The 144,179-nt window shown below is 36.9% G+C and overlaps 1 protein-coding gene and 1 pseudogene across 1 annotated transcript; one reads left to right on the top strand and one right to left on the bottom strand.

Annotated features, from left to right (window-relative positions):
• Nucleotides 1-47,891: 47,891 nt before the first annotated feature.
• PRKX (protein kinase cAMP-dependent X-linked catalytic subunit) lies at nt 47,892-105,285 on the bottom strand. Its single transcript, XM_060686665.2, has 9 exons — nt 104,470-105,285; nt 74,465-74,633; nt 68,846-69,109; nt 60,441-60,560; nt 56,071-56,166; nt 52,201-52,258; nt 50,832-50,909; nt 48,947-49,097; nt 47,892-48,518 (listed from the first exon to the last, which is right to left on the bottom strand). Exons 1-8 carry the CDS (start codon nt 104,654-104,656, stop codon nt 48,972-48,974), a joined length of 1,098 nt encoding a protein of 365 aa, XP_060542648.1. The 5' UTR covers nt 104,657-105,285; the 3' UTR covers nt 47,892-48,518; nt 48,947-48,971.
• A 4,951-nt stretch (nt 105,286-110,236) lies between these two features.
• On the top strand, nt 110,237-112,546 carry LOC117673714 (E3 ubiquitin-protein ligase RNF114 pseudogene; annotated as a pseudogene).
• The last annotated feature ends 31,633 nt before the right edge of the window (nt 112,547-144,179 follow it).

Raw genomic sequence — 144,179 nt, 5'->3', positions numbered from 1 at the left:
GCGAGATAGACAAGAATCGGGGCTATATAGGAGTTGGGACAGGTGGTATGCTTGGCTGCAAAAAAAGAAATCTTAAGAAGAATGTAAAATATTAATCTTAGTGTGAATGTGGGGAAATATTTATAAGAGTATTGCATGGCAGTTGAGAATTCTTTCTGCTGGATAATCTTTTCTTTCTTTGATGATTTGGTTTAATGGAGGTTTGTACTATATCTAGGCAAAAATTGATGCTTTAAAACTCTATATGTATTATATTACTCTCTGCAATTCTATCCATATTGTTATATTTTTTTTCTGTAATTTTTAATAATTTTCAATAAAAAATTTTTTTTTAAAAAAAGAGAAAGCTGAGTCAGCATTGCAAATCCCATGAAATTATACAGATCTGAAACATAAAACCATATGGATGTTACTGTATACCATTTTAAATTTTCACTTCATTATTTTAATATTCAAATTTTAAGGGATATATGTTTCATAATCACTGAGTACAAATAAATTAATACCAATATTTTCATTAGATACAGATTAAGGATTTCATTTAAGAAGGGGGAATACATTTTTTTCAGACTTTACAGAAGGCTTTTTAAGATCAGTACAATTTAACCTCCATGAAATTTTGTTCTGTAGGATAGTGCTATGATAAAACATGCTAAACCACAGGGTCAGATATAAGTGGAGGTATGTGTTCCATAAACCATCTGTTCCTGTGCCAATAAACATTACTTTGATTTTTATATAGTTACGTTTGTACAATTCATCAATAGAATGTTCTAACATTTTATAGTAATTTTATTAAAGATTACATTGTATAAATATAACTAAACCCTAAAAAGAAAAAGTGCAAAGCAAAAGATTGAAACCTCTAAAGAGAGAAAAGAAAAAAAGAAAACTATAAGTACTCATCTTAGGAAATATAAACAACTTTAACAACTTATCACCATCTCTTAAAATACAGAGACCCATATCACTTCATTCACTACAAACAAATCATTAAAACCTCATCATCCACCCTAATCAGCAAAAGTCCATTAATTGTTACCAGAAATAGCAATCTATTATGAACCGGATTAACGAGCCCACTTGAATTTTTTCCTTTTAAGTTTATATCTCATTAAATAAATCCCCCAATCCTCATTATTCAAATCTAGCCAGTAAAAATCCAATAAAAGATACCAGAGCTAACATCATAACTGTTTTAATCTTAACTGGATAAATTTAAAATACAGCAACTGAAGTTGTTTTTATGTAACTCTTTTATTTATTTTTTCTACTTTTATTTTATTCAAAAAACATTATAATAAAACTCAAAAAATGAATTAACAGGAAAAAAATAAAGAAAAAAATCACACAGAACAAAGACATTAAAAAAACACAAACATATATACACATCCCCCTCCCCCAATTGAATACTGATAAATATATTGCAGTTGTATTACGGTAGTTTCCCAACCCTTGTGAAACAGGTTCCCCCCAAATTTTTAAACTCCTAATTCTATTTGCAGATTATTAACCTGTCATATATCGACTGTATTAATTACAAAATAGTTAACAGATAGAACAACAAAAGAAAGCCAAGGTGAAAATTTCAAAACCTTCTCTTAATGAACTATTATTGTAATCAATTCATAGAAAGTTTACCATGGCTTCTTATCTATCCCAAATCATCCCAACAGTTAATACTGATTCATCCTGGATCAAATATTCACATTTGTTTCCTAATATCATCTTGTATACTGTAGGCTTGGTTTCTGGTTAAATATAATAAGTCCATTCTCCAAAGTCAATCTATCTTCCCAAAAGAGTCCAGATGAAATGATTTTCCAATTAAGCATGATCAATCAATTTCCCAATCTTCTTCAATCCTCTTAGGGGAAACCAATTTATCACTTATCCACTCGGTCGGTTTTGTAAAGGAATGCAGGCTTGGTTTTTTCAGAAGGCATGTGCAATCCGCTCAGTTCATTCTAACTCTAAGGTCCATATTTCTTTCAGTCTCCACTGAATCTGCTACTTTCAAATCAGATTCCTTTTGCGAATCTGATTTATCTACAGTTATTTGCATCTGGATATTTTTTGCAACCATTATCATTTTGTCAAACTTTTTAAAAAAGTTTTCAACTTATGGATTGTATGTTACCAAATGCTCTTTTTTCAAATGCAACCATATTTCCTTGTCCATAACCTGATACTTTTCAAGAATTTAGAGATGTAAGAAAATGTCAAGTGTGTGTTGACCCAGTGGTGAAATGTAAAATTAGTTACTTGGTGGGTGGGGGGTAATGTGAGTGGGTGGGCATGGCCAACTTTTTTTTTTTTACTTTTAAAAGCATTTTTTCTACAACCTTAAGAGGTTGCAGAAAAAATGCTTTCAAGAGCTTCTGACGATCAGGCAACTCAGCTGGGATTTTAAAAGCATTTTTTTTTCTACAACCTCTTCGGCCGAAAAGGTTGTAGAAAAAATGCTTTTAAAAGTAAAAAAAAAAAGCCTCTGATGATCACGCGGCTCAGCTGGGCATGGGGGGGGCAGGGATTTTTGATACTGGTTTTCCGAACCACCCGCCGCCATCGCTACCGGATTGGGTGATCCGGTCCGAACTGGGAGCATTTCACCCCTGGTGTGACCCTTTCTGAAACCCATTTATTCATTATATATCATTTCATTAGTCTCTAGCCAGTCCTCCATTTTGTCTATTAGGGTTAGGGTTTACTTATTAGAAGCAATTAAATAATTTAATAACTATGTCCAAGAATTTCATTGATTCAAAAGCGGTCACTGCACATTTACTTAGCAGCCTACTGACTTATACAATTGTACAAAATATAAGTCTTCCCGAAATACAAACTCCATACCTTTTATATAATCCTTGCTTCTATAGGGGTTTGTAATTACCTTTGCTATATACAATCATTCCTCAGAAACAGGTCTTCTCCTTCACAGCACAATGAATTTCCTTTTATACTAATTCAGTGGGTTTTTTTCTTTTATTGTAACTTAAAAAAAAAACCCTCAGATTGTATTTTAAGTCTTCCAGTATTCTATGAGTTCTTATCCATCACTGATCATAAAATATGTGTATTAGATATTTCTTTGTCCATCTGTAGTCTTGATGAAATCATATATATATATATATATATATATATATATATATATATATATATATATATATATATATATATATATATATATATATATATATATATATATATATATATATATATATATTGTTGTCTGTAAGGACCCACAATTTAATATTGGCCATAAATTGGATACAGTATAATTATAACAATCTATTTATATTCAGTGGCATATTGTAATGCCAGAATCTGAGGATCATGCAAAATCCAGCAACCAAATAATTTGCCTTCAAAGATCATTTAACATTCTTTTGAACAATATTCTTCAACCTCATGCCTATTGGTTGATAATGATGATTAAAGAGATGTCTGATATATATATGTATACATGCAAAGCAATTAGTTAAACCAGCTGTGACTGGCTGATTATTTTTTTAAGTGAAAAACTCATTATTTATAAGAAGACAGCCCTGCTGGCCATATAGATCTCTCCCCCCCCCTTCTCAACACAACTGTTATGATAATATAATGGCCAGCTCAGTGTATTATAGCTAATTAGCCATGATTATTATGACAGGATGTTTTTCTTCAGTTAGACAAATTAAGATAATAACATTTTAGAATAATTACCCATATTATTTAAAGATGAAAATGAGTGAGATTACACTTTATACATTATACATTCTACAAATCTCTACTTACCATTAAAGTGGCAAGTTGGTGTTTTAAACTCCAGCACTTAAGCACTTTTCTTCCTACTTTGAGATAAGTGCTATGCATTCCTTTCATAAAAATACAACATTAAAAATGGCACACACAAGCACTTCTGTTTCAGTATTTTATTTGTAGCCATTGAGGGGGATGAACTTATTTTTCTTCAGCAGCCTCAGCACAGCGGTGGTTCTCAGCTGCGCTTCATTTTCCTAAAATAAAAGCTTCAGACTTTTATTGTTATTATTTGTGGCAGCTGCCTCCCCCAATAGCTTTGATTTGAAATCCAGAAATTTGGAAAAAATAACCTTGCGGGTATTAAGAACTGTCTTTGAAATTCAGTTATGAGGATGGTGTTACTGCTGTCACCAAATGGAACATTAAAAAAATAAATGTATGAAAGATTAAGAACATGAAATGAAGTGACGACTAATAAATAAATGTCATTTTTAAACTAGTTAGAAATAAATGAAGTAATAAAAAATCTACTCAAATCTGATTCTGGATAGATTCAGAAGAACTCTACAAATTCTACAAGCACAAAAGGAACCAGCAGGTGTGATGAACATAATGTGGTTTCATACATTTACTGAATGATCGTGCCCAGCATCTCAGTCAACCTAGTAGATAGTAGTGAATGCTGAGGGTTATTCTTTAGAAACATATGGGAGAAATATTTAGAAAATGAGTCTTAATCTCAAAATGCTCAATCAAAATGGATATACATTCTATTTGGCTGCTCAGCCATGTGTCTTTTTAGTACGTTAATATATCCGCATAAGTGCAGTTTGGTTTGCTTAACTGCTCATTTACCTTTTATTTCCAAAAGTCTGGAACTCTAGTGATGTGAGAAATGACTCTATGGAAACCAGAAGGTCTCTTAGGAAAATGTATGGCAGTTAAATTATTTCAAAATGTTTCTTGCTTATGCTATGTCCATGCCTTAAAGGACTACCTTAGATATAGTGCTATGGGTGCAGAAATAAGTTAACATCTTTTGTACACGTGGATTTCCCTAATCCAGGTTCATCAACAGTTTAGCTTCCCACAGGAAATCACTGAGTTGACCTCTGTATTTTAAAAGGGAGCCATGCTGCCAGACAAAACTTCTGCTCTCACCAGGCAGTGTGTAAAATATAGTCCCCCCCCCCAAATTCCTTTGTTTAGGCCTGGTGCACATCCAGGGAAAACAATGGAGCCATGTGCAAAACTAGAAAAAGGTCTGACTATTCCCTGCCAAGAGTCAAATCCTGATGGCTTCCACAGCTTCCAAGTGCAGCACAATAGAACAGAAATGCAGACAGAGAATTACAAACACAGCTCCATAGCTCATTTTTGTCATTTGAAGGTCATTTTATAAAACTTATCTTTGTACTTTGTTGTAAGCTATCTGATGAAATACTTCCAAGGACCAAAATATGATATCAATTGGAATCCTTCCATTATGCAGAAATGCAAACTGTACATTAATCAGGTTTGCAGAAGTAATGGTAGGTAATCCCCCTCAAAAGAAAAGAAAAAGAGAAAAGAAAGGAAGCAATTGAAACCATTTGGATTAATTTTAAAACCAAAACCACATCATTCACTCAATGAGGTTTTGGTGAAGCTCTACTTCAGTCTGCTATTCATCCCTTTCTGAAATTTTGCCAGGGTTTTCAGTGAGAAAATATCTTATAAAACTACATTATACTTGAATAAAGATGGGTAATTATCTGAAGGAATAACAAGATGCACTTTGGAAAAATTTCACTTTTTATCATGCACTGAACAGTTTCAGTGACAGAGTGATTTTACTGAATGGTATATGGCTGGATTTTCAGTCCTTTTTTATTTTTTTAATTAAAGGAGATAAAGATAGTGACATGCATGTACAGTTTCCTACAAAAACTTCAAAGACTTTATTATGTTTCTATTCTGTAACATCTTTTTTCTTTTTCTTTTTTCTATTTTAAGCAAATTTGAGTAAGTAATATAGACTATATCATCAACTTTCAGGATCCAAAGAAGGGAGGAGGAGGGAGGAAGGAAGGAAGGAAGGAAGGAAAGGAAGGAAAGGAAAGGAAAGGAAGAGGGAGAGGGAGAGGGAGAGGGAGAGGAAGAGGGAGGAGGAGGAGGAGAAAAAGAAAGAGAAGGAGAAGGAGGAGAAGGAGAAGGAGAAGGAGGAGAAGGAGAAGGAGGAGAAGGAGAAACAGCAGCAGCAGCAGCAGCAGCAGAAGAAGAAGAAGAAGAAGAAGAAGAAGAAGAAGAAGAAGAAGAAGAAGAAGAAGAAGAAGAAGAAGAAGAAGAAGAAGAAGAAGAAGAAGAAGAAGAAGAAGAAGAAGAAGAAGAAGAAGCTTGTCTAAGAAAGGAGATTAATTAGCTGATAAACATAAATAAATATATGTGGTTATTGAAATGTTGCTATCCACCCTTCAGTTGATTTAAAGTGAGACTTATATGGCTTAGCTACAAATTGTAGTATAGAACATTTTACTGAACAAGTAACAAGTAGAACAAGTAACATTCTTACTGAACAAGAAATGACTGTAATTGAGCCTGGAATTTCCATCGCAAATCATGATGGATGTAAGTCAAGACAACCATTTGACAGAACCTGACTTTATGACTTTTTTGCAGTGCCCAAGAAGTGAAACTTTTTTTTCAACCCGAATGCAAAAACAGATGCCGGGGTGAGAGTCGTGGTGGAATTTCATGCTTAAAAAGGGTGCTGCTTGCTGGGTTTTTTTAAATCAAGCATTTTGGGTGCCTGGGGAAGAAAGTTCCTGCAATCTATTCACTGCAGTGTGTTTACTTCATCTCAGGCACATGTATAAGAAAGGTATATGTGGGTAGATGCAGGGTTGTTATAAAATAAGATGCCAAAAATGGAACTAAATGACAGCTGACTTTTTTGAGTGTGGAAGGAAATGATAATGAAAAAGTTATCAAACTATATAAAGTCAGCAAATGTTAAACAAGTACAAAACTTGTTCTTCCAGTAATAGCAAATATTCAAAATATTTACAATAGGAGAATATTTACAACAGGTCAGGGAAGTAGGTGCCCAGTAGGCCAAATTTTTTTTCAAACCCAAAGGTAAAAATGGATGCTGCAATGAGATTTGAGGTGGAATTTCATGCTTAAAAATGGTGCTGCATGCTGTTTTTAAAAGTTGAGCAATTTGGGTGTCCGGAGAATAAAATTCCTGATACCGGGGGTCAGAGATGTGCATGTCGAGTAGTCATTTTTTTTACCTGAACACAAAATGGACCCTGGGATGAGATTCGGGTTGGAATTTCATTCTTAAAAATGTTACTCATTGCTGTTTAACTGTATCAGGTCCCGGGGGAAAAATCCTGATGCAGGGGTCAGGGATGCCAGGAGACCTAATTTTTTTCCCCAATCTGAATGCAAAAATGGGTGCCGGGACAAGATTTGGGGTGGAATTTCAGGTTTCAAAATAGCACAAGTTTTTGGATGGTCAGTCATAACTGTGAATGTTTACTAAGTATATGGTTGTTAACCAAGAAGTATCTTAAGCAACACATTATATATGTAGAATGTGAATTATATTTGTACATATAGAAATCTAGTGTTATTTCTGAATAGTCAGTCTTCTTTTTCTAACACTAGTAAAATTTGTTTAAATCAAACATTTTTTTCCAAATATATAAGACTATTTATTCTACCATGCTTTCATTAGCTCTCAATAGCTGTTGTTGGGGCCTAATTTAGAAATACATGTTAAACTACTCTACTCTAATAAAGAAGCGAAAGTGAGGTCATTCCATTTGGGGACCAGGTGGATCTATTTCAGGAGATCAGCTGTACAGTATGGCCAAATACACAAATCTTTAAGCTGAGAGGAAACCTTAGTTTTCCCTGAACAGAGTTTAAGACTGAATCTGGCAATAACTGGTTCATTCAGATATGAGGACATGATATTTGAGTTGCTCTCTAATGCTGATACATTAGATACATCATGCATTGTGAAGTTTGGAAGGGGCTCCTTGTGTAATAAAGTAATTATCCCTTGGCTGAATTGTTGCTAGGCACCCATCCAGAACAGCTGCAGGAATAAGATTAGCAGATAATATTCTTTGATACCCTCAAACGGACTGTTTGTGGGATGATGGCTCCTGTAATTCAGGATTATGAGAAAAAATGGTCTGGACAAAACAGAAAAAAGAATGCGGTTGAATTGATTTCGTTTATTGACAAAGGACTGTAGGAATTGTATCATTTATAATGTGAAGTTCTAAGGACTATTTCATAGAAGCAGAAGCACTGGTGTAGACAGACAAGGTTGTTTTAAACAATATAGTTCAGAACAGTGGTGAAATCTAAAATTTGTTACTACCAGTTCTGTGGGCGTGGCTTGGTGGGAGGGTAATGTGACTGGGTGGGCGTGGCCAATTTTTTTTTACTTTTAAAACCATTTTTTACATGTAAAACCATGTAAAGAATGCTTTCAAAAGGCTCTGACGATCCCAGCTGAGTTACCTGATCGTCAGAGGATTTTTAAAAAAACCTCTGCCGATCAGGCAACTCAGCTGGGATCGTCAGAGCTTGGATCGTCAGAGGCATTTAAAAGAAAAAAACTTTTTTTCTTTTAAATGCCTCTGATGAGCCAAGCTAAGTTGCCTGATCAGCAGGCAACTCAGCTAGCATCATCAGAGCTTGGCTAGTCAGAGGCATTTAAAAGAAAAAAAGCCTCTGATGATTGCGCAGCTCAGCTGGGCATGGGGGGCGGGGGCAGGGATTTTTGCTCCGAACTGCCCGCCGCCATCGCTACCTTCTTGCCCGAGCTGGTCTGAACTGGGAACATTTCACCCCTGGTTCAGAATGTAGTTTTCATAGGGTTTTAAATTCCTCTACTCTATAATGGGTTTCACCATCTGTCTAAATGAGTAGCAAGGTTTCTTTTGGAAGGGCATGTGGATTTGAGAAAGTTAAGCAGTCTTTGGACCAGTCATTACTATCTGTGCTTAAAACTAACTGAACTTCTGAGTGTTATTTGGAACTAGTTTAGGTTTTCACTGACGTGACTTGGCTCATGTTTTTTACTAGGCATGAGAAGCTGCTTCTCATATAAGAAAGTCACAAAAACCCATTTTAGGCAGCTTTGAAAGGATTTTTTTTTTTCACTTAGCATGAGTGGGGTAGTTGAATTCAATCAAGAATCTTGGCTGATAGAAGCTGGTTTATGGCTTCCGCCTATATGTGGAAGGTTGGAATTTACAGCACCTGTCATATAGAATGGTGGGTTTACAAGAAGTCCATCCAATGGTGGGATTCAGTCAGTTCGCACCACTTCGGGAGAACCAGTTGTTAACTTTCTGAGCAATTTGGAAAACTGGTTGTTGGAAGAAATAATTAGGGCAGAGAACCAGTTGTTAAATTACTTGAATCCCATCACTGAGTCCATCTATGTTGGTTAGTGATGCTGTTTCCAGCAATAAGTAAGAAGTTGTGGGTGCTTTCAAGTTGCCTACTGATCTCACTTGCTTTATTGGAGCTGTAGCAGTTTTTCTTTAGCACTTTCTACTCTTCCACTTTTAAATCTAGTTTTTACAGTATTCTTCTTTATGATATTCTCCCCCCCCCACTACTTATTATTGTCAGAAGACAGCTTTATTTCATTTTATTCCACTTTACTCTATCCCATGTTTTACAATTAGAAGTTTCCGTCTAAGAAGCTCATTTCTGAACAATTTAGATGTGGGAGACAAAATTCAAACAAATACCAGCCATCTGAGGCAGCCTTAAAACTACTGAAAATTGACAAGTTAATACCAACTAAATCTGAGTAAATGGGGACCAGTTATTTGCTTTAAATAACCATTTAGACCCCCTACATTTAATAGGAAACAAATGTGAAGATCTCCAAACAATGACAAAAGGAGCTTCTCCCCCTCTTTACAACTGGACTCACAGTCAGAATCTACTGAATAACTCAGACACAGCAGCCTTCCCTGTACCTGGCCTGCTGGCAAAACAGGGTTTTTAAATAGCTGACTTGGTGTCTTTGATATATCTGAATCTTAACGCCATGAATGAAAATGTTGATATTCTGTATAATCTTTAAACTACCCCTCTGACTGCTGGAGAATTGAAAGGCTATACTTTATATATGGGGAGGACCAATTTATTGCTCTTGGAAAAATAAACATTGTAAATGCCAAGCTTTCTCTTTGCTAACTCCACTCACAGGTTTCCCATGTAATCTGCATTTTTACCCTTTGAGGTATTTAATGTGCTTTGCAAGACTCTCAAGAGATTTTTTTTCCATATGTGCATGCATACACACACACACACACACACACACACACACACACATGTGCTGCTTACAGAACTGGAGGGACATGTCAGCAGATGTTCAAGAAACCAGAGAAAATGGTTGCATTAAAAACTTTATGAAAGATTACTCAATTTTAATATACTTCGCTTCCCTTCTCTTTTAAGCTTTTTAAAACTTCCTAAACATGAGACTTTTCCCCATTAAGACATGAAGAACTACATGATTTAGCAGATGCAATTTATTGTTTCATTGCACAGTTTTTAGTATACTTTTAATTGTTCCAAATTACTCTTTCCTTCCTACCCTAGTTTTCTGTCTTGCTCTTAAACATGATGATGATGAATACACCACAATGGCATAAGACTCATAACCCAATATTGCTTTTCATTAAAATCTTCATACAGCAACAAAAAAAGTCTTTCTCCCAAATTAAATTGGATCCATTCAGCATAATTTATAAATTACCCTACCATTAAAGAATCTTGCTCTGTATAATACGGTACATGAATCTTGCTTCTTGCCTGTGTTAGATTAATTTGGGATTGAAGCCATTGGAGTGGTCTACTTTCAACAAGCCTAAAACTGAAATGTATGTATCAGAGTAAACTGGCCCAGTTCCTCACTCATTTTTAGATTTATCTGTTCTGCCACATAAAAGCCAATGGTCCACACATTATTATATTAAAGTCTGTTGTTGTCATCCATAATCAAACAATTCAGGTAGTCTCTGATTTCACTGCACGTATCTACACATTAGAGACCCAGTTTGGTGTAGCAGTTAAGACATCAGGCTAGAAACTGGGAGACCATGAGTTGTAGTTCTTCTCTAGGGACAAAGCCAACTGGGTGATCCTGGGCCAGTCACTCCCTTTCAGCCCTAGAAAGGAAGCAATGGCAACCACTTCTAAAAACCTTGCCAAAAGTACTGCAGAGACATATTAACTTGTCCAGGCAGTCTCTAGGAATCAGATACAATTGACTGGAAGAAAGAAAAATTACATATATGTTTTATTATATTGTGGTTTGTATTCTTACACATAGAGACCAATGAGATTATATAAAGAATGCTTATTCATCACATCATTTATTATTAACATGTAATTAAAGCTTCTGGATTAATACCAAACATGGCAGTTTATTAGTACAGCTGCGATAGTCTCATATTGGATATTCATGTCTAGAATTATGTTGTAGTTTGATAGAGACTATGAAGTGATTATATAAACATATTCAGCACTCTAAGCTACCTGAAAATGGATTTATCTGGGCCATGGAAAAATGTTTTAACCCCGACCCAAGTCAAAAGCTCATTAAAACTGTAGCATTCAGATTTGATGTTTCATATAACTTGAGGAAGAATTGAATTCTATTACAGTATCTCCTGCCAGTCCTATTGGTTAGGACTTGAATTGCTAAGTTTTTACAAGCCCCAGACTGTGAATCAAATTGAAGATTAACAACAGTAATAATAATGATAATTAAAAAGTCTACCTATCATAATTGTTCTATCACAAACCTATCTTTGTTAAAAAGTTTAGACCAGGGGTGTCAAACTGGAAAACTGGGGAAATACAAGAGTATAATAAAGAGCTAAAGAGTTTTGAAAGCATTATATCTGAATTGGATCACTAATTTACATTTATTTTGTAAATCAATCTATGAACTATGGTATATCCTATTCTCATTTAAAAACTAAAAATAGAGTAATATGTGTATAGTTGACATTTAAAACTTTTTCAAATTGGGTTGCAAGGGATCATTCAAAGTATATTAAGCATTTTTTAAAATGAGAATGTCAGCAATTGCAGATGTTGTCCTGAAAAAAAAGCTTATTCACTGTTGCCAACTTTCTTTGGTAAGACAAAGATATAACAAATACTGCACAGAGTCAAGTCCCACTGTAGCATCTCTTACAGTCTATCTAGATTGTAACATAAAAAGTTTGTGCCCCCTTAATATCACCACTCCTTTGCAATTTTTAGAAATCAACAATAATGCTAGAGATAACAATCCCCAAGGCATACATAAGCATTCTGTGAAGGAGAAATAATTAAGCAGCTAGCACAAACTAGTATAAAACATAGACAAAAGATTCTTCTGCAAAGTGCTAGTATTATTTATTTATTTGATTTCTGTAACCACCCATCTCAACAAGTGATTCTGGGTGGCATATATCATAAAATATTAAAACAATGAAAACAGTACAAATAAATCTATATGGCACTGAGTAAACTATTTCCACAGTTGTGCAAAGTTACTGGATGCCAAGTCAACCTGAAAAAGTATTCAGAGGACAAAGAGCTTGAAAGGCTATTATTCCAAAGTTCTTAGATAGAATTTACTATCTACCTAATTTGCCAAATCAAGGCTAAATGAGATTTTATTTGTAGTTTGTTGACAACATATAAATGAGCTCTTACAATTTCCTCTTTACAGATAGCTCTGTGTGCCCATGTGCAGCTTTGGTTTAATAAATTCAATCTACCCCACTCCCTAGGATTATAACAACTGATTCACAAATATCACACACCCATTTCTCAACACTGTTTCCAAAGGTTATTTTTTTTCCTAAAAACAAATTTTCAGTCTTTTAATAACCTGTTTTATTTTTTCCAGATGGATAGCTATGCTAAACTAATTTGCTCATTTGTTTTAATGAAGAAAGTTGAATCAGTTTTATTGCATTTACTCTCTTCAGTAAATGTAGGAATTCATTATAATAGACGAACTTTGATTCTTTACCGAGACGCTGAGTTTTTCAAGCTGTAAAGCTGTATTAAGGTAAAAGCAAAACATGATTAAGCATGTTTCTAATATGTAAACACTCATGGTTGGATAGTAATAAAGGAGAAATAGTAATAGTAATTTCAAAGAAAAATAAAGTGACAAAATAGTGCTTAAATGTTTTCCCATGTTTTCCCATTTTCAAGAATTCTTGATATTGACATTTTGTGTATTTTAAAAGGGTCAGTATGCCATTCAACTTCCTCTTTAATTTCAGAATTATTTCTGCAGTTGAAATTTACTCTCAATAAAAAGATAAAATGTCCATTCAAATGACATTGACTTCACCCAGGATTACATCATTGCAGATGAAGTGTATTGTAGCTTAGATTCAATTTTGGCTTGTAGTCAGACAAATCCCTGCCAAAAATGTTGACAAGGGGATATGAAAATGTGGGGATTTATTACTCTATTACTCTTATGATAGTAAAGGTAAAGGAGTCCCTGCAGATTCTACTCCACTAGCCATTGATGACTATAGGGGGCAGTGCTCATCTCCATTATGATGAAGGGTTTTCAAAATGCATTTAATTTTAAAATTTAACACAATGGCCTGGACATTCCACTGACTCTGTTTACCTATAACTGCCACTTTAAAGTAATTACAGTTTAAGTAACTGTTGCAGGATTACTATTTAGAATAATCATAGAGGAATTGCACTTTAATTCATAATCTATAATAAACACAGCTTGCAAAAATAATACTAATTATTTCTCATACAGTGATGAGAAATAACTGAAGCCAATCCCCAGCAAACCTCAAAAACATACACAGGACATTCCACTTAGATACCATAAACTTACTTATAAGCAGCTGTTCTTAGCTGATGCAAAAACAATGCTGTTCTGGCAGCTGCTTTATAACTTTCACCTTCTTAACAAAACCAGGTGAATTAAATAATTGTTCCAGCATTTTAAATGCATGAGTAGTTTGCACAATGACATTTTGCATATACAAATTACTACACAGAAATCTTGGTATAAGTTTTGTTCTTTGCATATTAAATAAAAGGATGACAGAATTTAATGCAAAAGTGGAAGAAACTAGTAAAAAACAATGAAAGATTCAGCCTAATCAGGGCTATTTTGTTTAAGTAATTGTTTGCATTATAACTTTTAACCAGAGTGTAGTCCTCTGTTGTTCTTAGTTTTTGAGAAAATTTAACTGAGATTACTTTACCAGCAGACAGAAATAAATGCACAACTGTACAAACACAATGTTACTGTTACTTGATCACTATTAAGTTTCATGGTTGGTATTAAAGACAGTACACATATTTGAGCTTCATGGTGAATCCATGATGGGACTGGAATAAATATGCTTAGTTTTCTTCTCCACAAAATAAGAAAACCATTGTAGAGATAGCCATAGGTTATTATTATTTCATAATGTTGATGAAATGGCTCAGAACGTATATGTTTGTGTGTGTGTATATATGTGTTTGTGTGTATCAGTGGTGGGTTCCAAATTTTTTTACTAACAATTCTGTGGGAGTGGCTTATTTTGTGGGTGTGGCTTGATGGTCATGTGATGGTGGACGTGGCTTGATGGTCAGGTGACTGTGGGCATGGCTTTGTGTTCATGTGACTGGGTGTATGTGACTGGTTGGTCATGTGACTGGGTGGGCGAGGCCAACTTGACATCACTCAGGTCAAGGGTTAGGGTTAGAGTGCCTGGCTTCTCCTTGCCTCAAAGGCCTCAACAAGATACAATTTCCCTCTCTATTTAGTTACTACTACTTGACATCCAAAATTTACTATTTAATCTTATGTATATATGCCATATGTATAAATACAGAGAATATATAGAGTGTATATAGGCACACAAAAAGATACATTATCTACTATATATATACTGTATGTGTATGTACACACACACACACATACACACAGCTCTTCTATAGAGCTGTGTGTATGTGTATAGAGTGTATAGAGTGTACATAGGGTATAGAGGACACCCCCTACACACTTTTGAAATATCAGAAGACCACCCCTCTCATGGTGGCACAGTCCAGAAAACCACCCAGCCCCCGCAGCACACAAGCACGGCCAAATAACCTCGAGAAGGGCTCCCACAACAAATCTCCAGAGCCTGTCAGGAGAAGGAAGGACAGGTGGGGGGGAGGGTGCTGGAAGGGGGGGTGCAGGTCAAGTGCAGGACCAGGTATTTGTTCTGAGGTTGAAAGGAGGAACCATCTGGGCCTGAAAGAGGATTGCGAGGGGGGAACCAAGTCCCACCCCAACCCGCTTCCCTTTTACCTTTGTTTAATGCACCCCACTTCCCTCCCCAAACTTCAGGAGATGGCGTCCTCCATGCCACAAAGCCATTGAGGTGGCTGCAGGACGGGGAAAAGAAAAAAAAAGCCTCGGCCTCTGAAGCCTCTAGAAGGAGGCCTCCTTGTGTGTGTGTTTGGTGGCACTGAAGTGAGCCACACAAAGGGAGCCCACTAGGTAACCACACCAGCTGCGATTGGCCCCTTTCGTTCTGCTGCCGCTTCCACCTATGCCTCTTCCTTCTCTCTGCTAACAGAAGTCAAAGAGGAAAAGGCAGTTGCTTCGCCAGGTGTTTCCCTGCGTTTCCATCCCAAGTCAGCCGCAGACACCCTTCCATCTGCCACAAGCATCGCCTTCCCAACAGCAGAAGGGAGAGTGGCTGTGGCTGACTTGGGATGGAAATGCGGAGAAACACCCGGTGAAGCAACTGCCTTTTCCTCTCCGATTTCTTTTAGCAGACAGAAGGAAGAGGAGGCAGTGGCAGTGGAAGGCAAGGGGCCGATCGCAGCCGGCGTGTTACCCGGTGGGCTTCCTTTACATGGCTCACCTCAGCCCACCAAACATAAACACAGGGAGGCCTCCTGCGAGAGTCTTCAGAGGGTTTTTTTTCTTTTCCGCCTCCTGCAGCCACCTCAAGGGCTTTGCGGTGCGGAGGACCCCACCCCCCGAAGTTTGGGGAGGGAACTGGGGTGCATTAAACAAAGGTAAAAGGGAAGCAGGGTGGGGGTGGGTGGCAAGCTGGCCATGGTGACACTAGGGAGGCAGCGTGGAAGGCAGGCAAGCATGGCAGGGAAGGGAGAAGGCTCCTAGCTCCTTCCCCGCAGCCCTGACATGCTTGCCTGCCTTCCACATGTCCTTTCACTTGCCTGACTTCGTAAGGTGGCCACAAGAATGCATGAAGGCAGCATGGAAGGCAGACAAGCATGGCAGGGCTTCGGGGAAAAGAGTAAGCTGCTAGCTCCTTCCCCCCCAGCTCTGCCATGCTTGCCTGCCTTCCACGTGGCCTTCTGCTTGCCTGCCTTTGCAAGCTGGCCATGGGGACACTAAGAAGGTTGCGTGGAAGGCAGGCAAGCATGTTGGGGCCACCCGGACTGCAGGGAAGGAAGTAGGGAAGGCTGTCGCAAGCGGGGCTCGCCATGGGGACCACCAGGAAGGCTGCGTGGAAGGCAGGGAAGCATGGCAGGGCTACAGGCTGCGAGGAAGGGAGTAGGGGAGGCAGGCTGGGATAGTGGGGGGGGGCAAGGGCAGCTAGGTAGGCTGCAACTCTTACCTGCAGGCTTATCTAGCAGGGAGATCAGGGCCACTCAGTTGGGGCGCACTGCTTCATGCAGGCAAGCTGCAAGTAAGATCCCATGCAGTATAAGTGAGGAGTGACTGGGTGGAGCAGGTGGGGTGAACGAGCATCGGGCGGCCAGGGCAAGCAAGCGGGGACCGGTTTGGGGGTGTGCCAGCCAGCGATCACTAGTGGTTTGGCGACCCAGCCCAAATTATTGCTACGGGTTCTCCCGAACCGGTGCGAACTGGTAACAACCCACCACTGGTGCATATGTGTTTTAAAGTCCATCAAATTTATAGCTATGTTGGGTTTTTTGAAGAAGGATTTCTTTCCAACATTTTCTGTCTGGTTGTGTTACTAAGCTTCTACTTTGCTGAGGCTCAAAGTGCAATAAGATCTTTAAAGGAAGAGGAAGACAATGAAAGTGAAAAACAAAACATTTTACCTCTCATGTGATGTATATCAAATATATACAATTTTCATCTGTCCCAGGCCAATCTATGAACTTTCTTATTGAGTTTTGAATTAAAAACCAAATAAAAATTAGCAAGATCAGAAATCAGTTTCTATCTCCCTGTAGACAGTGCCTCACAAAGATGGATAAATGTGTTAGAGTAATCCTGATTTGATAATCTCTATAAGTGACAGTACTAGCAATGAAAACAGGATGGTTTGCTAGGAATTTAGTGATGGAAAACCACCTTACAATTCCACAAAGGCAACTTTTCTCCACATACAGTATATCTACAGGTTTATCATTCATTGGGGTATCCATAAAAGGATAGAGCAGATTCATCTGTAACTAACCAACTTCTCTGTCCTAGCTTTCTCCAGGATTCATCTCTTCCTAATTCTGAAGAAATGTTTGTGTAATAATATAGAAGTATGCATGATAAGAGTAGCAGTCTGCTTTAATTGATTTGTATTTTATAGCAAATCATGTACGTGTGTGCAAGTGGATATTGTGTATGTGTGTGTTAAGTTAAATGGGTGTTAAGTTCTCATGTATCTTTCTTTCTCTACACACATATACACAGAATGCTACAGAACTTGGCTTCTATTAATGGAATTGGTTCAAGAAACCAAAAGGTATCATATATATCACTACCTTTCAGGGAATACTGTATAAATGTATGACATAAAAGATAATTTATGGCTTAAATGATGTCACCATTAAGCTATCAAAAACATTTGAATTGAGTTATTTGCTCTGAAAAGTTCCTGATATTTCCCATAAAAGATCTTCGTATGTTTGGCATTATTCTTATGACTTTTGCCAGAAACACATTTCTTATTTTGTGGAAAGTTATAAATTTTAAAATTATTGTTGACTATTAATATATTAAAGGACTTGCTTCATATTTTAAACATAGACTGTTCAAAGACCAAGGATGTGAATTTTCAGCATGGTGGATTAATGCCACTCCTTGTGAACCAAAACATTATATCAACCACACGGAGAAAATAAAAAAGAAGCACTTAACATTTTAATCAAGCTTTCTTCATAACAATTATGAACTCATGTTTAGTGTTTATATTTGCTATGAAGAGAATTTTAGAATTAAAAAAACCCGAGAGATGATTATAATGATGATAATGATCGAATGAAGATTTAGAAAGTGAACTTCACTAAATATCTGGGTTTGAGAAGTAAGTTTAATAATTACATAAAATTAGCCTAAACGAGAAACTTTCATTTGATCTCAAGTTTATCTTCCAGACTGATAAGAAAGAATGTTAGAACATTTCTATGAAAAAAGAAGCTTCACTTTCATATCAACTAAGTCGTATTTACATTTTTTTTTTCTAGTTTGGATGTATACATGTACACGGCAAAAAAAAAAAGAAAGAAAGAAAGAAAGAAACTTGCAAGTTTACCAAACGGATAGCATAAAGAACAAAGCTGTTACAGAATCTGGTAGTCTTGCTAGAAATACTTCGAAACCTCCTCCCAGAGGGGAGCAACAGAAACAGAGCAGTGGTGGGTTGTCCTTGGTTCGCACCGGTTCTATAGAACCAGTAGTAAAACTAGTGGAAGGCTCTGCCCACCGACCCTGATGTTATCTGCGCGAGCAGCCCCGCTGCAAACCAGTAGTAAAGGTAAGTAGAAGCCACCCCTGAAACAGACCATGAAGTGGGTGTGTGGGGTCTTTAACAATGCTTTGAGCTCTAAACGCATAGCGCTTATAAGCAGTATCCTGAATGACAGGAAGCAACCTTCTTCTGTGAATGGACTTTCTCTCTGAGGTACTGTAGCCACCAAACCAAACAATGATGCAGTTTGTTAAAACACTTTCAATCGTGCTTCTGTAAAAAGTGGACAGGACAGGAGGAAGAAGAGGTGCTCTCCTCATCTGATGCAGGAAATGCACGCTTCACTAAGGATGAATTGTTAGTTCAGTTCAGATTGTTAGTTATCTGCATCCCCAGATACTTAATACTGTTGACCACCTCTATAGCTGCATCCTTGATACTGAGTGCAGTATGACCATGCCGGCTCTTTCTAAAATCTACGATGACTTCCCTTGTTTTATTAACATTTAGAACCAGGTTACTTTTATTGCACCAGTCCACCAGAGCCTTCACCTCTTCAAGAGTGCTTAAATCTGGAATGCTATACAGGTAGTCCTTGACTTACAACTGTTCAATTAGTGACCATTGAAAGTTACAACGACACTGAAAAAAGTGACTTATGACCATTTTTCATACTTATGATTGTTGCAGCATCCTCATTATCAAGTGATTAAAATTCAGATGCTTGGCAACTGATTCATATTTATGACAGTTGTAATGTCCCGGGATTATGTGATTCCCTTTTGGAACCTTCTCACAAGCAAAGTCAATGAGGAAACCAGATTAATTTAACAACCATACTACTAACTTAACTCAGTGATTCACTTAATAATTGTGGCAAGAAAGATTGTAAAATGAGGCAAAAGTCATTTAACAAATGTTTCGCTTAGGAACAGAAATTTTGGGCTCAATTTCGGTCATAAGTCAAGGACTTCCTTGACTTTAAATACAATATTTTTCGGAGTATAAGATGCACCTTAGTTTTTGGGGAGGAAAATAGGGGGGGAAAATTCTGCCTACATGATACTCATCTAGTTAGTCCTTAGCCTGGTCAGCTTCAGCACATTAGTTCGTTCGCTGGTTTTGAGGTTGAGGCTGGTTGGGGCTGAAAAACAGCTTCTAAAGCACAGCTGATTGTTGGGGGGAGCAGCAATTAGAAAAGCAGGCAAAGCACGGAAGATCACATTGGGGCTGAAAAACAGCTTCAAAAGCACAGCTGATGTTCAGAGGGAGCTCCAGTGACTAAAGCAGGTGAAGCGTGGAAGGGGTAAGAGAAGGCAGAAGCTGTTCCGGGTAGCCATTTTGGGCACTGCACATGCGGGGTTACATTCAGAGTATAAGACACATCCAAATTTTCAGCCTCTTTTAGGAGGGAAAGAAGTGTGTCTTATACTCCGAAAAATACGGTAGTTTCTTCTAGCTGTATGTTTCAGTATGGTCCCATGCTTCTGTCCCTGTAAAGATAATAAAAGTTATTTTTTATATGTCTCTTTGTTACACACACACTTTGGCCAACTTATACCTACCAAAAAATAAAATCCAGTTCTGTAATACAGTCAACTTGTATGTTAGTGCAATCAGAGAATTCCATTTTCCAGATTGATTTCTCTGCTGTCAATCAAAAGCCAGTCCTATCTTAGTTCACACCAGAAAGCATCTCTATTAGAATTTCCTATTGATAAAAGCATCACCTTCTGGTAATGCTTAGTGAAGACTGTGAGTTTTTGGCTGTCATACCAGTAATTACACAATTCAGAATTAGCAGATGTTCCCTATTTCCTGAAAGTGATCTCATTCTGATACATAGCTTCCATTTTGCATTTTCCCTTTTGTTCCCAGTATAAGCAATGAAGTCAGCTCTAGATCTTCTGAGCAATGGAAAGACATGTGTAATGATGAGAAACCTACAATATAAGTACCCTGTTTTCAAAGCATGATGGAGAGAGATAGAAAACTAGCCACAACTCATTTTCTTCTTCCTAATAATACACTTTTGATGAAAGACTTTTCAAAGAATTTTCACTTTGCATCTAAATATATCAAAATAGCTAATTATTATTTTATTTGATATGATAACTGATGTTTAACTATGGTAGAATAATGCTCATGGAATGTGCAGTTATGGCTTGAACTGAAATCATTAAAATTGTTCAAAAATTATTTGAATCTGAAACTCGGACAAAGTCTTAGAAAAACATGCATTATTCATATATACCAGAAATACCTTCATGTATTTCTGTAGTTCAACCACAGGTACATACAGGATGCACATTTAATTTTAAACACAACTTCTGTGAGAGAAGAGGAAAGAAAGGAAAGCATCTTAATAAAACAAATGAACTTATTAGGTTTTGACAAGATATATAAATAGCTATTGCCAAATGACCAACATTTTACAATTAGACAATAATTTTGTTTATTAATGCACATGTATAACTAATTCAATGTACTATCCTGTATCTTCACTGAACTGCTGAACTGAATTACTGTCAGTTTTCTGTGTCTTTAACAGTATTAAATAAATACACAAAATGTACCATATTCAAAAATCCCTTTGTGAGTACCTTATCCTTTAACTTTTTATAGCTTATCTTGGTGACAAAGGTACGCTCTATATGGGGTCCATGTCCGGTTGGAAATGTCAGGCTTAATATTCCCACAGAAACAATTCCCACAGCAAACATTGCAAATGTTTACCTTTTTCCTGTTAATAGATAAGTCAAAATAATATTAGAATTAAGAAAATGTAGAAATATGCTTAATGTATATATTTTGTATAGATTATAGTGTTCAGCTATCATTGGCATAGAATTAGATGTAGCTTTGCATAAACCAAACTAAGTCCAGTACATTCCTAAGAATTTGTAAGATTAATTACTTGCATTGCTCCCTTGTCTATTTCTTATTTCTCTCTATCTGTCTTAACGTTTCTCTCCATCTTCCCCCATATTTTGTATATTATGAACTTTAGATAATGCTCTCTGAACCATTGTTTGCATCTGTACATCACCTAAAAAAATCACTGGCACATGTGGATCTTTTTGGCAAGAATTCAGAGCCTCTTGTGTTTGGTCTTGGAATGTAAATACATTTTAATTGATTGACTAATCTCTCAATTTAACTATAATAAACTTCCCTCAGTTTTGAGACTGAGTTTTTTTTCCCTAAGCAACCTATACCCATTAAACCTGAAAGATACACAATCTCCATTACCATCAGTATTTTGATATCTTCCCAAACATTACAATCCAACATAAACTTTCCAAGTTTATGTGAAGTATTGTAGACCACTACCCTAGTATGATATTGTCCTGATTTACTGTCTTGCAGTATTGCAATACAATTAGATAAGATAGCAACATGACAGACAACTGGTTGTCCAATCTCTTCTTAAAAACCTTCTATGTTGGAGCATCGACAGCTTCTGGAAGCAAGTTGTTCCACTGATTAATTGTTCTAATTGTTCAGGAAATTGCCCCTTAGTTCTAGGTTTATCTTCTTTATTAGTTTCCATCCATTGCTTTTTGTTCTGCCTTCAGTGCTTTGGAGAATAGATTGACCCCTTCTTCTTTGTGGCAACCCCTTAGATATTGGAATACTGCTATCATGTTACTCCTAGTCCTTTTCACTGAACTAGTCATACCAAATTCCTGTAATTGTTCTTTATATTTTTAGCTTCCACTCCTCTAATCATCTTTGTTGCTCTTCTCTGCACTCTTTCTAGTCTCAACATATTTTTTATATAGTGGCGACTAGGGGTGAAATCCACTTACCTTCGCTACCGGTTTGCAAATGTGAGTGCGCATGCAGGAGCAGAGGGTCAAAAATAGGATGTGATGACATCCGGGCAGGTGGGCGGAGCATCCTGCCACTGGCTCTACCGGTTCGCCTGGGCCAGATAGAACTGCCTCCATTTCACCACTGGTGGCAACCAAAACTGGATGCAATATTCCAAGTGTGGTTTCACTAAGACATTATAAAGTGTTACCACTTTAACACTTTACGTGATCTTGATTCTATCCCTAAGTTAATGCAGCCTAGGACTGATTTCATTTTTTTAGCAGCTGCAACACACTGTTGGTTCATATTTAAATGATTGCACATTAGGACTTAAAGATCCTTTTCACAGTTACTACTATTGACTCAGGTACCTAGTCCCGTGATGGCAAACCTATGGCATGGACAGCCCTCTCTGTGGGCACGTGCACTGTCGCCAGCTGCTCTCCTGGTTTCTGGCACACACATGCGTGCTGGCCAGATGGTGTTCATGCATGCTGGAGCACCGGAAACCTGAAGAACAACTGGCCAGTGTGCAGGCGTGTGCCAGCCACCTGGTCTTCGGGTTTCCAGCACTCCGGCACATATGCACATGCACGCACACACATTCTGGTTTGGACACTCGGTGCCAAAAAGGTTCACCACCACTGACCTAGTCTATATCTGTGTATTTGGTTTTTCTTGCCTAAATGTAGAACTTTATTTTTCTCATCATTGAATTTCATTTTGTTAGATAGATCCCAGTGTTCAAGTTTGTTGAGATCCTTCTGTATCTAGAGCCTCTCTTCTGGAGTGTTGGCTATTTTCACCAGCCTGGCATCATCTGCAAATTTGATGAGTTCCCATTCTATCCCCTCATCTAACTCATTTATGAAAATATTGAAGAGTACTGGACCTAAGACAAAGCCTCTGGGTACCCCACTGCATATTCCCCTCCATGTGGATGTACCTTGTTTTCCCCAAAATAAGACATCCCCTGATAATAAGATTAGTCAGGCTTTTGAGCACATGGCAATAAGGCCAAGTGCTTATTTCAAGGTTCAAAAAAATATAAAACAGGGTCTTATTTTCGGAGAAACACGGTAGTTCCATTAAGGACTATATTTTGAGTGCAGTTAGTCAGCCAGTTGGTGATGATGCTATCCAACCCACATTTTTCTATCTTATCAAATAGTAGGTTTGGTCTACTTTATCAAATGCCTTACTGAAGTCAAAGTAAATTACATCCACCGCATTCTGTTGGTCCATAGAATTAACAATATCCAAAAGGAATCAGGACACTTTGGTATTGCAAAACGTGTTTACAACTTCAAAAATAACATTAATTTCTGATTCTCAAAATGTCTTTGTTAGCACTTGCAGACTAAATGATTACATTAAGTCTGGGAAAACTTACATTCAAATATTAATATAACTGTAAGACTGACTGCATATTTTTCATATAATCTACCAATGATTGAACATGTGATTTACAGCATTGGAAATTAAATTCCAAAACAAGATTAGTTTATAACAATTGCAAATTCATAAATATATGGTTAGAACAAGACCTAGAAATTGATTTTATCTGTAAGTTAATGTATATGTAGTTATCCAAAGTCTAGTGAGTAGACAGTATACAAATTATTGTAAAATTAATAAATATATTGCAGTGCTTACATTATATGGAAATTATGTAGAATTTAATGATAATAGAAATTGCTATTTTTAATAATATGAAATGTTATTTATTTAATAATTTAAACATTATTAAGGAATAATAATAGGAATATGTAGGCTGTTACTTCATTGTAATTTCAAACTGTTAATTTAAGTTCATTTTGTAAGTTCATTTCTATAATAAAAAAAAAACCTGTCCAAAAGAGGGTGGAGCTAATTCTCATATAATTTAGAAATTTTTGTATTGAAATCAGATTTCTCAAGCAGTACTCAACTGCCAAGGCACTGGTTTTAATGTGGCAGTAATTTTTTTTTTAACCAGTCTGTGGTATAAAAGGTTGGAAATTATAAGATATTGTCAGTTTCTCAATAAATGCTCAGTAAAGATTTGGGGAATAATTTTCCTTTTGAAAGCAGGGTTATGCTAATTTTGACTTTTTCAAATGTGACAATTGGTACTGAAATATATTAGTCTAGCTATGCTTGAATAATGCTTAAGCAAATGAACATTTAAAGTTTCCAAGTGCAAGTATAATTACAAAAGTGCATGCAGTTAGACTAAGTGAGGTGCAGATAAATTTGCAATCTAAAATGCCCTTAAAAATCTCCAACTGTGAATAACTATAATTTGTAACCTTAAGTAACTCAGAAAACATTTCTTAAGTAACTCAGAAAGCATCAAGCATTAAGATACACTGATGATGTGGCATTACATTAACAAATATAGATAGTAAATACATATAGTATAAGTAAAAATACTTTACTAGAGATAAATGCCTTTTAAGACACTTTTTAAAGATTTTAACTTTTCTTAATTTTAATGTTATATTTCTATTTATGCAGAAATTATTCTCCATAATATAAGAAATAAATGAATAAAAATAGTAAAAGTCCTATAGTAAAAATCCTAAACATGGTATATAATTCGAAAAACTTCTCTACCTACTTAGTGACTTATAGCTCATATTCCAATTTTAATGTAGTCCTTGACCACTAAACCATTTTCCACGCCTGCTAAACAGGCTGTAAAATATATTAGTTCTTGGTATTTGATTTGTAGTATAATAAATAATAGTGAACACTCAGAATATTAGACATGATCTGAGTGGCTTTAGTAGTCACTTGGTAATCTTAGAAAAACAATTATTTTAAGCACAAAGATGTTGTAAATAAAAACAATTCCTAATCCAAATATTTTGCTCCAGTTGTTTAGGTGGACCAATTTTAACACTGCTTCATAATTTAAACTGTTGCTACCATCAATCAGACAGAAGTCTTCAAATGAAATACATGTTTCTCAGATGGATAGACTACAGTATTTTGATCTTATAACAGCAAACCACGTTATGAAAAACTGTTGAATTAATATGTTAAAGGATGCCAGTAGACTTATAGTAACTGATTCCATGAAGAATAACAAAGATGGAAGAAGTATACTGAAATTCTGTACTGTAGAGACGTCAACATCCAAGATACCTTAGAAAATCATCTTCACTTATAGAACATCTAGTAGCTGAAAATAAAAATCAGCACTCCAGTTACAACCAATGTTGGAAAGATGTATAAATTGATGGGATAAGTATAGAAATATGGCAACAAAAAATTAAGATTCAGTAAATGTTCTGACCAAATCAAAATCAGGAGAATGGTGTAGATTGGTAGGGGTTAATCTATACCAATGTCAATGAAATCAATTTATTGTGCAAATGATCATATCAGTCTTACTTTCAGGTACTTTCACAAGATGTGCAGGTCAGAAACATACACAGAAAGGGAGATACCAGATATTTGAGCTGGTTTTCAGAAAAATCAAGCAACTAGATACTTTATTGCTATATTATATCATGCTCCAGACTACAAAACCCTTAAAAATGATATTCAGATACCATGTTATTTCTATACCCACAAAGATCAGAATTTCATAGGCAAAGGCTTTCTTATGAAAGTTGCAAGTGGTGTTGCTTTTGAGGTTTGGTTTTGAAAAAAAAAACTCCTGACATTCCCAGGATAACAAACAAATGGATCATAGAACAATCAATAGTCCTTGAAAGCACAAATTATAAATTGGAATACATTATGTGAAGATCTAACTCTTTTGAAAAGTCTACATTCTGGGAAAAGTAGAAGGAAAGGAAAGAAGTATATAACCAACAGCAGGGCAAATGAATCAGATTACAAAGGCAATGGGTGCAATTTAAGAAGACTTGAAGGTCCAAGTTTGAAACATTTGATCCTAAATAAGATCTGAGATTCAGCACTGACTTATGGCACACAATGATATCAAAGAGAAGCTGTAATTATATCTATTGTAGCTGCAAAGGAAGGCAATCTCTGCTATGAAGCACAAAGTTCTTTGAGGAGTATCAGCAAATATTGGTCATAAATGCATGAACATTTATGCAGGAACAAAGTTTATCAACGTATTTCTTTGAGAATCTCTTGTTGGTTTTATTGCCTTTCTGAAGCTTTGAGTTTTTTTCCAGTTGTTTCAAAATATACCAAGAAATTTTAGAATTGTTACTAACAGATTTCATTTTTATATTTTAATAGAAACCAAAATGGATAATGGAAGTTTAATTTTTCAAAGATGCCATTTTTTATTTTTCATATTTCTATAAATGTACTTATATGTACAATGTGTAAAAAAACAATCCTGGCACATTTATCTGTAGATTAATACATATATGAAGAATTGATGGCTTTGTACAGCAATTGGGATTAAAAAAAACTCAAGGAAATATTTTACTAGCTTCAAATAATATCTAGCCAGTTATTTATCATTTTGAAAGTTCCAAATAACTTCCTTGTCCAAGGAATGCATTTGGTATTATACATTTGATTATAACCATTAACATTTATGTATACCATTTATGTATTAACATTTATGTCTTACTATTTAGCAAAAGGATTGAATTCTTCATATTCTTTTAAATAATTTATTTATGTTCCTTTTTTTTGTTTCCATGTCAAAGATATGAAATATAATGGAAAACAGAAAAGGAATAAATCTCTATGAATCAAAAAGAGCATACACTGATACCAATGGAAATGCAAACTTAACTTATTTATATCTGGGGTAGAGTAAGAGATTGCCTCCATCAAGTGCAAATACTATAGCTACTGAAGTGATCTGGGTCTACTTTATTATTTTGGAACCTGGGATGGATTGAGTATGTTAAAAGTCAACAGTAACCCATATACAAAGGGCAGAGAAGGTAAAGTAAGATACCCAATTACTAGCTGGATGAGAGATGAGTAAAATAGTGTCTCCCCTTAATTTGAAAATGCCTGGTTTTCCAAAGGAAAGCAGTGATAAAGTTGAATATCAAACTGATAGTGAGTGATCTGATATGGTTAAACATCTGTGTGAATTTCATTGCATGGTTGTTTTAGGGGTGTTAGTTGGACAATAAGCCAGAGGTATGGTTATTTTTGCAGAATTTTAGCTTTTTTAAAAAAAATAGCATAACAAAGTATTTTGCATTTAATATACATGTTCTTGCAGTAATAATATAGCAAATTCTGAATTATCTGAAGTGCATAATTTTACAAGTAACTCCTATTATTTCCCACATTGCAAATGTGTGTGTGGCTACAAAAAGGGTGAATCTGAGAGTTGCTCACCAGTGGGGGTTTCAAATTTTTTTACTACGAGTTCTCTGGGTGTGGGTTGGTAGGCATGGCAGGGCTTGGTGGGCGTGGCTTGGTGGGCGTGGCAGGGGAAGGACACTGGAAAATCTCCATTCCCACCCCACTCCAGGGGAAGAATACTGTAAGATCTCCATTCCCTCCCCACTCCAGGGGAAGGTTACTACAAAAACCCCATTTCCTCCCAATCAGCTGGGACTCAGGAGGCAGAGAATAGATGGGAATGGGGCCACTCAGAGGTGGTATTTACCGGTTCTCTGAACTACTCAAAATTTCCACTACCGGTTTTCCGAACCACTCAAAATTTCTGCTACCGGTTCTCCAGAACTGGTCAGAACCTGCTGAAACCCACCTCTGTTGTTCATCCAGAATGATATAGTCATATCTTAAGCTTTCACACAAGGAATTTATATCTCAGTCTCATTGTTACAGAACTAAATAATAATTCCTTAACAGTAAATAATGATAATTCTTTTTTCATACATTTGTACTAGGGTGGTTACAGAAATATGTAACATCACAATTATTTGGTAATTTTTAAAAATAATATTTTATTGAAGTTTAAAAATAAAAACTAAAGATAAAAAAGTAATGCAAACTAAGAAAAAATGCAGAGAGAAAAAATGAAAATATTTAAAAGAAAAAAAATATTCTTTTTTTAAAAAATCCAAGATACTTGAACTAAATATGCTTTCAGTGACAGAAAATGGAGTCTCTGTTGAGAACTTTTGCTATGTTCAGGAATGTACCATTTTTTAATTAGAATTTTCTTGTGAAGTGTAACAATAATTTGAAACTTCTTTCCAGAGAGTTTGACCAAGAACACTTTATTTGCAGCATAATAGTGCCACCTTGTGGTCAATCCAAAATATATTTTATTTTGGATTTTTAATTTTTAACTAATTTGACAGTTTTTGCAGTACTATTATCTGGACAGTATTCTACAAAATACTTTCTTCTACATTGAACAGTTGCAATTATTACACAAAACTAGTACTTAAAAAAAAAGAAAATGAAGTTGATTTTCTGTAAGTTTGTAAGTGTGATTTATCTCACAAACTGGGTAATAAGGACTGTATCCTTTAGTCCAGTGTCCCCCCCAAGCTTTTGGGCACCAGGGACTGGTTCCGTAGAGAGAAGTTTTTCCGCAGACTGGAGGGCACATGGTTTTGTGTGCTGCTTGCATCCCACGGATCGGGCTTTGCTTGTTTGCGTGGCCGATTTCTGCCATGCTGTGGACCAGTGCTGGTCCACAGACCAGGAGTTACGGACCCCTGCTCTAGTCAGCACACTGCTACACTATATGGACAGAAGGTAATATAATAAATATTATTTCAGTTTCTATGTTTCAATCCTTTAATTACTAGAAAGGCAGCACTGGTTATGAAAGCCTTATGTGTCTTCTAGTCTTTGGGAAACAAGAGGTTTGGGAAACACTGCTTTCTCCTCTCTGAGCTTCATCAATCTGCTATACTGATTTAACACAATTATTCCAAAACTAATAGCTATATAAAACAATTCTGATTTTCCAATATTTAACTTGGGGGAAGCAATCAGTTTAGATAGTCCTTGACTTACAACCACAATGGAGCCTGGCATGTGAGAAAGTCTTCCTAAAGAGGCAGCCTCCTGCCATTCTGCAAGCAGGTATCTTGCTCATGACTGTTTGCAAGGCTCCTTTTCCAAATTGTGGGATCAGGACTCACCATAAACTAATGATCCCTGAAGTATTCCACAGTGATTATTTCTCCTTTCCCACTGCCAGTGATTAATATACTTAGGAGATGAATCACTATGAAACAATATCCCTTTCACATAATCCTTGCAGGCTGATCAAAAGAATGTTATGGCTTGATGTTATGACAGACTACTGAGATGTTGTCAAGATCCAGGAGGGCTGCAATCCTTTCACCCAGGTCCTGAGAAAATGTACCCATTACATCAACCAATGTCATTTTTCCTCAGACTCAGATCTAAATCAATTTCCTCCAGCCTGGAGAATTCTGGGAGTTGAAGTCCACAAGTCTTAAAGCTGCCAAGTTTGAAGACCTCTGCTCTAGAATCTAGAATGTCTGTAACTGCAGTTCCACCAATCTTGTTGTATTCCCTAAAAAGGTAAAAGTTGGAGAATGACTGAAGTTTAAATTCACCAGGTCAAGGGGCAGTCTTTTTAGGAGAGGTCAAGGGGCATACAGGAGGCAAGCCTTCCCCCAGTTTATCCCATTTAATGAGATTGAACCATGTGAAATGAATCCCAGTTAATGTTCCAAGATGATTTCCCACTCACCTTGTCCAATTCTGTTTGTGCAAAGTCTACACTAGAACAAATATGAGCTATTTTAGCAGACAATTTTTTTCTTTCCCTCTACTCCATAAAAGGGAGTGAATTGCTTTAAAGGTCACTGATGTGTATAAAAGGATAGAGCTGTAAAAAAAAAATTCACTATTCTGCATAGGCTGGAAAGTGAACTCTTACTCATGTCCAGCCTGATTCAAACTTGTAGTCCTGCAGGTGACTCATCTGTTGCTTCATTTGCCAGGGTCCAGTAAATGAACAAATTGCCCAAGTTTGTTTGGAAGCAATCTCATTTAGTATTCCAATTCTAGACTAATCAGACATCTGCCAGAACTACCTACCAAATTGTGGGAAACCCCCATATACGTGCAGGAGTCTAACTGGATCTATTAGCTACTTATGTCAGACCAGCCTTACATATGAAGACTAAAACATATGAAGAACGGTTGCAGGATTTGGGTTTGGCTAGTCTAGAGAAAAGAAGGAATAGGGGTGAAATGATAGCAGTATTCCAGTATTTAGGGTCTGCCACAAAGAAGAGGGCTTATTTTCCAAAGCAGCAGAGGGCAGGACAAAAAACAATCAAGGAGAGAAGCAACCTGGAATTAAGGAGAAACTTTCTAGCAGTGAGAACAATTGCCAGTGGAACAGCTTGTTTTCAGAAGTTGTTGGTGCTTCATCACTGGAGGTTTTAAAGAGACTGGACAGCTATTTGTCTGAAATGGTACAGGGTCTCCTTCTTGAGCAGGGGGTTGGACAAGAAGATCTCCAAGGTCCCTTATAGCTCTAATCTATTCTATCTCCACCCATTCTGTAGAGATCCAAAGAATACAAAGAGTGACCTTACTAAGGCAAAGAATTGACATCCTCGAAATTCAAATAATCTATCAAGTGCTTGGAGGTGATCTGGAGTTAGCATATGGCCATCAGAATAGTGTGGGGGAGGCCAGCTTTGCTGCCTGTTCTAGACCAGCCCATAGGTTGTTGATATAGGAGGCCTTTTTTCTCTTCAGTAGCTGCTTATATTTCTGCCTTATGGTAATATACTCCTTCTGTAGTTCCATGTTTGGGCTGCTTAAGTATCTCCTAAGTGATTTCCTAAGCTGTTTTTTCTTTTCCTTACAGTCACTGTCAAACCATTACTAGAATCAGACGGGCCCATTGGCTTGGAAAAATGCTTCAATTTATGGCATATTTCCGCAAAACAAACTATAGGCTCTTGTTCACCCGTACTGTTTGCGCATATATGCGCTAAGGCTTCCATACATGGTGAATTCATAAATTCAGTCACTGCTTTGCTATCAACCCTCTTCCATGTTAATCTTTTCTCTTGGGCTATTTCTAAGTTGAGGCCTATTTGTTGGATTGATTGATTCCTTTTCCTTAAATCTGAAGGGATTGCTAGGGACGTCGCAATAGGAAGGTGATCACTTTCTGACCTTGGTAACGTCAAAACCGAAGTTGCCCCTGCTACTAGGCTGTGAGAGACACAAAAATAATCAATAGAACTACATGCCTTGGGGTACCTTCTGAGCTCCGAGTACTGGCCTACAATTTGGAGGTTACAGTTGTATACCATAGTTAGAAATTTCCCCCCATCTTTGTTCTTTTTCCTGTCTTGGGAGACCCATGATTGTTGGTTATGTAAATATCCCTCAGGAATTGTACCGTTTTCAACAAAAGGTTCCAACGAGGGACCCACACGCACATTAAAGTCTCCTGCCAAAATTAGAGGTGTTTTTGTGAATTTTTTCCGTATTTCTAATATTTTTACCTCTAGAGCCTCCCACAAATCCCCCATTGCTGGGTTGACGTACACATTTGCAAATATCATTGACTTCCCTTCATATTCCAAATGGATTGCTTGAAAAAATAGAGGGCCATCCTCCAAGCATATCTCATTTCCCTTCCATCCTAGTTCGGCTTTCACCAAGATGCCCAATCCTCCAGAGGCTCTTCCTTTTTTAGCTACTCTCTTTGCTGGCAGCTGCCAAATATTAAACCCGGGGAGCTCAATTGGGGTCTCATCGTTGCTAACCCATGTCTCCTGCAAGGCAATTACATGGTATCTATTTAAAAATTTAATACAATCATCTGTGCACCAACTTCCTCTCCATCCTGCCACATTCCAAGAGAGGAAGTGCACTCTTGAAGGACGTGGTTGCTCACTATTTCCTAGTCAGGCTTCTTGGATAATCTCTCCTACCCCTCCTCCCTTGTTTACACACACACACCCATTTAATCGCCTGAGTTCAATAGAAGTCTGTTTGGGCATCATTGCACTGCCTGTTACTTTCGGACTTGCAGGTCCATGGGCTCTATTAATCTCTGCCTCCATGGTAAATGATTTTGCATGAGGCACCGTGTTTGTGTCGTTTCTTGGTATCATCTTTGCCGCTAAGGGGGATTGGGGGATTCCTTCCTGGGTGCCTTCCATCTCCGATGTTTGTCCCACAACACTTTGTGTTATCAAATCTACTGTCTCTGGTACCTTGTGCTGTATAGACGTGGGCATCAGGCTTCCTGGGTTTATAGGCTGCTGGCTCTCCGGAGCTGCCTCGTGCCTTGAAGGGGGTAGAGCTATCGACGCTAAAGGAGCGGCAGAAGAAATAGTCTGCTTCAGCAGCTTCCTCGTCTCTGTCAGATGTAAATGCCTTATTCTCTAATGTGTAAATAGTATATGAACGGGGTATCAGGGGTTAACTTATTCTTCACTTGTTAATGTATTCATAATTCACCACTCCCACATATAGCTCCACCCATTGTATATATAAGGAGCTACATGCACCCTTTTCCTTGCTTCTATCTGTGAATATTCAGTGAATATAGAATGCCTATTGTAAATAAAAGGAAATATATTTAAACCTTTAATTCTTACTAATCTTATTGAGTCTGATCCTGAAAATATTGCAACAAGCTGGTAGCAGAGGATGGTTAATTGACTCAATAAAAACTTAAAAATGTCTAAGAAAGATAGGCCCAACGCCAGGGCCTACAGCAAAGAAATGGAAACAGAACAAGAAATAATCAACGAATCCACAAACGCAATTTCGAGAGAATCCGAAGAATACACCACTGAAGACGAAGAAATAATAGATGAAAATGATGACCAGGAGGAAATCGAGATAGAGAATAACGAACTCAGGTCAGAGATATTAAAATTATTAAAGAGCCAGAAGAATGATGAAAGCCTCATCGCGAACCTCCAAGATATGCTGAAGAACAGCGGAGCAGCGAGAGAGAAAAACATCACTAATGAAAAGTCTAAAGACCCAAAAATAGTGAGTGATATGACTGCAGAGAAAATCATTGCGAAGAAGAAAAACGGTGATCCCGCGCGAAATTTTGAATGGCAGCCATCTTGGTTTCAACAGGCCTCCAAGATGAGCGAAGCAAAGCCAATCAAAAAGCTCAATTCAAAATTTCTGGCGCGAAAAACATTACCAGACAACGAAAATGAAAAAGAAGATTCAAACACCTCAGAAGAATCAGAATCAGAAAGTGAAGGTGATTCAACAAACTACCAAATAAAATCAGCAATGAAAACGCTTTTTGCCGCATTTGGGCCAAAACTAAAAATTACTAAAAAGCTAACGAAGAAGCGAGCGAGCAAGCCAATGCCTCAAGACCTGCCCGCTCCCATCCTGACTACGAGAGCGCTGACGCCCGAACCCAGAGAGCCCTGCCGATACCGCCCTACGCCACAGACCGAAGCAAGCACCAACGCCCTCAAAAGAAGAGGAAGAACAGCCGCCGTCGTCAGGACTCCCAAAATCGAACCAGAGACCGATTCGTCCGAGGAGGAGCAGAACGAGCGAGCCGCAATGGGGAGAACCTTCCACGACGACTCCAAAGAAGAAATGGACAACGCACATGCGCAAGACTACGCAGACGGCCCGGGAAGACATGAACTGACGAGAAGACCGCGCAGACTCGTTGCGAGCATCCCCACGCCGTTTTGCAATTTTCTGCATTTACGAGACCACGGACTACCTCAGGTTGTAAGTAATGGACCCAATAATGTCGGAAATTTACCCAGTGACTTCCCGAAGCTAAGGGTTGATGGCATTAACTTGCAAGAATGGTATCAACAGCTCCAGGTTGTCTTTATGAAGGAAAGCTTACTATTTTTTATCACTAGTCCCCCCAAAAGACCTTGGACTATAAAAATAGATTGTTTACACCATAGAGCATTTTTCTTAATAATATCTAGTGTGTCTCCTGCAATGTATCACAGCATTAAGCCAAATCTGACTGTTTCAGAAATTATTCAATGCATGTTTAATTTGTTTCACAGTGATAGTGTAGCTACCACCACAAGGATGTCTAAAGATTTCTTTTCATCTAGGATAAAACCAGGGGTTTCCATAAGTGAGCATTTAATATCTTTAAACAAAATAAGAGCTGAGCTGCATTTGAGGGGGGAGGTGATTTCAGACCAAACAATGAAAAGTGTTATTATCAACTCACTTGATCCATCATGGGACAATTTTATGTCACATTTAGACACAATCAATCTAGGATACTTATCCATAGAAAGTCTATCCAATAAATTGATAGCAGAAGACAATTCAAGAAGAAATCGTTCTAACAATCACACAGAACACAAACCATATAGGAAAGTAGCTTTCCAAGAAAAATATAATGAAACATTTAAATGTCACAATTGTGGATCCAGGGAACACAATAGAAGAGATTGCCCCAAGATTTCAAAGGAAAGACATAGGTCAGAATATAGGAACAAATACAATTATAGACAGTCTTCCATAGATAGACATAGATATAGAAGCCCACCAAATTACAAAGAGAATAGAGGGGGCAGAGATAATTCAAAGGATAGAAAATCTGGCTCACTGAATGGGTTAAATAAACAAGACAACACTAACATACAGCAAAATGAGAACAATAATTGGCTTATTGATTCTGGAGCAACCAATCACACCACTAATAACAAAAATATATTGTCTTCATTTACAGAAGATAAATTTGTAATAAAGGTAGCTAACCAAGAAAAGGTTCAAGTATTAGGTAGAGGGAATGTAACCCTGCCTGGTCTAGGAAAAATAGAGGGGGTATTGCTAATACCTGAAATACCTCATAACATACTAAGTGCCATAAAACTAAGTAGAGATTCTGACATTAACATTGTTTTTTCAAAAGGAAAAGCGACTTTAGAGAAGAATAAAATAAATATAGGCACTGTGATGATTAAAGGAGGCCTACCTTATCTGATAACAAAGGAAAAATGGCTGCATAACATTGATTCAAATATGGGAGATTGTATTGAAGTAGATGATGAAAATATTAGCAACAGTGATAATGATGAATGTAAAATATCTCATGATCACATAGATGCACACAATGAAAAAAAACCAAAAATAGGTAAGCCAATTCATGATGAGTGTGCTCACATCTTACATAGGAAGTTAGGACATGCCAGTTTTCCTGTAGTACAAAAAATGACTGAACACGCAGAAGGTGTTAAAATAAAAAATTGTGAAAACTATTTGGAATGCTCAGTATGTAAATCTACAAAACTAAAAACTAGTCCCAGGCCAAGAAAATCTACTAGATCAACTAACAAAATTTTTGATTTAGTACACATGGACTTAGTTGGTCCATTAACTCCATCAATCACTTATAGAAAACGTTACTTCTTGACAATAGTAGACGATTATAGCCGCTATGGATTTGTTTATACATTAAAACACAAAGATGAAACCTTTCAAAAATTTAAAGAATTTTACAAACGCATAGAAACACAACACAATATCAAAATAAAACAAATCATGACAGATAGGGGATGTGAATTCATGTCTAAAGAATTCTCCCAATGGTTAAAAGACAAAGGAATGTTACATTACACATCTAGTCCATTTTCTGCGTTCCAGAACGGGATTGCAGAGAGGAAGAATTCAACATTACAAACCATGATTAGATGCACATTGGAAGATGCTGGCTTAAGCAAACAATTCTGGTCAGAAGCCTTACATTATTCAAATTACACACAAAATAGAACCTGGTCCAGCATTGTAAATAAGACACCATATGAAGTGATGTATAATAGGAAACCAAAATTAGCACACATGCACATATTCGGAGTCACTGCAGACGTACACATACCTAAGCAATTAAGAAGAAAGGGAGAAAACGTATCCAGAAGACTCAGATTTATGGGATATGAGACTGGCACTAAAGGGTACAGATTCATTGATAATAATAACAAATTTATAGTCTCCAGAACAGCTGTGTTCCATGAACAGGCCAACTGGTCTAAATTACATCTTAATGAAATATTTCCAAATAAATACAAAGATACAAAATCTCATGAGAAAGGGACCATAGAAAAGCAAAATATCGACAAATATAAAAACAAAACCAAAACTTGGACAAATAGCCAACACAAAATAAAAACAGACACACTAACAAAAAAGGAAGCGAGATATTTGCATGATAATGATAGTAAACCTGAAAAAACTATTAGAAACACCAGAAATCAAATGCCAAATAAATACAAGGATTATATAATGCACATGGATGGTGAGCCAACAACACCTAGTACATGTGAGGAAGTGTTAAAACTCCCTCGTGAAGAAAAAGAAAAATGGGAATTAGCGATGAAAAAGGAGATGGAAAGTTTACAAGGATTAAATGTATTTACACCTGCAATTGCACCTAAAGATAAAACAATTATTGGTACCAGATGGATATATAAAATTAAGAACTTAGAGGGAGGCAATACTCTATACAAAGCTAGACTAGTTGCACAAGGTTATGCACAGAAATATCCGGAGGACTATACTGACACGTATTCCCCCACAGTAAGAACAGAGAGTGTCAAAACAGCTCTAGTGGTAGCATCAGCACTCAATCTTGATGTATTTCAATATGACATACAGACTGCGTATCTACACGCAAAACTAGATAAGGAAATATACGTAAGAGCACCTCACAGTCAATACACAAACAAAAATGAGATTTGGTTGTTAAACAAGAGTTTATACGGGTTAAAACAATCTGGTAAACGATGGTATGATTGTTTAGTAAAAGTACTTAAAACCATGGACTTCAACGCTACCACTGCTGATAACTGTTTCTTTGTCAAAAAGGGTGATGATTACATTGAATTTGTATTGATTTATGTGGATGACATTTTATACATAGGAAAACATAAAGAGAGAAGAGAAACTTTTGTAACTAAGCTAAATGAACATTTCTCGTTAAAATCCCTAGGCAAAGTAAACAAATATCTTGGTGTTCAAATTAATAAGACTAAAAGGGGATTCAAACTTACTCAGAGAGATAAGATCATAGAACTTTTAAATAAATGCAATTTAAACAATGCCAAACCTTGTGATACTCCTATGCAAACTGATTTTCTAAGAAATACTGATGAATCTTCCCCCGAATTCAAGGATAACACATTTTATAGATCAATCATAGGTTCACTTCTTTATATATCTAATTGGACAAGACCAGATATCGCCTTACCACTCAATTTATTATCCAGACATGTCAGCAAACCAACAATGTATCACTGGGAAGCTGTTAAAAGAATTTTAAGATATCTGAAAAGTACACTAGACTTTTGTTTAATGTTAGAACCTAATGACAATAAAGAACCAAAGCTTACATGTTACACAGATGCGGACTGGGCTGGAGACACCTCATGTAGAAAAAGTACATCTGGTTATATATTCCTCTTAAATGACTGTCCAGTTTACTGGTACACTGGTAAACAGGAACTAGTGGCCACTTCAACGACAGAAGCGGAATATGTTTGTTTATCCAAAGCTGCAAATAACCTTGTATGGTTTAATGATTTAATTTCAGATGTTTGGAAAAAACCTGCTTTGCCTTTTGTTATGCATGAAGACAATAAAGCAGCCATTGAAATATCTAGATCTGATGCTATTGGACAAAGGTCCAGACACATAGATATAAAATTTAAACATGTGAGACAATTATCTCAGGATGGATTTATCAAAGCAGTGCATTGTGATACTTCAGAACAATTAGCTGACATATTGACAAAGCCTTTACCTTCTAAGCAACATAAATATTTAACTTTTAAGTTGTATGTTTTGTATTGTCCTGAATCTGAATGTAATTGGTGTTGCATAACGAATCGGCATTTAGAGGGGGATTTGTCAGATGTAAATGCCTTATTCTCTAATGTGTAAATAGTATATGAACGGGGTATCAGGGGTTAACTTATTCTTCACTTGTTAATGTATTCATAATTCACCACTCCCACATATAGCTCCACCCATTGTATATATAAGGAGCTACATGCATCCTTTTCCTTGCTTCTATCTGTGAATATTCAGTGAATATAGAATGCCTATTGTAAATAAAAGGAAATATATTTAAACCTTTAACTCTTACTAATCTTATTGAGTCTGATCCTGAAAATATTGCAACAGTCTCTTTAAGTTTTTTAAGTACTTCTTGCTGCTCCATTTGTGAAAGTGAGGAAAAAGTTTCCAAACAGGCAGAATCAAATGTCTCATCTTGTACCAAGCCAATTGAAGGAAGTTTCACTTCAGCTGGGTCCAAAACCCTAACCGACATTTCCTCTGTAACGCTAAATCTCCTCCCTACCTTGGCCAGCCTGCTTTCCCTATTCAGTCCACTTTCCCAAACAGCTGTCCCATGCACTGCCACACTCTCCCTAGGGGCTCTCTGAATTAGCGGAATGGCCTCACCACTAGAAAAAACTCGGGTAGGTAAAATTTGATAATAAGCCAAAAATCCTCTCATTCGCATAAGCAGGCTTGGGAAGAGCTGTTGTTTGAACTTAAAAAGAATTCTGATATAATTATCACGTTGTGGAAGATGTTCATATGCTGCCAAATCTACTGCCCCCTTGTCACACCGAGTAACCTGTGACAAAGAGGTCACTATCTGTTTTTTTGAAGACCATCTACCCACATTTATCTCAGAATTATATATATTCAATAGAATCTGCTCCTTCAATAATCGCCTGTTCCCCCCCCCCCCCCACTCGTGGGATTTCAGGTCCAACCAGCTCACCATCTCTTGCTTTTTTTCCATGCTTACAGTCAATATATTGTCCGCTTGTTCTTTCCCTCGGTTGCACCATCTGGCCAGGTCGTTCTGTCTGACAGCCAGTTGAACGTACCTGCGGCTTTTTTGTCTGTGCCGCAGAAATAAGATTGATCACAGAGTCCAACTTTAAACGCACCTCTGAAAATTGGTCAAAAATGGCCAAGACTGTCTGAGAAGTGAGCATACTGTGTCGGCTAATGAAATCCCTTGTACTAACATTTAGCTGGTTTTCAAGTCCTAAAGCTAATTCACTATGGTTGTAAAACTCCGACTCTAAGCCCTTGTCCCGGCCTGGAGCCGATTCACCCAAAGTTGCTGAGTCATTTGTCGTCAAATTACGCAGAGGGGTTCGCAAGCTTCCCAGCTGACTTCCTGATTGATTCTCCTCTGCCTGCAATTCCCACTCCAGGGGGGAATCCCCAAACAATGCCAAAACATCACGGCTAACCGGCAGGGAAAGGGGGGAGGATGCACGACCCACTGTTGAGTGCAAAGGCTGGCAAAATCCGTCAATCTTCTGTTGCTTTTGAGGATTGGTTCCAACTTCCTTACTGTTTGGTGAGCAATATGCCATCTTTCTTTTCTTCCCCTTGGGAGAGGCCATCCGGACTCCAGTCAAACACGGCTGCAAAGGTTCTTCCCGGGAGCGTCTGCAGCCAGCCAGTTCCTTACTGTACTCGTTCCAAAAACAAACAGCTCAAAATCCCCTCCGAGGTTAGGGGCCTCCACTGAGGTTTGTCAACAAGTCCGGTAATCCGAATTTCAGGCCTTGCAAGGAGAAGTCGCAGGAGTAGCCTAAGCCAGGAATGCAGGTTGTAGTATTGTTAAAATATGTCTAAAACAAACAGTAGCCACACTATATGTGCTTTGTAAAAGTCCAGTATAAATTAAAAATAGATTAAAAATGAATTAAAAATATAAAAATACTTTAAAAACATTAAAAAAGAAAAACCTAATTTGCTTTTGGGAGAGCTCCTTACAGCCGTTGCTCACCTCACCCGGGCTCACCCCATTCTAGTCAGAACTGAAGAAGCTTCTTGGATGACAAGCAAAACATCTTCAAAGAAAAACCAGAAAGCCCAGTTGCCTCTTGAAAGAGCACTTTTGGGACCGATAAGCTCATTCATTTTTGGCTATGAATTCCTTACACTTTCCCTGACTTTTAGTCTTCAAAGAACTGAGATTCCTATCTCCCAAGACAAGAAAACATTGTCCACCCAGAATTGGGTATTGCCATGCAACAATATGAGCACTATGCTAGCAGCATCCCAAGCTTGGCTATGTCGTCCAGAGTCTCTTACAGGCATCCATAGACTCTCACTTGTGAAGCACTATCACTTCCTTAACATCACATCCAGTGGTGGGATTCAATTTTTTAACAACAGGTTCTGTGGGCGTGGCTTAGTTGGGGGTGTGGCTTGGCAATTATGTGACTGGGTAGGCGTGGCTAGCTGGTCACGTGACTGTGTAGGCGTGGCTAGCTCGTCATGTGACCGGGTGGGCGTGGCTCTGTGCATAGGGACTACTCAGAGGGCTGAAAAAAGTCATTTCTGACTGGGCTTCGCACTTTTGACCGGTCCTCACACTTATGACCATCCTCACATTTATGCCCGTGCAGCTTTCTTAACAACCATGTCACTCATTTCACAACTGCTTCTCTTCACCATGGTGACAAGATAGGACAAAAACATAAAATGTGAGGATAGTCGTAAGTTCGAGGACTGGTCAAAAGTGCGAGGACCAGTCAAAAATAACTTTTTCAGCCCTCTGAGTAGTCCATATGCACAAAAGGACTACCCAGAGGGCTGAAAAAAGTGATTTCTGACAGGTCCTCACACTTTTGACCGGTCTTCGCACTTATGACTGGTCATCATTTATGCCCATTGTAGCATTCTTAACAACCATGTCACTCATTTCACAACTGCTTCTCTTCACCATGGTGACAAGATAGGGCAAAAACGTAAAATGTGAGGACAGTCGTAAGTTCGAGGACTGGTCAAAAGTGCGAGGACCAGTCAGAAATAACTTTTTCAGCCTTCTGAGTAGTCCATATGCATAAAAGGATACAGCAATAGAGAGGGATGAAGGAAGGGAAGGGAAATTAGAGTAGGAGGGAGGGTAAGAGAGGGAGGAAGAGAGGAGGAGAAGGAGAAAGGAAGAAGTAGTAGGGAGGAGAAGAAGAGGGAGGAAGAGAAAGTAAGAAGGAAAGAAAAGAGAGAGGTGGTAGGTTTGAGGAGAAAGATGAAAGGGAAGAAAGCCAACCCCAAACAAATATAAAGATATTAAGATAAAGAATGAATTGTTAAACTTTAAAGAATAAAAGAGAACAAATATGAATAAATAGCAATAATTAGAAACACACATACAAACATACAATGTATTTTCTTTGAACAGAGTATTTGGCCGGTTCACAAATTTAAACAGTGTTTAGTCATTTCAATTAAATTTACAATTTCTATATTTCCTTTTTGCCATATTTATTCCTCATCTATTTTTGTAAAAAAACAATATTACCCTTCATCCTCATCTCTAATCTTAATCAAATTCAATTTTTCCCTTCTATTCTATATTATACCCCTTCCCATTGTCATCTATTTTTATATCCATCCTCACATTGGTTAATTATGTAATATTAGTTGTTTAATATAAATATAAATAACATAAATTCAACATTTTAATATAAATCAATTAGTTATATAACTACCTTTTTTGTATATTAATCAATATGAACATAAATATTCCAATTATTTCCATGCAATCCAATTTCTTACAAATCAATTAATTATATTTACCAATAATAATAAACCAAATAATTTCCCCCATATATTCCTCCAAACCACAACTTAACCATTTCTTCTTTCAGAAATATACAATTAATAGTATCTCAATTACTACAATTCCCTAGTTAAATAGAGCTTTTTTTCTTTTGTGTTTTAAAATCCTGAACTCTCCTCTTTTTCCCTAAATTTCCCATTGTTTGCACCTACCTTTTTTGGTGAGGAAAAAGAAAAGAATTCTGCCTGCCTAATTTTCCAACCTTGCAGCAACAGCAAAGCAGTTTCAGTTTCGTGTTTCAGCAGAGCTAAGGGGAAAAAAAATCTGCTCCAGGACGCTTTGCAAGGAAGTAGCAGATCCCTGAGCAAAACAGCTGAGACAAATCAGCTGAGAGCCGGGAGGCCGATAGAATCAAGGGGCTAATTAGCCTATGCTGAAGCTCCATGGGCCAATAAAATTACAAAAAAACACTGAACCATTTGTTAAATTGCTGGCTCGCCCGCCCCTCGCCCACCACTATTTATTGGCAATGAATAGTGGTGCGGAGGGGCGGGGCGAGCCAGCAATTTAACAAATGGTTCGGCTGCACCACTAGCTATAGGGCGGCCCTTTGAAGCCCCGTGGCAAGAATTTGAAGTTTTTTTTCCTCTAGCCATCAGCTGGGACTCCGGAGGCAGCAATAGATTGGGAGTGGGCAGGGTAAGCAAATGGCCGGTGATCCAACAGAGCAGAGAGTGAGGGTGAGTGAAGGCGTGGAAGCTGCTTCCTCCATCCTGCTCTCTTGCGTCCGGAGCCGGTGGGGAACCACATGGCAGCCCACGTGGATCCCAGGCAGCGGAACTCAGGCTAGGGAAGGGGTGGGCAATTGTGGCTCTTTTACAACCTGTGGCCTTCAACTCCCAGAATTCCTGAGACAGCCAAGCTGTCTCAGGAATTCTGGAAGTTGAAGTCCACAGGTTGTAAAAGAGACACAATTGCCTACCCCTGGCTAGGGTAGGCTGGCACCGCGCGGGTGGGAGGCGGGCGAGCTAGCAATTTAACAAACGGTTCGGTGTGCTGCCGGGCCAATAAATTACAAAAAAACACCGAACCGTTTGTTAAATTGCTGGCTCACTCGCCCCATTTATTGGGAATAAATAGTAGTGCGAGGGGCGGGGCAAGGGGCGGGGCGAGCCAGCAATTTAACAAAGGGTTTGGCCGAACCCCCTAGAACCCCCAGAATCCCACCACTGATCACATCCCTTCCATTTCCTGAGATCATTAGGGAGGATCTGAAGCATAAATAGGTATATTTCAAGAGGTGGAACATGACTGTTTAATCCAGCTGCATTTCAATAATATATGTAAAGTCTGCTCACTTCTCTATGACTAAATAATGGACAAATATGGTTTCATTGCCTATGGGTCTAGTGCAGGGGTCAGCAACCTGCGGTTCTGGAGCCGCATGTGGCTCTTTCATCCCTCTGCTGCGGCTCTTTGTCGCCAATTGACGCCACAATTGATAGGGCTAGGATAGGTAGACGAAAAAAGACACCGCGCTAGGAGGAGACTCTATGGTGGGGGAACCGGACTTCCGGTCAGCAGAGGAAAAAGGATGCCATGCTAGAAGGAGACTCTATGGTGGGGGAATTGAATAGGGGGCTTTCAGTTATGACCTTTGTGGGTCTTTGAGTGTTTAACACCTGGCCTAGTGTTTATCAATAGTCTAAAGCTGTGGTCTTTACCAATCTATCTCCTAGTCCCAGGAATAAGAACCAGAAGAGATTCCATCACATCCCTTATAGCTCCAATTCTACTCTTCTCAATCACTCTTCATGTTCAGTTTGCCAGGACACTATCTGATCAAGTCACTTTCACTGTCCTATATGCAGTCTTTGTTTATTAACTCCATCTGCTTAACTAACACCCCAGTCCATTACTGCACACATGTATTTTGTTCCTGTAATCTGCATTTCTGTAAGCAGAAAGTTGTATATATTTAATATAATATTAATCATGTAATCATAATATAACACTAAACAGAAATATTTTTGACTGAGTTTTATTTACAAATCACAGTGATTTTCATTGTGCAATGAGAACTGATTTATGTATTTGTACAGTACTTATACACTTGAGACAGAATTTGCAGGAAATATCTGATATCAGTAAATCGTGAATATTTTATATTATCAGTTTGGTTTTGTACATAGATGAAACTAATTCATTTACTGTACAACACTATTTATAAAGCAGATGTTTGCCATAGAAAAGTGCAAAACATAGTAAATCTGTACATAGTACAGTACGATGGAATTATGCTACATTTCTTGAAAGCTGAAAAATTCTGTAGTAAAAGACTTAATGGATCTTAATTCTTCCATATACCAAAATGATTGGTTTGCTATATTCATGCAGTTTTCAAGATCCAGTCCTTTAGCTAAACTTGGTTTAGTTCCTAATTTTGATAGATTAACATTACTTTTATACATAATAACCTTGCTTTAACTCAATCTCATGAACATTAAATAAAGGTACATATAGCCTATGAATAGTTATGATATATCCAGATAGGATTTTCTAAACAATGTATACATTTTAATGGTTAGTTGTTTTGGCTTTGCTCACCAACCTATTATGTTTTTCTAATATGATAAAACTTCTGTTTCAAGTATAAATAGCCATAAAGAATTTTAATTCTAATAAAATAAATCTTTCTAGGGTGATTTAAAAGGAGCGAACATTCATTCTGTTTTCATAAGCAGAATGTTTACTATCCAATTATTATAAGGCTTTTGTTGTCTCCAGCGGAGCAGTGGTCTCATATGCAGATTATAAAATGCAGCCCTGATGTAAATTCAAATTAGTTTCATAATGAGTGGAAATATTGCTCATAGCAGCTGTCCATTTACAGCTAATTGCTGTGTATTTAATGATAATTGCCTTGATCTATTACACTCTTTAAAAGTTCTAGACAGCTTCAGTGTTACCTAAGACACTGCCTTTCCCATTTTGATTTAAGATCTGCAGGAAAAGCCCTTTTGAGATACCATCATTCACAGAGGCTTATTTGTTAGCTTTATAATCAATGAAATGCTTGCACTTCAGAACTAAAAAACAAGATTTGAAAAGGAATTTTAGATACCCACCAATTTGTGATTTGGCCTTTAGCAGTTTTTATATTTTAATTCTTCAATATGGTTATTTTTTAGATGCACATTTCTCCTATTGGCATGATTATAATTATTGTTCACTACTTAGGTAATGTTTGATGGTACAGAAATATCATTTCCTATTCTGAAGAAAAGCACTGAGGGACCCCTTGCATATTAATTCTACTCCTTTTGGGAATGCAAGTGAAGCAAGCAATACATGCATACTGTAAGCACCCTGGAAAAGTCCTTGAACAGGGGTGTCAAACTCAAGGCCCAGGGGTCTGATCTGGCCTGTGGGGTGCTTAGATCTGGCCCCTGGGGCCACCCTGGAAACATTGAAGAAATGGCCCATGGTGACTCTTCCAGCAAAAAGGAGCTTGAGAGGGCCGCGGGCAGGCCTCCCAAGCTCTATTTTTGCTGGAAGAGTTGCAGGACGCCGTCACAGGCAAATTGAGAGCTCTGGAGCCCATTTTCACTGGCAGAGTGCTCAGGCCACCACAGGCACCGACACAAGTTACATTGAGCTGGTCATGCCCACCCTGGCCATGCCCACCCCATTCCCTAAGGTTAAACACAACCCTTATGCAGCCCTCAATGTAATTGTTCTGACCTAGGCTCCCTTAAACAGCAGGATGCAGCATCTTTGGCAAAAGCTTCTATTTACACGACTGTGAATTACTTTCATTCAGAGTCAGCAAGGCTTGTCCAAACAGTTTTTCAAAAGAATAGTTATTGCACACCTTATCTCGCTTGGCCAGCTGCCATGTAACTTATTTCTAAACGAGGCAAAAGGCAAAACTTGGCACAGAGTCTCTCAGAGACACGGAATGAACAAATTGTTTCCTGCAAAAGTCCACTCCCTGTTCACTCCTCTTCTGTTTCCTATGGGAGGGCCAATCACCTCCAAGGTGTGGCTTTACTCCCAAGCAATTTCCTGCTTTCTGAGTTGTTCTTGTCTTCTGGCAGCTCTGCGCATGCGCACACGGGGAACAAGCTCCAGCTGTTCCTCTGCCTCGCTGCTGTCTAGCTCCCTCTCTGCCTCCGATGCAGAGCCCTCGTCCAAGCTTTCCCCAGCCCCAGAACAGGCCCAAGTTTTTCCCTAACTGACTCACTGTCCAACTCTGCTGCCAGCTCTGCTGGCCGCTGCAGGGCCACAATAGAAATTGAGTTTGACACCCCTGTCCTTGAATTACCCATGAGGAATGTTTTGGGAAAAACAGCTTCTTTGATGGTTTGAGGATGTACTCTTTGAATATTGTGCACCATTATATTGATGATACTGATTGTAAACACTATTTGGCATTTTTTTAAAAAAGGACAATTGAATTCATAACATAAAAATTTCATGAAGACCAAATTATCCAGAAAAAAAATGGCTTTATGTATCAATTATGTTGCTTATTGGCTCACCCACTTCAGCTTACTCAGTAAGACACACAAATGAAATATATTAGGAATCAGCAACATAACCAGCCACTAGAATAAATTAATTTGCTAATGGGAAAACGACAGGAAGTTGTGTAAACGAAAGCACCAATGTACAAGACCATTAGGATACTATAGATAGTCCATGTTTAGCAACCACAATAGGGACCAGTAACTCGGTCGTTAACCAAAGCAGTTGCTAAGTGAAATCTCAACTATGTTTATCTTACTTCAGTTTTCCTTTGCTTTATAGACTGCAAATATCATAAATATGAAGATTAATTGTAAAGATACTGTTTAATCACCGCCATAACTGGGAATAGTAGATAAACAAGGCTGTCGCTAAATGAGAACTACCTGTATAATCATTCCTTACTCCTCATATTTTTCACAGTGCACTTTAAGAACATAGTGTCCACAAAAAGTGGCAGCTAAGGTTTTTGGAGTGTTTTGACTACAACCAATGTGTTATCAAGCAAGGAAAGAAGAGTGATTAGTGTAATAATGATATTAAACAACTTCTAAACATACACAGGTAGATCATATGGAAGCTGGGTAAGCTCAAGCTCTAATAGTGGCATTAGCTTTGAACCATGCAAATCAACAATCCTTAGTTTAATATTAGTATCTCATAAATATATACTCTTACTCTGGACTTTATAATCTTATATTTGGTTTTTTTTCCCTTAGCAGGACAAATGGCATGAGTTATTCTCACTTATAGAGGTTTAAAAGGTAGAACATCCCATTTCAGAAGGGTTCACAGATGTTCATGCCCTAAAAATTAATGTGATCATACAGAGGTTAGAAGATTTTTGATGCAAAAGTCTTCTTTGAATTCTTGAGACAAATTTTTAGAACACTTCCTCATAAATGAGCAAATACCGGTAGTTAAACTTCCAAATAAAACACTGGGCTCCCACCATCCCACCTATTTTTATATTCTAAGAATGCCTACAGATGTAAAGTACCAAAAGGTCCCATATCTTGGATATAAATATTATTTTGGAATTCAGACTTTGCTTTAAAACATAACAGTTTCCTCTCTATGTAATATAAATTTAGATTTTCCCCTCCTTTATTTTAACTCACACCTTTAATTTATTTTGCTTGCCACTTCTCACTCATTTTCTGCAGTTTTGGATAAAGTTGCTTAAACCAAAAAGGAATTGTGTGATGGGTCTGTATATAGGCATTTAATTAAATTAATTTTAAAATGTTAAATGTTGGTAGGATGCTTGGCAGATGCCAATATAGATAGATATCTGAGGCAAACGAATGGTAAAGGACACTAAATTGATTGCTGAGTTAATCCTACTTATATAAAGAACATATCAAAGGTAATGCCAGATAACACTGTACATTCAATTGTGGCTCTTAAATTGTTTTATCTACTATAGTTTGCAATATTCAATAATGGACATGCAAGTATACATCTGTGTTTAGATAGGGATCTTGGTTTTGATGACATTTAGGTACCTGAAAGGGTAATAGAACCCTAATCCCATTAAAACAATACTTATTTCACTACAATATGTAACCATGAAGAATTAAGATATATAGCCATAGCATTTTAACATAATTTTAAAAGAAAATATAATGCACACTGAAAGGAGGAATAGTACAATAAGTTGTGCAAGGTTTTTATTTTTCAGCTTTCAAGATGTATGGCTGGAGATGTAAAGCACTGGAAATTTTACCATTTTCTCGAAACCTATATGTATATTTCTTTTTACAAAGAATTATAAAATGTATAGAAGATGCTGAAGCATGTATCATTTCAAGATTTGTTTTACTTCTAGGCAGCATCTTGGAAAACATTTAAGAATAAAAACCATAGACTCTGTAAAATACAAAAATTTACATTTTTGCACAGTTTCTGTGCTTTAGATTTACTGATTTGTTCATATAAATATACACTAACTTGTGCTTTACAGGACAATTTTAGTATCAACTTATACAACTAGGGTATGAAATAAGTATGCAAATTAAATTTGGGGACAACAAAACTAAATTCAAATTTAGAAACCCTATAACCCTGTATCTACATATCAGAGTAGGTGCTTCAGTATCTTTTTAACTGAATGAATGCCAATTCTATACTACTGAATAGTATCAATTTTTTCAACAACATGTCTTTTTTTTTAAAAAAAATCTATGCATAATGCAGTAATATTCATTTTCAAGATATTTTTGGAAGTATTTTCTGTTCTTCTTTTCCAGTTTTCACCTATCACACCAATCTTCTTTCTATTTCTAGCAAACAGATAAGAATAAATATTCAATGTACTGGCATTCCATTGTCGTAAATATTTAACTTTTTTCATTGAAGTTCAGAAAATAAGATTTTAGGTCCTTAATTACCATGTGCAAAGTGTTACACGTATTTCTATACAATAAAAAAAGCAAAATAAAAGCCATCTAATAGTTGCAATTGTGTCTATAGAAGAAATCTATCTAGTCTTCACAGTAGCCAAAATAATTATAGAACATTGTATTAATATTATATTTTTATTAAAAGGCAGTCATGGAGTCTTAAGGCATTTTTTTCTATTTTTAATTTAAAAATATCAATGTGTGATTTTATAAATTAACTACATGCAACAACGTAAAGATTTTAACATTAAGACTGTAAAGACACTGGTTTATAAATATGGTGCTTTTGGAAGACTAGTATCTAATACCTTAATAATTTGATGTATCACACATTTAGAAGTTTTTGAAAATTTCTAAATCTTTAGGAGGTACTGGTGGTATTTTGTTCCAGTCATCTTCAGGGTAAGCTTCAAAATTAGATGTATCGCCATCATTTGATACTTTCGGCACTATAGGAGGCTGAATGAAACAATAACATAAGTTTTGAGTAAATGAATATAACCTTATGTGAAGCTTATGTAAATCTTAAAATTTATATTTTATCCTACTTTTTGAGATTCTATGGCACAGCAGCTGTCAATAGCATCTGGCATGAGTTTAAGATATCTAAGAATAATATTATTTCTCTGTGGAGTTATAGAACTGTAGATCTTGATCCCTTCCAGTCAAATTTCATACCCAAGTGTGAGATGGAACTGCTTGTTTTTATGGATGACTTCTATTGGTACCTGAAGGAAGTTTAGACCTCTTGATCCTATTAGAAGTCTACATATTACCATACCATCAAGAATTGTATTTAACTGCATCACTTGTTAAAATTGGAAGAAGGAAACATTGTTCTGCAGTAGTTTCATTACTTCTTGATTGGACAGTTCCAGGTGGTGATCATAAGGAGAAGAGTGATTAAATTTGGCCATACATTTATGGCCAGCCCTCTTTCCCCATATTGTTCGGCTTCTACAGAAAACTGCTGGGAGGAATCAGCCTTCTTCATGAGTTAATAGCAATAGCACTTAGACTTATACACCTCTTTATAGCCCTCTCTAAGCAGTATACAGAGTGCTGACAGAGTGCATATTGCCCCCAACAATCTGGGTCCTCATTTTACCCATGTCAGAAGGATGAAAGGCTGAGTCAACCTTCAGCCTGGTGAGATTTGAACTGCCAATTTGCAGGCAGCTGGCAGTCAGCAGAAGTTCCCTGCAGTACTGCACTCTAACTATTGCCCCACTGTGGCTCAAGTTAAGTTACCATTAGAGTGCTAATGACCTTGTTATACTTTTGAAGCTTGTGCAAAGCAGGAAATACAATCCAACAGAGGTCATGCAATCCATTTTAGTCTTTAGGAAAGAGAAAAAAAACCCTGACCTTTTCCACTATCTCTGTGGAATCTAATGCTGCAATGATAATTTTATTTATTGCCTTTCTTATTTTGTTAACTTTATTAGGTTCATTAGTTCCCTTCTGGCTTTTAACATGATTGTTATTTTGATTTTGGATTTTATTGTAAGCCACCTAGCTTCCATTGAGTTAGGCTGGAGATATATATATATAATATATATATATATTATAATAAATACACAAAATAATATTCTAACTGATGTGTTATCTCAAGAAGATTAGGTCTCAAAATTATGGATTTAATATAAAAGCTTGGACTTGCTGGCCATCATTAGGCACAATAATTATTTGACTTCAACTGCATGTTGTCATTAATCATGAAATAGTTAAGTAGTGATGTGCCACACAGTGATTGCATTCTTATCCTGGCTTCTTCCATCTATATGTAATTTGGTAATTAAACATATCATCTATATGCAATATGCACATGTTATTTCCACCTGTAGAAAATTACAGGATGAAACTATGATTCATGGTATTCTAATTCCAAGTGTAGCAATACTCTAAAAATAATCTCCCTCCTGCATTTGGATAAATTATTCCACCATGAATGGGTAGATTGGAAGCTGTGCCTTCTGGCTATTCAAAAGAAAAACCTGAAGTGCAAATGTACATGGGACATCAGAATGGCCCCTATGTAAACATTTTATCTTCAAGCATGAGATAGGAATAGGCCACATTAGGTCTTTCACATAGATTTTTAAATACAAACTCCTCCATGATAATTAAATGCAGTAAATATTTCTTGAATGTATATCTTCCCAAGCAGAATCTGTTTTCATGGTACTTTACCTTTAATTTCCTCTGTGGTACAGCATCCCAGTCTATAGACCTGAACCATCGGTGTCTCTTTACATCATCAGCTCCATTCTTTGGAAAAACAAAAGTTTATTTAATATAAGTTCCTAAAAATATTGTGGCATAAATTCGATATACTGAAATGGACACTGATTTCTATCATATGTAGTCTGAAAACATACGTCTAATGCACACTGTTCTAGTTGACCAATTTTTCTGGTACTGAAAAAAAATACTGGATTTCCAGGAACTTCTATAGACAGTATACTGTCTGTAGACAGTATAAATATCAACATTATCAAGATGGAAAATAGAATGTTGTGATGCCAAGTACCCCACCTGCTTTGTATACACATGAACACTGCAAGCATAGTCAAAAGGAACAAGGCTTGCTTCACAATGCTGTGTCTACTATCTTGCCAATTTTTATCCTTTTTTAGCAGATATTATGGATCTCAAATAAAACAGCCCCTTTGACACTGACCACATTCCAATTTTAGGTGTCACTGTTAGGGCTAAAGTGCTATCTTACACATAGAGAATATAGTTCTTTCTCCATCTATCTGTCCCAATTCTGTGTTTAGAAATTGTTTCTATGTCAGATTTCACAATGAATGTCCTATTTCACATAAATCACATTAGGTGACTTTATCTACTTGAGTTTTTCTTGGGTCCAGAACCAAATGTACTGGATGAAAAAAAAATACAGTGAGACATAACTCTGTCCTTAAGATTTACAGGTTTACATGTTACCGAATCTCTTTAGATAAAGAAAAATGAAGTAATGTGACTTTAGTATTGCTTATACAAAGGGGATTTGCAAGCTTCAGTGCTCAGTAAGCTCAGTAGATTCCACCAAGCTATTACTATACTGCAATGAAGCATGCCTCAAGTATGTCAATTAAGTTTGCAATTATTTTGTGACATGTTTTATCAGTATTAATTGTATCTAAATATAAGAATCAAGGATTAAGGCAAAGGGCTTACATGCCTGAAATCCACAGTATTAATAATATTGAAATTTAGTTCTTCTGATTGGCTATGTAGTATACATTAAAAAATTACTTGAAGAAAAGGGGCTGACTAGAAATTCCATTCCAAGGTCACCAGATGCAGATCACTACATACCTTTGTACCATGAAAATTTGAAAACTTATTTCAATTTTATATTTAAAGTGAAAACATCACATTGTTAGATGCTTGTCAAATACAAAACAGTAATTCATTGGTTCAGAGATTTGTAGTTTTACTATAATGAAAACATGATCCTCCTCCCACACCGTGCCTTAATTTGAAATTTGTTGAGTATAGAAATGTTTCCTTAATGAACTGAGGTAGTGGAAGATTTTTCATTAAAGCATACCTTCATGTTTCCTAGTCGTCTTGTTCTGTCAACCACAAGAAGCTTTTTAATAAGATCCCTGGACAAATAAGGAAAGATGAGATTTTTTTTTAAAAAAAATAAAATTTGTATGGTTATCTTTTCACTGAAGAAATTATACCTATAGAATGTTTCCAATACTGAACTGACCAGCAATAACTTTGAGAAGGCAGGAGGAAATAAATCCACCTATCTCTGGCAGAAACTTAAATTGCGTAAACCATGTGTGAAGGATAATATGTCTTATAAACTATAAGGCCTGATTAAATGGATCTTTAAAGCTCCACAGACTATCTGTAGATGTGTTAATATATAATCTTTTTCCAGAGAGGACTTTCATTTTGTTAAATCTTTGCTTATAAAGTTAAGCAAAAATATAAAAAGTTTGATTTTGCTTCCAGGATTCCTTAAAAAAAAAAAAAAAAAAGTCAGATCATATCCATTCTACCTTCAAATTTTCAGGAACTTTTCTTTTCCAAGTTCTGGATATTAACTGGAACTGCATAAAATTCCCCAGAGGCTTTTTATAGTTCCAAACAACTGCAAAGTTCTTAAGCAATTAAGCTAGTTGCTTACCATGTCTTTCACAGTTTAGGAAAACAAGTATAATCTTGAGAAAGCTTCTTAAATGAACAAATTCACAGTATGGTAGGGGCCCTTCAGTAAGGCAACCTTTACGCCTTTTTTATACATGCAAAGTTGTTCATCTAGAAGCCTCTGGAAGCAGTACAAATAATTCTGCCTAAGAATTTTATTCCTACTGAGAAATTTTCCCACAATTGATAAAAAATAAGTCTTGGAATTCCATGCCTTTTAAATTTGTACCTTGAACAACCTGTACCAAAGTGTCTTAAAATACACAAAAATGTATTCCTGTTTAACAAGCTTCACCTACTATTCCAGAACTTGGATGACATGATCAGACATCCCCACTTTCTTTTGCAATTCATTAGTTGTTATGTAAAATCCCTCGTCATTAACCAGGTAAATTCTAATATGAAAATAAGGCCTAATGAAAATCTGATTCTTCAATTAAAATGGAATATATACAAGCTATCACTCTGAACTTGTTCCTCTGAATATTAACACCAATGCCTGAAATATGTACGCTTTTGTCTGTCTTAGTTTCCAAGATTTAATTCAAGTTACTTTGTATCTGTATGCAATGGCTTCTTCACACATTGCTATGGGAATATTGCATAAACAAATTGCCTGCGCTGATTCTCATTGTGAGACATCACTAGCAGCGTACCACCTTCTTTTAGAGTAGATGGCTGTGACATAATACCAGGTGAAACTATGAACTGATATTGAGCTCCATTTGAAAGTGACAAGGATTACACATAAATTTTCTGACTTTAGATCAGGGGTGGGTAACTATGGGCCTTTTACAACCTGTGGACTTCAACTCCCAGAATTCCTGAGCCAGCATGGTTGGCTCAGGAATTCTGGGAGTTGAAATCCACCCATTGTAAAGGGTCAATAGTTGCCCACCCCTGCTTTAGATGGTGGACTTCAACCTATTGTCAACTTTGAAGTGAACCTAACTGGAGCCATTTTGGAGGCTTCAGGGTTGCCACAGTGTGAAGAAAGGATGGGGGGGGGAACATAGTTAGATGGGTGTTTGTAGTCAAAACAAAATAGTTTCCTGTGGGAACCAAGGACATTCCAACAGGTGGCTGGGGAGAGGAGGAGTCCGGTTACCATGCAACCAGCCAGCATCTTGATTGGACAATGTGACTGATTGTTTGTGGAAAGGGGGAACTTTCACTGTTTAATCAGGTGAAAACCGCAGGAACTTTCAGGTCAGTTTTCATCAGCTTGTGCCAATATGATATCTCTAATAAAATTGTTCTTTGAGGAACTTGCCTGCCTCAGAGTTCTGCTTTCTATGGAATTATTACTTGGAACCCTGACACCTATGTTTTCCATGAAACTTTAAATTCTCCCAGATATATTTTCCCAATTTGCTGTTTTCTACATATGTTGGGCCTAGATTTTTCTAAATTCAATCAACAAGTTCCAAAGCCTTCCAACTGAAAATTCTGGGCATTAATGTTCAAAATCAAGTATCTGGCTAAAAGCCAAAGAAAATCATTGTCAGAAATAACAAGAACTATAGTACATTTAGCACAAATTTGATGAGAGAGGCCAACTACTTTGTTTCGCCTATCCCAAAACTAGCACAAAAACAAGATGACTAGGTCTGGTGTCTTAAAAATTTAATTAAAACTTTAATTAAAGGGAAGATATGATTGAAAAAAACACCCTAATTTATCCAGGGCTTCTTGTTTTGTTTAGAATAGGTAAGATGTATACTCAGCTCTACAGAGCTTATGTAGTAGACTTTTATAAATCATTTAGAAGGTTGATTTGCTTTTGAGTAAAAAAAAAAACACTCAAAGCATTTCCCCCCCAAGTATTAGAATTACTAACGTTCTCCCAAAAACTTGGGATACATGCCTTGAGGCCTTCAAAGGAGATCTCTTCATCATACACATAAAACATTTCTGCCAGAACTGGTGGTGAAGCAAATAGATATTTATCATGGAATACTTGGAATGCAAATTCTGACCTATTGCCCTTCTGCAAGCCCATGATGACTTGGCTTTCCTCGCAGATCTTTGGGCCAAGATTTTAGTGAAGACCGAAACGTTTGATTTATTTGACATATTTTTGGTGTGATGTGCCTTTATCATTTTATTAGGTTTATTTTTTGTTGGCTTTATATATATATATTGTACTGGCTATTAGCCACCAAGCCTCATAAACGAGGCTTGTTTATGATGCACAACCATATAAAATATCAAAATAAATAAAGGTAATCTTCTCTGCACTTGTTGTTTTGGTTAGCATGCTAACACAGGTATATTTACAATGTAATTTATGGTTTACAGGTGATATAGTAATACCAAAGTATGTAAAAGATAATTAATAATGAAACAGAATAAATTAAATTTGTGCACTGCACAAAATGAATAATTGTAGGAGATATTTGATGTATGCAAAGATATTTAAGAAAATATTTAAGGAAAATCAGAGGTCCCTACTACTTGGCCATGGCCAGTTTGAAACTGGGCCACACAAGTGGTGGATGCTTGGCTTGTGTAAATGTAGTTATGAACGCACCTGCCATTCACATGGAACTATCCCCCCTCCCGGGCAGCGGTGGGTCATGCGGTAAGACACTGGGCCTGCGCACCACTGAGATTGGCAGCTCGATTCCCATGAGCGAACAAACCGTGTAGAGACAAGAAAGGAGCCTCCCCCGATTGCCTATCGGCATTCAGGTATCCCACAAGTAAAAGATAACACCCCCTGAAAAATTCCTCTCAGAAAGGCAGCCAACCACCTCGCTGATCCCTCCCACCCATGCTGGACCACCAAGCCAGAAAGGTTGGGGACTGCTGAGTTAGCTGAAGTGGAAGAATCCATGATGTTGGTATAAAAAAAAGTGCTTCTCTTTCCCATTTGTTGTAAAGTATCTGCTTGGAATTTTGTTGTGATAGAGCTATGACTATGGTTTAGATTTTACACTTCATACACTTCATACTTGATAAGGTGGTGTCACCTGAACAGCTGAGGCCATGATGGTCAGGTTTTGGGAAAACTGAAATAGGATATAATTGCAAACTGCTGAAATAAGCCTTTCAGATGATCAACTCTGCTATTATTGGTGGTTTTTTTAAAAAATTAAAAACACTATGTTTCAAGGTTGAATGCTAAATTTAGCAATGCAATCTGACTGGGGAGAGGATTTGTGGTTATAGTCACTCTGCAGTGTTACTTTAAAAATAATGCTGAAATAAAAAATAAATAAAATTAAGTCATTTTTAAAGTAAGCTCACTTACTTTACATATAAATCCAGGTGCCTGGGGAAATCTATTTTACCAGCTAGAATCTTCTGATATATTCCAAATGGGTTGTCATCAAAAAATGGGGGAAATCTGTTTTAAAAAAAGTAACAATGTCAGACGGTTGTTTCTGAATGTATGAAAGATGTAGCTAGAAACATACCACAATATAATAAACTACAATAAACTACAGTAAAATTAGGTGCAAAATTTTTTACAATGACTATGGTAAATACTTATTCTGATTTCAATGACTTCAAACATAACTATGCCTACCTTTGTGCAGAAAACAAAAACACCTGAAATGTATTATTTATTGTTTGTTTGTTTGTTTGTTTGATTTATATGCCGCCCTTCTCTGGAGACTCAGGGCGGCTTACAATGCATTAAGCAATAGCCTTCATACTTTTGTATATACCTGCTTAGTAGGGCTTTTTGGCCCCCCCCAAGCGGTTTTATTTTATACAAAGTCAGCTTATTGCCCTCACAAACCGGGTCCTCATTTTACCTACCATGAAAGGATGGAAGGCTGAGTCAACCTTGAGCCTGATGAGAATTGAACTCGCAGTAATTGTAGGCAGCTGGCAGCTAAGTGCTACTTTAACAGCAGTTTTAGTCCGCTGCGCCACCAAGGTTCTTGTATTAGTATATTTTTGGAAACTAGCTTTATAACTTCTTACCTACTGTACTGCTATGTGATATTCCAAGTTACATCAGTATCTGATGTGACAAGGTCTAGAAGTTGATTTGGCAAAATTGTTTTGATACTTGGTATATCACACAGGCAATGTGAATAGATATGAATAGTATAATATATACAAACACAAGAGCATTAGTTAAAATTTTATTTCGGATTTTTTAAAAATAAAATTATATGGGTGACTCTGTTTTCTACACAAGAGTTTTATACAAATGCTTATTTAGGAAGCATTTAAGTAATAGAAGAACACATCTCAGTCAATTTTGGTTTTGCCATCTTAAAGGAAGCTTTAAAGGAAAGGCCCAGTTAAGACTAAAGCCACAGGATCTTAGTTTAATTTAATATTCCTGTTCTCATTTTATTTATGGTTCACAAATGTAATTACTTAAAAGTTTCTGTATTTTTGTTATTGTAGCTATTATAATTAATATTTACTGAATATATTTCTGGATGGAATGAAGTAAATCCCTGAATTTAATAGCCTTTTAGTCACTTGTGAGAAAATCTCTCCCTTGATATTAAATTAAGTATAGGACACAGTTCTATATTTAAAATGCCTAACTAGTTGCCTATAAGACATATTATTGAAGGGAAAAAATCATGAATAAAGCAGTGAATATTCACAAAAATTTATAAATACTGTCACTGAAATTTATTGCAAAGAATATATTTTGCTATTCTACAGTGACATAATAAAAATTCTTTATACATATTATTTGATCATTAATTACATCTCATTTAAGCAATTGATTAAATAGCATTTTCATTGCTGCTTTTCAGAAAAGCAAAGCAGTGGGTCAGGAGCTACATAGTATATAATTATGGCACATTCTCTTTCTCCTGTTTTACATTTACAATACTTTCCCACAACAAAATATATACAATACACTTTGTACACATCACATTGTATTGCAATGATCCATGACATGTTTAACTGTAGTTTATTGAATAATCTAAATTAACTAGGATCACTTGTGAGGCCAAAATAAAAGCTATATTATATGAAGATGAGAGTAATGAACTAAATCAGGAGAATTGCACCACTGGCTTTTAGAGGGACATGTAAAGAGGCAGGATATATTCACCTATATAGCCACCTATCCTGAGAGAGGAAGAATACACCCAATCAGCTGGTCACAGCAGCCAAATTAACCAGAGGTGTCATTCAGCCGGTTTGCACTGGTTCGGGTGAACCTTTAGCGGAAATTTGGCATGGTTCACCGATCTAGTAGCGACCTCTTGGTCGCTCACCCAACCTATCCTGCCCAGCTACTACTTGCAGAATCTAGCTGCATACTTCTGCTCACTGCTGCTTCCCCTCCGTTAAAGCCCACGCCTCAGGAAAGAGAAGACGGGAAAGTTTCGAGCCCTGTAGGTGCCACAAGAGGAATGGCAAGCCTGTGGGGAGGGGGAAAGAAGAAGGGGGGGAAGAGGAAAGGGCATTTGTGATGTTGGCGCTCAGGGCTGCAATGTGGTCTCAAACCCCTTTTTGTGCTGGGGAAGTGGATGGCTCTGTCCTCTATCAGGCTTGCGCGTGTACACATACACACACAAACACACACACACACACACATGAAGGGAGGAGAAAGAGAGAGATGAGAAATAGAGAGATGGAGAAAGAGAGAATAAGAAAGTGAGGGAGAAAGATGAGGGGGGGAGAAAGAGATGAGAGAGAGAAAGAGGGAGAGAGATGAGAAACAGAGAGGGAGAAAAAGAGAGATGAGAGAGAAAGAAAGAGAGAGAGAGAGAGAGAGAGAGAGAGAGAGAGAGAGAGACCTGTTTAAGTGAACCTTGTGGTCATTAAGTGAACCTTGTGGTCATTAAGTGAACCTTGTGGTCATTAAGCGAACACTGTGGTTGTTAAACAAGTCCATTTTCCCCAATGGGCATTTTTAACTGGAAACCAGAAGGAATTGTTGGAAACTGGCAAAAAACATAGAAAACCTCAGTCACATGACTGTGTGGGATGTTGTAACTGGTCATAAATGTGTGTGTGTGTGTATGGCTGTCAAAACTCCAAAAACAGGTCAAGTAGCTCTGGGGAGGTCAGTCGTAAATTTGAATACTTGCTAAGCAACCGGCCATTAAGCGAGAACCACTTGTATTTGGTTTGCCTTATTCAGAGCTGTATGGAATCTGGTTTCCTTTGACCCTTTGGGGGATTGCAAAAGGTCCGGATGGGGAAATCCTCGTAGGGGGAACTAGGATCATGACCACCTAGCCATGCTCACCAGTCACATGACCAAGCCATGCCACCCAGTCACATGACCAAGCCACGTCCACCCAGCAACTCACGCCCACAAAACCCGTAGTAAAAATTTTTGAATACCACCACTGAAATTAACCCTGGCAATCAATGAATGACAGATGTTGCAGCAGGACTGCCTTCACAACCAGGAAATCAAACGATTCAGTTTTCAGCTCTTGTGCCATGGCATTACATGGCACTACAATGTTTAGTTGCCATATGGCAAACTGTGGATTATATACATGAGAGCTAAAGATATATGCAAAATTATCAAGCTACTGACTATCATAAATTAAAATGCATGTTTATAGCAAAGAGTTTTAAACAGAACTGTATGCTTGAAGAACTGTGAAATATATACAAAAACTTTATAGTTATTAATTTTAACAATCTATATGCTTCTGTGAAATCTAATTAGATTCGAAAGGGCTTATAAATAATACTTTGAAACAAACAAAAGCATTTTAAAATTATATATAAGGAAATGCTGCAAAACACTGTAAGCCTCAAGATTTTATAAAGTTCTTACAATAATGCCTTGATTTATGTGCTTGTTGCTTTGTGATAGAATTGATTCAATTGTAAAAGATACTTTCTTCTACAAGAATAATTTTAAATTCCATTAACTGGAAACTGATAAGATAAAATTCATTTTCCTACATCTTCTTTGAAAGATAGTGTTCAAGTAATCTACTTCGTGTCATTGTCAAGAAATTGTAACAAGAAAAAACATTCCGTTCCAAATCCCAACTAAGTATCTGGACTTTTGGCCCTGGAAATATGTTGTAAGTCTTAATTCTCACAATGCTTACAATAAAGCAAGGAGATCACCTACATATTGCTCTGAGAATGCTACCACTTAAGGGATTAAATGTATGGCTAGGATTATATAACATTCAATTTCTCCTCTATGTAAGACCCATAGAAGAAAAAAAAAACCTAACTAAAATGCTGGAAACTAAAAGTAGTAGCATTCTCAACCCAACAGACAAAACAAGCTAGCAATATTTTGTTCTTTTGGTAAATATAAGTCCCCAAAACAGAATATATAAGATTATCTTAATATACTGGGTACCTTATATATTTAAGAAAAATTCTCCTGGAACTGGGCCAGTCCTAAATACATTGTTCATTTACTACGTTTATGTGTTGCAATGTGTAATATTGTTGGTTTCTTGGTATTTTCTGAGCTTCGTTCTTTTCCTGTAGATATTTCATTAACATTCATTATCTATTACTAGATAACTTCATGAATGTTTAGGAGAGTGAGGTATGCTGCATTTTTTATACAGTAGCTTGACTTGCCATTCTTGATTAGAGTGTAGTTTCTTTTATTCTGTGCTTTCAAAACTGTTTTTATATACAATATAAGATTAATATTTGGTACATTTGCATTTTCTTAATTGCAGATTTCCTTACCCAGACAACATCTCAAATATCAGAATGCCCAGGGCCCACCAGTCTACTGCTCTTCCATGACCTTTACTTTGTATGACTTCTGGGGCAAGATATTCTGGTGTTCCACACAGCGTCCATGTCCTAAAAAACAAAACAAAATAAAACACAACAAATATTATTATAAATTCTATAATGCTCCATAGTAAAACAAAAACCAACTGTTATATTTAATAAATCTGTATTTCCTACACAAAAATGCTATACTACAGAAGTAATCACACTAAAGAAATAATCAATGATTTAAAAAACCTATGACTCATACACCAAATATTGAGACACTATAAAGGGTTTATAAGGAAGTGATACTTGTTATTATTTAATCAGGGATTTCAGCATTCCATACTTATCTAATTTATTCTAGATTAAAGCTGACTTCAAAGGCTGGTGACCCCCAGGGGGAAGGCCTTCTCTGTGGGGGCACCTACCCTCTGGAATCAGCTACCCCCAGAGATAAGGAGAATCCAAGACCTCAGTGCCTTCCATCGTGCCCTTAAAACCCATTTTTTCAAGCAAGCCGGGCTGGCTTAAGAAGAAATTTTTAAATGTTTTTAAATGTTTTAAATGTTTTAATTGGTAGTGACTTTTAATTGGGCCAAATTTATATATCTTTTAATTGTTTTTAATATTTGTCCTGTATGTTTTTTAATTCTGGCTGTACACTGCCCTGAGTCCTCAGGGAGAAGGGCGGTATAGAAATTCAATAATAAGTAAATAAATAAATAAATAAATGCAAATGTATCTTCTGTATAGACTATCAGTGCAGGTTTATGATACTATTGCAACTATCGTCATACTTCCTTTTCCCTTGTTCAACTTTTATATATTCGACTGTTATTTTTTTCTCTATAAATGAACAAATGACACAATTTTAAGAGAAGAAAAATCATTTAAATAAAAAAAAAGTTGTGTTTTTTGCTTAGATTTTGCAAGTCTCCAGGCAACAGGCATCTGTCTTCACATTGTCTAGACTATTTTTTAGGGTAGTTCAGTAAGGAATATTTTGTTTAGTGGTATCTTGGTCATTCTGAAGTATGACCTGTTTTCACTTCAGCCTGATGTAGCCAATCAATTCCTACAGTGTTTTAATTATGACTTGTCCATTTAAAGATAAAGGGAACCTCCCAAGTTCAAGGCATCAACTATAAATTCCAATTTTGTATATTGTGTGCATGAAGTAATGTTTTCTCTCATTAGCAGAAGAATTTCCTCCATTAGCATATTTGTAGTGTTTTGTATCTTATCCATATGGAATTTTATTGCATTTACTATCAAGAAATCGGGAAGAACTGCAGCCATATAATTATGTTCACTTTGAACTACCCCATCTATGGAAGAAAAGCAATGCTATTTTCATTAGCCTGATTTATTCAAAAAGAATAGAATGGATACAATATTGATGGGTGGACATTTTCTAAGATTAGGGTAAACATTTCTAGCCTCAAAAAACTGGCAATTACAAGTTACAGAATATATTAATCAGTTCTACCTCTTTATTTCCTTTTCTTTTTCTTCAGAGGATCCACACAGGACTGGGAAGTACAATCTGCTGCTAATTCATATTCATCATGCATATTCTATTTAGAATATTTGTCAATAATACTTTATAAGTTTTACAGTATATTCTACCTTTCATCTCAATCTCAGCTCAATCACCATTTTATCTTCACCGGAACACTTTGAGATGGATTTGGATAACAGGGTGACCCAGATTCACCAAGGGAGTTTCAGTGGCTGATGGTGAACTTGAATCTAGGTCTGATCCATTCTCATGCAATGCCTTAACCACTATATAATTTTATACACAAACACATTTCTCATGATGTTGCCTTTGTGCTTTTTAATTCTATTCTTGTTTATCTTACTATCTCACAGAAAAAAGTCTTCCATAAGATAGTGGCAATATGAATAGATGAAAGATGAAGACAACTGTGAAGATTCATACTTTTTCTATATATTATGAACGCTTTATATGTTATGTTGGATTTGAGTCTGTGTTTCAACCAACAATCCTAAGTCTGTCTCTCTCTCTCTCTCTCTCTCTCTCTCTCTCTCTCTCTCTCTCTCTCTCTCTCTCTCTCTCACACACACACACACACACACACACACACACACACACACACACACACACACTTTACAGAACAATCTTAGGCTTGGTCACTTAGAAGATAGTCTTTCTGTTCAATAGAGTGTATATCCAAAAAATATGCATATAATTAAAACTTTAGTATCCAAGGCGACTTGAAAAAAATCTTATTGGCAAGTGATGATTCACCCTGCAGAAAGAGAGACCAGGTTTGTCAAGTCATTCATAACCTGGAGGACATCTGCTGGATGGCATTTCATAAACATGATAATAGAAAGTCTTCTTAAACACTGTTTATTCATATCCTTTAAAAACAAACATAGATGAATGCTACAGGATGTCAACAGCATGAATCAAGCATGAAGTGCTCTTTAGTCATTTACATTCCCACTTTATTCTCTTCCACTCCTCAGGACAATTACAGAAATCTGCAATGACTATTTAGGGAGAATGAATACTTCAGATAACCTTTGTAGAACAGCCATTAACACAGTGTAAGAATGCACTGGAAGATAATTCAGAGGCTTCGACCTCATAATAAAGAATATAGTCAGAAGCTATTTGTTAGTTCTCCTGTCACACAAGAATTTCTCCTTTATATAATCTGAATTACAACAAAATCTCCAGATAAATGATACTATGGAATACTGTTAATACTCATGGAATACAATTTTGGTCATATAAAACAAACACAAAATTGGATGTAAAAAAAATTAAAAATATTTTGCTAAATGTATCCCTGTGGAAAATGTGTTAATGTTGTTAGTCTATTCTATTCTGCTACCGACAACAACGACTGGATATGAAATCCAAAATTTATTGTATGGCTGTTTCTACCTTCTAGGAACACTTTTCATATAATTTGGTATGCTGAAGCATTCATCTGTATTTCCGAGAATCCTGGAGTTGATTCTACAGTACAGAAAAAGGTTTCATATGGCTGTACATTGCTGAATGAAGACAGAGGAGAAGTTATTTCAGATAGGTTTGCCTTCTGTTAATGTGAAAGGCAAGCTATTTAACTAAAGTGGTATGTTGGTACTTACTGCTAATTGGTTTTGGGAGCTGCGATGAGTATGAAAAACGATGAATACCAAACAATTTTTTCCCATAAGGAATAATGTAGTAAGCCACAAGGCAGCCAACATTGACAAGTTCTAGCTTGTGTGTTGAGTACCAAACAAATGATGAGTACTGGGATAAAATTTTCACATCAAAGTGAGTTGAGTACCAAATTTGATAAGTTTCATAGGAGTTGTCCTAAAGGTGCTCTTTTTCAAGAGGCAACTGGACTTTCTGTTTTTTCTTTGAAGACATTTTGCTTCTCATCCAAGAAGCTTCTTCAGCTCTGACTGAATGGAAGGATTTATATTCCTTGCAGACAGCTGGTCATTTGTATTCTTTTAGAGAATCACTGAAGCCATTTGGAGGTTTATCTGTGTTCTCAGAGTCACCTGTGCAATACAAATGGGTGTGGAGCTTTCTTTGAACTGCTGAAAGGACTGTGTTGTAGACTGGATAGATGATGTATCCCTCCCCCTCTGTTGAGAGACGGTTGTTCAATCCCTCTTTCAAACCAGCGGCCCTTTCTGTCCAAAATGTGAACTTTTCTGACTTCAAAACAGTGGCCTTTGACTTTTAAATGCACTGCTGGACTGCTGAATCTTTTGTTGATGGGTTTGTTCTTCTATGTTGTGCTATGCATTTATGAAGTGGTTGTTTTGTTTCACTAATGTACAGATCTGCATATGTCTCACTGCATTGTACTGCATATGGGGAACCCAGAGTGGGATGGAGCCATTAAATGGCTTGTGTAATCTGCTGTTGCCAGGATGGGGGTGGGTGGGAAGTGATTTTATTATTTTATTACTATATTAATTTATTTGATTTTTAATTTAGTTTTATTGTTTTTAAATGTGGTTTTTATATGCTGTAATCTGCCTTGAGTCGCCATGGGCAAATAGGTGGCAATATAAATTTAATAATAAATAAATATGTCATGTTGCTTTGAGTCTGGGTGTTTTATCCTTGGGGTGGACAAGCTTCTGCCTAAGTGTATTCTTGGGTTTAAATTGTACACATATGTTCTATTGGCTGAAGATCTCCTGAGCTGTTCAGATATTCCTGCAACATATGAAATGACAGCATTGCTTCATTGTTTTCTTGTCTATTATGAAGGAGCTCATACTTTTTGGGATTTGATGAAGAACCACTTGGGATAACCACACATTCTGAGGGCTTCCTTAATGTGTTTTAATTCTTTTCCCCCACCATCTTTAGCCAGTGGTGTAGGGTTCTGATAACTCCCATTTTGTGCTCCAGTGGGTGGTGAGAAACAAAATGTAAATATTGTGGGTTTTCTGTAAACTTCAATGTTACGGCTTCTGTCTTAATGTGTACTGCACAGTCCAGGAAGGCTAGACTATTTTCCTTAACTTCTTCCCACATGAATTTGATGTATCTGTCCACAGAATTGATACATTGGTGAATGCTTCCAATTCCTGTGTTTCCTGTGATCTTGACCCAAGTATCATCCACATACCTATACCAATGAATGAGTGGAATTCCTCTGAAGGTGTTTAGGGCTTTGTTTCCACCTCTTCCATGTAGAGATTGGCCACAATGAGGGCGCAACCATATTTTTGTCTGTAGAAATCTTCATTGTATTTAAAATTGGTAATGGTCGGGCATAGATCCAGCATGACACATATGTTGTCTGGGCTGAGGTTAGTCCTGTCACCTAAGGTGCTGTCTTGTAGAAGTTGTTTCTTCACTACCATGACAGCTTCAGTTATTGGAATGCATGTGAAGAAAAAAGTCACTTCATAGTAAACTATCGTCTCATCCAGGGCCAGTTTTAGTTTCCAAACCTTGCTGGTGAAGTACTGTGAATTACTGATATGATAGGTGGTGTTGCCAACTAGAGGAGCTAATAAGGTGGTTAGTTGTTTTGCAATGTTGTTAGTGACAGAGTTGATGTTGCTGACAATTGACAGTTGATACTGCTGGAAAAAAAAAGCAGGTTTGGGACAACCATGATCTGAATGACTGAGAATCTCCATAGACTTTCAAAGCAGTTGAGTACCAATGTACCATTATACTGCTATCTAAAGTCAATCCAAAGAATTAATATTAACCATTTCTAGATAATATTAATTGTTATTGTTTATAAATCTCTGCCCAATTGTCGCTGACAATAAAATGATTAACTACATAGTGCCAGTAAATATTGTATTATATATAACAATGTCTCAATCATCTTAATACTTCAGTGTTTCAGACACTGAACTGGATAACTTGTAAAACCTAAAACTATAGTTTACAATTTTTGTGTATGCTTCATTTGGCATACACAACTTCTTTGACTTTGCTTAAGGCTACCTACTTGACTAAAATCTTAGTTCTTTTTGCTCAGAGTAACTATTCTTTTAAAAAACATTTTTCTCTATTAAAAATAATAAATGCTTGTTCTTTGAGCTTAGTATATAACATTTATGGCATACAGGTTTCACAAACTTTTTGTTGATATACAAATGAGCCCATCATGAGCCCATCCAGATGGAAAATAATTAATTTCTTCACTTACTAATAAAAAGATGTTCTTGTCATTAGTTCGGGAAAAAAATTATAAATTTAAACTAGACAGTTTATTCTTAAAGGATTTCTCCTTGCTAATAAAAAATTAAAAGTTCATTTAAAAATGAGGTAGTCCAAGGAAGTTGAGCAGAAATCACAATTCAGCATTTAAAAAAGCATAAAATTTCTACTGCAATAACACCAGCATTTGTGACATTTTAAGAATAAAAGGAAGACCATTTTATTGCAAAATATATTTACTATTTATCATTCCTAAAAAAAATTAACAAAATGAAGACCTTGATCTATTTTTCCACAGGTTTAATACATGACTCTTTCATAAAAGACTCTTTTTAGTGAACATGAAACATCATTTCTAGCCTACATATCAGATAGAATAAATTTTGAATTCTGAACCTTTAATTATATTATATGTGCTTAGAACAGTGTTTCTCAAAAATCTCAAAGATGCTTTTTCAAGAGGCAACTGGACTTTTTTTTTTTTTTTTTTGAAGACATTTCGTTTCTCATCCAAGAAGCTTCTTCAGCTCTGACTGAATGGGGGAGAATGGACCGAGTTATACTCCTTGCAGACAGCTTCATAAACGCATGGTACAACATGGGAGAACAAACCCATCAGGACTAGATTCAGCAGTCCATCTGCATTTAAAAGACGAAGTCCACTCTTCTGAAGACAACAAAGTCCACATTTTTGATTGCGAGGACTGATGGTTTGAAAGGGGTCAAAGAGGCCATCAACATCAAAATTGAACAGCCCTCTCTCGACTGAGCGGGAGGGATTACAACATCATCTATCTCCCGTCTGTAACACAGCCCTTTCAACAGTTCCAAGAAGGCTCCACATCCATATACACCACTAAGGTGACCCTGATGACACAGATAAAACTCCAGGTTGCCTTAATGACTTGCTAAAAGAATGCAAATGACCAGCTGTCTACAAGGAGTATAAATCCTTCCATTCCCCACCATCCAGTCAGAGCTGAAGAAGCTTTTTGGATGAAAAGCAAAACATCTTCAAAGAAAAACCAGAAAGTCCAAGTTGCCTCTTGAAAAAGCACCTTTGGGACAACTATTATCTGGATGACTGAGAATCCTCATAGACATTTCAAAAACATGACAGCTTTAAAATATGTGGACCTCATTTCCTCAAATTCCCTAGCCAGAGCACTTAAAGTTTCCAGATTTCAAAAGCACTGCTTTAGAACAAGATACTTCCACACAAACTAAGCAATTTACTATTTAGGAACAATATTTATTGGACAAAAGTTACACTATAAAATCAACAAAATAAAGAAAAAATAAAAATAAATTTCAATAAAAAAGCAATATAATCAAAATTGAGCTACAGATTTATAATAATCTGTCTCAGATAACTTTAAGCTTCAGTCATAGAATCTTTACATGAGTAGGACAGCAAATTATACTGTTTAATGCAACGTAAGAGTATATAGCAAGTTATACTGTTTCTAAACACAATTGTCCTGAGGAAGGAAATAAATGCCTCCACAACTCTTTATCTAGCTAGAAGGTAAAACTGATACAAAAATATCAATTTTCCCACAATAACATTTTGTTCTGTACAAAAATTTGTTCACTGTGTGATCCATAGCTTTATTTCTAAAACTGTTTCACCATTATGGAAAGTAAAATGTTTATTTAGCATTCAGATGGTTTGAAATACTTGTATAAAGTATTTCTTGTATGTACTGAACTGATTTAATATTACTATTCATCCTTTTCACCATGGAATTTTCCTCAAGCACACTGAACTATGCAGATCGCTTAACTAAGCATTCTCTTTTAAGAGTGAAGATTGGGAGGAAAGAATTTTTAGTATTTAAATAAATCAATTCTTTTTTGTAAATGATAAGTGCCTGATTGTGTCAATGAAACTAAGTTAAACTTGGGTATCAAAACATGGAAGTTCAAACACAAGATAAATTTGAAGTAAATTCTCAAGCACACCGAGGTAGTAGGGGAGCAAATAATTCAAGAAATTGTGAAATAAACTTTTAGCCCATCAATTGTCACAGCATTACTGTATGATGCCCATAAAAATTAGCTTTAACATAAATTAAAAATAACTCAATGTGAATATTTTTACTCTAATTAATTGAAGAAAATAACTTTCCTTCAATTAATTACAGTAAATATATTTTTTACATTTTTCAAAAATTAATATTCAAAGGTTTCTAAACCAATTAACTGAATGACATTATGGAATGAGCTGCCTTCACGGTGTTTGGCTTTCTTTTCAATGTTTTGTTACAACACAAAAGTGTTGGTGTATGATTAAAATTCTCCAAGACCATTTAAATAAATTTAAAGTTTTGATATAATTCAGTTTATCACACTTTTATGCTAGTAAAGCTTTTTTTTTCTTTTATGCATTTGGAAAAATATTGCTTGAATATTTTTAATTATGTATGCGTGTTACAGGAAACAAAAGAGGATTACAAGTAGCTGGGTAGATGGACTGTTACAATATGATGGGTGCAGCACTGGAATACTTGAAGGATCAGGTTAAGTAATGATACTGACTTGGCAGCATATAATCAATTAATTAATGTGTGTTAGGAATCTTAGGAAGGTTAAATGCTGTCAGTGTGATGAAAAAAATCATTTTCTCTACCCATTTTCCCATTTTTCCCTAGAAAAAAGTCAAAGTTAACATCAAATAACTTACCTATCAACAAGCTTTTTAGCAAAGCCAAAGTCTGTGAGTTTGATATGCCCCTCTTTGTCTAATAAAATATTTTCTGGTTTTAAGTCTCTGTAAACAATTTCTTTTGAATGGAGGTATTCTATTGCACAAATTATCTCTGCAGAGTAAAATAGTCCAGTGCTGTTATTAAAACGTCCCATATTGCGTAGATAGCTAAAAAGTTCACCTCCAGGTACATATTCCATCAACATATATAGAAATCGATCATCGTGATTAGTCCAATACCTGTAATAATAAAAGCACATTCAGTTGTTTAGAACTTTTTAAAAATTCAGCATATTAGTAAAACGACAAAAATTATTTAAAAACCTGAAACTGCCCCCAATAAAGCCACTGGGTTTACTCATAATATGACTAAATGTTGACAGAAACATTCCAGCTTGATCTTGAAAAGGAGTCCCACACACTTATAGGCAAAGGAGCAAAGAAGTCTGAAGCCAAGTAGAGAAACATAATCACTGCAATTTTTAAAGATTAATTTACAAAGATAGATGCTTAATTCACCGAGTCTCTGTGATTCTGCATCAAGGTTGAAGTACAATTACCAGAGAACAAACAAGAAGAGTTAAATGAAATACAAAGTTGCTGAGTGGGTCAAAACCTGCTGTAAATGATACAGTTCCCAAGCTGAGGACATAGATGAACTAAAATACATGAATTTCTCCACATGTATTAAAATTTAATATACATTTCCTGTATGAAATTTTCTGTATATTTATAGTGTTGCTTAAAAATTGTGAACCATTTGAATGTTGAATATTGCTGCATAAATTTGACCTAAAATATGATCTGTTCTCCACACAAATCGTAAGACTAGATAAAGACAACCCAGTTAAACAAATGAGTAAAAATATGCTTTACAAACTTTTAAATATATGAAGCTCTGAATAAGAGTTTCAGCTAAAGCGGGGAAAAAACCCTGAAGTTCAGTTTCACAAGATATAGTAAAAAATAATCATAAGGATCAGTGTCCAACTCTTCCATTGAGGACAGATCCATCACATTAAAATGTTATTTACTCTCTAAAGCAGTGGTTCTCAACCTTCCTAATGCCGCGACCCTTTAATACAATTCCTCATGTTGTGGTGACCCCCAACCAGGGGTTGGTTCTAAATTTTTTTACTACCGGTTCTGTGGGCGTGGCTTATTTTATGGGCGTGGCTTGGAGGTCATGTGACTGGGTGGGCATGGCTAGCTCCTCATGTGACCGGGTGGCCATGGCTATGTGTATAGGGACTACTCAGAGGGCTGAAAAAAGTCATTTCTGACAGGTCCTCGCACTTTTGACTGGTCCTCACACTTATGACCATCCTCACATTTATGCCCGGCAGCATTCTTAACAATCATGTCACTCATTTCACAACTGCTTCTTTTCACCATGGTGATAAGATAGGGCAAAAAACGTAAAATGTGAGGATAATCGTAAATTCGAGATCTGGTCAAAAGTGCGAGGACCAGTCAAAAATAACTTTTTCAGCCCTCTGAGTAGTCCATGTGCACAAAAGGACTACCCAGAGGGCTGAAAAAAGTGATTTCTGACAGGTCCTCGCACTTTTGACCGGTCTTTGCACTTATGACTGGTCATCATTTATGCCCATTGTAGCATTCTTAACAACCATGTCACTCATTTCACAACTGCTTCTCTTCACCATGGTGACAAAATAGGACAAAAACGTAAAATGTGAGGACAGTCGTAAGTTTGAGGACTGGTCAAAAGTGCGAGGACCAACCAAAATAACTTTTTCAGCCCTCTGAGTAGTCCATATGCATAAAAGGATAAAGCAATAGAGAGGGATGAAGGAAGGGAAGGGAAATTAGAGTAGGAGTGAGGTAAGAGAGGGAGGAAGAGAGGAGAAGGAGAAAGGAAGAGGAAGTAGGGAGGAGAAGAAGAGGGGGAGGAAGAGAAAGTAAGAAGGAAAGAAAAGAGAGAACTGGTAAGTTTGAGGAGAAAGATTGCTGTACAATAAAAAAGATGAAAGGGAAGAAAGCCAACCCCAAACAAATATAAAGATATTAAGATAAAGAATGAATTGTTAAACTTTAAAGAATAAAAGAGAACAAATATGAATAAATAACAATAATTAGAAACACACATACAAACATACAATGTATTTTCTTTAAACAGAGTATTTGGCCGGTTCACAAATTTAAACAGTGTTTAGTCATTTCAATTAAATTTACAATTTCTATATTTCCTTTTTGCCATATTTATTCCTCATTTTTTTGGAAAAAACCAGTATTACCCTTCATCCTCATCTCTAATCTTAATCAAATTCAATTTTTCCCTTCTATTCTATATTATACCCCTTCCCATTGTCATCTATTTTTATATCCATCCTCACATTGGTTAATTATGTAATATTACAGTTGTTTAATATAAATTCAACATTTTAATATAAATCAATTACTTATATAACTACCTTTTTTGTATATTAATCAATATGAACATGAATATTCCAATTATTTCCATGCAATCCAATTTCTTACAAATCAATTAATTACAATTACAATTAAATTAATTTATTATTAATTATAATAATAAACCAAATAATTTCCCCCATATATTCCTCCAAACCACAACTTAACCATTTCTGCTTTCAACACAATATACAATTAATAGTATCTCAATTATTACAATTCCCTAGTTAAATAGAGCTTTTTTTCTTTTGTGTTTTAAAATCTTGAACTCTCCTCTTTTGCCCTTAATTTCCCATTGTTTGCACCTACCTTTTTTGGTGAGGAAAAAGAAAAGAAATCTGCCTGCCTAATTTTCCAACGTTGCAGCAACAGCAAAGCCAACAGCCTGCTTTACTTTCAGTTTTGTTTTTCAGCATAGCTAGGGGGAAAAAAATCTGCTCCAGCAAGCAGCAGAGCCCTGAGCAAAACAGAGAGCAAATCAGCTGAGAGTCGGGAGCCGATCTAATCAAGGGCTAATTAGCCTATGCTGAAGCTCCGCGGGCCAATAAAATTACAAAAAAACACCGAACCATTTGTTAAATTGCTGGCTCGCCCCTCCCCTCACCCGCCACTATTTATTGGCAATAAATAGTGGTGCAGAGGGACAGGGCAAGGGGCGGGGGCGGAACCGGCAGAATCCCACCACTGGCTCTAGGGCAACCCTTTGAAGCCCCGCGGCAAGAATTTAAACAGTTTTTTTTCCTCTAGCCATCAGCTGGGACTCAGGAGGCAGCAATAGATTGGGAGTGGGCGGGGTAAGCGAACAGCCGGTGATCCAACAGAGCAGAGAGTGAGTGAAGACGTGGGGAGGGGCGAGAGAGGGCTTTGGCGACCCCTGTGAAATGGCCGTTCAACCCCCAAAGGGGTCGCGACCCCCAGGTTGAGAACCACTGCTCTAAAGAATCTTAGCAGGAATGTAACACCATATATTCTACTAGGAAAGCAAGCTATCCATACAAGAATGCTACCAAGTTCAAACCCATTGGTCATGATTTCTATATCCAATTTTTTTATATTTGTCATGTTTTATAAATTTGTTATGTTTTAAATTTTTGCTTCTGATTTTTTGTATTATTTTTGCTTTTATTTTTGATGCAGGATTTCCCAATTCCACTTATACAACTGGAACAATTAAAAATGAAATGTTCTAGCAAGAAAATAAAGTACATTCTCTACTATGAAAAGTTGTTCAGAATATTTTATACCATTTTGACATTTAGTTTGGCTAAATTTATCTACCATAGATGTTGTTTATACAAAGCTGTCCTTCCTTGGGTAGATCCCATTGTATATTTATTAAAGAACAAAAACAACAACAACAAGAGGACATTTGCAGCTGTTTTAGCTATCATTTCCTTTTGTTTCCATCTTTAAAATATTACCTATTTCAGAAAATGTTCAAGACAAAAAAAATAAGGTTTGTTTTGCCTAAAGATATGGACAAACAATAGACAGGAGTAGTAGTTCCATAGGTTTTAGAAATGTTTAGATCCAAGTTTCAGCATTGGATCAACACAGTTAATCACCATAGATGACAAGATCCAAATGGCCACAGCTTGCCAGATCCTGCATTAGCATAAAACTACTCCTGGAAATAGTCCAATAAATTTATTATCCCTGTGTACTTCTATTTCTTCTCTTTACTCACTTTTTAACAATGAATTAATACTTGAATAATTTGGGGAAAAAATGGTTGAGGAGGAAATATAACATGTACAAAAATTAATTCTGCCATCCGTTTTACATGTTTATTTCTCAGAGTAGGCAAGAAATGCATTTTTAACTGTGCTTGCTATCCTTTGTTCTCTTTGTCAGTTTCATCTTATCAGGATATAATCTTGTTATGTTGAAATTACTTTTGCAATATATACTTATAAGTCATCTGTTTATAGTTTAACTTGTGAAATTCTGACATTTCCGGTAGTATGCATTACTCCACCCATTACCACAAGATATTTTTAAAAAAGTAATGAGCCATATACAGAAACAGATTTCCTGTAGTTTCAGACAGAGGGAATTGTATTTTGTGCACTGTCAACACAATGCATTCATCAGCAAATACTTTATTAAAACACTGAATGTGTAACTATTTTCCCCTGAAGCTTTTTTTTTTTTTTTTTGCTTTAATTTATATGCCGCCCTTCTCCGGCGACTCAGGGCAGCTTACAATGCGTTAAGCAATAGCCTTCATACTTTTGTATATTTATACAAAGTCAGCTTATTGCCCCCAAAATCTGGGTCCTCATTTAAGCTTAAAAGAATCTCTAAATTATTTTCTTCTAATGAAGAAAAGTACCAAAACTGCTATGTGTAAGAGTGCAAGAATGTGAAAACACATTCAAAATGGGAGTAATTTTACTTACTGAAAACATGAACTTTCATTCATGTACTCTTTTTTATCTAAATTAAGGAATTTATCTAAAACTTATCTAAAAAAAGGAATAACTGTACTGTCCACTGTCACAAAAGTCACTAGAAAGAAATCATTCTTGGTTTCCATCCAAAAATTATACAAGTAGAATTATCCTGTGGACATTCTTCTTGTAAAAAAGGGAAAAGTGGTATTTACAGATTCTACTTTTGTTCTACAGAACCCATTTAACGACTTGAGATGTTTACAGAATTTTAAAAAATGTTTCAGAGCTAAAACTGGAGACACAGAAAACCTCCTTCTCTCTTCAGGCAGGAAAACTTTTGAGCCTCTCCTAGGAATAATATCAAGATTTATGCCATAATAAAATTATGTCAAAAAGCAAGATGAATGCATAAAAAAGGAAGATATTTTTCAGAAACATACCATATAAATGCATATGTATATGTATTCATACACACACCTATTTATCCATGAAAAATGCTTAAATATATACATTATACACAACTATAACAATTACTATATTCTGAAGGATAGTCAATCTATCCTGAGCAATGCTGTAAAAATCACATATCACATCTTTTTGGAAAAGCAAACATAGACAAAGTGTTTATAATGTATATATTTCATTTTTCTTATGCAATAGGCTTCCTTGCTACTGTTAAATATGGAAATAAAAATTTGAAAATTTGTCTCCCAAAGATTTTGACTGCTACAACTGATTGTGATTGAACTAAGAAGATGAAGCTTACAATCTGATCAGAAATGGATGATTCACTTCTTTCAAAACAGATTTCTCATTGTGTACATGTTGTTCTTGTTTTAGCCGAATAACATCTGGAATGCTCATTACTTTCAATGCGAAGTAGCATTTAGCAGCCTTCTCTCTCACCAGGTGAACCCGCCCAAAAGTGCCTGTCCCTGAAAATCAGAAAGAAAAAAAAAAGTCAATGAGATATATAAATATATAAATAAAAATTGGTTACACTTCATAATGAAACATATATACTGTAAGAAGAAAAGATCAACCTAAATCAGCTGATAAGTGTCAAACATTTTTGTATTGCTTGAGCTTCACTGACACAAAGTTCAGTGTTTAAAAAGAAAGAAGATAAACGGGTAGCCACATCAGCTCTGCTGGCTGATTCACTTCTACTTAAATCATGGTAAAAGGCTATTTAAGGCTCTTTTCTCTAATGTGACTATTAACAAGGGCTGGAACTCTCTGAAGCAGCCCTTCTACCTTATGAACTATCACCTGACACTCTCAAGATATTTAAGACTATAATGGCCATTGCCTTCAAAAAGCATGATCATTCTGTTTTATTGTTTAGGTTTGATCATAGGAATATTCGTCATTTGGATAGTTCTGCCAAATCACTCTTATTGTTAGCAATAAAACTTCCTGTGTTAATATAACTGCCGAAGTAATCTTCGTAGGGACTATTTGCACAATGGTAAATAAGTACTGTACACAATGTGTTCTAGTCATGTATTTTAGAAATGTTTTCCTTTGTTTGATGTTATTTAAAGTCACTTCAATCACACAATATTTGTTCTGTTTTTGTGAATATACAGTTTAAGATGATGTAGTAACTCAGAATAGATTCATCAGATCAGTTAGTGGCTAGCACCAATGAATGATATTAATGAAAATACTGAAACAAACTCAGAACTTCCCTGAATTCAGGAAATAAGAGGAAAAAAATCTACCTAGACCTCATTTGCATCAATACCAATCACTATAGCCGTTCATACTTTTCTTCGCATCTATATAACAAATATAATTTGTATTTTATTTTTTGAATTTGCTGCTTTTCTTTTTCTGAGGATCTAAAGTTCACCCAACATCATCATTTTTGGCTATCTCTTTCCTTTCACTCTTTCTTCATATATTTTATTATGATTTGATCTTCATTCATGCTCAAAACACCTCAATGGTCATTCACTTTGTATGCAATCCACATAGAACACTCATTTCACTGATTTATGTTTTAGTACCCACATTACTTATGTATTCCATTCCCATTGCATTCAGTCTATTTCCACCCTTTTCCTGTTTCCAACTATGGTTTTATTACCATGTAGCAAAGGATCAGTCTTGTACGTTCATTGCTTATAGCAGACTATCCCATCTACTATATTCCAACATCTGCACACTTTAAATGTATGCATCTTTTTTAGCATTTTAGTATTTAGTATGGGACAGAAATTCATATATTTATTTGATTATTGGGTAGGGGAGATGGTGTTTTTATTTATGTTTAAATTGTAATGGTTGGATACAAGAACATAGCATTTACAGTAAAACGCTTGACTTTTCAGTCACATGAGATTAGTACACAAACTCACATCTAATATCCTGTAATGTAAAAAAAAAGTATTAATCATGTAAGAAAACATCACATATCTTTGTCTCTTATTCCTTGCTCAATGTTCAACTATTTGCTAAAATATCCATTTATCTGCATACCTTTTACTTCCATCGTATTCAATTCTTACATTTAGCAACCCCCAACTTCATATTAAAATATCTGTTAGCTTATCTACCTTAAATACACATTTTTAAAATCACAAATATATATACATATACATATATATATATATATATATATATATATACACTTTTTTACAAATTTGAAAGAAAGTTATTACAAATACAACACTATAGCAGCTAAAAAATATAAAAGAGCTACAGCACTTTAACAGCTGAGAAATATGAAACTAAGAAACACAATACAAAAAAAGTATCTGAATTCGGCTACTAGAAGCATTTAAAAAGCAAAGGTCATTGATGAAAGACAGGTCAAACATACTTTTAGCTTTCCTGTGTAAAACCCAAAGTTTATTTATACATAAATATATAATATTTATCTTTTGGCTTCACTATTTGGAAGTATCTTAGGCAAAACTATTCAAGTATGACATTCCTGCTTTGCAAAAGGGAAAGTCAATTTTTCTCACTGATTGCCTGTAGCACCATATGCAGCATGACAATAAATCCTTTTTTAGACTTTTATCTAAAAGTCAGTTTTGCTATCTTCAGGGTAGTATCAGATTATGCTTGGGATAATATGGACACACAAGAAGACCTTCACATGTGCATGTACAAGTAGTCCTCGACTTATAACAGTTCGTTTAGTGACTGTTCAAAGTTATAATGTCACTATAAAAAGTGACTTATGATAGTTTTCAATACTTATAACCCATGCAGCATCCCCATGATCATATAATCAAAATTCATACGCTTGGCCAATGGTTCATATTTATAACAATTGCTGTGTACTAAGATCATGTGATCCTCTTTTGTGAGTTTCTAACAAGCAAAGTCAATAGGGAAGCCAGATTCACTTAACAACTGTGTTAGTAACTTAAGTACTGCTACAATTCACTTAACAACTATGGCAAGAAAGATCGTAAAACGGGGCAGAACTCACTTAACAAATGTCTCACTTAACAACAGAAATGCTGGGTTCAATTGTGGTCATAAGTCGAGGGCTACCTGTAGTTATATGTGTGGAAGAGGAAAAAACAGAATTATTGCAATTCTGTGATTTGTGGAATTGTGAATATTTATTGTAAATATTCAGTTTCATCTTAACCATGTTTTGATTACAATTTAAAAGAGATTCTCAGGCTTTTTAAAGGATATAAAATACTCATTTATTTACAGTGATACAATGTAAAATTATAATATCTATGATAAGATCCTTGTTTACTCATTTACTCATTTCTCAGATTTTATATTTTCTTCAAAATTCTAATATGGATCTTGATCTGATTTAGCAAGGACAGTATTAAGTTCTAAATAAAAGCCAACACTATGTTAATGTTGTTAGGCACGACATAAAATATGTGTCTAAGCCAATAGTGACAAAACCAACCATCCAAAAAACAAAACAAAACAATATAACACATTTTTGTTTCTGTGTGGCACTATTTTTTTCCTGAGGATTACAATTAAGCTAATTGTGTATAAACTTATTTTCCTCTAAAGAAAATACATCAAAGAGTTTATTAAATATGCCAAAGGCAAAGTTGCTATTATGATGACAATAGATGCAGACAAGAGTGGCCACTCATACACCTTTAGAAGCTGAGATTTTAATTGTATGCTGTTGAATGCCTCAAGTATTTGCATTTTTGCAATCATAGCAAATTCTGAGTATACATCAAACATACCGTAGCAGTTTCAGGTAAATGGATAATGTTGATGTGCACAATAGATTGTTAACATCGAAAGTTTCATTCTATATAAAAACTTTTTCCACAACTCAATATTACAGCTACTCAGCCAGGGCACTAGTTTGTTATTTTGCAGAAAGTTAAAATGAAGATTTTAGATATCTGTAAGATATCTTTAAGTTAACAAGCACCATTAACAAACCATACTGTCCACTTGCTTTAAACTTTGATAGCTTCACTTACCATAAAAATATTTACACTTTCTATTTTGGAAATTTAAAAAAAAAGATTTTTCAAGTCATAAAATAGGTTACTGTTAAAAACATTTATTTCAAATTATATTTATAGGTATTGTGGCTGAAGATTTTTTAAAAATTGAAGTACCGTATTTTCCGGTGTATCTGACTGGGCGTATAAGACAACCCCCGACTTTTCCTGTTAAAATATAGGGTTTGGGCTATACTCGCCGTATAAGACTACCCTCTTCCAACGCACACCAAATAAAAATTAAAAAACATCAACTGGCTCACCCACAATGTAAAAGCAGCTGTGCTAGACCCAAAATGGCCCCTGCAACAAGCAGGAACCTCACACAGCCACAAAAAGCCCAAAAACTCAACTTTCACACTTTTCACACACAAAATTCCACATACAGCTTTGTGAGATTTTGTGTGTTTGTGTAGTTAGAATGAAACACTACAGAAACACACTAAATCTCAGAAAGCTGCACAAATATTTTATTTTATTTTTATTTTTATATGAAAGCTAAATTTAAAACTTCCTAAACTTTAAATGGCTAGGTCTAAAAAAAAACAACTAAAAAAAAATCCAATTAACTCTTTTTTTTAAAGCTCCCAAAGGGGGAAAAAACTTACCCAATAGAACAGGGGTCTCCAACCTTGGCAACTTTAAGACTTGTAGACTTCAACTCCCAGAATTCTTCAGCCAGCTTTGCTTTGCTGGCTGAGGAATTCTGGGAGTTGAAGTCCACAACTCCCTGCCTGCTTGATTGCAGGCAGGGAGTTGCTTGCTGATGCAATGGATTCAGGCAAGCGAAGCAAGGCAAGCGTTGCGACTAGCAGCTAAGGTAAGCAAGATGGAGGAGAGAAACTTTTTTTCTTTTACATGGCTCTGGCGATCCAAGTTGAGTTGCCTGATTAGCAGGCAACTCAGCTGAGATCGTCAGAGCTTGGATCGCTAGAGCCATTCCTTTTACATGACTCTGGCGATCCCAGATGAGTTGCCTGATTAGCAGGCAACTCAGCTGGGATCGTCAGAGCTTGGATCGCCAGAGCCATTTAAGGCTCGTCAGAGCCTTTCGGGCTGGTCTGCCTGGTTACAGGAGAACGACACCTGGCGTATAAGACAACCCCCGGCTTTTGAGAAGGTTTTCATGTGTTAAAAAATCGTCTTATACGCCGGAAAATATGGTATATTCTGCTATTCACGTGTGTATGTGTGTGTAAAAAATGTGTTTCCAAGTAGACTGAAATGAAGCACCACATCCAACATACCGTTTTTTTAAAAAATCTATTTTTATTTGAACTGGATGTTTCCCTACTAAGCTTTACAAAGCATCCAAGAGGCATTTCACAAAACATGTTACTGCAAGTGAAGCACCTGTCATCAAAATATTAAAAACTGCTGTATCTTTTGGAGGACTCCTTAAACTTGTTCAAAAGCTGTCTTCCAATGACTAAATGTATAAACCTACTACAGCTTGATAGGAGCATTTCAAATAATAATCCTTTATGCTTTGAAGAGAGATGCTGATTTTAAGGTACAGCAATTTGTGGCCTACATCTTTTGAATGCTTACACAGTCCTATTCCATATACCATCTATAAAGCCAGTATGCTCCTTAACAATAAACAAGATAATTCTGCTTTACTATACCAAGCAATCCTAATTAGTTTTTATACCATAATACATAAAAGAAATAAATTATGTTCTAAGTAGTGATTAGAACTGCATAAATATTCAGTCTGAAGGTGACTCAAAGACAACACTATGGAAAATAAGTTTTCAAATCAAAATGAGACTTCATTTAATACTTTAATTAGACAACTTGGAATCAACACTTTGAAATCACGAATATATTTCTAATCTGAAAACTAATCTAATTCAGATTATTAAAATGATTTCAGATATCCAAATAGAAAATTCAGATCAATGTAATGATAAAAACTAAATGGATGATATGAAGACGCGATCTAGATATATTTGTATAACAGAAACATGGGACTAAATTTAAAAAAACAGTATACATTGCCTATACATAATTTTTCTTTCATTTCAAACTTTATTATATATCATCCATATGCAGGGTGAATAAAAATCAATGATTTTTTTTTAAAAATAAAAAAAGTCAGATTTTTTTTGATTTAAATCGGATTTTTTTAAATAAAATGCTTTTTGAGGAAAATATATTACCATCCAAAGGTTATTCCATTATGAAATAAAGATTAGTTTTTTAATTATGTAGAATAAGGCTGTATATGTTTCATTTTTGGGGTAAATAAATTCCATTAATCCATTCACAATGTCATGCTCTTCCAGAGATTTTTGTAAGATTATTGGGCAGTTTCTCTGCCTACAAGATATTATCACAGATGCTTGGTTTACTTTTGTAGTTCTCAAAACTGAATTTGACTCAGCAGAGATCACATGCCTCTCCTTCACAGCAAAAATGTTATAACATGAACAGAATTGAGACAAAGACCTTAATCCTATTGTTCTACAAACCTATGAATACAGAATCAACCCCTTCAGTACTAAGTTTCAAGAAGTTCAATGAATAGAATAGAAACAATATTTTTCTGATTGTTTGGAGTGGAATAGATCTGCACAAGAAAAAAGTGAAACTAAGTGTGAGGAGGAAGGGGCAAGCAGACAAGCAGTACAAAATGAAAGTGAAACTTTCTGAGCACAATACTGCACAGCCACAGACAGACAAGTCTTTGGATCTTTTTGTGTGTATGACCTGAGGTTTATCACATTCTTTCCTTGGAGGAAAAAACCTATAATGGCAGAAGGCCATAAAAGAGACCCAGTTTGGCAATATTTTAATGAAGTTCCTTTACCTATCGGTAAGGCAGGCATGCGTGCAAACTGCAAACACTGCAACAAAGAAATGCAAGGCCTGGTGGCTTTGCAATGAGGCAACATCATGAGAAGTGCTGTGATGAAGATGACCAAAGAAACACATTTGAACAGGCAGGATCTTCAGATTGGTAAACATTTTTATTGAATCATATTTCTAAAGACTGCCTTGAACTGTCATGTTTGAGCAAAATTATATTTCTTATTATTACTGCATGTTACTGTCATTTAGTACAGTTATCAAGAAAAGCAAATATTCCGTTTGGGGCAGTGCTGTGTACAATAAGCAGAAATTGTATAAACAATAAAATAACAGCATTGACTTTTTTGTTTAGGGGAATTCATGGATTCTGGAAACTATCCACCTTCAAGATCACCATCCTCCTGTTCTACAGTTTCAGAGTTATCCATCCAGCATAGTGCTTCATTAGCATCATCATCATCAGACACCCACAGCCACATATCATTATAACCTAAAAGAAAGAAAAAACCCTTCCCTCCTAGAACCACCATAGATAAATTTGTGATAAAAACTAGCAGATTAGAAAAAGAGTTAATTGATGAAAAAATTGCCCATTTGTTCATGCAACGAACTCTTCTTTCCGTCTGACTGAGAACCCACATTTCATTAATATGGTTCAGTCACTGAGACCAGGATACAGTCCGCCCAGCAGAGCAGATGTTGCAGGGAAACTGCTGGATAAAGTGTATGACAGAGAAATGGAGCAATGTGCAACAGCTCTGGAGGGTAGAATTGTTAACCTAAGTATTGATGGGTGGAGTAATGTCCACAATGATCCTATTGTATGTGCTTGTATAACAACAGAAGAAGGGAAAGTCTTCCTTGCACAAACAATTGATATGTCAGGAAATGCACACACAGCAGAATACTTACAAGAAGTGGCAGTAAAAGCTATAATAACATGTGAACAAAAATTCAAATGTCTAGTACGCAGTTTGGTCACAGACAATGCTGCAAATGTATCTAAGATGAGAAGAAAATTAGAAGAGCAGGAAGGGAATACAAAGCTAATAACATATGGTTGCAGTGCTCATTTGATGCACCTCTTAGCCAAACACTTAAGTGTTCCAGAAATAAAGACTAATGTTGTTGAAATTGCTAAATACTTCCATTAACAATCATTTTGCTGCAGCAGCTCTGAAAAGGATGGGTGGAACCAAGCTAACGCTCCCACAAGATGTTAGATGGAACTCTGTGGTGGACTGTTTTGAGCAGTATATCAAGAACTGGCCTATTCTGATGACAGTTTGTGAAGAAAATCGAGATAAAATAGATGGCACTGTCACGGCCAAAATCCTCAACATTGGGCTTAAGAAAAATGTTGAACATATGCTGAGCATCCTGAAACCCATGTCTGAAGCTTGAAACAAAATACAGAAAAATAGCTGTTTTATTGCTGATGCTGTTGAAATTTGGAAGGAACTGAGTGAACACTTAAAAACAGAACTACACATGGACAGAATTAAATTACAAGCATTAAAAAAACGAATGGGACAAGTACTGTCTCCAGTTCATTTTTTGGCAAATATTGTCAATATCCAGTATCAGGGTCAAAACTTAAGTGCTGAGGAAGAGGAGTTAGCTATGACATGGGTATCCAGCAATCATCCATCTGTAATACCAACTATAATAAACTTCAAAGCTAAGGGGGAACCATTCAAGAAATATATGTTTGCTGAAGATATTTTAAAGAAAGTCACACCAGTGAACTGGTGGAAGTCACTTAAGCACTTGGATTTAGAGACTGTTCAAGTAATGATTTCACTTTTAACAGCAGTAGCTTCTTCTGCAGGCATTGAAAGAATATTCTCTTCCTTTGAACTCATTCATTCTAAATTGAGAAATCATTTGGGACCCGATAAAGCAGGAAAGCTTGTTTTTCTTTTCCAGATTATGAACAAAGAAGAAGATGAAGATGACGAGTGAGCTACAGAGGACAGTATTTAAGTTTTTCATGTGTAGGCTGGGCTGACAGTCTAAGTTTCTTAATATATATATATATATTGTTTAGCCAAATTAGTTAACAAACATGGATGTTTGTTTAAGCAAATAACATATGCTGTAATGTTATTTTTTCAGTTGAATAAATCTATTTAAATTGTTATTATTAAGGTAATGATTATTTTTTTCCTTCCTAAAGTACAACAGAAAAGTTGTCCAAATATGAATGATTAACCTATTAAACTGGGGATAAAAAAACTAATATGAAAAGTTGTTATTCTAAAAATCTTCATCTACTTGCATATTAAAGTTTTACCAGCAAGAATTAGTCTTTATGTAGAAAACTATGATTTAAATCAAGCCTTACTGACTAGTGATTTAAATCAAATCCACCCTGTCCATATGCATAAAAAGTACTGTTGTCAAGTCATTACACACACACAAAATCAATCTACTATGTCTTTTTTCTCCAAAACATTATTTTCAGACTGAAAACTATTTTTAAAAGTACAATAACTTTTAAACAAAAATAGTCAACCTCCTCACAAATGTTTACAATTTTTGAAAATACTCTCTATCAGTCCATAACTTATCTGGAAAATAATGGTAAAAAGGCAATGGTGAAAAAGGCAATGATGAACATTTTGGGCAAAACAAAAATATCTGGCTTGTTGTTTTTTCGCCTGTAGAGAGTTCCACAGCAATTTTTTCAATTTTATTATAGTATGGGAACACGTTTTCTCACTAACTTCAGAGTTTACACTGTACTGCAGTATTACCCAATGGGTTAAGTTCAGGAAAAATCTTTCCCACTTCTGCCTATTCAAATTACAAAGTTTGAAAGAAAAAAACATTATGTGACTCTTCTCTGAACTATTTACTTGTGTGTTTTTTAATTAATTCCTGTAAGTTCATATAGACTACATTGGCTGTGGAAAACTATACAACTTTACTGATTTTCAGTACAAGTAGTCTTCATTTAGCAACTGCCTCATTTAACAACTATTTGCAATTATGACAGTGATGAAAAGGTAACTTTTATGATTAATTCCTGCATTTACAACCTTCACAAGTCTATAAAGCAAAGAAAAGTTGAAGTAAATTCATAAACAGTTTGATTTAGCAATTGCTCTGCTTAGCAACTGAGTTTCCAGCCCCTATTGTGGTCACTAAATGAACTTCCTGTACTGGGACATCTTAAGACATGTTGCAGGATACTTCTCTTTAATATGCTTTTTAAATAGCATTTTAAAAACTTACATCTTTTTTTTTTGCTGAGGTTTGACAAATTTTTAAGATGGAGAGCCCTTTTTATTAAGTTAGGAAAAGCAAGCAGAATTGGTTTCTGACATTCTTTCCTGGCCCTTTAAAACAGCAGTGCTGTGGATCAGTTAGGATTGAAGTTTTAGAATGAGCTACTGACCAACTGCTTTTCATATAGAATGCATTTGGACCTTCCTTTCTGCCCCATTTTCAAACTCTTTGCTAGATTCTTCCTATGCCAAATTGGTTCAGTTGTTCCAATTTCAGAAAATTATCCAGAAAATAGACAAACAAATAAATGGAAGACAGGATTCTGACTTTCTTTACAAAATTTTAACCCCACATGCTGTTGGACTAGAAAGAATATAAAGACTGTAAGATGGCCATCCAAGAAAGGTCATTCAAATTACATTGAATGTAACTGTATCTACATGGACTGTAGGTGAATTCAAAAGCAGATGTGTACTTTATAACTATATACCCATAACCATCTGACTTAATAATCAAATAAACCAAGTGCTTTTAAAAATAAGCCATGGCAATTACATAGATTTTCCCCCTTTTTTCCAGAATGAAGTAATTGCATACTTTATATTATATTGGAACTACAATCTGTTTTACTTATATTGTTGTCATTTAGCTGCTACATCATGTCAAACTCTGTGGACCCCATAGACCATAGTACGGCAGGTTCCCCTGTCTTCCAGTGTTTCCCTGAGTTTGCCCAAATTCATGTTCATTGCATTGATGACAATATCTAACCATCTCATCCTTTGATGTCCTCTTCTTCTTTTGCCTTCAATCTTTTCCAACATCAGGGTCTTTTCTAATAAGTCATTTTTGAGTATCAGCTTGAGTATCTGTCCTTCCAAAGAACAATCAGGGTTCATTTCTTTTAGAATTGATTTATTTGATCTCCTTGCAGTCTGAGGGACTCTCAAGAGTCTTCTCCAACACTGTCATTTAAAAGCAACTCATGTTGAACAGAAGCTTAATTGCAGAAACACTTAAAATAATATCCTACCTAGTGTTCATTGTAATTAAACACAGGAATTACATTCCAACAAAAAAAGAAATGAATCCAATTCTTAATAAGCCAATACATTATTGTTGTTGAAAATTGGCACCACTCATACACTTCAGTGGTATCATGCTATTATGTTTGGTCTGTCACAATATTAAAATCTTTGTCTATTTATCAATGTTACTTAATTATTTACCTGAAAATTTTAAGTTTGAACCTACTTTCTTTTTTGCATAGACATTTATGATTTATGAACTTTTTTTACAGTAGTCAAAATTAGCTTTTTAAAATGTATTGTCTTTATATTCAAAACTAGCAAATGCCTGCAAAAAGCAAAGAAATAAATTACCAAACTACAATTCAACAACATGGGTTGTTGAATGGGTATGCTGGCTACATTGCATGCCCATTAAACATACTAGAAACTCTTTATTGCTTCATTTGTCAAGTAAGAGACAAATATAAAATCTAATTTATAGCGAAAATAGCTGATGGTATGTTATATAAATTACCACATCATTCCACATTCTGTACATCAAAAAAGATTTAGTCTTTTTCAATATAGATATGTACCGATATGAATTAAAATAGATAAAATACTTTGGAAATAATAAATCTTAAAGAGTAGGCAACATGAAGCAATCAATAGGTTTGGATTACGTTGTCAGCCATTCAGTCGTGTCCGACTTTTGGCCGCTCTATAAATCAGCACTCTCCATGCCCCCGTGTCTCGTATAGCCTTCTTCAGATCTGCCATGGTCATTCCAGTGTCATCTTTTATAGTGTCTAACCAGTGGGTACTAAGGCAGCCCCTTCTCCTTTTTCCTCTGATCACTGCCAGCATGATTGATTTTTTGAATAAGTCAGTTCTCATGACAGATCAAAGTATGACGCCTCTGTTTGGCAATCTTGGCTTTAAGTGGTATTTTTGGTGAAGTTGTTTGAACAGTAACTGTTTTCAATACTAAGGCTGAAGAGAATTATGATTTTTTCCCTGAGTAAAATTCAGTGATGTTATTTTTGTCATTCTACATAATTAGCTAATATGACATTGAATGTACTATGGAAAAAAAAAATCAGAGGAACACTTTTCAAAGTCACAAGGATCAAAACAACAAATGTATATGAAGGATAAAAAAGAGTCTTATCATTGGTTAGTTTCAAATTTAAATGTTAAATAAAAGTCCTACAAAGCACATACCTTAGATAACAGGTTTGTCCTCAAGGGCCATACTTGTGGAAGAGGGAAACTTTTTTTTACATATAGAGAAGAAAACACTATAACTGCAGAATACACTTTTAAAAAACAAATAGAGCTATCATTAATGTGGTGCTGCAGTTTCCAGGAAACTCTGGTAAGAAGACATGTCATATAAATACCAGGTATACTACCATTCATTGTGCCAATAATGTTTGATTAAGTTATAGGTAGTCCTCGACTTATGTCCACAATTGAGGTGAAAATTTATATTGCTAAGCAAGACAGTTGTTAAATGAGTTTTGCCCCATTTTATGACTTTCCTTGCCACAGTTGTTGAGTTTATCACTGCAGTTGTTAAGTTAGTAATACAGTTGTTATGTGAATCTGGCTTTCCCATAGTTGCTTGTCAGAAGGTGGCAAAAGGTGATCACATGAACTCGGGACACTTCAACTGTCATAAATATGAGTCAGTTGCCAAGCATCTAAATTTTGATCATGTGACCATGGGGATGCTGCAACGGTCGTAAGTGTGAAAATGGACATTTTTCAGTGCCTTTGTAACTAAATGGTCATTAAACAAACTGTTGTAGGTCTTACATAAAGAATGAAATCTCACCATTTCTCGTAAAAAAAATGATTTGCTATTTTGGCTTTTTCTTACAATAGATCTCATCATTTTATCAGTTTAATTTTCTCAACACTGCTCACCATGTAATTTGAGTCACCCAAGTATCTTTCCATTCATACTAACTTGAAAACAATATATATATTCCTTAATTATCACACTGTATATCCTAACCAATGAGCCTTGGTAGCACAGTGGACTAAAGCACTGTTATTAACATCTGCTGCTTGCAATTACTGCAAGTTCAAATCTCACCAGGCTCAAGGTTGACTCAGCCTTCCATCCTTTCAAAGGTAGGTAAAATGAGGACCCAGATTGTGGGGGCAATAAGTTGACTTTGTATAAATATACAAAAGTATGAAGGCTATTGCTTAACGCATTGTAAGCCACCCTGAGTCTCCGGAGAAGGGCGGCATATAAATTAAAGCAAAAAAACAAACAAACATACAAACAAAAACTGTAGCCCAGATATTCACGGCAATGCTGGGAGAAACATAATGAAATATTTGTCATTATTAAAGGGTTATGAAGTCAAATAAATCTGGTTTCAATAAATAAATAATCTTAGGGGAGGTTTTGTTTAACTGAGCAACTTTAAGCAAAACTTAAATCTTGATGACTCATCATAAGCATAAAGTAAGAATAAGGAAACTTATGAAAAAGAAGCAAAAGGCAATACGCAAAACTTTAGTTGCCCAGAACTTTAAAATGCAGCTAATTGTACCTGATTTGGATTCCCTGTGACTTCTTTTGATGTCTTGCGTAAATATTACTACTCCAGTGGCAATGGTTAAATAAGGAAAGCAAGGCAAACAACCACAGCATGTGAACACTTGCAAACCTCTATGAGATACCAAAAGGAAAAATATCCAAAGGTGAACTGTTTGCTTTTGGTATTACAAAGACTCATTAGCACTTTAAAAAGGAGAAAAAAAATCTGAATACACAAAACAATTACAATCTCTAGGGAAATTACAGAAAGACATAATGCTAGAAAAAGAGGACTGTGTAGAATAGAACAATATTATAAAAGGAACCAATTGTCTGATGAACTGACCTGAGAGCTCAGCAAAAAGTAACAAGATTCAACGCATGGTCTTCAAAACAAAGTGTTTTTGAGGACAATCTTAAAAATCTCTAGTTTGTTTGGAAATAAAGATATACCCAACCTACTTCTTGATATCCATCTGATTACAAAAACCTATTATTAATGGACCCAGAAATATTTCAGTAATTCAGCCTGGAGCTAGACTGGGTGGACTCTTTGTGGTGTTATTGAACTGGTAAAATGTCTCCTTTTCATGTCATTGTGTATTACTCTATACTACAATATTTTAAATTGTTTAATGTTGTACTATGGCCAGAGCTGATGGAGTCAGATGGCCTATAAATGTAATGCTATATTAATAAATTGTTCTCTGTATATTCAGATTTCTCAAAACTTTAATGTGTGCTACTAATTTACTTAAACATTACAATAAATTCAATAGTTCTTAATTCGCATTAATATTTTACTTTATTAATTAAAATTACATATTGTACTTCTATTCAGATTAGTGCCATCTGAAGAATCTCATTTTGTGATCAATAAAAACCAGGGAATGGCTCTCAAGGCAAATGATTGTGATATGATTCAACCTGTATTCATGAAGATACAAATAAATATGAAAACAGTTGTTTGGGATGTTTGAGTTTAGTTTACAGCACAAGTGTTTTTTTTGTAATAAATGCATGCAACTTTTAATAATACCAATTAGTATTTTTGATTTTGCTCTCAATCACAACAAAATAAATGCCAAACTGATAATTTACACACATTCATTTGTAAGCAAACACAAGAATGTCTTTGAGATTTAAAATAGCTGACAAAACAAACATCAGTAAAACATTTAACATAACAGGGTGGGCGAAGCTTATACCATTTCACAGGGTCTTCAGATTAGTTTACTTAAAGCATTTACTTTAACAATGTTCTTCAGGCGTATTCTTGCCAAATCACCACAGCAGTTCATATACGGGTATTTGTTTCTAGCTGCTACAGAATACAACACTCTTAGGAATATTGAGATTTTTAAGAAGTCACTAGCAACCATGGAATGGTTCCCCCTGCCCCAATATTGAACAGAGATTAGAATTTAGCTTGTGTTAGGACCGTGATGGCGAACTTATGGCATGTGTGCCACCTGTGGCATGTGGAGCCATATCTGTGGGCATGCGAGCATTGCCCTAGCTCAGCTCCAACGCGCATGTGCTCAACATCCAGATGATTTTTGGGCCTTCCGGGCCTACCGGAAGTCGGGAAACAAGACATTTCCGGCCTCCAGATGGCCTTGGGGGGGAGGCCATTTCCGCCCTCCCCGGGTTCCTAGAAAGCCTCTGGAGCTGGGGAGGGCAAAAAAGCAGGCTTACTGGGCTGACCGGTAACCTTTTTGCTGTCACGTGCCAAAAACGGGGGAGCACGGGGTGGGGGGTTGTATGCACATGCATGGGGGGCATTGAATTATGGGTCTGGGCATGCAACCCCCGTGCTCCCCCCGCTTTTGGCACACGACAGCAAAAAGGTTAGCCATCACTGTGTTAGGATATAGCATCAATATCATGAGTAAAGGGCGTAATATAGATATACACATCCCACTCAATATAATACTACTTCCTAAAACTTGTTTATTCAGTAATGGTATTATTAAGGTATACTTATTTTGCCTTGGCGGAGCAGGAAGTGAGGTAGTTAAATGGCTGCTTATTTGAAAGGAGAGGTGACTAGCAAGCCAAGTCAGTATTTTAGGCTCTATTTATTTTTCTCAAACATTCAAAGCACTTTAGCATATTCTAGTACAGTATTCTATATCTAATTACCTAAAATACAGTTTGTCCTCGAGTTACAACCACTAATTCACCAACCATTTAGGTTATAGCTATGCTGAACGAATAGTATTTATGCCTGGTCCCCCAAATTACAGCTATTGCAGCATTTGTACCATGCTACATTTTATACTTTAATCCGTACTACTGCAACATGTTATTCATGTAGTTGCTTTTGAATACCACTTGGAAGCCACAGCTCTGCAAGTAGATGCATTTTCTATGCCATGTAACATTGCTGCTTTGTGAGTTGCACTGGTTGCCAATGACTTCCAGGTGCTGTTCAAGTTACTGGTTATCACCTACAATGGCCTTCATGGCATCAAGTTGAGTTATTAGATTTACTGTTTCTAATTAACATACTTCATGTTCCATTATTAAACTATTATATTTTATGGGGTCCAGGAGGCAATGCAATCTCTGCCGCCTGCTTCTGCAACTTGCCCATTGCAAAAGTATGACTTTGTGGTCAGGAGAGCTTTGAAGAACTGGCCCTTTCCTTATCACATATGGCCAAGGGTTTATCTGTTTATTAGCAGTTTAACATTTAATATGGAAAAATCCCAAAGTTATTGGTAAGTAGGCAGTCTAGAAATTTAAAAAAATACTTCATATTTATTAATACAAAAAAGTCAAATAAGACTAAATTAAATACTCATGCTCCAGAACCTGAATAAAAAATAACCGACATGAGTGACATCAAGCTGGCAACACCCGCCATGATCACACCCACCTCTCTGGCTCACCGAGGTCAAACACAACCCTGATGCAGCCCTCAATGAAATCAAGTTTAACACCCCTGGTCTAGTTTGCTCTTTCTTTGGGGGGGAGACTAATTTCATTAATTTTCCAGAATAGGCTTCATATAAATTCATTTATATGTTTGCAACTGTTTACAAAACATTTAAAATGAAAACATTATCAGGAAAACACATCAAACTTCTGTCTTTCTGTCATTTTTCCAAGCAAACCTCTCCCGAATTAGTATCATCTTGTTGCAGAGATATTTTTGTTTCCTTTTTTAAAAAATTAAGATAAAGAATATTGGAGAGATAAATATGTATTTAGAAAAGAAGAATGAAAAGAGGTTAAATTCAATATTTTAACTTAATTTAAAAAGACCATATAAATACAAAGATAAGACATAGCTGAGATATGAAACAAAGTGAAAAGCCTTCATGAATTTACAAAATTTTATGCAAACTTTATAGTTGTACTTTGAAGAAATTATGCATCAGTTCCAATAGAAAAGATCTAACAAATACATTTTCAGAAAGTATCCAAACAACCCTGAGATTGGTGTTGCAGGACAGTAAATTCCTTGTTTCTGCAACTCCAAGTTGGGGTTGAAGTATTTTTCTGTTATTCTGAAACCTGGACCTGACTCAAAAGAAAGGCAGAACATGTCCTTGGAATAAGAGATGCATTTGTAAGCAGAAGACATCTATCTTCTACAACCAGTACCATGGAAAGTATCCAACAAGACTTTGTGACAAAATATAGGCACAATGACTCTATCTGCTCCTAAGCAGGAAATACAATGGGAATCCAAACTAGTGGTGAATCCAGTAGCACAACATCAAAAATGGATCTCCCTCAATTTTGTAATATGTTCTCTGGACCATTAAATATTCTACAAGATAGCTAATATTTGCTCCTCTTCTTTTCCAGCTGCTCCTTCTCCTCTAGTTTCCTAAATACTTGGCATTCTGATGCTTTGATATATTTCTATGAAATTAATCACAGAATAGTATTACTACTATTACAGAACTATTACTACTAATCTTCTCATCATTCCTATCACCCATCTCCTCCCACTTATGACTGTAACATTGCTGTATCCTTACGATTTATATTATTTCCTAGTATGATTCCATTGCTTATTTGTACCCTATGACTATCATTAAGTATTGTACCTTATGATTCTTGACGAATGTATCTTTTCTTTTTACGTACGCTGAGTGTCAGCGTTCCAGAAAACCTCAACTCTGAGTAAAGATGCGGAAGCAAGCATTTTACAAAGTTCTCTTTACTAGAATAGGTAAACTGGCACATCTGGGAAAACCCGAATCTGAAAAGCCCGGGTTTTCTCTCAGTAAGTCAAAACCCCCCAAACCATCCCCTTACTCCCCAGTCAATCACATGCTCCAATCAATGTCTGTTCCATCTCTACCCAGCCCCCTGACCATTACTTCTCCAGATGCTGGATCGCCCTGACCTTGATTGACAGGAAGAATGCTATTATGTCTACTAACAACCCCTCTCCTTAATTCCCCCCTCCTACTTTCCCACACATGAGAAGGTGGCAGCATTGAAGCTTCCGGCCTAATATGGCTTCCAAAGCTGACACTGAGAGCATATGCACCAAAGACAAATTCCTTGTGTGTCCAATCATACTTGGCCAATAAAGAATTCAATTCAATTCAATTCAATTTCCCATAATTTCCCAGGTCTGTGTGGATTCTAGTAAGATTCGTAACAATCTGATAAGTATGATATTATAATAGTTTTGTTATTCCAGTAATAGGGACATTCATCTAAATTAAAATAAATGATAAAAAATAAACAGTAAGGCATAGTTCAAAATACCACTGTAGCCAGTTATTAATCACATTTTAATTTCAAATTGTTTGGATTATGTACTCAATTTGGAAATTAAGCTTGAACTGATAATGGAAATACTAACAGAAACATTTTTCCTAAGGATAATTTGTGAAAAATAGCTCTCTTGAAAGTGGGTAAAATTTTAGAGCAAAATATTGCATATGTAGTCCCTCACTCTTGACTCGTCAATGAGAAGATCTCAGCAGGTTTTTTGCATGGCAAATTATATTCATGGGTAAATGTGATTATTTCAGACTTTTACTGAACACATGGGGAACTTAATATTTTAGAAGGCAACATAGCTGAAACAGAGTACTGGAGCTTTTTTTTTTTTTTTTTTTTTTTTTTTATTGAAAAGGTTTTCAAATACAAATTTTTCCCCCTTTTTCCCCCCCCTCCCCCCCCTCCCTAACCCCCCCTCCCCACCCTTCCCCCCCTGTGACTTCTTCGTAACAAAAAAAAACCCTAATTCATAACAGATTACTTACTCCCTCCTCAAAATACTGACCTTTACTTACTAAAAATATTATAAATCCCCCTTTATCCATACATTTCAGAAAAGAAGAAGAGAAAAAAAAACAAAACAAAAAAAAACAAACACATTATACTATAACTATTATAAAATAACTCTAATTTAGCATAATAGTGTTTTATATCTATGCATTATTGCAACAATTCAAAACCACCTTCCACTTTAAAACTATACAATAAGTCCTACTTTAATAACATTTCAAAGCGGGCTCCCCATAAAATCTAATTTAACATTTATTCCACTCTATCCATTTCCTCCACTCCCCTAAATGTATCACTTAAAAATCCCTTTTCTTAAACTAATCAGTCTGTAGCTAGCTTATTCACCCACTGTCTTACAAATTTACCATACACAACAATTCTTGATATCTTTAATTCACTGCCCACACTACTTAAAAATATATATATATATATATTCCATTATATCTAAATAAAAAAAGAAAAGACAATAACTTTAAATTTATAGTCCATATAATATCTTCTTGAAGTCTTTCCACTGGATTGTTAAAACCAACATCCATAATAGGGTGACATAGCTTGCGGATGCAACAGTTTATTCAAGATCTCCAATCATATCTGCCCCCATCAGTAGTAAACATCTTCTTATATATATAAAAGTAAAAACAACCACCCGAGTGACATTATAATTGTATTCCATATAATAATAATTGTGGGTTTCATCAGGATTATTAATTTCCATCATCGTATTGGGTAACAACCCGATCTTCTGCATGTCCCAATGTGATTCTCTTGCCTTATAATTCAAGATAATTATAATATATTTATCAACACAAAAAGAAGTTTCAAAATAGATAATTCAAAACCATCAATTTGAGGCTCTTTCCATGTCCCAAAATTACGGCAATGCAGAGATCTGCCACTATCCTCAGGATGATATTGACCAATATGTCGCCTCCTCTATGTTTTCACATAATCATTCATATTTTAAAATCACTGGCTTCACTGTTGCTTGGGTTAGAAATTTCTATTTTTGTACAACCTATTTCTTTTTTTGTTTTCTTTTTTTTGTGGGTTTGACCTCCATCCTAATTTTTTGTGTCTGGAGTACTGGAGCTTTGAGTAGAATACTGAACTCAAAAATCTGGGGTCTCAAATACAGAGGAAAAAGGTAAACAGTCATTTGCCTAATGAAGTATGTTGAGTAAGAGTTGCCTCTAGGCATCTGGAAACAGTGGGTAATTTGTTTCCCCTTTTTATGCTAGTAATATGAATAAGTTCATGGGTTAGCAAAAATTATTACAGGCTGTAGATAAATTTGCATGGCTGTTTGTCTGTCTATCATCTATCTAGCTCCCGTTCCTGTATAAACACATGCTTTCCAATTCCTTTCCCACTTTTCCCCACTTACATTTGACTTACAATAACTTACCAAGAATGATTTATTTTTGTTTCCAAAATGAATACAATGCTTACATAGTGAATTCAAGCAGCAATTATTAAATCAAATAACCCTAATGAAGTGTCAGCCACGTGCTGCTTTTTGCAGAATGTAATACGGATGTAACACAGATAAAATGCTACTGACTGTTCTACTGTCTGTCTGTCTGTGTGTTTGTGTTCATAAAAAAATGTGAGGTATTCTACCCAAGTGTCATGGATATCAGTCCGGCAGAGACAATCTAAAATATTTGGTAACTTTTAGGTAGAAGATAAGACACAAACTATGTATCATGTACTGAAGACAGTTGGATTAACATTTAAATCTTACTTATGCACTGGTGAAAGGATACTATACTCTTTACACAGCACAATTCTGGAAGAAAGCTAAATATATAATATAAGGGAATGGCCAGGAGATAAGGCTGATGTTTCAGGCTTCTTTTCAAAATTGTTCCTTTTGTGGCTTTGCCTAACAAGCAAATGTTTTATCCATCTCTTTCCTGCCATTTGAAAGATATGCATCCTCTACTTTTTTTGACAAAGGGAAAAAAGATTGTTAACTAAGAATCCTTCCCGTAATTATCAGTTTAAAAAAAATAAATTGCAGTTCAATTTGGGAATTTAGCCTCGGCTAGTTAGTTGGAGCTAGATGTTAGATGTTTAAACATCTATCATTCAGAATAAAGAAGAGATGCTATTAGCTTTTAACTATAAAGAACTGAATTCATGAAGAATAGGATTAACCATTATTTTTTTACTCTTATATTGTGCCATAATACACATACTCTGAAACAAGTGGAGAAAATACAATACACAACAATGCACACCAAATACACAAATCTTAAGTCAATATGTCCGGTCTCAATAAAGACAAAAACTACTTCAGAACTACTTCACCAAAACTACTTCAGAAAATGAGTATCAGGGAAGACAGTTCTATAACTGGCAATGTTTTTCTTTAGCATCTACTAGGACAATTCAAAAAATGAAAAATGTTTGGCTGGGAACCCAAAACAAAACAATGAGGCCTGGAAATTCTGTCAAACCATTCATTTATTCATACATTTACTTAATTTATAATGCCATAAAATCTCAAACTATTTTAGAACAGCCACAGCTAAGTAGAAACAAAATCCAGAACCACTTTGTTATTCTGAGTTTTGGCCACAACTATATCCAGAAACCAAGATACAGAAGAATCTTTAATTTTATGTAGTATGTAGAGCAAAGCTGCTGTGCCTCTGTCCTTAGCAGCTCCACTGTCTGCCCACAATCTGATTTTTTTCACCATCTCCCACAGGAACTGCCACTAATGTGCTTTTACTCCCCTTCCCACTTCTTCCCACAAACAACAGTGTTTCAGTTCATATCTTAGTTTATATCATGTTTTATGATCTGTAGGCCGCCTGGAGTTGCCTTATCGGGAATACAGGTGGCATATAAATTTAATAATAAATAAATATTCTGAACAAAACCACTGCACTTCATTCCACCTGAAACCTAAGTGCTTTGGTTCAGACACTATTGCTTGAAACCAACTGTTCCAGTTTTTGCACTGCATATCTTGTACAACTCTAATATTTGGGCATTTTCCCCCATGGGATCATTCAAATTCGATCTATGCTGAAGTTCAACTTTGTATAGGCAACTATATGGTCCTAAAATAATTTTCTGGTTTTTTTAGCTGTAGGAATCTGAGGTCAATATTAGACAATATTTTCATAAAATTTGTTCCCAAGCAATTTTAAGACCCTAACCATCAAACTAGCATTTAAAATATCTATATTTAAATGTACAGAAATAAATAATGTGGAATCACTATATCTATTGCCTCTCTTGCAAACTTCAGAAAAACCAAGCTAATGGTGAAAAACAGTGTCCAAGTGAACAAAGTTGCCATTATTGAAGAAAATATTGTACTGTATTAGACTATTAACTTTTATTGGGACAGATCACCATGGAGGAAATCCATCTAAGTAGTCACTAAGAGTGATCACCAATTTGATGGCACATGATCAATCAATTAATTTTATTATTTACTCTTTTGAACTTTGAAGATGTAAATCCATACCTTCATGGCTATGTAGACATTCTCATATTAATTATAAGTTCATGTAATTAAAACTTCTTATACTTAAATTCATATTATTATGGTATTTCTTCTTCCTTTAAACTGATTAAGAGAAAAGGCTGGAAAGAATTTTTCTCAATCTTTTTCAACATTTCTTAAGTGATCCATGCACCATATACCATTTCTAAAAGTAGAACTATGAATATTTGATATTGAGCTACATTGAAAGTCTATTAAAACAAATTATTTCATGGAGGTAATGTAAAGTTTATAGAAGAGTCATGCATTTTAAATGGCTGTGTTAAACAATTTTTTAAAAAATACATTCTCAGTTTCAAGCTGCATTTCCTCACATATAACAGTTGATTCTTAAAAATAAATAACTCCATCCATGCTGGAAACAGGACTCAGGTGCATAAACACTTTCCACATTTAGCAGGTAAGAGACAGAAACATAGGCACAAATGTAACATCCACAGAAATAATTTTAATCTATAATTTAAAATTAATATGACAATATGACATTTCTTCTATTTTTTTCTATTATTCTGGGATATTATAATAAAATATTTTAATGTTTTTTATTCTAGCATATTAATTATTCAATGTATTAGCCACTAGCATACATAGAATACTTTAAAAGTTTTGAGTGGCATAACAATGGCTATACTCCAAAACTAACTCAAACCAAGTTCTGCTTTTACGTTAAAAATATGAATCAACCTTAAGTCCAAAGTGGCTAAATTGTTGACCCATCTGCCCTGGGGGTTAAAAACAAGCATTGTTGGATGCATGTAGCTCCCAGATCAAACATTTTGCCTTAAAAAATTGCTTGTGATCCTATTTCATATTGTTTTCTTTTTGCAGAGTATATCAGGATTTGAACGCTAATTTACCCAAACTACAGACAGAAGAATTTTTTTAAAAAAATATTTATTATTTCTTAGGTTAGTTCTTTCATGAGCTTCAAAGCTTTTGGAAACAAAGTTAAAATTATGAAAGTTTCACAGTATTTACATAAAGTCAATAAAAAGTCCAATAATTTATGAAATGTTGGTTAAAAAGCCTAATGTGTATATATACGTTTTCCAAATAAGCTTCAGAAAACCAATAAAAGTCAGTTAAAAACATAAGTGACAAATATAACAGCCTGCTGAGTAGTGACTCGTTAGTAACTTGAGTAGTGAGTCACGTTAGATGATCTGAAGACAGAAGAAATCAAACCCGAATTAAAAAAGCAAAGCATGTTAAGTTTATATTTTAAATATCAAAATAGAGCAAAATATTACAAATACGTTACATTTCCTGTTTTAAAAAAGTATAGCAAAAATTAAAAAACTCCTCAGTATTTCGTTTTCCTACTCATATGCTCCAAAATCAGATTTTCCCAAGTGACAGTAGAAGGATCCTTCTTTTGTGTTGGCTTAGCCACGACTTTCTTTCACACACTGGTCTGGTCTGTTTTTGTTTTTTGTTTTCCTTTTTTCTTAAAAAAAAAAAAGGATCTTTTTTTTTAGGCTGGGCAGAACTGGAGACCCATACATTGGCACATAAGAATGTGGCCAATGTACAAGAGAAGCCTGGCTGCAGTGGCACAAAAGAAGGCAGCATAAAAGGAAGTCTTGAGTCATAGAATAGTTTCTCATAGTTCTGTGGACAGGCCTAGGCAGCATATAGCTGAGCAGCCTAAAAGGCAAATGGGGAGGGATAGGTGAATAGTGAATTGAAATGGAGGCAGTCTTTGCCTTCCTGCAAGAATCTGGATCTGGTTGGATCCTCACCTAATGACCACGTGTCATTCATGTGGCATTCACTCAATGTTTGCTTAATGACCATATTACTTAATGATGGAAATGTGAGTCCCAATTAGGCTCATTAAGTGAGGACTACCTATAATTCAATTCAGATCAACCCATAACTAGTACATTATAACAAACATTTAAAAACTTCTTTATATCCAGAATTATACTGAAGATTATTTTGAGTGTATTTTGTTAGCTGAAACAGTGAAGCTCTCAACAATATTGGAGGTATTCCAAGACACCTTGTTCAATCATATCTCAGACTGGGCAACTTTGAACTAAAAATCTCTTTCAGCCAGCTTAGTTTACTGCACAGGATTCCTATGGGGCAAAAATAGAGAGCAAGGAACAACCATGATGGCTGGTTGACATTTTGGGCGAAAAGATAAAATTAAAAAAAAAAAAACATTTAATATTTCTAAACATATCAAAGTATTTAGTCTATTATCTGAAAAAGTGCATTAAAAATAGATGTCCAAAATATCTGTAAGAATTCATTTTCAATTAACCTATTTTTATTCTCTTCTGCTGTAATTTTCAGCAAAGAGTAATATATTCCAAAATGTTTCCTTCCACTGTGATATCTTACAAAGATGCAAAGTTTTTGTTTCAGCTTTAGAATAAAGACAATAATCCAATTCATATTTTAAAGATCTTTTGTTTAAAAACTATCAGTCAATTTTTAAGATTCTTGCTGTTCAGAGGAATGCCTACCTGACAACTGAATCTTTATTTGTTAGTAGTATTAGGTGATCAATGCTGCATAGATACCTAAAACCTAATAAAATCAATAGGATATTAATAAATTGTCTCATGAATTGCAGGCCATTATACAGGTGAAACTCGAAAAATTAGAATATCGTGCAAATGTTCATTTATTTCAGTAATGCAACTTAAAAGATGAAACTAATATATGAGATAGACTCATTACATGCAAAGCGAGATAGTTCAAGCCTTGAGTTGTCATAATTTTGATGATTATGGTTTACAGCTCATGAAAACCCCAAATTCACAATCTCAGAAAATTAGAATATTACATGAAATCAATAAAACAAGGATTCTACATAGAACAGTATCGGACCTCTGAAAAGTATAAGCATGCATATGTACTCAGTACTTGGTTTGGGCCCCTTTTGCATCAATTACTGCCTCAATGCAGCATGGCATGGATGCTATCAGCCTATGGCACTGCTGAGGTGTAATGGAAGACCAGGATGCTTCAATAGCGACCTTCAGCTCTTCTGCATTGTTTGGTCTCATGTCTCTCATCTTTCTCTGGGCAATGCCCCATAGATTCTCTATGGGGTTCAGGTCAGGCGAGTTTGCTGGCCAATCAAGCACAGTAATCCTATGGTCATTGAACCAGGTTTTGGTACTTTTGGCAGTGTGGGCAGGTGCCAAGTCCTGCTGAAAAATGAAGTCAGCATCCCCATAAAGCTCGTCTGCAGAAGGAAGCATGAAGTGCTCCAAAATCTCCCGGTAGACGGCTGCATTGACCCTGGACTTAATGAAGCACAGTGGACCAACACCAGCAGATGACATGGCTCCCCAAATCAATACAGACTGTGGAAACTTCACACTGGACTTTAAGCATCTTGCAGTGTGTGCCTCTCCATTCTTCCTCCAGACTCTGGGTCCTTGGTTTCCAAATGAGATGCAAAAGTGGCTCTCATCAGAAAAGAGGACTTTGGACCACTGAGCAACAGACCAGTTCTTTTGTTCTTTAGCCCAGGTAAGATGCTTCTGACGATGTTTGTTGTTCAGGAACGGCTTGACAAGAGGAATACGACATTTGAAGCCCATGTCCAGGATCCGTCTGTGTGTGGTGGCTCTTGATGCACTGACTCCAGCCTCAGTCCACTCCTTTCCCTCCTTATGGAGGGTGTCAATGATGGTTTTCTGCACAACTGTCAGGTCAGCAGTCTTTCCCATGATTGTGATTCCTACTGAACCAGACTGAGAGACCATTTAAAGGCTCAGGAACCCTTTGCAGGTGTTATGGCTTACTTAGCTGATTAGAGTGGGACACTTTGAGCCTAGAATATTGAACCTTTTCACAATATTCTAATTTTCTGAGATTGTGAATTTGGGGTTTTCATGAGCTGTAAGCCATAATCATCAAAAGTATGACAAATCAAGGCTTGAACTATCTCGCTTTGCATGTAATGAGCTTATCTCATATATTAGTTTCACCTTTTAAGTTGCATTACTGAAATAAATGAACTTTTGCACGATATTCTAATTTTTCGAGTTTCACCTGTATTTCTTTCTTGATGGAAACTTTGTAACATTATCATAACAGCAGCAACAAAAGTAACATTACAGGTAAACATGCAAAAACATCCTTATTTCCATACTTCACAATTTATGGTTAACAATAACAATCATGTGTTTTAAAGCACAGCTTTTTGATTATGTACCATCAGATCACTTTGAATCTTACCATAGTGACCCTATAGATAGAATTTAAACAGATTTTAAAGCACAGCAACATTTATACTCAGTTCAGAGTTTTGCTTTCTAGGAGCCATAAACAAAATCTCTGGACAAAAATCCCAAACACAGATGATATGGGATTTTTCTTCAATTTAATCAACAAAGTATCTTGGAGGGGATCTGTTGCCTGTTTATTTTATTTATTTACTAATGAATTATTCCTAATATGAATTATTAAATGAATATACTTTTGGCATATACAACATAGAATAACAATACAATATATATCTATTGAAATATGCAATGAATCAATCTATTTTTAAGCAAATATATACATTTAGAACAGGAACAGGAATTATCAACTTTTTCTTTTAAAGTGTTAAAAATGATAAAGGTCAGATACTTCCAAAATGGCAGAATGTGTGATTGGATTAAGAGTGCCAAACAATATCACTCAATGAAAAATAATTTTATTTTATTTCAACAACAAATATTATTTAAAACACTGATATTATTTAAAACACTGTCTCCTTCAAAACCCTTTCTGTCTCCTTCAATAGACTTTCAGGCCATCTGTCAGCAATATTTCTTTCAAGGAAGTTCTGTTTCACCTACAACAAAGATAAAATCCTGAACCTAGTCCAGAACTCAATTGAGACAAAATTTAACTGTTTGTCTGGGAAATGTTACTTTGACCATTTCCAATGTTTATTATCTTTTTGTTCTTTTATCATGTTTCTGTACATCAAGGCAGAGTTTATGTTCATATTACAACAGAGTAATATGGGTGATTCCCAGTATTAAGTTCTTAAAAATGAACATAAAATTTCTTAGAGACCCAGCAAAACCTTTTGCAGGAAATCAAATACTGAAAATAAAGATGGGGCCATATTTTTGGCAAATGTCTCAGCTTTATATTTTTTCTCAGGCCTTATTTTAACTTGACTCAGCCTTCCAAGATCAGTAAAATCAGTGGCCCATAAGAAGCCTGTACATTTTGCCCCATTGAAAACATACAGAAAAATAAAGTAAAATAGAAAAATTCTACAATTTGAAAATTAAATGTTCCTATTTATTTCTCTGTCCATGTACACAGCTAACAGCTAAGAAGCTGTTTGTGAACTGATTAGCAAATGTTATTAACATGTGCCACATATTTAACCCATTAATAAATAAGAAACAGGACATCCCTCTCATTCTCTGGCTTCTTTAGGGTTAGGATTAGTCATAGTCCTATTAGCACATCTGAGCTATGATCACCAAGGTATGGATAGCTATCACTACACCCACTTGTAGGCAATACTAGCAGGTGTATGCAGTTGCAGTTGCTGATGAAATCAGCACATGTAAACCAGCTTCAAATTAAGGCAAGTCTAGGACATTATCCTAAAAAAAACCAGTGGTATTTACATATTCAAGCTGACTACATAAAAAGAGAGGAATTTCTTACTTGCAACTCAATCGGGGTTACAAGATACTAGACTATGTCTGAAAAATACTTTCAAGGTGATTGTTTTGTAGGCTGTTGTCATTATTATCAGAAAGAGGAGAGGTGGAGAAATCAGTTCCTTCTACGCTGATATATTAGAAACCTGTATACATGTTCCTGTTTACACGTTCCTTCTTAGGACAAACAAATCAGTTGTTAATACAAGGCTGATTCAGTCCTTTCTATAACAAATGTGCAAAAATATCAATCAACACTAAATAAGTTGGGATGTATCACCAAACTACATCCAGTAAATATATCCAATAAATGCAAACATTTCTATTCATAGCTGGAAGTCTACAATGGAATTTCAAACAGTGAATTCCAAACTGATAAACATCTGAATCTGGGTGGTGCATTTAACTAAAAAGTTTATTTTTATAAGAGTCCTTCCAGTACATATTTTACCTTAGATTTCTTTACTGTTGTATGGCACTGCTTTCATGCCTTCTGTTTCCTCTTTTCATTACACCCAAAACTTGCTAACACTATTTATGCAGATTGCAAGTAAACATCTGTCAAGAGAGGAAAGTTGGGAAAGAAGGCTAGGTACAAATAAAAGACCTACTACTGTCACTGGATCCATTTCAAATTTCATACATTATCTGCATTTTGAAAGGAATATAGGATATATTCCAGCTTATTACGTGAGCAATGCTTAAGTGCTGAAGATACACGGAAACTTGAGCAGCTAAACGGAAGAACACACCCATAGTTGCAAGCAGTGTTTAATATTAACAGCAGCTAGGATTGAATTTATGAACATTCTGTAAAAGCATTTACAGGTAGTTCTCAATTTATGACAGCAATTGTGACCAGAATGTGTGTTGCTAAGAAAGGTGGTTATTAACTGAGACACACCTGTTTTTAATGATTTTGGCCACAGCTGTTAAGCAAATCACTGCAACTAAATGAATGATGCAGTCCTTAAGCAAACCCCACTTCCCTCATTGACTTTACTTGTCAGAAGCCAGCTGGGTGATGGTGATCACATGACCTTGGGATGCTGCAACTTTTGTAAATTCAAACTGGCTGCCAATTTTGATCATGTGACCATGACAATGCTGTGATGGGTGTAAGTGTGAGGATTGGTTGTAAGTGCAAAACTGATTATAAATCATTTTCTTCCATTTTAAAATGGTCATTAAACAAATTATTAAGTAGTGGACTACCTGTATTCCATATTCTTCACAAGCTTGAAGCTCTCTGAATGTATTATAACTTAACATAACTACTTCACATAAAATGCTTGGAAAACCATCTAAATTCTCTACAGCGTAAAGCTATGGTTAATGTAACTACTTGTGTTGGGCTGAACCCCCACTGATGTTGCTGGGATTCAAAATAAAAAGGCGTGTAAATTGTTTTTGTTAATCCAATTTATATAACTACTCATCTCCCCCAAAGGGGACTGTGGGTGGCGCACAACAATTAAGACTTTAAAGGCTGAAAACTCAGCAATTTTTTGTAGTGTCAGATAAACAGAACCACACACTGTTTACAAACTGGTTTAGATTTATGCCATCATGGAGAGGCGGAATCAGAATCATTTATTTACAGAAAGAGAGATTATCAGACTTGTTCATATTGTGCTTAGAAGTTCTGAAACTACAGTGAGAACTGCTAGCTTTTCAACTGACATCTGTAAAACTCCGTTTTGCCAGATAAAAACAGTTGCAAAAACCTACCAGAATCAAAATACAGGAAGAAGTGACACTTAAGCAAAAGAAAACCTAGATGTCAAAAAGTAGTTGCTGCCCGGGGTGCACCAGATATAAAAAAGTTGACAAACCAAACGAACAGTGAGACTGCATTTTCACAGGGATGGCACAGCTGGCAACATCCTTTGGGGCTGTGCCCAGGGGAAGAAGAGCGCTGACAACAAGCTCTCCTGTTGCCTTGACTCTCAGTTCATGACTTCCAAGCGAAGGGACGCCCCACGACTCTCTTGCAACACACCTGCTCAACAAGAGTGCAGCCTCCTGAACTGAGAAGCCTCGACCCTCCTTGTCCCGCAGGGGAAGGAAGGAAGGAAGGGGAAAAAAAGGGGGGGGGGATCCCTTTCAAGTCAGCCAAGCCTCGCGAACCGAGTGGGTGGTCACGGAGCGGCGCGCGCAAAGGGGCTTGGGGAGGGGGGTAGGCTACGTTCCACTCCCGCGTTCTTTGTTTTTCATTGGCTGCAAGCCCAGCCTCACTCACCCACAGTAGCCAAGGTCTCCAGGTCCTCAAGTCTATAAGCGGGGGAATCCGAGGCAGGCGGTGCGGGTGAGCCTCGGCTAGCTGGACCCGAAGAACAAATGGGTTGGGGTTCGCCGGTCCCTGCCGCCTCGCAGCCAACAGGGCTTCTGGCTCCTACTTTAGCCCGCACGGCGCTCAAAGTCTCCATAGGTGGGGAAGAGGTAGTAAAGGCTCCTCCTGTCAGGGCAAACTTGGGAGTCTCCGGAGGCGGCCTAGCCTCTTTCTCCTTTCAGCAGCTGCAGAGGTCCCGAGCCGGGGCTACTCCTTGGTTCCGTCTCTCAGCAGAGCGGCTGCCGGCGCTCCGCATCGCGCCAGAGCGCAGCTTCCTTCCTGCGGTGCTTCTGGTTTGCTTTGGGTGCAAGTAAGCGTCCGGGCGCGTCTCGCGGGGAAGGTCGTCGACGCTGCTGGCTTCGCTCCTCTCGCGCTTCCCGCCGGCGCCTCAATGCAGACAATGGGCTTGCCGGGAGGACGCCGAGTCTCATTCGCCAGTCAGCCGGTTGCACGCGGGGACGAGGGGGCGGGGTTTGGCTCCCTGCAGCTGCGGCAAGAACCCTGGAGTGGGCGGGGAGAAGAGCAGCCCGAGGAAGAAGAGGGGTCGAGAGGGGCTGCCCGCCGGTCGGAGTCCTCAGGAATCATGGGTGGTGGTTGTGGTGGGGAGGGGGGCGGAAGATGCTCGCATTTCTTGGAAAGTCGTAGGAAATGTAACTGCCTCACCTGGGCGTAAAGGAGTTGCGTGCGAACCGCAGCTGTTCGCAGAGAACCACGCGCTGACGCGACAGCTTTTGGTATTCAAGGAAGCGCCCTCTGGGGTCATTTCCTCTGTATATATACATATGAGATAACTAAAATTGCAATGAGAAAAAAAGGTAGAAGAAAGTAGGAATAAAGGGAAAGAGATAAAGGTATAAATCAGTGGCTTCTGATATCTTTTACAGCAACTCGAAGTGCAATTATGTTTTAGCGTCTCTCTCTAAAGTTACATCGTGGTTTTCTTGTTATGATCTACCTTCCTAATCATAAAAACATAAATCACAAGTTCATTTTTTTATTTTTTATTTTTAACGCAGAAAGTCCATAAGAGGCTTCCTGTCTCTCTCTATCTCAGGTCATTTCCAAATCCCTCCTTGGCTGTCTTTGCACTGAAACTTAATTTTCTGTTTCTGATGGGTTTCTTCCTCCTGGCCTGGTGGAGTATAGCCACTATTACAGAATCTCTTTTAGATGAATCTATTGAAATGAATGGCACCAGGACGTGAAGAGCTCGACAGAATCTCCACTTTTTTGTCAGATAGATGAACTGTATTAATCTGCATGAAGTAACGCTCTGGATAGCTGAATTGGATATCCAGTTATGAGGTCACTGCCATACCCCCATAGAATTTTACCTATACTTTACCTATAATTACAGGGATTCTGTACAGTATATACTGTATGTTTACTACTCTTCTGTGTTATGTTCTCATACTCTAATAACCATATTAAGAGAAAACTTTGATAAAGTGACTGGTAGTTATTTAAAAGCATAAGAAGTTTGGAATTGGGTTTATTTATAGAGCCAAAAAGATTGGATAAGTCTTGTGTTCAATGGCTGCTTTAAATACTTTTTCCCTTGGTATATTAGTTGACTTGACATAATAGATTAAGCTAAAGCAAATTGTCTTACTGTCTTAGGGTGTGTACGCCCAGCTCTTTCCTTCATAGTATGATTCAACACACTATGTCATAGAATGGCACAGGGACTCTGATTTAATGCATATTTTGAAACTTTTAAAGGTTGTGTTTCACGTTGCAATTTTATTTGATTATGGTTTTAGAGTGCTTTGTCACCTGCAATGAAATTTTATTTGGAACATCGGCTTATAAAGTCTTAGAGGTATGTAAAAATGGCCCAAGAGATTTAATTACACTAACTCACTGAAAATATCCTGTGTACATTTCCTCAAAAATGTAATGACTCCCATGTAACAACATACATTTATATAAATACTAAAACAAGTATTTACAGTATATAAGTAAGCACTAAAGTATTTACTAAATGTTAAAGTAAATACTACGTTTGCCACAATATTGTTTTCTGGGTGCATCCAAGATGCTGGTCATTGTCTCTAAAGCTTTACATAGTATGAGACCTAGCTAATCAGGAATTGCCAGATTTTCATAGTGACTGTCCATCTGGTGCCCTCCCATCAATATTGGTTTGGGTTTCACAAATGAATCTAGTGGACCTTTTCACTACACCTGTTCCTTGGACCTGCATCCCCCAGAAATTCATATGGTCTGTACTTTGCCTGTTCCCGACCATATTTTTTTTTAATTGACTTTTCTTCCATGCTTTGGGATAGGGTAATTGCACAGGGTCTTTTAAATAATGGAGTCATGTGAAAGCATAACATGTTGTCCATTAGATAATGGTTGCTGAGGATTTTGTGCAATTCCTGCATGATAAAGTCACTCGGATTCGGGATGGCTTGGACTCCGATTGGATGAGTCCAGGGGAGGAGACAAGGGCAGGTCTTGAGAATATTATCTGGGAGGAGTTTGATCCTGTGGCTCCCAAGGATGTGGACAGGGTTCTGGGTAAGATTAGTGCCGCCACGTGTTTATTGGACCCGTGTCCCTCCTGGTTGGTACTGGCCTCCCGGGAGGTTACACGAGGCTGGCTCCAGGGAATTATAAGTGCTTCTCTGAGTGGGGGTGCCTTTCCTGCCGCCTTGAAAGAGGCGGTAGTGAGGCCCCTCAAGAAGCCTTCCCTGGACCTGGCTGAATTAGCCAACTACCGTCCGGTTTCCAACCTTAGTTTTGTGGCGAAGGTTGTTGAGAGCGTGGTGGCACGACAGCTTCCCTGACACCTGGATGAAGCTATCTATCTGGACCCGTGCCAGTCGGGCTTCAGGCAGGAGTACAGCACAGAAATGACATTGGTCGCATTGGTGGATGATCTCTGGAGGGCTTGGGACAGGGGTTGCTCCTCTGTCCTAGTCCTATTAGATCTCTTAGAGGCTTTTGATACCATCGACCATGGTATCATGCTGCAGCGGTTGAGGGGGTTAGGAATAGGGGGCACCGTTTTGCGGTGGTTCTCCTCCTTCCTCTCCGACCGCTTGCAGTTTGTGTTGGCAGGGGGGCAGAGGTCGACCTCGAAGCACCTCGCGTGGGGAGTGCCGCAAGGGTCAGTCCTCTTGCCCCTTCTGTTCAACATTTATGTGAAGCCGCTGGGTGAGATCATCCGTGGTTTTGGGGTGAAGTGTCATCTGTACGCTGATGATACTCAGCTGTACATCTCCACCCCAGACCACCCCAACGATGCCCTTGATGTGATGTCTCGCTGCCTGGAGGCCGTGCGGGTCTGGATGGGGAGGAACAGGCTCAGACTCAACCCTTTCAAGACCGAGTGGCTGTGGCTTCTGGCATCCCAATATAGTCAGCAGGTGCCATCGCTGACCTTGGGGGTGAATCCTTGCCCCCCACAGAGAGGCTCGCAATCTGAGCGTCCTCCTGGATACACGGCTGTCTTTAGAAGAGCATATGACGGCCGTGGCCAGGGGGGCCTTTTATCAGGCTCGCCTGATTCGCCAGTTGCAGCCCTTTCTGGACCGGGACGCCTTACGCACGGTCACTCATGCCCTTGTCACCTCCTGGCTGGACTGTTGTAATGCTCTCTACATGGGGCTTCCCTTGAAGAGCACTCAGAGGCTCCAGCTGGTCCAGAATGCGGCCACGCGGGTGGTTATGGGTGCAACTCGTTGTGCCCACGTGACACCCCTCCTGTGCGAGCTGCACTGGCTCCCAGTGGTCTTCCAGGTGTGATTCAAGGTGTTGGTCACTACTTTTAAAGCGCTCCATGGCATAGGACCCGGGTACCTTCGAGACCGACTTCTGCCACCAATAGCCTCCCACCGGCCAGTTCGCTCCCACAGAGAGGGTCTCCTCAGGGTGCCATCAGCCAAGTTATGTTGGCTGGCGACACCCAGGGGGAGGGCCTTCTCTGTGGCAGCCCCAGCCCTGTGGAATGAACTGCCCCCTGAAATTCGTAAGATCTCCGACCTCCTGGTATTTCGCTGTGCACTGAAGACCCTGTTGTTCCGCCAGGCCAGGCTATCAATATAACAATTTTAAATTGGGGTATTTTAAATTTTTGGGGTTTTAAATTCAGCCGAATTTATTTAATAATTTTTAATTTTTAATTGATGTTTGTCTTGTGTTTTTAAATAGGTTGTACACTGCCCTGAGTCCTTCGGGAGAAGGGCAGTATAGAAATAAAATTAATAATAATAAATAAATAAATTTTATATAAGGCTATTTTTTAATATGGCCCAGAGTCATGTTGCAGTTGGTGGTCTAGAAAGGCTAAATAGTGAACATTTAAGCAGTGCTGGAACACAATGATATATATTTGTTAGAGCAGTCCACTCAGGATGCTGTGTCTTTGCTATATTTAGAATCAAGGTTTTACTTTACATAGAATACATTGATGTGAGTTCCACTTCCTTCTGCTACCTAAACAATTTATAACAGACTTGCTCATTGTCTTATTCTTAGTATTTGTGACATTGCCACATTGTGACATAGTGAGTAGCCTCCTGCCCACCAGAAGTTTCCAAAAAGTTAGCCAATTCTTCATGGATGCTACTGGTTGTTTAGAGTAATGCAAAATTCCATACCATTCATTCCCGAGGGTGGAAAAATGGTTGTCTTCTCTCCAGTCCATGTTTTCAGTAACTGTCACATCCATATGCCATTTGCAAAACAACCAACAAATCACAATTTGGTTTGTTGGAATCATAATTAAGCTACCTAGCTATTCAAATATCATTGTTTTTATATGATATTCCCATTGATAGCTGTGAAAGATGCATTATATGTCATGAATTATGCAGTCAACTACTTTTTACAGTGACTATAACTTGTTTTATGTCACAATAGTGAAAAGGGAGACAAGGGGCATTCTTTATTCTACTGTTTTCATATTAGTTGAGTAACCAAAATACTTTCATTTGTCCCTGTTTTATAAAGAGGAAAAAAAAGAGAATCTAAAAAGCTGGCATTTTATTCTGTAGAAGTGCTTTTGGGAAATTTAGACATGTTAAATGAAAAACCCAGTCTATGCTGTTTCAGCTGAAAGCAAAATATCTTAAACTGTTGCATATTAATAGAGAAATTTTATGGAACTGGGAGAAAAAAGGATCCATAGAATTGCTCCTTGAAAGTTTAGGCCAACAAACAAAAGTTGTTTATGAAGATCTGTTTCCTTTGGCCTCTTGAACAACCTTTCTTTTATAGTTTCAAGTAACAATACTAACTGTATATAAATTGGTACATATTTTCTCATGTTCTATAGGTCCATCCAGTAAGCCAGATGTTCCTATGTATGTATATACATACTTGTTATATAACTATCTTTTTCCCTTTTATAATAAAATAGTGTTAGGAGAATTTTTGTCACAATCAATGCAAAGTCTCTACAGAAAGCCTCATAATCTCCCTGTTAAGAAAAATCAGCTATATTCTAAGTTTCCTAATTTCTTTTTCCAGAGACTTGCAGATTCAATATAGATCATGATGGTGATGGTGGTAATAATAGTTAAAATGTCTTTAGAAAGGCCTTGGTAAAGAAAATAATTTTTAGTTGCCTAAGCGACTGTTGTATTCTATTGCAGCAGTGCGATAATGCAAATGTCCCTAAATATTTGAAGATGCCTCTTACCTTAGTAATTAACTTAATTACCTAATGAGTGAAGTACATTATATAGGTAGTGACAGAATAGAATCAAATTGTCAGCAAGAAACTTAAAAGGAAGTAGTGTTGAATTACAATACAGGACACATGTGAAATAAGTAAATAACTTCTTGTTTCAAATTCAGACATAAATCAAACAGGAAGACATGCTCCGTTCTTTACTGAGATTTTAATCAAACAGCACATGTATTTATTTAACTGTAGTAACCAGTTTCCCTTCAGTTTTATTTATAGATTAACTTGCACTATTATCCCTGTATGCATAATTCCAGGAATATATGGTGGGGCCAAAGGTAGCTTTAAGAGTCATTTGTTTATTGTATTAAAATTTGCATTTTAATGACAAAGATAGAATAGAATAACAGAGTTGGAGGGGTCCTTGGAGATCTTCTAGTCCAACCCCCTGCTTAGGCAGGAAACCCTACACCACTTCAGACAAATGGTTATTTTTTATTTTATTTTATTTATTATTTGTCAAGAACGTATTAGTATAAGCATGAATTGAATGCATAAAATAGATATAAATAGAGGAAACATTAGGACAGGGATGGTAGGCATGCTGGTGCTCTTATGCATGCCCCTTACAGACCTCTTAGGAATGGGGTGAGGTCAACAGTAGACAGTCTTAGGTTAAAATTTTGGGGGTTTGGGGATGAAACCAGAGTCAGGTAATGCATTCCAGGCATTGATCACTCTGTTGCTGAAGTCATATTTTCTGCAATCGAGTTTGGAGCGGTTCACTTTAAGTTTGTATCTATTGTGTGCTCGTGTATTGTTGTGGTTGAAGCTGAAGTAGTCATTGACAAGTAGGACATTGTAGCAGATAATTTTATGAACTACGCTTAGGTCATACCAAAGGCGGCGTAGTTCTAAGTTTTCTAAGCCCAGAATTTCAAGTCTGGTGGCATAAGGTATTTTGTTGCGAGCAGAGGAGTGGAGGACTCTTCTTGTGAAATATTTCTGGACACGTTCAATTCTATTAAGTCCAATATGTAGTGTGGGTTCCGGACAGATGATTGTATTCGAGAATTGGTCTAACAAATGTTTTGTATGCTCTGGTTAGTAGTGTAATATTACTGAAGAAGAAGCTATGCAAGATTAGGTTTACAACTCTTAATGCCTTTTTGGCAATGTTGTTACAGTGGGCTTTGGCACTTAGATCATTAGATATGAGTACTCCAAAGTCCTTGACAGAGTGAGGGTCATCTACAAGGTCATGTCCACTCAGCATGTATTTTGTGTTCTGGTTCTTTTTGCCAATGTGTAAGACAGAGCATTTGTTTGTTGACATTTGGAGTTGCCAATTGTTTGACCATTCCGACACAAAGTCAAAGTCTTTTTGAAGGGTAGCAGCATTGTCTGTGGTGCTAAATATTTTTACATCATCGGCGAAGAGAACACAGTCACTTATAATATGATCGCAAAGGTCATTTATGTATAGTATGAAGACTGTTGGTCCTAGAACGCTGCCTTGGGGGACACTGCTATTAACAGATGCAGGATTATCTAATCTTTTCTTTAAAATTTCCAGTGTTGGAGCATTTACAACTTCTGGAGGCAAGTTGTTCCACTAATTAATAAATAAAAGATAAATGTTCAGTCTTTGGATATTTCAAATATAATAGTTAAACTTCATTTTGGAGTTTGCTGTTAATTTAGGTTAAGAAACAGTCTACTTACTTTAAGTGTACTTAAAGTGTACTTATCCAGTGTGTCTGGATATGTTTATGAGTCCTGTGCAGGTATGAGGTCCTTGTGATCATATCATTTGCATACCATGCATTCAGGAATGTCTTAAGTCCCAAAAGCCTCTTTGTGGAATGTGCTGCAGTACCATGTCTCATGAAAGGAAAACTCTGGATTTGGAAAAGCAAATTGACATGACTCGGGCTATGTGGAATGACTGCCTTTAAAGCATGTATCTCTTAGTGGCAAAGTCACGCAGCTAGTTGTTCAAAATACCAGAATTACATAACAAAAAGTATAAAAACTATGACTAAAGAACTATTGCAGAGAACTAGGAATGTCCCCAACATTTCCTTACCCTTACAGTAGTGAAAAACACCTGGATGAAGGAGGTCTGGCAAAAAACAATTGCAAATGCTATCATGGCAAAAATGCAAAATGAATGGTTTGCGCCTCTGTCCATCAATACCATGGGAAGATCCATCCTACAGAAATGCTAAATTCATGGAACAATTTTAGAGATGCTATCAATTTTCATACCCTTTTATGGGTTATGATGCTGGGGAAGTTGATATAATGGCCCAAATACTGTTGCTTTACTTGAATGATCTATGAGCAAAAGCAAGATATATTCCTAATTCTTGGATATCATAAGAAAAATATTACATATTTATGTACTGGTTTTTATTATTTCTTTTTGGGGTTTATTGACATTTTTGTGAGCCACCCAGAATTGTGTCCATAAGGTAGTTGGACATGCAAGTCTTAAATAATAAATAATCATGTGTTTTGCATTTAGGATCATACGATGCAATATATGAGCTCTAAAATAACTGAATTGGTTTAGTTTTGGGGTTGGTTCTAAACCATCTTTTATTCTTGAGATTTGAAGGATTGGACCAATATTCAAAAGGCAATTGGAATTTCATTTGAAATGTAGAAATAAAACACTTCCAAATTGATTTTGGAAGTTTCAAATCCAGTTGGGGTTTGACAGGAAACTTTTTTCCCTGAATTGATTCAATTTATTGAATTAATTTATTCATTTGAATCAAATCAGGATTGAATTCTGTATCTTTACTAATTTGTATAATGGCACTTTTTAGATATTTTGGGTTTAAGTTGACAGTTCCTAAAATATATTTCATCATTATTTCATATGTATGTATGTAGTGGCATGGTGGCCTAGAGGTGAAGATGCTTGCCTCCTACTTGGAAGGTTGAGAGTTTAAATCTAGACGACAGGAAGAACATCCAGCCAGTAAATACTCAGCTCCATTCGGTCACCTTGACTCCACCCCCGAAGCAAGGATTACAGGGTGGTAAAAAGAATACACACACACACACATCTCCTGAATATGCTTATCTGCCTTATAAGTTATGCTATCCTGAACAGGTGACACAAGTTCAGCAAATTCTGATGCATCACAAAAACAGTCTTTGGTCTATAAGTAATGGTTTAATGGCATCCTGTCACAATTTCATTTTTTCCAAACAAAAACGAACTAATTATCTGTTCCCAAACAACTAATCATGTGACATTATGTGTCATAGGCTAGGGAAGCTAGGCGAGCAGGTATGGCAAGTTTATTGCCCAAAAAGAATTACTATTTTTCCCAGGTAATAATTAACTATAAAACTAGGTCTGCAATTCTATAAATACACATCCTGGCAAAAACATTACTGAACATAGAGAGATTGTTTTTCATTGAATTATAGAATGTGTATGTTAGAAGGACCTTACAGAACATCTAGCCCAATCATCTTTTGTCTTAACCTTCTATAATAAAAGGTCACATAGTTCATTCCTTGGTCTCTTTGTCTGTCTCTGTCTCCCTCTCCCTCTCTCCCCCCCCCTCCCTCCCTCTCCCCCCCCCTCTCTCCCTGCCTGCCTGCCTACCTACCTGCCTGCCTACCTACCTACACACTAGAACTCATGGACTCACGGTTTCTAATCTGGTCCTTTGATATATTAAACCAACTCGTTGGCATATTTATAAAGAAAAAAATCTCTGAAGTCCAGGGAGGCATTCTTTCAAGTAATATGGACCAGATTCACTGCTTTTTAGTAAATAACTATAGCTAATCCTAAACTGGTACTATTGTTATAAAGCTTGCTGGTCTTACTGCTAGTTCTACTTCTCAAATTCCTCATTAGCTATCATTAGATAAAGTGAAAAATTAAAGTGGTAAAAATTATATCTAAACTGTGTTTATTTTACAGTGCAGTAGTAAAGCTTATCTGCTATTGTGAATGGCTATTCAGTAGATGAAACTATATGAATGCAAGCTAATGGCGCCTGTTAGGTCTACATACATATTTTATCAAGTTTTGTTAATACCCATATATATAAATATCACTTATAGTGACTCTCAGTAACCTAAAACTATATGACCCAATCCAAGTATGGAGTGTGTGTGTGTGTGTTTGTATGTATGTATGTATATATGTATGTATGTATGTATGTCTATCTGTTTTCATAGATTTTCACAGGTAGAGGTATGCAAGTTTTGGTGTATTCGGGTCTTTTCCCGTGTAAGATTGAGAGTATCTTGGTGACATTTCAACAAGGTCCCACTCATCATCTTCAGGCTGGTGTCTTCGGCTTCGTGCTTGTGCGAGGAAAGCTTGATCGGAGCTATAAATACTCTATAAATACTGATGGGGAGGTGTGGGGTGCTGGCTTTGTTGCTGTGAGCGGGTTGGTTGCCTGTGTTGTTGCATCTTGATTAGTTGATAGTTGATATATTAGTTGATATATATATCATATAAAAATACATGACCAGATCTACATCTGTTTTTTTAACTAATACTGTATTACAATATTCTTACATAATATGTAAGAAATCTTAATTTTCCTTCTCTGTGCACAATCTATTATACTTTATCTTCTTCCCCCATACTGTACAATTTAAACAAAATATAAAATTATTTACTAAAGAATTCATAATTCTGATTTGGCTAAAATTTACACAATTGGCTTTCCTTTCTTGTAGCCTAACTGGCATTTATCTTTATATATTTCCAGTAGTCTTTCTTCATTTTTCCACCAAATTTACCAACGCAAAATTTAGATATTCAAATTTTGATTTGATTTCCAAATTGTAAGGTGAGGGGTAGGTTCAGAATCAATCCAAGACTGTTTCCCAGAATTCCTTCATTCATTTGCCTTCATTCATGAGAATTCCTTCTCTTCAGTATATGTCCTATATTCTGCAGTGCTGCTTCCATTATGTTTTGCTCTTGCATATGATTCTTTGTTTCATGTACATCATGACTAGATTAAGTTTAGGAAATTGGAAGAAACAAAATACCAGAATGAGACATGCATATGTGTTATAGCTGCGTGAACTCTCCTTGTTTACTTTCATTTACATCATTATTCATTTCTAATTTTCTACATTGTTTTTGCTTCTGACATCTGATGTATAGGATTCAAAAATCTCAAAGAAAATGATGGTTTATTGTGCAGTGTTTTTTGTATTTTAAAATCTATAAAGTATTTGATCTATAAAGTGTCCTCTTTACACACACACACACACACACACATACCCCAAGCTAAAGGGATTTTAAGCACAATCACATTAACAATCTGGCTGTTATTTATTTAGAAATCAGTAAGGTTCACATGAGTATAGATGTAGGCAACACCATGAGGTTCCTTTTTACATATAAGGAAGAAGTATGGAAATGTTGTGTGTGGCATTCTATTCAGGACACTGACTTGTTTGTCATTTGTGATTCATGAGATATCTCAACCTCCCATCCAGTTAATCATGTAAACATAACTAGTAGACTCTGGACCTTGTTCAAACATAAGCATTTAAATTAATGAGTCAGAGTTTTTTCTGCATATGCAACTCTGCATGTCCAGATAATACATGTGATTTCAGTTAATCCCTCTTTATTTTATAATTTAATATTAAGTTTAAATTGAATCAATGCTAATAAAAGGTGAAGCTATAAACACAAAGTTTATAGCTCTTAATTTTTGATCACACTTAAAAATGAAGCTTCTTAATTTAAATTAATAACACATTTTTGATGTCTATTCTACACTAACGTATGAATTCTCCTGATGAAAACCTTATAGACATAATATTTGATAGTTATATGCAAACAGCCTGTATCTTATATGCAACAACACATATCTATTAACTAGAAGCACTTAGATGCTTCTAGTTAAATGATACATGTTGGTAAATAGCTAAGTGACCAAATCTCAACAGAATACAAAGTTTAACATTATATATTTCTGCGAATCTCAATACAGTATTTACAGTATTTATGTGCAGTTGTTTACAGATTCAAAATAGGAAAATGATGAATAATTAGGTAACCTCATCACTAGCACTGATGAGGTTACTTAATTTGGATAATGTAACACTGTAAGAAAACTACCAAGCTCAGAGAACATCAAGGACTCCTTATTTCAACCCTGAGTTACAAATATTCTCCTTTATTGAAACACTGAATATAGCAAATGTAGTAGTTTGCACATATTTTGAATGCGCTATAGAGGCTGCCAGTTTTAGTTCACTTGAGGATCATGGAAAAATGTAATTTGGCTGGGATGCCAAAATGATAGCACACAATTGTATTTGTATATATCTAAACTACCCTTCATCTTTGATTTAATAGTTATTTAGATTACTATTACAATGTCCATCCTTTGAAAACTATTCAGAAGATATGTTCTGGATAAACATTGGCATCTGTCTGCTATTTGTAAAAAAAAATTGACCTTTGGGAGCTTCTGCACAAAAAAGTTGTGGCTTCATTAATTTACTTATAAAAAGTGCTTTTTTGTTCTTTTTTCTAATCTAATATGATGTCTAAACAATTCTTCCATATAATTTTTGATTTTACATAGTTCTAGTGATAAAACTTGTAATATTCATCTATGTAAAATGCGACAATCAATAATAAAGTACACACTGATAAGAACAGAATAATACATGAATATATAAATAAATAGAATAATAAACAAACAAACAAATAAATAAATAGAAATGCTTAAAATATTTAAAAAGCAGCAGAATAAAAAATGGCAAGCTGAAAGGGGTAATTAACCTGGAGGGATAAAGGGGGGGTGGAAGGAAAACAAAGGGTGGATTTACATAAAGGCTAAGCCATGAGTTGATGACTAAACTGAATTCATACAATGCAATAAACCAAAACAAGTCATATTGTGGTTTAGCCCACATGGGAATCCATGTGAACTTGTAATACTTAATTCTAAATGCTTCTATGACACACCCAGAATTTAAAAAATAATAATAGCTGAGTATGATGAAGAAAAGTTTGATGAAGTAAATAGAGCTAAATTTAGGTTGTACCATTCTCAAATAGAAGAAAGAATGCAAAGGAGACAAAACAAAAATAAAGTATATAGGAAACTGAAGACCAAGAGTTTAGAATAGAGGACAGGAATAACTGGAACAGTAACACAAAAAGGAGAAACTTGAAAGCAATTGAAAGCTATGAGAGCAGAAAAGCTAAAACTGGAATAAGAGGAAAGCAGCAGCGAATGAGTGGATCACATTGAAAGCCAAATGGGTGGCCTTGGGCCAGTCACTCACTTTCCAACCTAGGAAGCAGGCAATAGGAAATTATTCCATTGACAGCTGAGACATTAACGAGGCGAGAGTGGCATGAACGAGAAAGGTTTATTACTTTAATAACAGCAACTACAGGAACGGAACAGAACACCTTCTGGTAACTGACAGCTCTTTTATACTCCAAGCTGTCAATGAGCTAACCAATAGGAACCCAGTAAAACTCCCGTGCGCGTTAGCCACTCCCTTCTAGCCAATCCACCGGCAGCGTCCCTGTTGCCGGGCCGCCGCAATCACAACACTCCTTCATCCCCGGCTGTTACATTACATACGTATGTTACGTATGTAACATACGTAAACTTTTAGGTATTCTGGGTGCTTGCGCACTCGGGTTGAGCGTCTTAGCACAGGTGCCTTTTCGATGTTGGCTGGTTCAGTTCCCAGCGGTAATGCTGCTGGTAGCTCCTCCTGGTCGTCGGTGGATGTGACGGCAACTGGTAAGTCCCGTTTCAGTTCTTGAGTTTCCGGTGTGGACGATGGTGGATTTACTGCTGGAACAGGCAGGAGGGTAGGCTCTGCTCGGGGAGTCGTCCGAGGGGCCTCCTTGTCCTGAATATTTGGGGAAGTTGTCAGTCGCTTCCGTAGTTGGTCCACGTGTCGACGCCACATTCGGCCGTCATTCAAAAGTACCCTGTAAGAGCAGGGGCCGGTTACAGCGTTCACTAGTCCTGGTAGCCAGCGTGGCTCCCCCCCCCCGAAATTTCGTGCAAAAACCATATCCTCTTCTACAAACACCCTAGATCCCCCCTCGAAACTCTGGTGACCCTCTGGAGCATAAGTGGGGTATAAATGGTCTAGGACTGTTCACAACCATCGTCCCATCAACACTTTGGTGGGACTTCTGTGAGTGGTCAGGCAAGGGGTCGTGTGCTGGGCGGTTAAGTAGACGGCCACCTTCTCCTGCCAGTTCGCAGGGGATAGCTGGGCGAGGGCCTCTTTGGCCGATCGGACGGCCTGTTCAGCCAATCCATTTCCCGCCGGGTGGTAAGGGGCAACCTGGGCGTGGCGGATTCCCAAACTGGCAAGGAAACACTGGAATGTGGCGGACGTTAACTGTGGCCGTTATCAGTCATGACCACATCCGGAACGCCATGGGTTGCGAATAGGCGGCGCAAGACCTGGATGGTTGCCTCGGAGGTCGTGGAACCCATTAGTTCCAACTCGACTCATTTGGACAGGGCATCTATCATGATCAAGAAGGTCCGGCCCATGTAGGGGCCGGTGAAATCTAGATGAATTCTTGACCAGGGCGCCCTAGGGGTTTCCCATTCCCAGGAGGGGCGGAAGGTGGCGCCGGCCTCACCCTCTGACAGTTAGGACATCCCACAACCCATTAAGAGACATCCCTGTCCAACGCAGACCACCACACATAACTACGGCTCAACTCCTTCATTCAGACGATGCTGGGGTGGCCCTCATGTAAACATTCTAGTACCTTAACCCGTAAATCGGGGGGTACCACCACGCTATGCCCCCACAGGAGACATCCTAATTGCATGGACAGCTCGTGCTGCTGGGCTCAGTATGGGTCAAGTTGACTGGGCACCTGCCCCAATGGCCAACCCCTGCCCATCCAGTCAAGGACCTGGGACAGGACCCTATCACGGTGGGAGTGGGCAGCAATGTCGGTGACAGTCACCGGCAAGGCAACCTCGCCCACCAGAAGTACAGGTAGGGCAGGTGCGGGATCTAACACCGGTGCCGGCAAGGGGCAGCGACTCAAGGCATCCGCATGGGGAAGCAGTTTCCCCGGGCGGTAATTCAAAGTGTAGCTATATGCGGCCAGGAAAACCACCCACTGGGCCATACGGGGGGAGAGAACTTGAGGCGTTTGGCGGTGACCTGCTAGAAGCCCCAGTAAGGGCTTATGGTCTGTCACCAGCTCAAATGGCCTACCATACAGGTATTCGTGAAACCTCTTCACAGAGGCTACAATGGCCAAAGCCTCCCGGTCAAGCTGGCTGTACCTACGTTCTGTGGAAGACAACGTCCTAGAATAAAACGCTATAGGCGCCTCCACCCCGTTGGGGAACCGATGGCTCAACAAACCCCAATCCCGTAAGGCAGCGGTTCTCAACCTGGGGGTCACGACCCCTTTGGGGGGGTCGAACGGCCATTTCACAGGGGTCGCCAAAGCCCTCTCTTACCCCCCCATGCCTTCACTTACCCTCACTCTCTTCTCTGTTGGATCGCCGGCCGTTCGCTTACCCCGCCCACTCCCAATCTATTGTGCCTCCTGAGTCCCAGCTGATGGCTAGAGGAAAAAAAACTGTTTAAATTCTTGCCGCGGGGCTTCAAAGGGCCGCCCTACAGCCAGTGGTGGGATTCTGCCGGTTCTAGGGGGTTCGGCTGAGCCGTTTGTTAAATTGCTGGCTTACCCCGCCCCTTCCCAATAAATAGTGGTGGGCGAGGGGCAGGTGAGCCAGCAATTTAACAAACGGTTTGGTGTTTTTTTGTAATTTTATTGGCCCGCGGAGCTTCAGCATAGGCTAATTAGCCCTTGATTAGATCGGCTCCCGACTTTCAGCTGATTTGCTCTCAGCTGTTTTGCTCAGGGCTCTGCTGCTTGCTGGAGCAGATTTTTTTACCCCTAGCTATGCTGAAAAACGAAACTGAAAGTAAAGCAGCTGTTGGCTTTGCTGTTGCTGCAACGTTGGAAAATTAGGCAGGCAGATTTCTTTTCTATTTCCTCACAAAAAAAGGTAGGTGCAAACAATGGGAAATTTAGGGAAAAAGAGGAGAGTTCAAGATTTTAAAACACAAAAGAAAAAAAGCTCTATTTACCTAGGGAATTGTAATAATTGAGATACTATTAATTGTATATTGTGTTGAAAGCAAAAATGGTTAAGTTGTGGTTTGGAGGAATATATGGGGGAAATGTGGTTTATTATTATTGGTAAATACAATTAATTGATTTGTAAGAAATTGGATTGCATGGAAATAATTGGAATATTCATGTTCATATTGATTAATATACAAAAAAGGTAGTTATATAACTAATTGATTTATATCAAAATGTTGAAGTTATATTAAACAACTGTAATATTACATAATTAACCAATGTGCGGATGGATATAAAAATAGATGACAATGGGAAGGGGTATAATATAGAATAGAAGGGAAAAATTGAATTTGATTAAGATTAGAGATGAGGATGAAGGGTAATATTGTTTTTTTACAAAAATAGATGAGGAATAAATATGGCAAAAAGGAAATATAGAAATTGTGAATTTAATTGAAATGACTAAACACTGTTTAAATTTGTGAACCGGCCAAATACTCTGTTCAAAGAAAATACATTGTATGTTTGTATGTTTGTTTCTAATTATTGTTATTTATTCATATTTGTTCTCTTTTATTCTTTAAAGTTTAACAATTCATTCTTTATCTTAATATCTTTATATTTGTTTGGGGTTGGCTTTCTTCCCTTTCATCTTTTTTATTGTACAGCAATCTTTCTCCTCAAACCTACCAGTTCTCTCTTTTCTTTCCTTCTTACTTTCTCTTCCTCCCCCTCTTCTTCTCCTCCCTACTTCCTCTTCCTTTCTCCTTCTCCTCCTCTCTTCCTCCCTCTCTTACCCTCCCTCCTACTCTAATTTCCCTTCCCTTCCTTCATCCCTCTCTATTGCTGTATCCTTTTATGCATATGGACTACTCAGAGGGCTGAAAAAGTTATTTCTGACTGGTCCTCGCACTTTTGACCAGTCCTCGAACTTACGACTGTCCTCACATTTTACGTTTTTGCCCTATCTTGTCACCATGGTGAAGAGAAGCAGTTGTGAAATGAGTAACATGGTTGTTAAGAATGCTGCACGGGCATAAATGTGAGGATGGTCATAAGTGTGAGGACCAGTCAAAAGTCCGAGGACCTGTCAGAAATGACTTTTTTCAGCCCTCTGAATAGTCCCTATACACATAGCCATGGCCACCCGGTCACATGACCAGCTAGCCACACCCACCCAGTCACATGACCTCCAAGCCACGCCCACAAAATAAGCCACACCCACAGAACCGGTAGTAAAAAAATTTAGAACCCACCCCTGGTTGGGGGTCACCACAACATGAGGAACTGTATTAAAGGGTCGCGGCATTAGGAAGGTTGAGAACCACTGCCGTAAGGGGAGGCGTCAGCTGTCAGCATGAGTGATAGGGTTGAGCTATATTGGACTAAAGCCACAAATGAGGAAAGCAAGTCTTTTACATTCAGAAATGCACAGTTGTGTTCGTGGTTCCAGGACCACGGGGTGTCCTTAGACAGCATCCTATGAAGAGGTTCGGCCACGGAGGCCTTGTGGGGCAGGAACACATTATAAAAATTTAATAGCCCCAGGAAAGATTGTAGTTCCGCACGGCATGTGGGCGTGGCAGTGTGTTTAATCGCTGCCACTTTGGAAGGGGTGGGATGGATCCCCCTAGCGTCTACCAGATAGCTCAGAAACTCAATTTTGGGAACCCCAATGACACATTTGGATCTTTTTAATTTAAGGCCACAGGAGCGAAAATGGAGAAGGACAGCTCTAACTCTTTTGATGAGCTCACTCCGACAAGAAGCGGAGATGACCACATCGTCAAAGTAGGGCACCACTCCCAGCAGGCCATGGAGCAGCAGCTCCATGAGGTTTTGAAAAAGACCAGGGGCAACGCTGATCCCAAATTGCAGGCACCAACACTTAAAACGCTCCCCATTGGGTGACGATGGTTTGAGCCTCGGCTGAGGCGTCATCCACCGGAAGCTGCTGATATGCCTGGGCCAAATCTAATTTAGCAAAGATGGACCCTGGCCCCAAGGAATGCAGCAGATGTTGGACTACAGGGACAGGGTAGGGATTTGCCTGCAAGACCCTATTCAGGGTACATTTAAAATCTCCGCAGATTCTAATGGAGCTGTCAGGCTTTATGGGGACCATTATGGGTGTCTCCCACTTGGAGTGGTCAGTTGGTTCCAGGACCCCCTGGGCAATTAGTTTGTCCAACTCCGCATCCACCTTAGGCCTGAGAGCAAGAGAGCAAGAGGGACAATACGGTTTGAGCCGTATTGGTGCTACATTTGGATCTAGGTTCAAGGAAATGGGAGAACCCACATATTTTCCTAAGGTGCCCTCAGAAACGTCGGCAAACTCAGTGAAAAGGCCATCAATCCCAGCCACCGACGTAGAGTGTATCCCTGAGATTTTCAACCCTAATGCCCTGAACCAATCCATGCCTAACAGACTAGGCAGGAACCCCTTAACTACAATCAAAGGAAGATGTCCCACGAATCCCTCTGACTCAACCAGGAACCAACCCTGCCCCAGGATTGGGATAAAATTTCCCTGATAGTCCTGAAGGTTGATTGGGCACTGCTGTAGCTGTCTCTTTGTTATTGTTGGAATCAGTTTTTTCAATACCCCCCAGGATACTATGGATTTAGTGGACCCCGTGTCCAATTCCATCTGACAGGAGGCACCTTCTATTTTTACTGTCATCAAGAGTTTGGTGCCATTCGGTTTAAAGGGGCGTGCGGTCACCTCAGCAACACTGCGTTTGCGGAAGATGGAAAAACAGCTCTCCTTGCTGGGGCGGCGAGGCTTTGGAACAGCAGATGACTCAGCCAATGAACGGCAGACTCTGGCAATATGCCCTTGTTTACCGCAACGGCGGCAAACAGCCGACCTGAAATGACAGGTCGCTCTTGGATTTTCTTCCCCACAGCTGAGGCAGCCGGCTTGAGGCCCCAACTTCATTCATGAACCACTCCGCCGGGGGTTTGGATGCCAGTAGGCAGCTGATGTCCGTCTCTCCTCATCCGTGGTGTTGTCTGAGGCGATGTCCTGCAGGTTTACTGAGATAGCCGCCTGAGATGACGGGAAGACTTCCTGATATCCGCGGTGGATTTCTCCGACATCGCCGCCGCCTGGGCTTCTTCGAGAGCAGTCTGCAGGTCCAGATTTTTCTTGGCTAACAGCCACCGCTGAAGCCAGATGTCCCTAACCCCGCACACCAGCTGCTCCACTAGCATGTCATCTAAATCTCTGTACTCACAATTTAGGACAGCCGTTCTCAAACGAGCCATGTAATGATTTACTGACTCCCCCTCCTCCTGTACGACTTGCCGCAACTTAAAACGATGGGCTATTTTTGATGGGGCCGGGGAGTAATGGCTCTTCAGCTTTTCACGCAACGAGTCCCATGGGGCAGTGTGCACAGGGGCAGGTGCGAACAAGGCTCGGGCGGTCATGAACACTTCAGGGCCACAGGAATTCAAGAAGTATGCCCTTTTCCTGCTGCTGGAGAGATCAGTGAAATCGTTTGCCTCCAGAAAGCATTCGAATCTCGCCATGTAGGCATCCCATGACTCTGCGAGCGCGTCATAAGGGGCAAACGGTGGTGCCATTTCTGCCTACCTATAGTGTCTCAGCAGGTGTTACATGGGGCACATTCCACCTTCGTCACCAGTATTCCGTTGACAGCTGAGACATTAATGAGGCGAGAGTAGCATGAACGAGAAAGGTTTATTACTTTAATAACAGCAATGACAGGAACATAACGGACAGCTTCTGGTAACTGACAGCTCTTTTATACTCTGAACTGTCAATGAGCTAACCAATAGGAACCCAGTAAAACTCCCGTACGCGTTAGCCACTCCCTTCTAGCCAATCCGCCGGCAGCGTCCTTGTTGCCGGGCTGCCGCGATCACAACAGAAATCACTTCCAAAAAATCTTGCCAAGAAAACTGCAGGTTTCTTTTGAGAACTGTAAACTAGTGTTTAAGGCACTGAGCTAGAAATCAGGAGACCATGGGTGATGAGTTCTAGTTCTGCCTTAGACACAAGTTAGCTGGTGACCAGTCACTCTCAGGTCTAAGAAGCAGGCAATGGCAAACTACTTCCAAATATTTACCAAGGCAAATACAGGTGGTCTGCAATTTATGGCCACAATTGGCCCCAGAATTATGATTGTAAGTTGTCAGTGTAGTACCCATAGGATCACCTTAATGATCTCAATTCTGACTCTCCCCATTACCATTGTAAAGCAACTGTGCAGTGCAAAGGATGTTTTGGGGTGGAAGCACTGAGAGACCTGGTGCAGGCCCAGACCTGCACTACTGCACCTCCATAGCTTGTACATGGCCTTTCCCCTAAGGCACCCTTTACATAGCTTCCTGCTCCACTGGGTCCTACAACCTTGCCCCTCCTCTGCATACCATTATGCCTTGCTCCACTTTCCTCTCTTGAAAGCACACCCAGCTGAAGCAATCATGGCCTTCCTGCAGAGGCCATCCTGTGCCATTCAGGTAGCAGGCATCATTCACACAGTCTCTCAGAAGGGTGCAATTTTCCAGATCATACAATTTGGAAAGTCACAGCCTTCTGAGATATTGTAAAAATTGCAGCTGCTTTCAAAATAAACCCACTTCTGGGATAATGTGAAGCAGCTTCTATATAAGAAGGCTTCCACAACATATTGGCTAAATTTGTTGATTCAGATTTTTATACTGAGCAGAAGTTTGGATTTGATGGTTTAAATGACCTCTTGGTATTCTACAGCTGTGTTCTTACAATTTCAACAACTAACTCTTCTCCATTCATTCATTTACCATCACACACTGAAGGCAGATGGATATATCTTGTAGACCTTTTTACAGTCCTCCCAGCCACTGTATAGGAGGCTAGGAGACCATTTTTTATCCTACATTTTCTCTTATTTTTTCTGGGCTGGAGCAAAATATAATAAAAAGTTGGGGCATGATCAGATACCAATCAGAACCAATTACCAATTACCAGAACCAATGGAAAGTGTCTTCCCATCTGCCAAATAGCTACAGATATTTGGTAGAGTTACTTTCAGAATATTTTTTAATTCAGAACTATTAAATAATCCAAGAGTGGTTCTCTTCCCAAAGATGACTTATCTCAACTAGCCTCTTGCATCTATAGCCAAGGTTAAGGTTCTTGTTGTAATGTTGTAGAGCCATGGTGGCGCAGTGGTTAGAGTGCAATACTGCAGGCTACTTCTGCTGACTGTCAGCTGCCAGCAATCCGGCAGTTCAGTTCTGACCGGCTCAAGGTTGACTCAGCCTTCCATCCTTCTGAGGTGGGTAAAATGAGGACCCAGATTGTTTGGAGCAATATGCTGACTCTATAAACCAATTAGAGAGAACTGTAAAGCACTGTGAAGTGGTATATAAGTCTAAGTGCTATTGCTATTGTATAACTAAAATCTAGGAAAGAAAATAAAGATTGTTGGGCCCCAATGCTGGCTGCGTTTTTTACTTATATTAATAGCACAGCACTTTTTCCATGTGAGTGGAATGAGGCCATAGTTATGTCTCTGTATAAGAACACATGAAATATATTTAACCCTAGACCAATTAGCTTGCTTAATACAATAAACAAACTATATGCAAAGCATATGTATTTATGACTATCGGATTGGGTCCAAAGTGAAAATATTCTTGTTGAGAAACAAACAGAATTTAGAAAGGACCCTTGAATCTTAACTACTGTCCAGTCTTGTATCATTTAGCTGAAAAATATTTTTCATCGCTGTTACAGCCTTTCTGGATTTTATATCAGCTTTTAATTTGATGCTAAAGCAGATGCTATGGGAAAACGTTGGGAATTTTCAATGGATAAAATATTGCTCCTCCTTACTCATAGTCTTTATTCTAACACTTCTTTGAAAGTCAAATGTTTCCCTTGGAGACATATTTCTAGAACATCAAAAGAAAGTGAAGGCAAGGGTGTATTCTAGACCCCTTACTTTTTAATTTGTATATCAATTCAATAATTCAGGCTCTCTCATCTTGTAATTATCCCTCTCCATTGTTAGCAGATTGTGCAATTCCAGCCTTACTGTATGCAGATGATGTAATAATTTTGTCTATCTCCCAGATGGAAATGAGAAGGGCAATGAGGGCATTGGCTTCCTTTTGCATAAAAGAAACACTTGTAGTAAATTACAAAAAGAACCTAAATTGCTGGTGTTTGCATAACAAAACAATAGGTTATATTAATGGCAAATTAATAGGACCCCAATAGAGCAGATACATAATTATATCTTGGAGTGCAGTTCCAGACTTCCTTATCTTGGAGCATGCATTTGTCTGTATCAGGAAGTGTCCCATCATACTTCCGCAGCCATCTTAAGATTCTTCTATTCAAAGGGGGTATATATTATTCCTGCAGCTTGCAAGGTGTTTGTTGCTAAGGTCATCTCTCAGCTTCTTAATGGTGATGCATTTTTACAAAGCTTAATACATGGAAGCTGTCCAGTCTAAATTTATAAGAACAATATTCTCAGTTTCAAAATGCATCAAGAATGCTGTTGGTCAGAGACAGGTTTGGTTGCCAGACCTTGATTCTATCTCTGTAATTTCTGGTTGAAATTGATTTTTTCTTCTTCTGTGGTTGTGGCTCCAGTGCTTCTGAGAGGCCACTTAAATCAAGCTAATGAAAGTTAATAACAAATTCTGTCCTTAGGACTTTCTTTGGAAAGTATCTTCCATTAGGGTAAAATATGCCAGGAGTCACCTTAAAATATCTGGGATATTGATTTTCAAAACCATTTAGTCTTAGCATACAACCCTACAGTTTATAGATTCTCTCAAATGGACATCTTACTTCTCTTCAATTCTAATTCTGAAATTTTGTTGGCCTTTCACTTTGGCCAGGTTGGATACTTTACGTTCTGCAATTCTGTGCAAATGGTATAAAAGGATCCCTTTTCAGCAGTGCTTATGTCTATGTGGAAATGGCTCTGTGGAATCCTTAAGCCTTTGTTGTGTGCTCTCTCTCTCTCTCCCCTCCCTCTTCCTCTCATCAAAGAAGATACATATTTAACCAATTTTAAAGAATTACTTTGCAGGAGAGCACAATATCACTACATTTATCTGACCAGGACCTTAGCATATTTTTCATGGTTATCCCCCTGTTTTTGCTATTATTTCTTGTATCCGTCCTTCCTAACTATGGTTGAAGTTCAGCACAAAAATTAGTGATTGCCACTGCTATTTATGCTACAGTTACTACAATAATTTATGTTATGTAATTTTATTGCATTTTAAAGTTTTATTAATAATTACACATCAATGTATTTTATCGTTATGCTTTCTGACCCATAGGCCATTATAAAAAGGTTTCTTCCTAATCTTTTTTATCATTTGTGTTGATATTTTCTCCTCTTCCGTTATAGTGTTGGAGGAAAACCCAAAGAGACATAACAATGGAAAGCGTAGAGAGATCCACTTTTCACAGGGTCTGTCTAAGACTTTATCTTGATGATAGGTAACCTCATGTTTGACATTTCTCATGCTATGCCTGACTGGAAAGATATGCTGAATATATGAATTCCTTGAGGCTCTGGAGAACAATAAAAGGGGTTAAATGATATATGTGTGTGATACATCATAATGCAAATGATGAAATGTATTCTTGCATAAAATGCCATACAAGTACTAAATTGGATCTTTTCCACAATGACATAATGTTGCAAATTAATTTTGATGCCCTTGTGGCTTGGAAATTCCTTCTGACCACTGTGAAAAAGGGATCTAGTCCACCTCAACAGACTGCCATAACATGTTTCTCAATGTGAAATAAAAGTTCCATCCTTCAGAGTGGCAATTAACTTGTAGGAACATTTTCATAGTTATCTTGGATTGGATTGGATTCAGTTGGATTAAAAGAAGTAAATTCTGTGTTTTGGTTTTCTGTCAGAGACCAAGTGCTTTCAAGTGGTATAATGTTGGCCAAGATAAACTTGTTTTAGTATTGAGTTCAATACTTTTGGCCAACTTTACCCTTTGTGAAACTAACCAGATTTAATCCAGATGATATCTTTGTAAAAAAAAAAAAAAAAAGCAAAGGAATTATGCATGCCTATTCCTCATTGGAAATATGGTATGGCACACATATGACTTGATCCCAAACCAAGTAATGTAAATAGCATCTACACATGGAAAACAAATTGATTTTTACCATGAGAAAGTCTTCCTTTAGCAAGTTTCAGGAGGAATATGTATATTAAACGTTCATAATAATTATTTAAATTTGTAAGAATTCTTCCTGCATCTAATTATGTAACTGAAGTTTTAAATAATTTTATCTTTGTGGGATGATTATATATAATTTTGCAAGTCATAGTGGCTCCCAATATATGTTTTATTTGAAATAATGATAGCAATAAAACATAAATATATATTTTATGCTGGTCTGATTGTAATAAAGAAGTGATTTGACTCAAGTACTGTATATATTAAAGATAGCCTATCTTAGTCAGTAAAAAATATTTATGAAAAAAATTGTTTTATTAAGTGTTAGTGTCCATCAATAACAGGACTGAACAATAATTTGCTAGACTAAAACAAGTTGCATCAGGACAGAATGTTAGTATGATAGTAGAAACTTCAAAGTCACATATTATATATTACTATCACAATAACATTCTGTACTGGGCAAGACTGCCTTTTTAGACATAAGAATCCAGTCACAAAACAAAGTACAGGAAAGCATGCAGAGAAAGGATTCTGAATTTATTCCAAAATTTTAGCAGCACGGACAATATGTTTGTGTATGTATGCACTGGAAAGCATGGAGTAGTCTGCATATTATGTTCTCTGAGTCGGGCTTGGGAGGAAGGAGGAAGTGAAAATAGAGCAGTTGCTAATATTCAACCTGCTTCCTAATTGGATTTAGCGTAGATAGACATTGGGTGAAAGTTTTAAGTTTTTTTTTCTTGAAGCCTTCAGCTTGACTTAACCTTTACCATTTCCTTTCACCATAAGCCCTTTCAATAGAACTTAGAAATGTGATTCAAGTATAATAGCAATAGTACTTAGTCTTATGTACCACTTCATAGTGCTTTACAGTTCTATCTAAGTGTTTTACAGTGTCAGCATATTGCCCCCAACAATTTGGGTCCTCATTTTACTGACCTCAAAAGGATGGAAGGCTGAGTCAATCTTGAGCCTGGTGAGATTTGAACTGCCAAATTTCAGGCAGCTGGTAGGCAGCAGAAATAGCCTGTAGTACTGCATTCTAACCACTGCATCACCATGGCTCTTACAATATTGGCTTTTGCTGATTTTCACAAGGCTGTTTTTATATGAACTGCCTGGTTTTGGTCCCCAAGAGCTAGGACCAAGTTACTATTTTATTACAAATTATTATTTTTTCCTTCTTCAAGACCCAATGAGAAGAGAAACTGGAACTGAATGTACTTGAATGTCTGCAGTTTCCTGCACCCCAGGGCAGAACTCACCTTCACCTACAGACTGGCAACAAGAAGGTCTGGCAGTCCTCCAATAGGGCGTATTTCTTTTCTTCTCAGTACATGTCTTTTATTGCACTTTAAAACTTTGCTCCCGTAGTAGTTAAATAAAAATGCACAATAATGCCTTTAATAACACTAAAATATGGTCAATCTTAGCATCCATAACAACTTTACAAGACTCAACACACATAAAAAAACTAAATTTTTCACAGATTACATAGAAGAAACTAATCCATATATTGGGGTGCCTTTAACATAGTGTTGATTCTTGATTACTGCTTGAACAAGTGCTTGCAGTTTTCTTGGCAAGGTTTTTCAGGAATGGTTTCCCATTTCCTTCTTCCAAGGGTTGAAAATGAGTGACTGGGCCATGATTAGTCAGTTGAGCTATAACTCACACTATCCCATTTGATGCCTTAATTGGTACTCCAAACTGGCTTTCTAATCCACATGTAGCAATATTGATATATGAAGTAAGCTGTTATGGAAAATCTAGAAAAAAAGACCATAACACTGGGAAAAAATAACCAACTGTTATTTCAATGATCACTGGGTTCCATCTTCAGAAAGTGAGAAATCAGCAATAAAAGGAAGGTAAGACTTTGTATAAGACTTTTGAATTGTAGTATGGAAAATTCTCAGGCTCTGATTTGCTATTAGGATCCTGGAAAAATTTAAGAAAAACCAGATAGGATTAACTATATTAAAAAATGTCATTTGTTAAAGAAAATGTTTTATAACCACAACTGAGCCCAAAATTTCCAATTCTAATAAGACAGTTGAGTGAGTTTTGCCCCATTTTACAATCGTTCTTGCCACAGTTGTTAAACGAATTAGTGCAGTTGTTAGGTTAATAATATGATCTGGCTTCCCCACTGACTTTGCTTGTTAGAAGGTCACAAAAGGTAATCTCATGTCCCCAGGACATTGCAACTGTCATAAATACATGCCAGTTTCCAAGCATCTGAATTTTGATCATATGACCATGAGGATGCTGCAACAGTCATAAGTATGAAAAACAGTCATGTCACTTTTTTCAGTGCCATTGTGACTTTGAACAGTCACTAATTGTAAGTGACTAATCGAAAATTACCTGTATCATATTGTGAACACATTGTCTGAAGACATTGTCCATCTACTATAATGATAGACGGCAACAGAAGTGGATGACTAGCTGAACAATCAATGGACTCAATTACCATGACAACAGGTGCACATTCAGGAGCCCTGAATAGACAAATCTTCTTGGGGAAGATCTATCAGTGTGGTCACTAAGATTCAATATCAATTTGATGGCACAAAGTCTCTATCCTATGCATATACATATATACTTAAATACGCACTGGGAAGAGAATATGATGTCATGGGTGTTTAATTACTTTCTACATCTTGGAGTACTTGGTAGAGAAGATTACAAATTTAAATATAATGGAGGAAGGGCCTCTAAGAACATTAAATTATAATGTAGCTTCACATATGGTGGTACAATACATTTTCAGCAATTATAATCGCCCTGATGAAGATTCAGTGTCTAATTTTTGCACATATGGAGACCACCAGATTGGGAAAGGCTAGTATGTCTCATAAAGAAAGATATGGGACTAGCGGGATGTCCAAGTATACTGGTAATTAATTCATGGTTCCAATGTAATTCAACACCACTAATTAAGACTAATGAAACAATGTTTGATGGCTTTATTTGAAAATTTAATTAAATGCCCAGTGTCAGGAGGGTGAAAACATTTAAGTTAAGAATTATTTCTGTCCGTAAGCTTTCTAAGATCATAGATTCATGTCATCCACTGCAAATCACTTTCCAGACATGACTCGTATTAATAAGACTGGAGGGGATACTTTAGGGGCCTATGGAGACATTTGATTTATTTAAGGAAGTACTGTGGATACAATCATAATATGACTTAAGTGGGGTATGGCTAAAAAAAATTACTGCTATATGGATATGGCAAGGCACAAAAGTTTATGACCTTATTTTTTTCTGTCTCATGCAGAGAAAGCAGAGAAATATGAAAAGATAGCAGGACTAACCAATAGGCACAAGGTATTGGTCCTTATGCAGGTAAATTTCTTCATTTAGAGGTAAATGGAAAGCTAAATGAAGGACAATAAGGAAGGGGGAGCAGGTGAAAGAAGAAAGAGAAAATAAGGAACATAAAAAGTATCCCAGAGGGAGGATAAGCTCATTTCACAAATGATCCTGTTTCTACCCCTATTTTCAGAAAAGGAGAAATCATTCAATTGAATTTGAAATGGGTAAATGGATTAAAAAAAAAAGCAGTAGTGTAACCTGGCAGATATAGGGCATTGTTAGCACTTTGTTGAAAGATTTCAAGGGTAAAAAAATAATTCTGGGGAGAAGAAACAGAGACAGTTCTCAGACCATCACTCTCACTTTGGCAGACACACATGTTGAGTAATTTTATAATGAAAATTCTATACTTGTCTGTATTCAAATGTAAATCCTATTGAGCTTATCAGTATTTGTTTAATAAAGGTATTCAAATTAAAGTATCTCTGACAAATGTCATTTAGCCTCATATAATTCTTATTTCATAGGCATACTTTTACAATTCAATCCTCATTCAATTCAACAATTTCAATCTATTTTTATACTATTGTATTCAATCGATGTTCATTCAGCACTCATTTATTTTTTTTATTTTATCCCACCTTGTTTTACTATTGCAGTAACCTGTTTCTACATAATTGAACTTTTTCCTTTTATACATATTATACATTTTTTATCTACATTTTGCAGCAATCATTTTCTTTTTTAAAAAATCACTCTCAGATCCTTCATCTTATCTTTCCACTAGGGATCATTTGTTAGCCTATTTCATACACCTTAGTGGCTTTCCATACACTTTTCTTCTATTTAACATTGCAATTTTCACTGTGTACTAGGCCCTCCCCTCCCCTCCCATCATTGAATACAGCAGTGGAAGGGATCTTTACTAAAAAGTCATGTCTCTGGGAGTATTATTGCTGCATGACTATTAGGTGGCCAACATCAATTTGTGTGTCTGCTAATATCAAAATCCAACAGTTATACTTCTGCCAAGCATGTCATAATCATATCCCTTTAACAATGTCAACAGAATGTCCTTGCCTCATCCAACATGTTATATATCTCAGGATAATGAACCTTCTCTGTCTCAACCACAGCTCAGTACCAGTGTTTACTTAAATATACACCAATTGTCTGGGTTGAGCTATGGAATGATAATAACAAAAAGTAACATGTAGTGTTGGTTTTACCTCATGCAACAAAGAATTACAACATGCTTTTTGCTATTCAGGCAAGAAGTGACAAGTTCTCTAACAGATACTGTAAGAGGAATGCATGTAGACAGTATATAAAAATAGCTCTAGCTTTTTGATCTCATTCCAGATTGGCTAGCAATTAAACTCCTGACTCAAATACTATGGAATTTTTACTGACTAATAATTTTCTTTCTGTATATAATCCTTCTCAAAAATTGTGTAACGCACACTTTGTCATGATTACAAAGCACAGAATACCCAAATAAAACTCAGATAACATTTGTAAGGATTTGCTTTGGAATTTGAATACATTCCCGAAAGTTAGCAGGGTGTCTGATTCTGAGTTGGAAAATATGACATGTTTTAAGCATACTGGTTATATGAAACAAAAAGCTCTTCTAATTTAAAATTTTCTTCATGAAGATGACCAATTATTGGAGGTCATTTGAAATTACATCCATCTATTCCGTTTGTTAGGATATAATAACTCATTCTACCAACTGACAATTGTCATTACTCTACACATTAAGAAGATAAATATTTGGTACTTGCATTATTTCAAAAAATTCATATGACCTCCGGTGAACAATTGAACAAAAACATTTCCTTTCAAGGAGCTCTTTCATAATCCTCAGACTGATCTCATTTATTTTTCCTTAAAAGAACTGCCACCTATATAAATAAAAAAAGCACTAAAATTATAGGCCTATCCTTCATTGACATCACATCACATGTCATGTCCCTGAAAGTTTGTGGGGGCATAAAGTATGACTGGTGACTGATCAAAATCAATAATGCCCTTAAAATATTATTGTTTCAACAAGCTGGGCTGGCTTACACATGAATTTTAATGGTTTGTTTTAGTTTTTAATAATATTGGGGCCAAATTATTTAATATTTTTTAAACTGTTTTTTAAATTTTATGGATATATGTGTTTTATAGTTGGCTGTGCACCGCCCTGAGTCCCTCAGGAGAAGGGCGGTATAAAAATTTAAATAAATAAATAAATAAATAAATAAATAAATAAATAAATAAATAAATAATAAATAAAATCACCTGCCCCTCCCAAAGAAAGATATATGTCTATATTTGATTCCTAGCAATAGCAATAGCACTTAGACTTATATACCTCTTTATAGTGCTTTCAAGACCTCTCTAATGGTTTACAGAGTCAGCACATTGCCCCCAATAATATGCTACAAAGTTGAGTAATGCCAAAATTGATAAGGACTTAAGTATATTACAACCTTGAAAGGAAACTTAAGGAATACTATAGGCTTATGATTTGTGGCCTCTTCTGCTTTTTCTTCTAAAAGGCTACCAGACCCGTTTGTTCAGTCTCAGGATTTGAAAAGCCAGCTGGCTTTCAGGGAAAGGATTATGATTTCAATCCAATTGTATGTTTCTAAACCATTTTTTCATAAAAGGATCTTGTACTTGTAATCGTCTTGGTCATTGCCTGGCCTCCATTCAAAATGCCAAGAGTGATGAGTTTATAATACGGCATTTGGCTGAACCAGACCAAAGTGCTTCAAAAGGCAAAAAGAAAAGGTGGGCTGGGAGAAGAAAAGAGAGTATCTATAGAAGGACAAAAGGAATCCATGGCACATTTAGCCACCAATGGTAAGATTTTAAATACAATTGTAGCTGTGCCTCTTGCCTAGATGCGAACTGCACAATTTTTAATTATGGTTATGAAAGTCACTCAATTGTGCGATGGCTAGCTATATAACTGATGATTTTTTTTAAAAATGAGAAGCATGTGCATATTGCGTCCTTTCAGTTTTAAAACAGGGCTGCTATAGCTAGGCTTCAAATGACCACTAGATGGAATATGATCAGAAATCTGAAAAACATTAACTCATTCTTGACATCTGGTGGTGATCTTGATTTGTGCAGTCCAAATATGGTAACCTTAATAAAAGTAAGATGTTTCAAATAAGCTAGCAATTTCATAGATTAGCTAGATTAGTTATTATTTCTTGGTAATAATACATTAGTGATTTCTGACTTTTTTCAGTCATTTTAACTACCTGGCTGCTTATTTATAGCTTCCTATTGAAATATTGACTATATCTACCTTGCCTAGTTTTCCAAGTCATTCAAGGTCAGCCAAATGCTACCACTACCTGTCCACTATCTGCTGTTCAATTGAAGAATTCCATATCAGTTTCTCAGACTCTAAACAAGTTGTATCATATTACATACATTATTTTCATTAACTTATTTCAGGAAGGATTCGTTTAGAGCAGTGTCTCTCAACCTTGGTAGCTTGAAGATGGGTGGACTTCAACTCCCAGAATCCCCCAGACAGCAGCGCTGGCTGAGGGATTCTGGGAGTTGAAGTCCACCCATCTTCAAGCTACCAAGGTTGAGAAACACTTGTTTAGAGGAATAATGCAGAAGCTTTTCCTTTAAAAGAGGGAACCAAATCCCATTCCATCACAGGCATTTTTCATTATCCTGATTTTCTGTAGCTTGATTTTTGATATTTTAACTTATAGGCCTGTTCTCCAAGCGTAGCAGGATTCAAGAAAATTTGATTAAATGATATGCTGATGTATACTGTATATATTGGATGTGCAGCAACTTGTGGGCCACATCAAGGCAATAGATACTAATTAATTCTTATTGTGGTTGTCTTTTTACTGCCAAGTGAAGCAAAAGAGAAAATGTTTGGGGTTAGGGTTTTTCTGCCTCATCTGCAAAAATCCTATGTCTTACCTTGGCAACTTTGCACTTTTCCTCAGAGAGCAGGTGCATCTTTTTTCCTGGATTCCCTCAATCACAAATTGGCACAATATGCACCAGGCTCTTTCCAACAATTCCTGATCAAACATATTTGATTTATATGTAACATGGCTTTTATTCCTCCCTTCAGAATTAATTTACCCATAAGTGGAAATGTTAGCTAAATTATGAATATTCAGTAAGTATGAATAGTTGTATCCGAAATACCAGTGGATTTATATTGCTGCCTGTTACCTGTCTGTTTTGTTTTTTGTTCTTTGGATGACAAGAGTAGTCCTCTTCATTATTGAAAACACACATAATAAAGGGACATGAATTGTATTGTCACTTTTATCAGCAAAATACTTTTCAGCCAATTCTGGGTCATCTGTATTGACTCAAGTTGGGTGGTGGTGTGATTTTTTTTTTAAACCCAGAATCTAACTGAATTTAGGAGCACTGTTAAAATATAAATAGATTTTCCCACTCATTTTGCTTATACAAACCTGCAATAGACAGTTTTTGTACTCCAAAGTTTTAAGAATCCCTATTGTATATAGATAAAATTGTAATCATTATTAAAAGTGATACAGTATATTTTCTGCTCAATCCTAATACGTATTACATCATTGTTTTTGTTCATGTTGGAGGTATAACTCAGTTTCATATATCATTTTAAATGGTCATTGTAACACAAAGTTGCTGAACTCCACTAATGTACAAATATTTATCAGTAGTGCTGATGTTTCTGGAAAGCGCAGAGGTTTGACTATCTGAAAATAAACTTGGCACTAAATATGCATGCCAGAAGCACAAAATTAGATAAAATAAGCCAGTGACTGATTAATGTTGGATCAATTTACTATAATTATTTCAAGGTATGAACAAATGTTTCTCATTATCAGTTGGATAAATCTCAAAAGTATGGTAAAGAATTGGAATGACTTCCTTCAGAAGTACAGGTAGTCCTCAATTTACAACAGTTCATTTAGTGACTGTTCAAAATTATAACAGCACTTTAAAAAGTGACTTATGACTGATGCAACATCCCCATAGTCATGTGATCAAAATTCAGACGCTTGGCAACTGATTCATATTTAAGAGGGTTGCGGTGTCGTGGGGTCATGTGATCACCTTTTGCGACCTTATATGCGAAGTCAATGGAGAAGTCTGATTCTCTTAACAACCATGTTACTAACTGCAGTGATTCACTTAACAACTATGGCAAGAAAGTTGCAAAATAGGACAAAACTCAGTTAACAAAAATTTTACTTAACAACAGAACTTTTGGGCTCAATTGTGGTCATAAGTCAAGTGTGTGTGTATGAGGGGAGTAGTTGAAGATGTAAATATGTAAATATTAGTACTTGAACAATGATATTTGTAGCTGATCCTATGTTCTGTGTGAACATTTTAAAATGTTAAAAATATTTAGAAGTCTGACTAATAAGATTTGCGACTTTTTCTTAGCAGCTTTCAGAAAACCAAGTTTAGTTTAGTTTAGTTTAGTTTATTTGTATACTGCCCTACTCCCGAAGGACTCAGGGCGGTGAACAGCCAACAATAAAATACATAAATACACAAAATTTAAAAACCCGATAAAATCAAATTAAACTTTTTGGCCCAGACAAATTAAAATACCCCAATAATTTAAAAACAGGTTAAAATTTACATATTTAAAAAGGGAAGAGATCAGGCCAAGCCCGCTTGATGGAATAAAAAAGTCTTCACAGCACGGCGGAAGGAGTGCAGATCCGGGATCCTCCGTATCTCCGGGGGGAGCTCATTCCAGATGGTAGGTGCCCCCACAGAGAAGGCTCTCCCCCTAGGGGCCGCCAGTCGACACTGTTTGGCTGACGGCACCCGGAGGAGTCCCTCTCTATGAGAGCGTACTGGCCGGTGGGAGGCTATTGGTGGTAGTAGGCGGTCCCGAAAAATAACCAGGCCCTAAGCCATGGAGCGCTTTAAAGGTGGTAACCAAAACCTTGAAGCGCACCCGGAAGACCACCGGGAGCCAGTGCAGCTCGCGCAGGAGAGGTGTTACATGGGAGCGCCATGTCGCTCCCATTACCACCCGCGCGGCCGCACTCTGCGCCAGTTGGAGCCTCCGGGTGCTCCTCAAGGGGAGCCCCATGTAGAGAGCATTACAATAGTCCAGGCGGGAGGTGACGAGGGCATGAGTGACCGTGCGTAACGAGTCCTGATCCAGAAAGGGACGCAACTGGCGAATCAGGCGGACCTGATAAAAAAGTAATGGATGCTTGCCAAGATTCAGCCAGCTGCATGATGGATGTTTGACATTTTTGCAAGTCTATCAGGAAGCTTTTATCTCCTGCCTTTTGCAGAATCATTTTGGGCTAAACTCATTTTGTGATGCTTAAATACTTCTAAAAGACTGAATGCATTTTATATGTTAGATAGAGCTGTTATAGTTCAAACTTTATAGTTCAAACTACAATCAATAATGGTATAAGATGAATGATAGGCAGCTGCCTGCTGATATATCTAACCCAGATTTCTACAATCTTTAGATTTCAACTTTTGTAATTCCCATATTATGAAAGCAGATGCACAATGCATAATACATGTGAAGAACAAGTCAGTGAAGTTGTTAGATATAGCCAGATTTGAAAAACTAAATAAGGTTTGACCTGATAAGTACTTGAATCATGAGGAAATACCAAGGATAATAACTATATTTGGAAGTAAAAAAAAAAAAAAAAAAACTTAAGCAGGCAGTGACAAATCACTTCCATGCTGCTGCCAAAATAAGCATGTGGTATGACCATAAAATCACCAAGGGTAAGTTCCATTAGAAAGAGTCAAGCTTTACTTTTAAAAATGTTCAAGCTGTAAATCCATACTTACATATCAGCATTGCCTGGTATTGCTGGAATTGGGGAGGCAACAGATTAGTGTAGTATTACAGCAGCCATCACCTTGGGAGAGGCAGTTCTCAAGTGAAAGCAGATGTAGCCACTTGTATTCTAAAATAAGATTTGCCAAATTCATGAGTAGAGTCATAGTAAATTGGGACCAGAGTGGAGGAAAGCTATGCTGGTGGATCTGAAAGGAAGCAGAGCAGGCCAGAGCAATGTATACACTGATCAGCTCCTCTGCTCTAGACTGAGGAAGATAATTGTACATTATCACAATTTCTGAGGGTCTTTTCCTTTATGTAATGATATTGACCTATTTTTAGATGGTGCTACTAATTTTCACATTTGAAAACCTCAAAGACGCTTAATAAAAATATCCAGATAGGACCAAACTGTGATATTGTGGCTTCCTGAAGAACAAAGTAACTTATACATTATAGATTTAAACCTATTATGTTATGTGAGTTAAATTCTGTTAATATAGTAAGATTTCTCTTTCCTTTCATCACTGAGCTGGGAAAGAAGCATTTAAACAAACAGCAGACTGATAATGGCTCCCAGCAATAGTAGAAAACATGCTGATATAAGGGTCATGCAGACAATGAGGAGCTAAAACTGAAGACTGTGAAATTTCAGCTGTAGAGGGGTAGACCATAGCTGCATCCATAAAAGAGTGCATCTTAAGTAATTGACTCAGATATTTCCATGCAGTAGTATATTAAACTATAAAAACTATACCTGTGGATGCATCTTTTTCATGCTAGATATTTGTTGGTCATGTTTTGTGATCGCATGTTTATGGAATAAGCTTGTTATTGTCACCATAAGGAGATAGGAAATAGCATTTAAGACTATATGTTATGAGCCCTTTCAAATGTGTGGCACATATTTAATTATTGATACATGTTTTATTATTTCAGAACCTTCCTGTTCATTTCATTGCAAACGAAGTGTCTTCTCTGACATTTCTGGCACTTTTTTCCAAAATGATTACAGGTATTAGAAAAACCATGCAGATAAGACAAGAGCATTTGCCCTGTAAATAGCAAATATAACCAGCCTCATAAATTCTCCAGATCTATAGAAGCTTCACTATTAAAATGCTGCTACACATTGCAAATGGATTCTCTGAAACAAAAGGCTCACAAATGTCTGAGCTGAAACAGAAATGGTTTAATGGCATTTGCTTCACTTTTAGATATCTGCATGATATCCTCATATATGCCCAAATACTTATCTAAAAGGTGAATTCTCATAGAATCTTCAATGATGACAAAGAGTAATTGAAATATCCATCTGTACTCAGTATTTTTAAAAAAATTACCTTAACTTTGTGTATTTTGGGGGGATAGTTCATCCTACCCCTCCTCTTTTTAAAGTGACCACATTTGTATGCATATTTTTTACTCATATTGTTATCTGGAACTTTCTGTATCCAGCTTATTCACATTGCTAATTACAGCTGACTTTGCTGCAAAAAGAAAATCTCAGGAAAAATGTAGTTCGTTATTAACTATTCTATTACCCTGGGCTGTGTGCTGAATTCTACTAAGGAAGATTTTGATATTATTTTTTTGTCTTATGCTTGTCAGGACCTATATGGCCCTTAACATAATGAAGATATTGAGGAGATATATATGTATTTTATATATATATATATATATATATATATATATATATATATATATATATGTATGTATGTATGTATGTATGTATGTATGTATGTATGTATCCTTTTCTGGATATATTTTAAAAATTGCCATCCTCTGTGGAATGGGAGAACCTTGAGCGTGAATGTTATGATGCTTTTGCTTTAAGCATAGTTGAATAGGGACTGATATAAAAAACAGGATATTTTTCTCTTTTGCATTTAAGGGACAAAGCACATTACTCATCTTCACTGTGAGAAACACTACTTCAGCTCCAATACCTTGTTTTGCTGGATGTACAGGTAGTCCTTGACTTATGACCATAATTGAGCCCAAAATTTCTGTTGTTAAGTGAGACATTTGTTAAATGAGTATGACCTTTCTTGCCACAGTTGTTAAGTCACTGATGTCAAACTCGCTGTATCACATTACCGTCACGTGACATTTCGCAATGTTTTTCCCATTCGTGGAGCTGGGGTGGCGTGGCCTGCACATCCAGCAGGCACAGAATGCGGGCCGCCAGTTTGATACCCCTGTGTTAAGTGAATCACTACGATTGAAGACGTTAAGTGTATCTGGCTTCCCCATTGACAGAAGGCTTGTCAGAAGGTTGCAAAAGGAGATCACATGACCCTGGGACATAGCAAAGGTCATAAATATGAACCAGTTGCCCAGTGTCTGAATTTTGATCATATAATCATGGGGATACTGAAAAGATTGTAAATATGAAAAATGGTCATAAGTCGCATTTCTCAGTGCTGTTGAAATTTTGAACAGTCACTAAATGAACTAAGTTGAAATATCTCTTTAGGCTTGAGACATGTCTGGGTACACATAATACATTTAATGAGATTAAATGATATATTTGCACATGGTAAACTTAGTATTAATATTCGTTACTTTTTTTAATGTACTGTATATGGTTCAGGATATATAACCCACCAGAAACCAAAGAATGGCTAGTTCATTAACCAAATTATGGGCATTATGCAAATGCATCTAATGCATATTAGAGTAGGCAGAGGTAACAACAATTATGTCTGTGTACCAGTCCCTATATAGAAATAACTAACTCTTTTTCTTTTTGTATCCTCATTCTTTTCAAAAGTATTTTTACTTCATTTCATAGTTAACTAAATAATCTGTGCTCAAAGTAAAGGCCTTAAGTTTTTGAATTTTGCTTTTTTTTCAGGACTATCTGTGATTTACTGTATTTCATAAGTTGAAATTGGAATTACATCTAGTTCTTGGTTAAAATTAAATGGTATCAGAATACTTTGACATTTATTTTTTTATTAGGTTTTTAGAGCACTATGCCTTGAAAGTTAAAAGTTGAAAAAAAAACCCCAAGAAATAATAAAATAAACATTATTTGGCAAAAGGTTTTTATTTTTCTTTTATTGTATATTTCATAATATTTTTGAGAGTTTTGACAAAGTAGGAGAATATCTGCAGCCCAGAATCACAGAGAGAAAGTTATCACTTCGAACAGGGATTAAAACCTCACACAAGAAAGCTGAAAACTGGTAGAAATCATGTGGTTAGGCTGAAAGCTGGAAGGCTAAGCGAAAGGTTCCAAGCTGAAAAGAATAGAGTGCAGAGGAAGAGTGAATGAACTTAGAGGACGAATATACTGTTGAGTAAAAACTGCATAAAATCAGGGAATATTAGAAAGAAGAGATAAATGGAAACTTAAGAAAGAAACTTAGTGCTATAGAAATGGCACCCAGAAGACCTTCAGGAAGAAAGAACATAGTGCTGATAGAGATGAAACTTAAGTGCTAAATAGCATGGATGTTGGATAATCGAAAGGAAATGGAACATAATAGTTTAGTTGGCTGAGAATCAGGGTTGATGAAATTACTGGCGATGAAATAATGAAGTGGAAGGAAGACAAGAAGAAGTATGTGATGGAAATGCATACATACTGTATATACAGGTAGCTGCAGCAATTTTCAAGCTGAGGAAATATGGAAACTGCAGGCAAGTCAAACCTTGCTACAAAGAGAGTTAAATCTTCAGCTAAATCTTAGAATTTCTATTACCTTCTAGAGTAGGGATGCAAAAAGGACGATCTTTAAATCAGATGTGACCCCACAGATTTCAGCATTTAAATGATACTTTAAGCACCTGTCCTGGTCATATCTGTTTTTGGATTTCAGATTGGCACTCAGAGCCTGGAGAAACCTTCAAGCCCCTGGAAATTGTGTGGTTCCAGAGCACGGGTATCAAACTGGCAGTCCATGGATCATATGTATCATGCACAGGCAATGCCCACCCCAGCTCTTCAAAGGGAAAAAACAGCATGATATGTCAAGTGACGGCAACATGATGTGGCGAGTTTGACCCCATGTTCTAGAGGCTCATATGAAAGAAGACTCCAACAAGCTTCCATGACTAAGAATGAAGTGGAATACAGTGGGGGCACTCATGATAATGAATGTTCTGAGCCACTTTTCCAAAATGGTGCACAGCTGTGATAAACAATTCTATTCGTAACAAAATTGTCTTTTTTACTGAGCAAGAATGTTAAAGGTATATACCACCAATTTCAGTTCTTAGACAGAACTATGCAACAAAACTAGGAAATGGATATGATGTTTTCCCTTATGTACTTCATTTTTTTCTTTTTCTTTTAAAAACACTGAGCCACGTGGGCATTTACAGTCTGAATTCAAGCTGTTATTTTAAAAATAGAAATATTGTAAATTGTGTGTTTTGTGTTCCTCCTTTAGTTTGCATGCTACCTGAACTATTCTGAACTTTAAATTAATTGCTGTGAATTTAAGGCAAGGCATAAAAGGCTGGCAGCTGTTTTTATAGAGAAGGAAAAGGGAAAGCAAAAAAAAAAGTGTAGTTACAACAAGGAAGATGCACTTGATTACTGATATGTGGACATTTTTGTGGGTAGTGAAAGCACAGAGTAAGACTAATAGTGTATTACCATCTATGTAGCATCTGTAAACTTATAGACCTTATATTTACAAATTTGTATGAATTGTAGCTATTATCATATTTAAAAAACCATTCTAATTTTGAATAGCGGACTAGGTTTTTGTACTGCAGTTATTTACAAGAAGATTATTTATATCCAATTCACATACTCAATTGCATAATATTTGTATAACTTGTTTTTGAAGTTGCAATATCCCTGTGTGTATTTATTAAACTTATATGGCCACTAATGTTTATGTGTGTGTGTGTGTAGTGCTACAAGTCAGAATCTACAAGTCATAATCTACCTTAAAAGCAATCACAAATTAAGAACTGCATTTAAAATACAAAGATGGAGGGTACATGCTAACTATATACAATACAACCATTTAATGGGTTCCACTCTTCCTTGGGCTCTCCAAACATTCGAATTTTAAGGACATTTCAGAAGGTGGGTAGGGTTGGGGCCAATCTTACCTTGGGGAGAATGATGTTCCAGAGGGCAGCTGCCATAGCAGAAAAGGCTTTCTTTATGGATCCTACCAAATGAAGCTCCTTGGCCATAGGGCTTGCAACATACCCATTCTGACATACCTAATGGGATGGGTAGACATAATTAGGGTGAGGTGGTCAGTCCAATAACCTGTCACCATGTCATGTAGACCTGCTGAATTTTGTACCAGATGAAGCTTCCAGATGCTCTTCAAGGGTAGCCACATTTCAGTAATCTGCTTGAAAGTTGACTAGAGCATGAATGACAAAGAGGTCCTCCTGATCCAGGATGGGTGCAAATGCAATGAAGCTGAGCAAAGGTTTTCCTGGCCACAGCTGATACCTGTGTTTCCCTGAAAATAAGACCCAGTCTTATATTTTTTGGGGGGCTGCAAAATAAGCACCAGGGC

The sequence above is a fragment of the Pantherophis guttatus genome, chromosome 5, assembly GCF_059756535.1.
Source record: "Pantherophis guttatus breed Tessera chromosome 5, ASM5975653v1, whole genome shotgun sequence".
Lineage (NCBI taxonomy): Eukaryota > Metazoa > Chordata > Lepidosauria > Squamata > Colubridae > Pantherophis > Pantherophis guttatus.
The sequence above is the reverse complement of the archived record's forward strand: the minus strand, read 5'-3'. Positions and strand labels throughout refer to the sequence as shown.

Bases quoted from the DNA above. Each gene is read 5' to 3' on its own strand.
- PRKX (XM_060686665.2), bottom strand. From the start codon at position 104,656: ATGGAGACTTTGAGCGCCGTGCGGGCTAAAGTAGGAGCCAGAAGCCCT. The intron at 60,561-68,845 runs GTAAGTTATTTG...TTTGTTTTTTAG, and splicing joins GCTAAAAAGCTTGTTGATAG to GACATGGACGCTGTGTGGAA. The intron at 56,167-60,440 runs GTAAGGAAATCT...TTTTTAAAACAG, and splicing joins ATATTTGAGATGTTGTCTGG to ATTTCCCCCATTTTTTGATG.